The sequence below is a fragment of the Megalops cyprinoides genome, chromosome 9 (genome assembly GCF_013368585.1).
Source record: "Megalops cyprinoides isolate fMegCyp1 chromosome 9, fMegCyp1.pri, whole genome shotgun sequence".
Classification (NCBI taxonomy): Eukaryota; Metazoa; Chordata; class Actinopteri; order Elopiformes; family Megalopidae; genus Megalops; species Megalops cyprinoides.
Window position 1 is genome coordinate 15,298,710 of NC_050591.1, and position 144,179 is coordinate 15,442,888.

Consider the following 144,179-nt stretch of genomic DNA (forward strand, 5'->3'; position numbering starts at 1 on the left):
AAGCTTTCTGCAGCTTGTGTGTTGAGTTCTCCCACTGGGAAAGGACTTTCCGGGGGCATATGGAGTCTTGGGTGGAGGCAGCAGAGGAGCGCATCTCTGCTTTTGAGGGGACGACTCCAGGAAATGGTGGCATCGACGGACCTCAGAGTTTAGAAGACCTGCTCAGAAGCTTGAAGGAAGAAGCAGAGGAGGAGGTGGCTTCTGAAGCTGACAAACTTCTTTCAAGCCTTGTGGAATACTTCAAGAGAGAAGACAGCAATCCATCTTTAGTGCAAAACTTTAGAGCAAATTTCATCAACACTCTGGGTGCACTGAAGGACCAGGTGGCTCATGAGGTGAATGAGAAGATAGAAACTACCACAGAGAGGCACGTTACTGCCACAAAGATCAGAGACTTTCAGACTGTGCTAAAAGCAGCTCTGGAGGCCCAGATGCAATCAATCCTGGAGCGCCAAAAGACTAACGAAGCAATTCTTGAGGACAAGCAGCTAGAGGAAGACTTTGTTAATGTTTGGAGTGAAACTGTATCCAAGCTGGACCTCAAGCCTCTGGAGACTCAGGACATAACCAGTAGGGTTATCGAACAACTTAAGGAGAATCTTGCTAACCGTGGCATCAAAAAGCATCTGGATAAACTGGTGAATGTCATCAATGGTGGAACCTCTACCTTTGCCGTTGACGATGAGCACTTTGGCTTTCGAAGCAGGGTGAGGCACAAATTTTCTGAGGATAACACAACGCATGCTCAGAGGATAGCAGACAGGGCAATTGAGGACTGCAATAAGTATGTCTTGCAGAAAAAGTGCCTCAAGACAGATTACTCCGACAACTACACCAAAGAGTTGCTGGAAAGAGTGGATGAGGGTCTGGCAGCAAAGCAGTTTGAGATTAAATCTAAATTTGAGGTAGAACTGAAAGTGCACATTTGTGCTGGTGCAGCCCACTCCTTCCAGGAAATGCACGAGAGCTTCACTAGGGAGAGAGATCTCCTTAGGCACCTTGAGGAGACGCGGGAACAGCACTTCTGGGAATTCCTGTACCAGTTCCGTAAGAGTGATCAGTGCCAAAAGGCAGCCAGGGTTTTCATTGCTTTGTGCCTCAAACCAGCAGTGCTGGATTACATCCACCACCCCCTAGGGAGCCTGATACTGGAGCAGATGCTGAGTGGTGAGGCTGCACAGCATTACCGCTCCCACCAAAGCTTCCATTTCAATCTCCTGAAGGAGCTGCTGCTGGAGGACAACTTCCAGGGCTTCTTGGACTACCTCCTGGGCTATGACAGCTTCATCAGGAGGAGGATCCAGGACCACGTGGTGGCACACGTCTCCAAAACAGCCTTGCTGGAGGACTGGCGGCAGCAGAGTCTGGAGCAGATTGCAGAGAAGATGGAGGGGGCTGTGAGGATGGCGGGGGACGGGTGGAGAGGGGAGCAGACAAACGCAAGCCTGCTGCTGGAGAAGGTGTGTGACGGCCTTGAGAGTGGTGCGGACTTGACTATCAGCCGAGACACCTTGCGCGGACCCCTCTTCCAAATCATCACACCGAGACATCACTTTGTGGAGTGCTTGCTGGATTCGCTGGCCGAGATGCACCAATCTCTAAAATTGGAGTTCTCCCAACACGGTAACACCACTCAGGCTATCACTGACATCCTTCAGGCCCTGCCCTTCAAGCCCCAGGATGAGCTGTACCGCAAAGTTAAGGGGTGTGAGCAGCAGTGCCCTTTCTGTAAAGCCCCTTGCAACACAGGGGAAGGGGAGCACATGGTGCATCGCACCCTGCTGCACCGGCCCAAGGGTCTGGTCTCCTACACCTGCGCTGGTTCATCCTCCCTGTCTCCCACCACCTGCCCCTCTGACATAGCTGGGGAAAATCTGTTTTTGAACCGAGACACAGATGGGAAGTCCTTCCGCTACAAAGACTACCGCTCTGTGTACCCGGACTGGAGCATCCCTCCAGAGGAACCTGGCAGCGATGGAGCCGTTGCCTACTGGAGGCATGTACTGGTGAGGTACAATGAAAGGTTTGCACAGGAGTATGGGCGTGAGCCAGCTCAGCTGCTGGAGGCCTGGAGGAACATCACCCAGGAAGAGGCCATTCAAAGCCTGAGAGAGGCCTTCCACATGGAGGAACACTGACATTGTGGAAAAACTGCCCTCCCCAAATGCATTGTCAACATGCCCACTTCCTGAGGACAGCCGAAACACACAAAATTCAAGCTGAGCTTATAATATGATGCACTGCTTAGTATGATTGGAATGAAAAGGAACACACACACATTATGTACTATAATATTGTACGCAATACTAACAAAATAACCAAATGATGAATCAAATGATGATATTATTGTATTTTTGTTTATGTTGCTATAATTTAAATGTTTCAATGATATTTCTATATGTAGCATGTAGAGCAGATGGTGTACTGTTATACTTCTTACACATGTGTAACATTGTGATTGGTAAATACTTCTACACTAAACCTTTTCATTTTTCCATATGTTATCATAGATTTTGGTCAATTTCTCTTGAATGAATCAGTTAGTAAAATGGTTGAAACCAGTGAGAATTTTGTTTATTTGTTTTTGTAAGCAGTATTGCCAGGTCCAAGGAGCTCTATAGTAAAGCTTAATAAATAATAATATAACCAAAAATAGTAATCACATTTTATTTTGTAAAATTTAACCATGATTAATATAGATGTGTGTGTGTGTAATATGTGTATATCTGGTGTGTGTGCGTGTGTGTGTGTGTGTGTGTGTTTAATTGCGTGTAATATGCACTGTGTTTGTGTATGTGCTGTAATTTCCTGAAGATGTCTGTCCAACCATAATCCATGATAATTCATAATCATTACAAAGCAAAGAGGAATATGTTATTTCATTTTCAGTCATTTTTTTGATTACCTGCTGCATTCTGCTCTTCAGTTGCCCCTCCAAACTCATGCAAGTCTGAGACATTATTTGTGGCTGTCTTCAGTTTTCAGGCACTTCTTTATGTTAACACCTCACGGGTTAAAAACACTGTACAAGATTTCTCCCTGACCATGCTACATTTTCTCTCTGATGCATGTAATAAGCAATACAATCCACTAGAGGGAAGCAGAATCCTACACAAAGGCAGCGCAGAGCAGAAAGTAGTGGCTAGATGTTCACAGAAAGCCCCCTTTACCCTGACTGTCTGGATCCCTTACACTGATTAGGATCATATGAAATCAGACTTGTTTGTTGAAAAAAATGTTAGTTTTTTGACATACTCCTTGAAAATGATAAGCACTGTGATACTGCTAGTTCACCATCTTTGAGGAGCCAACTACTATGCCATCACTAGTAGATGAGGTGCTTTTACTGTTATCATGGTCAACTGATAAACAAAATTTGTATAACTTCAGCTATTGATGCTGAACTCATTACTCATACCATGGTCACACCAAGGTCAGCTTGATGTTCTATCTTTGATCATTAAATGTTTCAGATATAAGTTGCTCAATGTGTCCTAGCTAGATCTCATCTCTATGAGGTAATATTTTGTATTTTATTATTCTGATTTGCCATTTTAAACCCAATTTATAAGTTTAAATATTAACAAGGTCACATGAGTAGTTAAGCCTGTCCTGTCTTTCATTAAACGGGAATTGCTCTGTGTTTGCACGTCCATTTTACCGTTGGCTTTCATTTTGGGTTACTTTAGGTGCGGCGGCTGGTTTGTGGAGGGAAGTGGTCTGATTTATTTGCACTTTGCAAGCTTTCAGCAGACTCAGGAAACACAGCCAAAGACACCAGCCAAAAAAGCTGGGAAGGACAGGCTGTACTCACAAAGCTGTATAAACAGAGTGTGGCAGAGCTGCATGTTATCACAAAATGGGAAAGGTTAGAGACACGTTAGATTAGATTAGGAGAGATGGGTGATGACTGATCCAGACCTTTGGATTTAATTGTACAAAGGTGGGCTCTCCTTCTATACATATATCAGGTATGCAATTACATACTTGTTGCTCTGGGATGGTGACTGAAAGCTCAGCTCATTAAATATGATTTGCAATGACCAACTGTGTTTAGAAGTCTTACTCATTTCATTTACACAGGGAAGGGTCTGAGCTGACTAGAATATCTGGCCCTGGTTCTTGCGTGGGCCAGTATTGGCTGGACCTCTGGTGTCACCATTCATGCTGGAGTTATAATGAGCTCCTGTGGAGTATTCTTTTCATTGCAGTTCAATTGGGGCACTAGTTGCACAAATAAGTGCATCTATATTAGTATTCATTCCAACCCCTGCCTTGACTTGTTTGATTTCATTAATTAACCAAGCACATAAACTCATGGGCGTGGTGTAAGGTCAGTTTCCACACAAACCCACACTGAGACGATCATCGAAGCAGGCACCAACAGTTAACCTTTCAAATCCTTTGACCCCCACCCCCCATATTTTCCTCCTGCCTTTTCCTTTAAAGGACATCATTTGTGAAGCAGGTACTCAAAGAAACCATGTAAAGCCCTAGTAAACAGGACCCACACGCAGGTAATGAATACGTATACTGCTGCTGATTATATTAGAGGTCTGTGTTAGTGCATTATCCAGCAAAATGCCCTTTTCCTTTATCGCTCTTTCTGCTGTCTCCATTACATGTATCATTTTACATTTGTGTGCTTATTAGTGGTGGATTTCACCATACAATGCAGCCTGCCTTTTGCTTTATACTTCCAGACTGAGTCTGTCAATCACTTCCAGCACACCCTTATGCCCCAATTATCAGTCACAGACACGGTTAATTCACACATTAAAATTCTAATTAATTCCAAAGGAAAGACAAAGATAGAAGGGGCCTGTGGATTCTGTATAGAAATGAGTCACAGGCCAAGTCCATTAAATGTCATGTTACTGTTTATCAATTAATTAGACTTTTAAATTGCAGCATGTTTAAGGCAGACTCTTTACGTATTCAGTGTTCATAGACATGACACTTCTAAGGGGTCTTTTATTTAGACCCACTGGGTCTAAATAATTTGAAGCATTTGGAAATTTGCACTGCATTTGACTGGATAAGCATGTATTACATTTTGTGTTAAACTATTGATGCAATGAAGTGGGTTATTGGCATTGCACAATTTACACAAACACATAACTGAGAACATATACAAAGCTGTATTGCATTGGTTGTGACGTTGATAAAAGCTCAGTTATAGCTGGTTTCTGTATGAGCTCTTTGGCCCCTGTGCTAACCTTATTTTCAGCTAAATTATGCAGATGCTTAGCAGACTTAGTGTCATCTGGGTCTTCTCTTCTGCTCCTTCTGACAAGAAAGCCTTGTATCTGCCCTACCACTGACCCGGGTACGCTACCTGCCCTGCAACTGGTCCCAGAAGAGTGTCTGCCCTAATTCTGATCTCAGTACAGTGTCTGCCCTGTCATTGACGCCAGTAATGTGCCTTAACTGTAACCTTGGCTAGGGGGTGAACTGCACAGAAACCCTCCCACAGCAACATGACCAGCAGACTACATATAGTAATTCAACTGTGACAGTGGTCACTCAGAATATTATATGCAACTACAAAACCATACAACCAAAATAAATTCATACAATCACTGACACATATAAACCACACACACTCAGACATACACACATAAGCTGCAGTTGTGGAGTGTGGAGACTGAGGGAGGAGGGAGGGTTTTTCTGAAGGTGTTGGGGGGGGGGTGGCTAAATTGGGGACAAAGAGGCAGCTGCTGAGTCTTTCCTCACCACTGGTCCTGATGTTGAGGTTAGCAACCAGTGTGTGCACATGCACCCACGTCACCACTGGACTCCAGTCTACTACTCCACACACAGCCCAGCGCTGGACAGATAGAGGGGTACAGACAGAAGAGGAGAGAGGAAGATAAGGGGTTAGGAAGGGGAGAAGGAAAAGGCTGCTTGAATCACAGCTCTGAAGATAAGCTGCCTTGAAGACAGATTTTCCTCTGCTTGTGACATCGGTCATTCGCACAGGTAATCCCTTTCATATACTTCACACACTCTCGCGCACCTCTGTAGAACACCACTGAACTGAGACGATTGCTGTTTTACTTGATTTGCTTTGTGGAACATTGCAAACTGAGTGAGTACGTACCGAACTGCACCTATAGGGCTCCTCAGATCTGAAACGGTGCAATAGAAAGTGTAGGTGCAGTAGCTCATCCAAACTTTCATGTCAGTAATGTTCGTGGTTAAGATGGTGATGATAACACAGCTGCAGATGATGATGATGACAATGATGATAATAATAATGATTATGATCAATATTGTTGTACAATAATAATTATGGTATAATGTCATTTAGTGAATAGCAGTGGTAATGGATGGTACTTTTCAGAACTGCATATGAACATGAATATTGTGTAAGATGTGACCAGCTTTGCATGAAAACATAAAAATGCATATGAGACAAACTATAGCATGAGAGTATCAGTATTAAATGATCAGTTGATTTGGGCAATATGCAATGTTTTTTGCGTCTGAATGGGTTAGGACTCTTAGACACATCAATACCGAGAATCATTGGGTACAATACATGTTTGATACATGAGCATCTGTATCAGTTGAAATTTATCATGATGGACATGGTATCTTAGGTTTGTTAGATTGTAAATTGAGAAAGTCTCTGGTTAAAACAACAGTGAGATGTACAAAGAGACCCAGGCAAGAATGTAAGGGTTGAAAAAAGTTTTGTTCAAAATTTGCACACATGTGCGAAGAGAAAGAGAGAAAGACAAAATGAGGGAGAAAGAGAGACACCTTTTTTCACTGTATTGCAGATACAGCAATCTGGGCTTGTTCAAATGTACCTTTGCAATATCTAACATTTTGATGCGATGTATAACAAAAATGAAGGTCCAAAACACTGCAATAATTTTTGCTTTGATTAGGACTATTACAAATAGCACTATGCCATACTTCTAAAGTGTAAGCAACAAGGTGTACCTCAAATGTATGCTAACAATCACTGTACATGTTTCTCCTTCTTGATTCTGTTGTGGTACTCAGAGACATCCACATCACAAAAAATTTCATAGCACAGAAAACAAACCAACCCTACCCTATATTTTTTACCCTCTGCTGCGAATCAATGGAATCTGAAAATGAATAAAATTTTCTAATAAATTTTATACAATAAAATCTGCTCCACTCATATTCATTTTTCATTTCCTGCTGCTTTGATATTTCTTTCATTCTTAAACAATTTCCACACCAACCGACAGTATGTTACATGACAGTAAATCACTAAACGATCACAAATCCATTCAGAGAAAAGCACTCGTATCACTGGCTGACGGAGGCATCATTTTCCCGCTGAGTGTGATGCAATTTAATCTTTGTGGTCAGAGGTTCTCACACACTGTCTGTACAAATCAGTACTATCATGCAGCACCTTCACGCAGCAGTTGAATCTCGACAACTTGTGTATTCAGTAAAACCTCTCTCACTGTCACCTTAACACAAAACAATTGTGTCACTCTTCATGTGCACTTTCTGTATTGTATCACTAGAAGCCTTCAACTTTAAACAATAAAGTATAACAGAAATATTGTCGTCTTAACGCTTAATGATTGGTTTGGTTTTCTTCTTTGTTTCTGATAACCTAAGCAGAAGAGAGAAAGGCACAATCATATTCACTGTCTCTCATAACCAATTAAACTAACCGATTGCTGGCTGTTACCTATTGTTTTTCTGTGTTGATTAATCCTAATTGCAGTTTGACCACAAGTGGATAGTTGAGGGAGTCACGCCTGTGCTTTGCATTTAAAAGGTTCTCATCTCTATTCCAGAAGCGCAGAAGCATGGTTCCCTGAACAGCCACCACAGGTGGTGCAGAGCCTCCGCATGTGGAGAGGCACTGTAAACTCGCCTTTTTATCTTTGTATATCTCCCTGCAGGAGCGGCGCCTTTTTGAGCCCAAATGGATCCACTGTTGGAGCAGGTTCTGAGCCGGGCCAACAGTACCCCAGGAGGCGGCCCCTTTAACCACAGTGACCCGCTGGACATGTTCCCTGGCATGCAGCTACTCCTGCGCTTCAAGCCACTCTTCGTGCCTCTCTACTGCCTCCTGGTGGCTGTTGCATGCATTGGCAACGCCTCCTTGTTGGTCTGTATCCTCACGGACAAGAAGCTGTACAACGCCACCAACTTCTTCATCGGCAACCTGGCGGCAGGCGACCTGCTGATGTGCCTGAGCTGCGTGCCTCTGACCGCCTCGTACGCCTTCGACACCCGCGGCTGGGCCTTCGGCCGCCCCCTCTGCTATCTGGTCCCCCTGCTGCAGGCTGCCACCGTCTTCGCCTCGGCGCTCTCGCTCACCGCCATCGCCGTGGACCGCTACGTGGTGGTGGCCCACCCGATCCGGCGCCGCATCTCCCTGCGGTGCTGTGCGGCGGTGGCGCTGGCCGTGTGGGCGCTGGCGCTGGCCCTGGCCACGCCCCCGTCCCTCAACACCCGCTACCTGGACCTGCGGCCCAGCGGGCTGGAGCTGGTGGTGTGCGAGGAGTTCTGGCCCGGCGCCGGGCGCATACGGCTGCTCTACTCCTGCTTCATGCTGCTCGCTTCATACATGGTCCCCCTGCTCTCAGTCAGCGTCTCCTACTGCGCCATCACCACCCACCTGCGCCACCGCTACCTGCCCGGCGCCCCCTCCCACAGCCAGCAGCGCTGGAACAAGAAGAGGCGCAAGACCTTCTCCCTGCTGGTGGCCTCCGTGCTCGCTTTCGCCCTCTGCTGGCTGCCCCTGCAGGCGCTCAACCTCATCCTGGACCTGGACGGGGACTTCCGCATCGTGGGCAAGCACTATATCAACGTGCTGCAGGTCTCCTGCCACCTGGTGGCCATGAGCTCCGCCTGCTACAACCCCTTCATCTACGCCTCGCTGCACAGCAAGCTCCGGCTGCACCTGCGCGGCTACCTGCGCCCCCGTCGCCGGCAGCAACCCAGCGGGCTGCTCTCGCTCCACGCCTCCCGCCACAATGCCACCTGCCTCAGCCTGGTGTCTGAGCTGCCGCCCAAGGAGGGCCGTGACACGCCCCAGCCCTGTGCCGACAACTCACTATGATGCCCAGTCCGTAGCACCCGCCACCCTCACCTTCAGCACTAATGACTCCGCGATAGAAGGAGAGATGTAACATTCTTGATGTGACCCTGGCCAAATGACAACGGCCATGTAAAATTGAACATAATACGTTCGTTAAGCAGAGACTTTGTGTTGTTCCTCTGTTTTAGGTAAAATACGAGTGGCACACTGTGGCATATGCTGCCCAAAGTGACGTGCAGGAGTTGACGTTTCACCTTTTCTTGCTCCTCCCCTGTGGGACTGACCCTCTTTTGAACCCTCAACACTCAGACCGGATTATAAACTGTACAGTTAATAATTACGTGCACCGACAGCTATCCGCCCGGAGTCACAGATTAGCACATTGCTCACGGCAGCCTGTGCCATTATGGCAGTCGCTGTGACTCCACTCGATAGCCACACTGCGACAAGCGAAATGTTCATTGTCTCAGGGCTGTCAGCACCCAAGTGTGATCTCGTACAGGCAAGTGGATCAAGTGGCAATTCCGTGGGGAGGAAACAGCTCTCCCAATGAACCGTAACACACAGGTTATGAGCCTTTTCCTCCAGTTAGGCAAAATTTACAATCTCAGCCTTGCGCCTTGCAAGGAAAGCTGCTTTGGTCCCTTTGGCATATCTGCATGGTTTTGACAGCACTGCTTTGTCATGTTAAATTGTTCAGGATCACGCCATACAGATAGCAAGCAGGACAGTATCCTGCTGAAATGACAGAGTCAAGAGTGTGCGCTTTCCCCCTGTAGACCACAAACACATCCTCTGCTCAAGGGCTTCTGATCCTCCTTGAGATATAAACATAATTACCTCACCAAAACAAGTATTTGGATCAAATTGACTTTTTATAATTGTGAGCCTCCAAGACTGCTTACACAAAGTAGAGGGGGTTAGTGGATTATTATCTTGATGGTCCTTGAAAAAGCACAAACAGCACAGTCTCATCTCACCAGTGTCTTACTTTCCCTGGTGAACTATCAGCTAATAGATAGGCAGCCAATAATCGGCCATGCAGTTGTGTTGTTTGACATCCCGCTGCATCAAATGTCTGGTTGTTGTGCATTACAGTCCCATTGGGAGCAATTAGCAACAACCCCACTCACCGCAGTTTGAACTATTCTCTGCACCCAGTGTCAGTAGGCTTAAAGGTTTCCCAAACCTCATACAGTAGCATCAAAGCCAGCAGAGAAATCTTCGAGAAACTTGAGACTTTCCAACGTCCTACTTTCCTGCTTTCTCCTAACAGGGTAAGCCTTGAACCTTCGCACCAATGTTCATGCATGTCTGGGGAATGCCTGGTGTACCCATAATGCACCTCATTTGTGAGTGTGGCAAAAAAAAAAAAGTCTACCCAGCTACATTTTTTTCTGAGACCAAGCTGCTTCCTCTTTAACAAGGTTTTTTAGGCAATCAACTTCCGCTATCTTTTGGTCCCATGACGCTCTAGGTTGAGCTGACTTCAGGGTGACCCGAGTATTGTGTGGGAACGGATCTCAACGGCCTCTAATCATCACTCACGTTGCTTTCGTCATTGGAAATTATGTACAGAAACAAGCTTAGTAGCAGCCTGCTTCACTTGTTTGACTGCATCAGCGTGTATGATGAGTTTTGACAAACAACAAATGAAATGGGGAAAGAGAAAGTTTCACTGCAACACTCTCCGAGAGGTGTTAGATTGGCTTAGTTAGATGCGCATGGTAAGCTGTAAACATATTTGAACCCCAGCCTAGCTTTCAACACACTGTCAGTAGACATTGCTATTAAGAGGGAAGGCGTCCACCCATGTTTGCTGCCCCAACTGGGCGATCAGTTGAAGCTAATTGTGTGAGTGTGTTTTATAAAACTTGCCTGTGTTACCCTTCTTTTCACCAGAGTTGCAATGACTGCCCTGTGCCCCATGCATAGTTTATGAATATGGTACACTTTATACACAGTGAGTACAATTCAAAAGCCATTTTCATAAATCTTTTCACAGTCAGCAATGCCAAAACCCAAATACAAATTAAGTTGCATTTACAGTACACTGGATGGTGAAAGGCTGAAGAAAAGATGAAAGCGGCCCACACACAGTTGACACACACACACTGCACCAAACTGGAAATACACTACAAGTAACTTGAGAGCTCAATTTGCGCAAACACACTCACACACAGGGCAGCTCTAAACCCCATCATAACCAGAGTGTCATAAAATGTCAGTTGCTAATATGGTTGGTTGCTATGGTTTTGCATCGTGTGGTGTTATTATAGCTGTACAATTACTGAATTGGCTTCCTGTATCATTGTGAATAAAGTAACTGTTTCAGTATGGTGACCTCAGTTATCTTCTCTGTTGATAGTCAGCTCATTATTATGAAACAGCAGGAATGAACATGTGAATTGTTGGCTACTCATCACAATTTTTCTGCTCTGCATCTCTCTCTCTCTCTTTCTCTCTCCATCACTTACAAGTGTACACTTTAAATGGACCCTGTATATTAATAACTGTAAATGACAATATATCTATAACTCTGTACTAAGAAAAAATAGCATCAAAAACTTAAACAGGCCTATCCGTCTACATTATGCTCATGCATAGAATTTAAATGGATCCTGAATTACATTAATAAGGACATCATTTTTCCTCTTCGTGGGTGATTATCCAGTCTCTGGGCTATCCTACAATATGCACCGTAGGACCCAACTTAAAACAAAGGTGAGAGCATTCAATGAACCAACGCAATCCTCACAGCAGTTGATGATGCCAGCATTCTGAATGAGTGTACATGCTAATTATTGCATTTAGCCACCCACTTTGACACTAATCTGATTTAAGACAGCCAGGAAGCCGCCCGCCCAATTTTCCCCCGCAGAAGCCGAAACACATAAACAACCCGTTCCAGCTAATGGTTTTACGGAAATGCCTGTGTTTTTGTCCAATTAGCGACGGGAATGGATTTCTCACAGCATGCCACTGGCACTGGGACTGTGAGCATGCCCCCCCCCCCCACCCCCAAAAAAGGCCCAGTGGAGTGAGGATCGTTGGGACAGGAGGGTCCATCGTTTTCGGTCCATCGTTACACCGTTGTCAACTGTTGCCATAGATACAGGCCTTCTCCCAAATTGCTCCCTAACTATGCAGCAATTCATTGCTTTGAATGTCAGCCATTATGTTGAGTGTTCCGATTCCTAATTGCATGCGTCTCATACTTGTTGCACGTACTACGGTAGCTTACTCTAATACGTCATAGTCAAAGATCGAGTCACCATACCCACACAGGACACCCGCCAACTTTTCTCCCAGTACAGATAAGTAAGATAATGCAAGCACATTTTATTATATTTACATTCCAAAATTCATAAAAATAAGTACCTTACAAAAAAAGAGTTAACATTGCTCCGCAAGTATGCTCTTTACCAGTAGCCCTTTGTTGGCACATTATTCTATTTAATGATAATATTTCATTGCCTATTGGCAGATCCTCATTGTCAAGTCAAGTCAAGAGTCAAGAGAGATTTTATTGTCAGCCCATCCACATACAAGTATACAGTAGGGTTGAAATAACGTTTCCCTGGGACCCATGGTGCTACATTCAGTCAGTGAATAAATACACAACACAATAAATAGACAAAAAACAAGACAATAAATAGACAAAGTAACAATACAATAAATAGACAAATATCAAGACATTAAAAGGAAAAAGTGGAAGGCAGTGTGCAAGTAAATTGTAAACAGAATTATACCTTTATAAAGTGGTAACCCTTTTATAGGCTGTGAAATTACAGTTACAGACTATATCCTACATACAGTAGTACACCACACATCATTTCCTGTTTAGGCTTTTAGAGGGTAGCAAGCAGCCTATATCCTACATACTGTACAGTAGTACAATTCACTTCATTTCCTATTTAGGCTGTCAGAGCAAAATAAGCAATAGAGAGATTTCAGAATACAGGATTCCAGTGAGCACAGTGGAGTCTAAGAAGGACTGTACACTGCATAGTTATTGTTGGTGCTATGACCTGCTTGATCCAATCAAAATATATATGCGCTCTGCATTCTTGGTTGGAACACATGAATCTCTGATGATATATGATAGTGCCTCCTGTTTAGATGTTCCAATCTCTCCCATCATCACCTCCACAAAACACAGCAGCTCATCCTGTTACTCCCAACAAGGAAACACCTGAGGCTCTACGTTTGGACCGGGAAACCCGAACAGTGGATGTATAAGCTTTTTTTTTCTTTCAGCTCCTGCCCCTCATCTGTGACACAAACTTAATTCTTCACCCAGTAGCAGCCGAGCTGTAACCATGACAGCCAGCCTCCGTTCCCCACAGCTGGCACAAACACAACACACTTGTGAGTGCGTCACATTTTCATTACGGTCCAATTCAGCCCGGTTATTGACTTACCAGCAGGACGGGTCAGCTCATTGCGTGGGGCCATAATCAGATATAAGGGTGCGGCGTGAAGCTGACTGCTGATGAATTGAGCTCAAGGGGCGTTCACAGGGCACAAAGACGCCCCTGCGAAATCCTTGCTGACAGATTTTTTTTTTTCCACCCGGCCGATCTCGGCTGAAGGTCACCACTACAGACTGTGCATGACAATGGTGCGTTTTGACTTTTTTCCTTTCTTTCTTAAATCCCAATCAGGCTGGACTGCTGTAGCCTACAGTGTCACGGCGGTGGTGCTAAAAGGCTTCCTGAAGCGAGATTTTCATGCCGGCGGCTTTGCGCCAACATTAAAGGTCATATTAGGCTTGTTGATTACAAGAGGCACAGCACCCGCAGTGTCTGATGTGTCCTCTTTTGTAAACCTCAAATCGGTAGACCAGCCAATGAAGCGCTGATTCTCTGTGCTCATTGTCCTACCACTTAACGAGACCATGCAGCAGAAGAAATAAAATCATCTGAACAAGAGTGTCTTTCAGCAATTTCTTTGTTTTTTATTCCCCGTGAGGAAAAAAATGACAAGCCATCTTTAATTCCAAACGTGCCCAGTTTGTACGCAATGAAATCTACTCAAGTAAATCATAAATTGTCACTTGAAAAAGAATCACCTCTTTTTCCTGAATTTCAGCCTCTGCAATGAGGTACACAACCTGGCATCTTCTTGGTCATAGAGGTCATATGATAAGCTAAACACAACAGTAAACTAGAGTCCCAGCATGTGCTGTGGAATTCACACTGGGGGTTTTGGGAACACACCTTGAAAGTAAGCTGTGTGAAGTTAAATGTTACCATTTAAAGAGCAGCAGAGCCTTATGCACCCTTACACAATGATGTAGTCATTACACACAAAGGACTTACACAGCCACTCACATGAACAAAACGGTTCTTTTACTCTATTGTCAGATAAGCAAAGCAAACCGGGCAACCAAATCCAATCAATTGGAGACAGTGCATTGTTCCCCATCTTCAGAAACACTTATGTATACAATTGCCCACAATGTCATGGTGGTGCTGGATGCATGTAAGGACTGGATGGCTTTGATCGAAACAAAAACAACATGTATGAGTACATTTACATAACTTTGCATCCTTAATAAGGCTGATAAACACATCAATCCAAGAGTCACTTGTTTTTTAAGTGCTGGAAAACCGCATTAGACTTCGGAAAGAAAAAAAAAACAACAAAACACAAGATCTATTTTTGCATAATTTATTCAAACAGGCTCACAAATTAGTATGCAAAAACCACAATTAAGCTCCATTATGCCGGATATGCCCATCATGTACAGCGATTAAGGAGGATTCCAAGTACTGTTGAATGAAAGATCTCAATAGGACCCTTTGGCCTCAAAACCTCCCCTTTACCTGATAACCTGGTTCCAAGCTCATGCAAATCTTTAACATGCCTCTCTATGCTGCTGAAAGAAGCTTAGCAGATTTGCCTTCTCCAGGGCAATTCAAATGGTTTACATCTTACATATTATTCATTTGTACATCTGGGGGTTTCCTGAAGCAATGCAAGTTAGGCCCATTAAAATAGCTGTGCTGTAACTAGGATTCCACCCTGCAACCTTTTGGTTCTGTGTAGTTCTGTGCAAATCTTGGCTGCATGCCTTCCTCAGCCTGATTCTTTCTAGCAGGTGTACACTGGCTTCTTAAGTGTATTTCTGGCCATTTCCTGTTCATGGCATCAGACACTTATGAAGTGTTTATTTTTTTCTTCATATGTCTGTATGTGTGTTATTCTTTACAATTGATTTTGCGCTCATTCTTCTCCTTGCATTTACACTGCTGCTTCATACGTTGATACGTTGTTGCATGAACTTTGGATACCTCACATCTTTTTTGGCCACAGGGCCTTGGATGACTAATCTCCACTCATGTCCTTTACTGCTGGTGGTACACAGGTGGGCTTCACTTCTTTCTGTATAATATGGTTATATACCTGATGCTCTGATGAAGGTTTTCCGACCAAAAGCTCAGTTAATTAAATTAGATTTGCAAGGACCACAGTGTACGGAAGTCTTATTTATTTCATTCTATTCCTGCAATCACTACTCCACATTATCACCGTGGCAACCAGGGGAAAAAACAAGAATAATCGAAGGACATAGAGAGCACTCTATTTTTTTTAACAACATAAAAGCTGCCTCACAAAGGAGCCCACTTTGGCAGCATTCATTCGAGGTAATCTTTTAGCAAGAATCCATTTGTTGAGCTCAGAATTTTTTCACAATGCCGCACAATTGAACTAAACCGGTCTCAGGCCAGCAATCACAAGAGACGTGTTTGCCAATTAACTTGTGCCTGAACAATGCAGGCCCATTTTGACTGCGGCGTCCAGATGTTTTCACATCGGACGTTAATTCAGGAAGTCTAGTCACACGGCCGCCGGGGGGTGGTGTATTATGCGCGGATGAGACGTGACTTGAAAGGGATCCGCAGACCGGCCTTCTATGGCTATCGCTCATCCTCGTTCACTCTCCGCTTCAACAGCGCGGTGTCATTGTATATAAATATCCAGTGGACCCGAGCTGCCCACTATTACTCAGGAGGCCGTGGCACCTCCCTGCCTCTCTGCCAGACAACCATCAATAAACAGCAATTCAGGGACAGAAGGCAGCTTGGGCCTGACAGGAGGGTAGCGTGTTCCCAGTCGGAAAATCGATGGCTGGTCCACGGAGCCAAACGCATGAGAGATCCTGTCACATCAGCTCACCGGGCATTACCTGGGCATGCTAAACGGACTCTGTCCTTCTGATCGATGTTCATCTGGATTTTATCGGCACACATCTGCTCTCTTTTCATACCCCATTCTATAAAGTCGGATCAATTTATTTACTTGTGGGAATACCATTTGCACGTGGGAACACCCTTCATTTGGTCAAATATCAGCAAGGGCTTGGAAGTAAACTAACTTGTCCTAAATGGGCTAGTCTGCACTGGGAACTGCTGTGATTATTCCTCAGAAAAATCGGTTGTTATGCTGATCGTTTTTATGTTTTTATTCAGGAAAGAATGTGAGAAGTTGTTGGCTATGATGCTGAGAAACCACAGGGGTGTGTAAAGGTTATCATCACCCCAGGGCCTCAGAGACAAAAAGGCTACAAAAACAATAAAGAGACTGTCAAAAAGAAGCCCCCCTAAGGAGTGTGACAGTGCATGGTTTTAAATGTGTGGTTTTAGAAATGTTGATGGTCAGTCCTTAAATATACACCACAGACACAAACAAAATGAAAAGAGACCATGCATAAGACAGATGACAAATATGTGATACAGTCACAAAGAAAGAGAGTGGTTTTGAGTATGAATAAAATGCTGCAGTCCTCTCCTCTTCTTGCAAGGAGATGAAGAAGACTTAGCACTCCATGACTGACCATACCATTGTGCTCGCTCATCTCACATATTGCTGGTTATAACTGACAAACATGCTTTTTATTATGATGCGTTGTCTTAAAAAAAGATCTAAGGAATATATTCTTTGACAGGGCATCTATGACGTTACCATTAGATTCTTACTTTTGTCTTAAAAGCTTGCGGCTTTCCAGTGATACGGATGGCACTGCTTTTTTGACTGTGTTGATGCAGTGTAGAACTGATGTACACTTCATTGATCAACATGGCTGAAAACGTGACTTTTGCTAGTTTTTTAGCCAACAGTGATAATCTCGATCAGTTTTGTTGCTCAAGAAATAACCTTGCATTCAAAGAATGCCTAGCATTCTTGATCACACCCTTGCTATGGATCCATGCATATCTTCAGCCATGTGTGTAAGCTGTGCCATTGTTATGTGAACGTGGTCAGCTTTCTCTCCCTAATTCTGTAGATCCCACAACGTTGCCATCAACATGGTTTTCCGTAATCACTGTATCATCATAATCAGCACATGAAATTCAATCACTTCAAAGACACTTAGGAATATCTGTGGTAGTTCTGTAGTGGCTAAATACAGTGGTTAAATACAGGTGTGAAACAGCAAGAGGTGGCGCAAACCACACAGCTGGCCTGCAGGCTTGTGCCATCTGAATAGTATGATTACTGCTGGTATTTTTGTAAGTAAATGTTTTTTTTAAATAATCCCTCTCTATAATGCCAGTTTTCTATGATCCAACACAACCCCCAGCATGCTCTTCTCCTCATGGCAGCTGGCCTCTTTATTCAGATGCTGCACAATCAAGCCCCCCCCCCCCCCCCCAACCCGGTCGACAGACTGAAAACAGGGCCGATCCTCTATTCTCCCACAGCCCTCAGCAAAGATGCATATCAGTTGTCAGTAGACTCCACAGAGACAGCCACAAATAAGAAGATGATATCAAAGGAAGGATTGAACATTAAAGATAGATTTAATTACTTTCAATTGCAACAAAGTGGAGTCACAAGGCAAAGGAAAATACCAGCAGACTGCTGCCTCATATGGAGGGGAAGGATTTAAAAAACTTCATTGCCCTTGAAGGGAGATTGTTTTGTAAATGCACACAGCTGTAGGCAACATTATTTACATATAAATCAACTGAGATAGAACTGAACATTTTTTTTTTGCCAACATTGGTATATAATTCTACAAAGCTTATGCATAATAACATGAAATTTGGAGATACAGTTTACAAAATCAAGGAAAAATGTTATGTATTGACAGAGATAAGATTTTTTTCTGATAGTTTAAAAACAGAATTTGGGGCAGATTATGATAACAGAGTTTTTATTTGATTAATTAATAAAGGAGTTTAAAGTTTAGTTCTAAAGTTTTTTAGCACTCGCAAATGATCTCAACACCATGTTTTCAAAGTCTCTGTCTCATTATGGACTCTGCATATTTTTACCTAGTCTTGACTCAGTCTCAGAGCACTGATGAGTCATAATGTCTGCCAAGACCACACAAGGCCATGACAATGTTCTATTTTTAAATTAGCAAGTCAAACTATTTATTTATAATTACACAAATGCTGGTGTCACTGTGTACATCAATGAGTGTGAGAAATGTAAACACAGCGCAAAGTCTCCTTATTATGATTGAGAATGTAGTTTAGTTAGCTGGCTGGATAGCTTGCTGGCTAGTTAGCTAAATCTAACCTGGCTACTTGCGCAATATTAGCTAGCTATCAGCAAAGAAATTTAATGGCATGCAGCTAGTGATGGAGGTTATGTTTGCTAGCCATTCATACACAACAGCTGACATAAAACTACCTATACTGTAGTTTTAAAACCCAGTTGCATGCAATCTGTGTCACTTTTGTGGTAAAACTGTATGTACTGGAGATTCACAGAATATCAGAGTAAGTTTGTGGATCTGCCCTTCAACTGATGTACAACTTTCTAATTGTCTAAAAGTTTGAGGACTGTTTGTTTTGCCCCTTGTGAGTCATCAGGAAATGTATGGCACTATCAACTTAGCCTACTTAATATGCACATCTTGCAACCAATAAAAGCCTGTGTCTGGGCTGGGGTTCTGTAAATTAATTTTATTTGCAAGGGAATTAGGTGGGACATCAATCATCTACTGTACACAGGTCAAAGTTAATGTTTATGCCCAAAAAACAAACAAACAAACAAAAACAACATGCTAATTTTTGCTCATGCCCTTCACTATGGCACACTCTAATCAAATCTCAGAACATAAGCAGGCCTGACAGATGAAACAGTAGCAGAATTATCATGGTCACACCATCAAAATAAAAATGCACCACTGCCATTGCCGCTCCATCTCAGTACACATGTTTAGAAAGACCCAGCCTGACTTCTCTCAGGCTTCGGTCAGAGGCATCAGATCTGCTCCCTCTACAGACGAAAGCGTGCAAGAGTGAATACCAAACAGTGTGGCTGCATGCCATACAGAGTGAAGTGGCTCCTCGAGAGGTTAGCGGAGAGGCGAGGCAAAAGCAGCCAGGACTAACAGTGCAGGAGATTTCGCTTTTTCTGAAGCTTTTCTCATCGCTTCTTCCCTCTCCATCTGGGCTCAGTGAGGCTGTGGCTCATAAGCACATAAGTACACTTGTAGGGAAAGTGAGACTAGGTTTCCCTGAAGACAAGTCTGAAATTAAACACGGGTGGACCAGTCCCCTGCTTCCCCTCTCTCTTTGTCCCTTTGTCATGCAGCAATACGCTGTGTGGCAATTCCCTCCCCAAATCATGAGTTTAAAAGCTGGCTCTGATCAATGGACCTAGAGCTTTTGCTTGGTCTGTACCACAGTAGCAGCAAAGGAATGAATTTGATTTTTAATCGGATCAATTACAGATTAAAATGGCCCCAGTAAGAATCAGCGAACTGAACTCTCATGTCTGTTTGTGTGATGCACTAATTCTAGTCTTTTTTATGTAAACCAATTCATTTAAGAGGCTAGGATTATAAATGAAGTACAGTGGCCCCATCATCAGCTTTTGAATTTATAATCACTGAGTTTTACTAAAATGTTGAAGCCCCAAATAAATAAGTTCTAAGAATCAAATGGGATGTACATAGACCATAACATTCAGTTTATTTTATTTAGTCATGGTTGAAATAATCGACTCCTGTTAACAGTAACTTTATTAATACTGCCTTTATAGAATTTATTACTATATTATACATGGACATTCAAACTGATACGGCTTTGTCACTGGATAACCAAAATCTAAATCTGTAAGTGCAATTAAACATTGTAAGCATAACATCTACATAGATCTGTGTATAGCTGCTTATTAACAGATGTGTAGCTATTAATAATGTTCTTTAAATAATACCTGAAACTGAAATGACATGTTTACAATATACTCCATATCACCACTGAAAGGCACATGCTCATTGTAAACAGCCTTTTGCTACAATGTGAAAAAGCAGTACAGAATTATAATAACACAGAGAAACAAGTCTTTCACATGTTAAGAGGTTCTGTGTTACCCTGAGATGATGATTTGATGATCTATTCTGTGGTCCCATAAATGATAACATCATCCAGCATGAGGGCTTGAGTGGATGAGGTTTTTAAATACAGCAAACAATTCACACATCTCTTCTATGACTTTAACAATATTTAATCTGTGCAAAAGATTCCTAGTGGTAGGACTGAATAAATTATAGGGGGAAGCTCAGTGGAAGGGTTGTATATGTCACCTGGTTTCTAAAGTAGTTAATCCTTCACATTCAGTAGTGCTAAAAAATGCATATTGTAAACATCCTTCCAAAGCTCCAGGGAAACAAGACAGCAACAATAACATGAAAATGAAAATTCAGCTTAAAAATAAGCAACAGTTTTTATCTCCAGTGCAGTGAAGTGGACAGAACGAAAGCTGTTCGTGCATTCGCTCTCACACAAGCGTTCCTGCCTTCACATGTGCACATACGTGTGGCGGCTCGCCCGGGGTCAGGGCAGGGTAGGGAGGTAGGTTTGCCTCTGCAGGGTCACAGGGGCACTGGGGTTCGGCTCCTTCCTCCGGCCTCTCCGGCAGGGGAAGCACATGTCCTCTTTGACCCCGTTGCTGACCAGCACGTAGAGCAGAGGATCCACCACGCTGTTGAGGCTGGACAGGGCCAGAGTGCAGGAGAAGCAGAAGTGCAGGCTCTGCTCGAAGTGACAGTTAGCGGCCCGCTCCATGGAGTGGTAGGCCAGAGACCGCAGCAGCAGCAGGATGTGGTAGGGGGCGAAGCAGACGGCGAAGATGACGATGACGGCCACTGACAGCAGCTTCACCTTGCGCTTGACCTGCTCCTCCACGCCGTGGCTGCGCCGCACCTTGGAGAAAATCTGCGTGTAGCAGAAGACCAGCAGCACCAGGGGGGCGACGAAGCCCAGCCCCACCCGGATGAGGTTGAAGAGCGCCACGGAGTCGGTCAGGGGGAAACTCTCGTAGCAGCGTATGTCGTCGTCCAGGGGGTCTTCCAGGTTGTCCATGACCAACACCAGGATGTGCAGGGACATGACCACAAGGGTGACCAACAGACAGACCCCCCATGCGTAGCGGGAACGGCGGAAAGTCTTTGCCTGCAGGGGGAATGTGATGGCCAGGCAGCGGTCCACCGAAATGCAGCACAGCAGGTAGATGCTGATGTACATGTTGGAGTAGTAGAAGAAGCCAGCCATCTGACACGACTTCAGGCCCAGATCCCAGCGATGGTCATTTCGATAGTAATAGATCCACAGGGGCATGGTGAAAATGTAAAGCAGGTCTGAGATGGACAGGTTGAGAAGGTAGATACCCAGCACATTGTGACTACAGATCTGCCTGATAATGGGGCCTACAGTCAGCAGGTTGGCGACCAGGCCCAGCGCAAATGCCAGGATGTAGATACTCATCAAAAGATCGCTGATTGGACTGGCCGATATCTCCACACAGTGTGCGGTGTGGTTGTCCTTCGAGTTGTTCGTCACCATGACTGTCAGTCTATGTGTTAGAGCCTGCAATACAACAAAGTAAGTTAGCTAAAACAAACCCCATCCCTGCACATTAAAATTGTTGCATTACTACGATAAAACTCAACTGCTTTTCATTTGTTTTCCCATTCTATTCAATGATGTGTTTTAAAAGGAAATGGCAATTCTCTCTTAATCCATACATAAGTCAATACATTCTTAAGTCAATACTGTTTGTAAGAAAAACTTAGCTCATAACTAGGTCGTATTACCATGTGATTACACAGTAACATGGGTTGAAATACAAAAGCCCCCTTTCTACCTCTAAAAGGCTGAGATGATGATTCTCTAATGCTGGTTGCAGTCCATCCTTTTAATGCTTACTTTATCCAAAGCAGATCAATCACGATAAGCAGATCAATCAATGATCTTGTTTTATTCCTGCTTCACTTATGACTTATTGTATTGGAATAACAAAGAGGAGGCCCAGTCATTACCCAGGCCTAATATCTCTGTCAGTACTTCAGCTTGAGATGTCTTGCCTGTGTTGTGTTTCTCTGTCTTCTTGTCTGGCAGTGTGGGTGTGTCTTTGTTTTTGTTTTAGCGTGCATGTGCTCTGTTGTCCCACCTCCTGTCCTGCAGATCTGCCCTTCTGCCACACCCACCACCCGAAGCCCGTCCTGCTCACCCGTTCCCTGTTAATTTATTATTAGTCTGTGTATAAATACCTTTGTTCTTTGCCAGTTTGTCTCAGTGTTAGCCTGTTTTGTCCCTGCCTGTTGGAAGTGTATATTGTTTTGCTCTTGTATTTGGCTTCTGCTTTGCCCCTTGCATTACTCTTCTTGCCTGCTGATTTCGACTAGTCTCTGCCTGGTTAGACCCTGTTTTCTGCCTGTGCCCCTCTGTTCCTGTTTACCTGTTTGATCTCCCATGAAAGACCTCTGCCTGTATTTGGAGTTGTTTTTTGCCTTGTGGTTTTTGGATATTCTGCCTGTTTTTGTGGATCTTCCGTTGACTCTGACTGTTTTGTGGCTTGTGCCATCTAATAAAATACCTAAGTTTGGCATTCTGGTCTGCACCTGGGTTCTTCCACCTGAAAGCCTGACAATCTCTGATTAAGAAATGTTTTTCCTTTAATAGTAACACGTAGACACTTAATGAAGATTACTCTTTGAGGACTATCAGGATGTGCATATTACGTGCTAGCTAAATGCTGTCTAAACAGAACTGCATACCCATATTCTCAATGTTAAATGTATGTTGTGTTTTCAGGAGTCTGCATAGGCTACCATCATGGCTCAGAATCCACAGTGCCAAACCCATGTCCATTAGGCACAGGACTCTTTTATAAGCAAGACTGATTCTATGTGTAACGTTTTAAACTTTACTGATAGAATGGTTGAGGTCTTAATGAGCACACCGTCTTTAAACTGCCTCAAGGCTCCCTTCTATTTTGGAGCAAGAAACTTAACTGTATGGTATTCTGCAGACAAATTTCACAACGTGTGGTTGGTTGGCCTCTTCTTTAGAAAAGACCAATTCTATTTATCTATATGGTGCATTCCAAATCTGTAGTTGCAATCTAATTTCCAAGAAGGCTAGTTAACTTGGTTAAGTAAAAGCTCAGAAATATTTGAGAAAGCACATGTGCAACTTTTATCTTGAATGCATATTTTAATAAGGGTGCTGATTAAGAAATCAAAATGAGAGCTTAGAGCAGGATATGTAGGCAAACACACCAGCCCTCCAGGAAGTGAGTTTGACACCTAACTATAGATGGATGCACAGCTGGAGGCTTGGTGGCTTGTGGGATTTCTTTTATCAAAGTCTACAATCAGCAACAGTTTCTAGGTGTTGTGCTGCAAGCCAAAGAAACTTGTGTTTGTTACTTCCTGTGTCATTTTTTTTTTAGTTCGTTCTACTTCCCTGGTTCCATTGCATGCTCGGATGGCTGTTTGCTGGTTTTTAGATGTGACTCATTGCGTGCGTGCGTGTGTGCATGACGTGCACAGAACAGCAGGGATGGAGCGGCATTCCCACGCTCCCATGGGTGGTGACAGCGTCATTAGCTAACTCTTGCCTGCATACACTGACAACCTTTAAGTATTTTAGTACTTTAGAAGGAAGGGCTTCTTTAAAGTGTAAAATACACATAGCAGATACTGTTATCCAAAGTGACTTAAGGCTCATATGACATAAAAAAATTTTATGTACATAAAATGTATGTCACAGGAGTAACAAGAACATAGAGACCAAATTGAAAGAATTAAATTAAACAAGCATCACACTTAAGAGTGCTAACATAAAAACAACAGTAAAACATTTGGCAAAGCATAATCTGTTGGAGCACTGGTACCTTTCGTCACACTACATGTTGCCTAATATGCATAATGATTTGAAAAAGTATTTTGAAAAGCACACTGTGTTGGACATCCCTGCTATGTCAGGTCAAGTAAGCAAGTCAGCCTTGTGTTGGTTCTTGTGGTCACTTGAGATAATGATGTGAAAATGGCAGTGCCATTGTTTTATACAGTAAAGCCAATGTTTGTGTATCATAAATTAGAAAATGTGTTACTAACTGAATGAGGAGTTCAGTTTTTACAGGGAGGCCTGAGCCAAACATTGGTACTCTGACACATACACGGACTCAGGCATGCCTACTGGAGGACACAGATACTTTCTTAGCTTCACAAATGTTGAAACAGTGAAGTGTTTCACTGTTGTGACATGACACAAGGTTAATGTGGTGGCATGCAATGGTTAATGCTAAAAACATGGAAGTGACAGCTCCTAGTTTTACTCATACATGTGGGAAACAAAACTGCCCATAACCGATAGAAGAGGAAGAAATAAAACAGCATCTGAATAATCTACATTAACCATTTGCAGATGCTACTCGTAATCACATACATCATTTAGATTGCTCCAATGATATAGTGAGAAACCTGCACTGGAACAAAAAGCAGAAGATTAAAATGTTCTAGTTAGTTCTCATTTTCTTCTCACAGGAACAGAGAACATTAATCCTTGTAACTGCTGACGTCATTTAACCTCCCAAGAGCACTCAACGTCATGCTCTCCTTTACCCAAAGGGTCATTATGTTGATCAATCAACACTTCATCAGACTGAGCAGAAGAACCCATCCATTTCTCAACACCTTCTCCACAGAGCCTTATCAGAGCTGACCTAAACCTTGGAACAGTCCAATCCATATGCTGTCTGCCTGGTTGTCCCATTAATTTTCCCTCCCCCTCCCTCCACGTCACTCCCACATTCTGGAATATGATTCTCCGGTTCTGATTTTTACACGTTTTCATCCACAGTGCTCCAATGAGCAGTGTCTCCTCCTTGACCCTGCTCCTGCTCGCTAATCCCCCAGCTCTAGCGTGTTGCTTCAAACTACTCTCATCAATGAAGTACACTTTGCTGTAAAAGAGTCAGTCAATCAGTCAGTCAGTCAGTCAGTCAATCAATCAATCAATCAATCAATAAATCAATCAATCAACCAACCAGTCCTGTTTCTTAGATATAGTGCTCCTAACAAAGGAATTCTCACATAGCACATCACTGGTTGCATTGCCTAAACAATTCATGAAATGCTCTGCATAAACAATGTGGCCTCAGGGGACTACAAAAACTCTTAAGTATGGGTGTGAGCAAATATGGAAAATTACTGCTCAGTCCCAGAGTAGCAGCCAAATGTTTCAGAAGTTATACATCAGAAGTTATATAAGCTATATCAGTTTGTGTGGCTAGTGCCAGATACACACAATCTGCAGTAGTATCAGATATCGGAAGGTGCAGGAGGCTCCTTTCCATGAGCTCCTGAAGGCAGCTTCAAACTGCATATGAGATTGCTGATACTGTCCTTCCAGTGTCACCAGTGACACAAGCACGTGTTTGTTAGTCATGTTATACTTTAACCGATAGCATGTAACATCGTGGTTTAACAGAGCTCTGGCTTGCGTGCAAAACTGGCACGGAGGAAGATATTCAGAGAAGTAGCTGACTGGAATCTGGAATCTTGTTGGTCTGCTACGGTACGTTTGAGAGGGTGAGTCACACAATTCGTCCCTTCCCTTTTTTCACTGTCTGAAGTGATGAGCGGGGAAATATTCCCAGAAAACTTCCCCCTCACTTAATCAGAACAAGGTGATAGAATACAACAACAAACTGTGTGGGCTTTTTCAATCACTGGACATTTTTACTCAGACAAACCGTACCTTCTTAGGGTGGCAGCAAGATGTTATCAATCAGAGAGAAATGCAGTGATACTGTCCAACATCCCTTGTAAAAATACTTTGACTAATGGGGAAAGCACGCCGCATTCATATTTTACATCTTTGTGTGAATCATTATTCTTTTGAACTGGCTATATAACAATGGGAAAAGATTATGATATAGTGGGATATATGGATTTTACTTTTCTTTTTTCTTAATGCTTTTGGTTAATCAAAACCCAGTGGTGTCTGAACTGGGATCCAGCTGCAGACTGCTACATCATTCCTTAATCAAATATTAAAATGAGCTTGGCCCCTGCGGTGTACGTAATGAGTTTCAGTGAGTCGTAGTGAGAAAAAATAAGCATCTATAGCTTCAATGAGGTTATTAAATCATGATGACAACTCTTAACCGGTCTTTCAACTGACCTCTTTTTTAAAGATACAAGTGTGTGTCTGAATGCTCCAGGTTCTGCGCTCCCTCATCTTGTTTAATGAGGTCGTCATAATCTTGTTCCATGGTCATGGATTGTAAAATTAGTCACAATTAATTGGTAGTGCATCATTTTAAATGTAAAAGCTGTTTTAAATGTTATTTAAGTTTTAAAATCCCGATTATGATTTTTTAAATGGAAGAAAACACCTTGTTAAAGTTCTGGAGCCATCTCTCCTATCCTTTAAGGCTTTGTCATATGCCATTCTGTCTCAAACAACAGCCAGTTCTTCGAAACAAAGAGTGATAGGCCCTGGTTAACTAAAGGTCAAATGCAATCTTTCAAAAAATCAATATTTTTACTCATACACTCTTTCATCTCTCCTTGTGTCACCCTTGTTTTCGATTATAATTGAAGGGGACGCGAGTTGTCCTGTGTGTAAGGGTATTCACCATACCACAAAGCAGCGGCCAAGACCTCAGGGGAACACAGAGAGGCATAATACATTTTATCTGCCTTAAGAAAGTATAGCACAGAAGTAAGAAAAAAACAACGAAAGTGAATCATTTTCAGATCTATTTTTTCAGATCCCATGATGCTTCCAGCGTAGCTCCGCCACAATGTCATGAAGTCAAAAAATGTAAGATGCCTGTAAACCATGCCGGGATAGTAAGAAAAGTAGATCTGCACTCACCTGTTATCTTTGGATTTCAGTTGCAGGTTGGCCAGCATGTGTCATGTGGGTCCGCTCCCACTTCTCTTACTTCACAGGGAACCGTTCAGTAGCAGTAGCACCGTGCTGATTCTGGTCCTTCCCTTACATGTGCTTCCATCCACAGCACTGGTAATGCCCAGTTAAAAAGATGGTGACCCCAAAGTGAGCAAAAACTGGTGATAATTATTCGCCATTAGTCGTGTGGGCTGACCAGTAATCTTCAATGAGCATCAACGTGAGAGAAAGAGAGGAAAAGAGAGGTAGCAGGAAAGAGGATCCTTTCACTGTATGTCTGAAAGATCCTCCTCAGAAGAAGAGGAGACCACAGCTGTCTGAGATGGACATTGTGCAACCTTCAGACGCCACATGAAAAAAAAAAAACACCTTCACCCCACCCTTTTTCCTGCCTCCAGCCTCTCCCACACAGTAAGCACCTCCTCCTTTAACATAAAAAATGTGCTTGCACAGAAACTTGGGGACTCGGACCAAGCCCAAAAACTACAGCCTCCGGAAACACATCATACTCACAGTTTCCTCAAGAAATAGTGACAATATCGCAAGCTTGAAAGGAGTCAGTGCAGGCAGATGGGAGGCCTGCTTTGCCCTGTGTCCTGGTGTCTGCTCAGGCTCACTGCCAGTGGAGCCTCAATGTATGCTTCAGTGGGACTCCACCTCTGGTAATGCAGCTTCAGTCAGGCCGTCCGCAGATTGCTATGGATTACAAATGCACCCATCGTTTCCATCACAGCTGAAAGCAACATTTCCCCTGCATGTGACACGGACCTCACAATGCACACTAATGACGGCATACCCGTCTGGAAACAATGTATTCGGGGGGGGGGGGGGGGGGGGGGGACAGCATGACAGAGCGCAGCAAGCTAAGAGGATTCTTTTTATTGTTGAAGTTAATGTCGTCAATATCTAATGACACACGTATCGCTTGCGTGGAAAGAAGGTGGGTGGGGGGATTCAGACACGGCTGAAAGGATTTCAGTTGCATCACATTTGAAGGAGGCACATGGAACAAGACCTAAAACTTCACATCTTAACCTCAAAAAGGCACAGAGAGTCACTTCCTGACACCTGTGGCTGTTACTTTCGACTCATTGTCATTGTGAACAAGAAATCCCCTCTGAAACAATACTTCTCATCTAGGGGAATAAATACTTCCCACCCCCAAAACACAGTCTTTCTTTGAGTCAGTATTCTTCAACTGAAGCCCAGAACGTCTTCGGTGAAATTCCTGTCCAGAAAAGTTAATTCCTAAATTTGGTCAAAGAATGCCAAGTTTCTCTGCAGTGGCTGGCAAATCTCCAAATCAAAGCTCTCTTTGCTGTGTATGTATTTGCACGTGTGTGTGTGTGTGTTTGTGACACATAGACATAAAAGACAACAGCTGGATGCTGTTAAAGTCTGTCCGCTCCTGTTAGACCACACTATTTTAGAGCATGCCACCACAGATAGGACATTATGTTTGGAAACATTTAGGAAACTGAGAGGAAAATTCTTTCAACAGTTGTAAGGTCAATGTAATCTATTTCTTTAGTCATCAGTAGTCATCATAATCAAGAAGTTCAGCAACCTGAAGCAGAGAAGGTTGGATCATTACAGGCACAAACTAAAGCCTTTAGTTACAGGACTCCTCAGCTGCAGCCTTGTGAGTTCTCCTATAAAGCAGTTTAACTGTGTTTTCCTGTCTGTGCAAAAGAGGAAACAGCCCCTGCTTCAAACACTTCTGCGTCACTCCTCCTTCAAAAACACTCCGTTTGTTGTGCAACGAGTGAACGATGATAACCAGAAAACTCCTCTCTGCTTTATTTCTCTTCATCTCACATTTTTCACACACTTTTAGGTACTAACAGATTGAGAGATCAGCAGATCAGGTTTGAGAAAGATCAACAGATCAGAGGTGCATGAGTGATGCCTCTAATTTGGTGCTGTCTGTTTTATAGCACTAAGGACCAATACACGTGATCCAACAGGGCAGCCCTGGTCCTGGAGATCTACCTTGCTGTGTGTTTTCCACATCACCCCCAAATCACCTGTGTCTGGTGGAGGGGGATCCTCTGGTTAGTCTCCTGTTGAAGAGGATCAGGGTGAACGGCATCGCAAAGGTATTGGAATTAAGGTTTTGTGACAAAAATGCCCTACTTACACAGCAATTTAATAAAACTGCAAAAAATTCAGTCTCAACCTCAATAATTAAAAGCAGTTTCATTTTTAGCAATAACATACACATTGTTTGTATGTTCAGTACTTCCTCTTTCTTCCTAACTGAAATATTGTAAAGAGTTTCTTGTACACAAGCAGGCAGTCAATATCTGATATGTAAGAATAATGACAGAGAATAATGTGGAACTGCTTGGTAGATATGTTGGAAAACAACTGATGAACATTGTAACAGTAAATATATTTCAATACTGGGGGCTGTGCCATGAGTGTGGATAAGATGAAAATTTGAGCTTCTGATCTATTCACTTGTGATCGTAAAACATTCATTGAGACAAACCAGCACAACTTCCCTCCAGGATGAATGAAGCTACATTCAAAGGTGAGGAGCTTCTTCACAGCCCGGCTATAACCATTGTGGGCAGATAATCAAAGGCAGAAGAGTGATGTTGAGACATAACTGTCAGTACTTCGGCCCCCTAGCTGTTGTTTTGGTGTTTCTCCCTGTCTGTCAGTGTCGTCCATGTGTTTTTGTTTACAGTGCCCATGTGTTCCGGCCCTGCCCCGCTCTCCGCCCTGTCCCCGCCCACCTGATTACCTGATCGCCTCCACTTGCCTGCCCGCCCACCTGCATCCTATCTCCTTGTCAGCCCCTGCCCTTTATATTCCCTGCTTGTCTCGGTCTTGTTGCCAGTTCGTCTTGGTTTTTGTCCATTTTGTACCTGACTATTCGCCGTTGTTGCTTTCGGTACCGACTCCTGCCTGACTTCTGACCTCGTCCCTGTCTGCTGCCCTGCCTTGATTGCCTGATCGGCCTGCCTACCCGGTTTACCCTGCCTGTTCCTGGTTTTTGATCCCTGCCTGTTCTGCCATTACGCTCTTGTCCTAAGATTCCAATAAACCACTCGGGACCTGAGTTTGTGTAGTCTGCGTCTGAGTCCGTGCCTGAGCACTGACAGTAGCACCCTAGGGATATTTTGAGATAAACTATCACTGACTGACAAGTTTGTCGTAACTGTGCTGAAAATGTCAAGACATCCCAGGCAGGTCTCCAAACCATAACCAAGTGATTTGCTGTCACTGACATTAAGCCTACATTGCTACATGTTACGTCAGCACACTGTTATAATTGAGGCAGAGGTTGGATGTTCTGATGCATTAAGTTTTGACTGACAAATTCTGAGCACAATAACCCGCACAGCAAAACCCCCAAAAGATAAATGAAATTGCATTTGAAATGAGAGGAGCTTCTTCGAAGTATGAAATCATCGTTCTCTTGCCCATAGAGATCGCACTCCAGATAAGCGGCCTGAGTGATTCCCGGCAGCAAACGCTCAGACACATAGCAGATTATCTGATTATTTTAAAACAATTGGAATCAAAGTGAGAAGAGACTTGTTTGTTTTGTGTGTTGAAATAAAGAACTAATTAAGGCAAATAATAACGGATCGCCTGGCCTCTTCTGTTCTAATCAACAACAACAGACACTCGGAGGCATGGAGCAGATTATCTTATACCAATTAAACCACAATAAGAAAAAGCAGAGCGATGTGAAATTCAGTTTATTAGAACAGTGGGGACTGGCAATTTCATTACTGTCGTTTCAGTTAATTAGTTCCTCTTTACTTCAGTAAACAAAGCAAGATATCTTGTGCTGCATCTTACTTTGGTTAAAAAAAATGTAAATGAGTTATAAGATGCAAAGGTGTCTGAGCGATTTTTATTTTCATATTAATTTCTCTTTTTATTGTTAAATTAATTTCTCTTTAAAACTCTGATTGTCGCAGAGTACACAGCAAATACTGCTAGTCTTAAGGGACAGGTTGTCTTTTAAAACTCTATATCTTTAGTGATTGAGGCTAAGGGAAAGCTTGAATTCACAAGCTAATTGCAAGGAACAAATGCAGGAGTAACAGTGTTATCTTTGTTGTTCTCACCATTTTTGTAATAAGCACCATTATTTGTCATAATGAAGGAGCGCATAACAACTTTCATCTACTGCACCAAAATAACGTTAGTATCAGTGTGGGGTAACTGTCATGACACTGTACATGAAGTTATGGTGTCATGGGTTCAGATCTCTTTGAGGAGAGTGCTTTTGCATCCTGAGCAAGGCTCCAGACCAGAACCATTCCCAATACATTTCATTACATTATTGCCATTTAGCAGACGCTCTTAACCAGAGCGACTCACATAGGTTACATTATTTTTTACATGTTACCTATTTATACGGATGGATATTTATCGAGGCAGTTCGGAGTTAAGAACCTTGCTGAAAGGTACAACAGCAGTGTCCCAGCGACGAAAGGAACAGGCAACCTTTCGGTTAGGAGTCCTACTCCTTGTCACTACACTGCCTCCCATCACAAATATGTAATGAATATGACCAAATAAATTTATACTGTGTCCCAAAGCAGTGACCCTGGGTATGGATCTCTGTTATGTAAGTGAAGTGGCTTTTTTAGGCTTCTGATCAAGACAAATAGAAAACGATGGTACTGAGACTAACCAGAAATGTCAGAAATGCATGTGGATGATCCACACTCCAGGGGAAACACAACAGCGTGAGATTGGTTATCCGCCATCTGTTCCCTGGCCCCGCTTGCCTATTTTGTCACGATTTGAATTTTGATCGACTCCCCCTCTTTCGTTGAATATGCATCATCCCAGTGGCTCCTGGTCAGCAGGTGATCCACGCCCTTCCTCCAGTCATCTGTCCTTCTCATCATTTGCATCCTGTTCTTAATGGCCCCCTTACAGGGCGGAGACAACCATAGCTCCATTGTTCCATAACTCCGGGCTCAGACGCCCTGCACAGAACGTCAGCCTGCATTAGCGAGAGCAATGGAAAAACACAAAGGCTAGCAGCAGAAGATGCAAGGGGGGAAATGGTGAGATTATATCTCACAAGCACTGCCGTACACTGGTTCCAAGCCACTGCCAAGCTGCTGGACCATTGGTTATTCTCGCTTGAACGCCTGCCATAGGCCTGAGACAGTGCACTTCAGATCCCGAGCACAGTGACCTGCAGAAAGGATCTCCAATGAAAGGTCTGCACCCACTGTTTCTCAGCACAGGGGGAATAAGCTCACCTCTTTGATGCTGTTTACTCTCTCATACTCCATGCCTTGAACAGCGAATAATTGTTTTGAGTACAGAGCGCTCGGCGTAGATACTGATGAGCCAGCTTGAGTGCCGGCTACTTCCCTGAATTGTGATTACTGGCCTTGAGTACCAGCTACTCACCATCAGCACAGCTCCCACATCATCACAATGGATTTGTCAAAATAAGGCCAACATCAATGAGTGGGTGCATGTAGGGTGGTCCTTGCGTCCCATGACTGCAACAACTGTGAAATGTAAGACATAAAAGGCAGCACTACAAAGCAGTGGTACCTGAAAGATCCATATGTACATTGCATTTTGTTTGAATTTACACAGTGTTATTGATTCCAAAAACAATTGAACTGGTCTTCGCCCGATATTAACATTTTAAACAGTTAAAGCAAAAGTCATAGGCAGCAGGGCTACTTATCTGCCTTCTATTCGTGGCCTTTGGGATTGTGGCAGATATTTGGATTAGCAGTGCATTTTCTTTCCTCTCTCCCTCCATATATGGGTAAGGCCCTGGATGGCTTGAGGGCATCATTTACCATTGAGCATTTAATCAGACATTTCCTTCCCAGTTCCCTGTTTCCTGTCTGTCATCTGGCTGCTAAGAGGAGCGCCAGGGCCAAACTGAGCCTGTGCTGTATCCTCCAAGGAAATCACAGTGCTGTCCAAGTTAAGGACATACAGCTCCCAGTCCACAGCAGACAGCTATGTCAAATATCCCACAACAACCAGAGGGAGGGTGTTTTATGTTTGAGGTGCTGTTATTTTCAATCTGAGATAGCAGTATGGTAAGAGTTTTGTGACCTGGAGTGCTCCTGTAAGTATATGTCCAAATGGGAAGAATGTCAGTCACTCAAAGTTTGTCTTTTCCTTGTCCTAACAAATATGGAAAAGTGTTTCTTTTTTTGTCCACATAAATACAGTTTGACAAGAACAGTTTGGCAGTCACCAGGATTTCATAGAAAATCAATGTTCCCGCTGAAAAAAGTAAAAGTTATTAACAACTGAAAGTTAAGATTACATGTTTTATCGAATCTGGGATCTTGCAAGCACTACTAAGTAAGATGATGTAAGCTACGCTCAGCTGAAGATTGCGATTGTTTTACAACAGAAAACTAGAATTGTTACAGCTATATGGCCATATGGTCATATTCTTTTCTGCTGTTAACATTCCAGTAACTCAAGATGTCCTAGTTGTCTTTGTTTTCATTGCTTGATCATTTCTAAGTAGTAAGTCCCAGCCCTTGTATTTTAGGCATGTTGATGTGATTCTGACTTTTTTGGTAAGTCCCCCAGATCAAGCTTTTTAGTTAGTCCATTTCTATAATGAGAGTTGATTGTCAAAATGTCTTTCTTTATGGATGTTTTCTTGAACCATTACCTTAAAAGAGCGTGCTTGACATATTATGGTCTCTTTGCGGGGAGGGAATGAAAAATTGTTATTGATTTCAACATTCATTGGCAAGACAAATTTGTCCAATTTTATGTTACATTTTAATTTGTCTACATCTGAAATTAAAGTAAGGGAATGTAAAAATATATGTTTTTGTGAACAACTGTTTATTGATTTTTTCTTGTCCTCACTTCAAGCCAAAAACTAATTGAGAAAGGAGACAATACAGTTCCAATACGTGCTCAGATAAAAGTCAGTGCTATTACATTGATTGCTGTGTTCCATGTTGTAATCATAATGCTGTAATCCCACGCTGTTGATCTGTGAAACAGTAGTAGAAATATGGTAGCCACACTTTATCATAAGAGATAACGATTTCCATCCAGCCATTCAGTGTTTTTTTCTCTGCAGTGGTCAGACCCATTAAAAAGTTTTTTTAGACTAGCTAGCTAGAGTTATCTACGAAGAGCAGCACCTCAAGAGAGAGACAGCCACCACTATCACTTCACCCATCGCAGTCACCACAAATTGCCAAAACAATTTTGTTTTTGAGCATTCGCAAAATACAGGAAGTCTCTTACTGTACAGTTCCCACAGACTGGGTGCGTGGCAGTGAAGATATTTTAAAATGGTAGGTTAGTTTATGAAGTAAATATGTTGAATGGAGCACTTTAATACAGTGACTGAGTTTGATTATATTATTTTAACAATCACAGTATGTTTGCTGGTTTAGTTCTGCTCTTTGGCATTAAGGTTAACTTTTTTCTTGCACTCAAGGGCTCATATTATTTCACTCTAAAATACCAACTTTGCTAACTTTCCCAAAAGCCTTTAAGGGATTCCAAGAGTTAGTAAAATGTGGGAATTTTCCTGTTTTAATGTATTTTCAGGAACAACTGTGTTTTCCAGGCACCTTTAGTGAAGTATAATTTTTAGTTGAAAAAATCATAACTGAATCAATACAATATTTTATGATTACAACTAATTAATATGATTATGTGCGTAAACCACTGGTCAAAGCCTTAGTTGATTAATTAAGCTGAACGATTGTGGACACTTTTTAAAAAATCTTTTGGTGGCAATATTTTTCTTTTTCAGGTTATTTTATTGATAGAGCTTCATGGTCCAGGGACTAAAATGACAGAAAAACACTGAAATTAATGCTGTAACAGTACATCGATTCAGGTACGGTATTTCTGGAACTTTTGTGACAAAACCCCGCTGTTGTTAAATGTTAAATCAGTTTTGTGAAAGCATATGCTGACCACAGTGCCAAGCTTGAGGACAGCTCTAACAGATCAATAGATTTTAATAACATTTCTAATGACTTCTGTTATTTTTCTCAGCCAAGGTTGTTGCTTCAGCGTGACTTTAAAAAGCTGGAATCAGCTTTTGCCATCTGGATTGCATAGCAGGCATGCACGTCGCCCAATGACTGATCAAAACCAAGAAAATGTCTTGAGTGTACAACTCTCAGGTCACCCGATCTGAATTCCTCTGCTCAAACACCAATCAGCATGCGACACACAGGGTCTATGGACCCGAAGCATGGCCTTTTCTAATATTAAAGTACAATGGAGTAAAATGGAAACCTCCTTCTGCTTTAGCTGAAAATAAAAACAGGAAAACGTGACAGCCGTAATCTTCTGTATCTCTTCATGCCTCATTTCCTGTCTGTTTTCCTTCTCTGTAAAACTTGGTATGATAAAAACAGCTACAACAGGTGGCTTGGACACCGCACCAAATGTGAGTTGAAGGGTATGGGTGAGAGTAGTATGTCAACTGATTCACATGGCACGTCATCTTGTCCTCACCAACAGTTTAATAATAGTGTAAAACTAACACAATTACATTACAATAAATGATTTGAGAAAATTGTGGCAGCACAGGGCTGTAAGCAAACTATGTGATGTTTTGGCCCTGCTTAAAGTTAGAGTTATGTGTGAGACACAGCATGGTTCGAGACACAATACAGCACTATGTCTTGTAATTTTGCTGTGCTACTTTGATGCAATGTCTTGCAACAACAGTGTTACAAGAGAGATCAGTTCTAAAACATGCGAGGCATTTTCATGTGATCCCACCCTAATTTTAACCCATGATTTTTTCCCCACCTACTTTTTCTCTGCCTTGTGTGTTGTCATGAGAGTCACCCCTGAAGGAGGAGCCAAGGAGAGGTCCCACCTGTCCAGACCTACGCCCTGCTTGTGGTTGCTTGGCTCAGTCATTTCTGACAGGATGGGAGGGTGCATGCCTTCCATTTTTTGCAGGACATTCCAGCATTTCCCTTTGCTATAGTGTTGTTAGTATAGTGATGTTGTGTGAGATTCCAAGCCTGCCCTGAGATAGGCCAGAAGTTTGTAGCATCCAAGAGCCACAGAACCTGAACAAAGCTTCAGGTCCCTTTTAGACTTTAATTCAACCACGAGGTAATCCCGTAATTTCTGCAGCTCATGCATACCACTCTGAAGGTGACCAGTAATGCCATGAATTTCCAGCTCTCAAAAGTCTACAGGTTTGTGTGGGCTTCTCAGGTGATTCTCTAGTGTGAGAGATTTTTTCTGTTACTTATTTTTCTGTTTCTGTTACTGTATGTCATCTTCTACAAACCTGAATCATGTCATTTTGAGTACATTTGTGGGTGACAGTAAAATTACACTAAGAGAGGATGTCGCGTGATGTTGATAATTATATCAAGTCCAACATATCAGGATGGCCATCAGCTACGGTCTAAGAAACTGAAGTCTGTGCGTGACTCACACACAATGCACTCAAAGGTTGCGGGGAAGGGCTTTTCTTTTCTATTGAAGCGCTTGCCCTCTTAGACTCAGAGTTGTAAGGCATCTAACAATCTGCTGTAAGGGGTTTATTTATCAGTTTTTCTAAGATATTCAGTGGTCAAGGGCTTGCATTGATCTGCATGCAGGGTCTAGATCCATCAAGGTCCTTAGCCATCTCCACTTCCTAGTTAAGATACATAAAATCATCATGACTAATTAGCTAAATACATAAAACATTGCTTGTTTCAGACAAAAGAACATTCAAATTGTGGATCTTAGCATTCTGGGCCAAAACAAATGGTAATTGTAAGAGGGTAAACATTCAGTTCAAAGCCTAAAAATGGCAGGTTGAACATGAAAGCTCTTGCACACAAAACACACGCAAAACCGCACACGCTCACACACTCACTCACACACACGCACACACAGTGGTCTCCTTTTCATGGACCACTTATTTATGTATTGACTTTGGAACAAATGCTACTTTGAGTTACATGACCAGGTAAAGGCCTCAGTATATTCCATCGATCAGGGAGGGAGTGAAAACTGCTCTTTCTCCGCCTCTCTAAGCAAAGCGATCAATAGCTTTTCATTGTGGCGCACAATTTCCATGCTTTCTTCCTCTTTAAATACGCCTTCTACAGCCAAGAGAACAAAATTGGAGTTGAGGAATCGTAGTCTGAAAAGGCCCAGGAAATCGAACTTCATGACGCGGACTGCATCCAAGAACTTCCTTAGGACCACTGTGCTTACAATAGTATAACCACTGGAATTAGTGTAAGTAAGGTATGACTAATAACTATGAGTACAAATATGACTAAGTCTTCTCACATCAGTTAAAGATGTTAAAGGCACTCCCACCAGCAAAGATTAGCTGATGAGTTGCATGATAAAACTGATTCACATGGTCATAAATTACCACGAATGAATTTGTTTTCAGTCATTTTCATGTATTTTTACTGGTCACAGGAATACCTTAAAATGAGTCAACAGAGAGACAGAGATCATCATTTGTAGATCATGATACTGTATTTGCATGCTGGGATCTTACATACAGTCATACATTCCCCAAACATACACTACATACACATATGCGTTACATATACAAAATAGTCTTCCATAGCTATGTACTATGCAACCTATTTTACAAGGACAGGCAATTTGTTGACATGTTAGATTCATATTAATAATCCATATTTCTAGGAACCTAAGTTGCTCAAATCCTCTCCCAATCAGGTGTGAAGTTCATTAGATGTTCTCCTTCTAGCTACAATAGAGCAACATGTCTGTTATAGGTGCCACACCACCCTCTGCTGTTCAGGAGGACAATAGCAATCCATTCCCAACACACTAAAAACCCTCCAGCTTACATTGCCCTGAAGTCATTCTAAGTGACTGTATGGCTCAATAAAAACTCTGTTGCCTTCATCAGGCCTGGACAGTGGAGTGCAAGCCATTTACCTATGTCAATTTCTTCTTTTTTATGAAAAACTCAATATCTGTTAAACACATCAGAAGATGCATGATTTGCTGCAGAAAGTAAATGAGAGAATAAAAAATAAATAGATTGCCCAGTGATAAATATCCGGCAATAGCCCTAAACCACTTCCTTGTATGGGGAAGGTGAGGGGCAGTGAGTGTTTGTAGAAGAGTGAACTGAGGAGATGTCAAATTAGGTAAAACCAGGCTGCATTGGTGTTTGCCTTCTCAAACTGGATTCTGTCTTTCCACCTTTAATACCAGATGGCAAACCATGGCCAGTTAACAGACCCTGTGGGAAACGTCCCTTCCAGATTTGAGGAGGAATTTGAGCTAAACTGTTCAGGTCATGCTTTCACAAAGACCTCAGCAGTTAATAAAAGGCGTCTCAGTATTTCGTCTCAGCAGTGTCAGCAACATCAGCACCGTCAAAAAAGAGACACCAATAAAAAAGTTAAACCTGCTGCAATCTTCCTGTTGGGTTCTCTGTTAGATATAGCTGCTGGTGGGAGAAAATTGGCCAATTATTTGTGATGTACTTGATGACGTCAGGAGATCTAATACCTGTCTTTACCGAGGAAGCTCCAGTTCCAGCAGGGATTCACTCTGACCTATATGGATCATCTACAGACAGTCACTGTCCACAATATCCATCAAAGAAAATGCCATTTATATACTGTCCTTTACGTGTGTAAGTAGGGAATGCAAAGATAGATTGATCTAGCTATCCCATTATGCCCTTTGTCTTGTGTCTGTCTTCCTTCATAACAGCAGGTGCATATACTGCTAGGTGAACAGCACTGAGGATGAGGTGGGTGTATTGGTGAGTGCTGGCTTGGAGTTCACCTGCAGAGCACTACAGTTCTTCAGCTTGATACTGACCACGGGCCCACACTACTGCCCTCTCATCCCACTCCTAACACCACATCAGATCCAAAACTGGCCCACAGGAAGGCTTTTTCTCCTGTGAGGTTTTGTGGAACGGAGCATTTTCCCTGCTCCGGGGGTCAAAGGTCATGGAGCTAAGTTAACGTAAGTGAGACAGGGCAGACTAGACTGAAATCACCTCGACGGAGGGCAGGGGGGACAGACTTAACTCTGCGGGCTGCTCAGGCTACAGGTTATGGCTAAAGATCTTTGAGCAGCCAGTGGCTGCGTCTCCTCCCTCTCTCCCTCCGCGCCTCCCCCCGCTCCCCCCCTCCCCCGTTCGTCCATCGCCGTTCGTCTGATCCCCGGGTCAGAGGATGCTGACGCGCTCCGTCAGGCCCTGCATGTCGGAGTCATCATAGGCGTCCTCGTCGTCGGAGGCGGCCGGCGGCGGCACCAGGTGGGCTGGGTAAGGCAGAGAGTGCTCCTGGGCGAACTGCTGCCAGCGGTTGTCGTCGCTCTCGTGCGTGATGTAGCGCTCGCACAGCTTGGTCTCCAGCTCCCGCAGGTCCAGCCATGTCTGGTAGTCCTGGGAGACGGACGGAGGGAATGAAACAGAGGGAGGAGAGACAGGAAGAGCAGGTGAGCGGGGCCATTTTGTGCTAGAACACTCAGGACAATCAGCTGAGGTGGAGAGGAAGGGAATTTGGTTTATTAATCTTGGAGTGTTTACATTTCATTTCATTTCATGCTGGTTTGTTAAATGCACTTTGTATTAAACATTGAAAGCCACTCTGGATAAGAGCTAAATGAAAAAGTGTAATATAACTTAACGGATTATTGGAAGACCAGAGAAAAACAGCATAATTTAGAATTTGGTCAGGATACCAGAGAACACGTTGACTGCCACAGAGACCTCAGAGACCACAGTGGACCTTAACATCTTAAAGATGGATGATATTATGAATAGGGCTTATGTTTTTCAGTGTGCACTTATGAGCATGTGCTTTTCCCTTAACAGCATGGTTAAATTAAGCATTTCTGAATTTAAATGATTATTAAAACAACAGTCTTTTTATTATAGTAGAAATGAACTCTGAAATGCCAAACTACCTTTATGATAAACAATTATTTTTAATTCAGTGTTTCACCTACCATAGTATGGAAAAAACTTGCACCTGGGCTAACTTCAGTTCTGAATATGATTTCTAGTGGATCTCTTAGATTTCAGTATCCTTCAAGGTATCCTTCACTGCATCTCATTTTGTATTTGCGCTGAGAAAGCTTTGACAGTACTTAACCTCCTAAACCTAAACGATGATAATTGAGAGCATCCTGTATCTGCAGCTGTGGACTACTGATGATGTCTCATCTGAAACAATTACAGGGACCAACAATGCAGAACACCTCAGAAATCAATGCAGGGTCAAAGCTGTACGCTTCCTCATGAAGGGACTTGACGAATATCATCAGAAGACCAGAATACAATCACAATTTAAGTGTTGGTGATTACAAAAAAAAAAAAAAAAAATGCAGGTCCTAAATTTAAGTAAGGCTAAAGGGCTTGTGTGTGTCTGTTAAATGACAATGCGAGGGGATGGGGGTGTGTGTTTTGGCATGCAGGCACACTTTTGTCTACGTGAGCATGTGTGTGTGTGTGTGTGTGTGTGTGCGTGTGTGTTTCTGGGTGTCCATATATGTGTGAGTGTGTATGTGGAATTGTGCATGCGTGTATGTGTGTATGTGTGTGTGTGTGTTATTTCTCAGCGTTCATGTATGCGTGAGTCCGCGTGTGGAATTGTGTGCGTCTGTGTGTACAAGAGTCCATGTATAATTCTGAGTGCCCGCGCGCGTGTGAGTGTTATTCAGTGTACCTGCAGGTAGGTGTGGCTGAGGCTCTTGTCCACGCTGAAGCGTTTCCTCATCTTCACCTGCAGCAGGTTATTGATCAGGTCAATGGCTGTGAGGGGCGGAGGCACAGACAAACAGGTGAGTGATACAGCCCTGTCACAGAGCCAGTAAAAACACATCTTGTAACTCCATGTACATTTGTTGATGCCTGACTATGAGCTATCGGTATTTCTGCATGTGTTTTTTTCCTTGTCAGTGCCTAATCCATTTGTAGTCTTCTTCCGCAACTTCTCCACAGGTAAGGATGGCCGGACAGGGCCAGTGCTTGGATGGGAAACTGAAGAAGGTGTTGCTGGAGAGCCGGTAGGTGGCAGTCTTCCGTCAAGACCAAAAAAATAAATCAAAATATAATGTAGTGTGCGTGCATGCATGCGTGTGCGCACATGCGTGCAAATTTGTGTTATGTGTGTACATGTGTGAGTGCGAGCTTGTGTGTTCGCATTGTGTGTGTGTGTAGTGTGTGTGTCTGTGTATGCAGGTACCATCAGGAGAGATGTGCTTCCAGGGGTTGGGTGGGTACATGAAGGCCGCATTCTGGATCTGGTCGTTGATGTCCTCGTCCTCGTTGAAGGGGAAGGTGCCGCTCAGGCTGACATACATGATGACGCCCACGGACCACATGTCCAGCGAGCGGTTGTAGCCCTGGTTCCGCAGCACCTCGGGGGCCAGGTAGGCCGGTGTTCCCACCACCGAGCGCCGGAACGACTTCTCCCCGATGATGCGGGCGAAGCCGAAATCACACAGCTTCACCTGTGATGCAGAAGGGGGACGTGTGGGGCCTTCAAATACCATCATGTCTTACTGCCATTCTTTCTCTAAGTCATTCCCAGCCAAAGGCTTTACTTCAAAGGTTCACTGCAGCAGTTATCAGGGTGAGGAGTAACACTCTTTTTACACTTTGGGAAAATGTAAAAAATACCATTATAGACAAATGAGTGGTAAAACACAGGCATAAAAAGAAAAACATTCTCTCTGTCCTTCTTTTCTTTGTCTCCGTAATCTGCTTCCTCCCCCTCCCTCTCCTCCTGTATCACTCACTCCTTTCCTCCCACTCTCTTGGCAAGGCTGAGAGCCCGCAAGGCTCAGGTGCAGTGCAGGAGTTTACTGGCGCAAACCGGTTTGTGCCGGTGTGCGCGTGGTACCTGAGGGAAGGGGTCAGCGGAGGCTAGCAGCACGTTCTCAGGCTTCAGGTCGCAGTGGACGATGTTCTTGAAGTGCAGGTGGCGCAGGGCTGCCAGGATCTAAAGGGGGGGAGTCAGGCAATCAGCACTACAGACAGTCTAACTGGATGGGACGTATGGAGACACACAGGGACGTGCTTCGGAGGAAAGGGAGACACAGACTCAGTGACTATGCAACTTTAGACCCTGGGCCACAAGCACTGTGATGAGTACACACATACACACACACACACACACACACACACACACTCATAAACACACACACACGCACACACACGCAGGTACCAAGTCACAATTACGTGCGTACAGACATGCGTACAGACATGCCCACCAACAGATACCAGTGCGCACACACATACACACACACGCATATACACACACGCTCTGTGCCAGGTGTACGGGCCACTCGCTGACCTGCGTTATGAGGAACTTGGTGAGCCGCTCTGGCAGCCTCCCCTTCTCGCTGGACAGGATCATCTCCAGCATGTCCCCGTGCAGCTTCTCCATCACCACAAACACCTTCTCCGGCGTCTCGAACATGCACTCCAGGTTCACTATGCCCAGGTGACGCAGACTCTGCGACCAGCACAGAGAGCAGAGAGGGGACAGTGAGGGTTACAAAGGGAGGGAAGAGGCTCCATCCGCACAGGCTAGCGGTAGTGTCAGTGTGGTGCAGTGGCAACAAGCAGACTTTGTCACTGAGAGGTTGCTGCTTCAAAACCCAAGTGTTCCACTTCTGTGGTACAACTGGGAAAGATATTTAACCCAAATTGCCTCAGTAAATATCCAGCTGCAATAACGAATAACATGTAAAAATTGTAAGCAATGTAAGTCACCATGGATAAATGTATGGATGTAAGACTGAAATGTTATGGTATTGATAGGTGTCACCCCAAGAGAATTTTTCCTTATATTCAGTTTATTTTAGCCATTGGAATATGACTAACAACTTTTGATTATTTTAAAATTATTTATTTTGGCACCATTGACTGGTCGGTTTGAATGCAGCAGGTTTCATGGACTAGCAGCTCTGTACAGTTAATCACTGACACCACGCTGTGCTTGTCCCTCCCCCTGCTGGTTACCTGCAGAATTGCAACCTCGTTCCTCAGCTGGCTCTCCTGCTTGGTGGGGAAGCGCAGCTTGTCAATCACCTTCACAGCCACGTCCCGCCCCGTCTTCCTGTGCTTCCCTGAAAGGACAGAGGGATGAAGGGAGAGACAGACGAGAGAGTGATGGAGGGAAAAAAGAGACAGGATTAGTGGGAAGGAGGAGAAGAGAGGGATGGAGAGGGGAAAAGGACATTAATAATAGCACAATACATTATGAAGCTCTGTATTTATATAGGCTTAATTTACATGGCTGTTTTAAAACATGACACTTATTAATCCATGCCAACAGAGATAATGCAACTCACCTCCATACACAACTCCAAACTGTCCAGAGCCCAAGACCTCATCAGCAAAGATCTGATACACCATGCCAATGTCCTGCAGCACACATCATCGTCACCGTCACCATCACCATCACCATCACCATCATCTTCAGCATCAACTCAGAGACAACTCTTCCTGTGCTCATATGGGTGGTTTTACATGTTCTGACATTGGCAGAGTTCAGAAGTCATGCACTCACCACGTTCTCCTGGATCTGACTGTTAGAGACGGAAATGCTCACTGATGCCTGCCCTGTGGATCACAGCAAAGACATACGGGGAATCGGTGGAGTCTAAAGCAGCATGAGAGGAGTGAGCTGGGGATACCCACACTCATGAACACACATGAAGCACAGTGCTCAGACTACAATACCAGGGGGACGGCTTACAGTCGAGGGGAAAAAAATATATCTATGGTTTGTTTTTGTGAGTGTCAAACCCATATTAAAATGAAATATATTGTAATATATTGAGAAATAATAGTCTAAGAATATATTTAAAAGACACTTGTAATACATGAATACAAAGCAGAAATAAATTGTGATTTACCAAAACAGCAATAATTTCATATTTTCAATACATTAATTGATAGAAAACATATGCTCAGTATATTATTTTTTGTACGGGAAGCCAAGGACATCTTACTGTGGGGGGTGTGTCCCTCTGTGGTGGGCGCATCCTGGAAAATGACTGGCATGAGGGCCTGGCGAATGGCGCTCTCCCAGGCCTTGGCCACTTCCCGTCCCACCCCGCTATTCGGTGCAATGCTACTGGGTGTGGAGGAGGCGAGGAGGTCCGGGGAGGTGGAGGAGGAGGGCAGCGGGGCTGGGTCAGGTGTAGGGCAGGGTTGGTGGTCCTCCCCCACGAAATAGCGCATGGTGCCAGTGACGATCTCGAAGCAGTGGGGACTGGCTCCGGGCTGGACGAGAGTGAAGTCTTCGGCAGGACGCACCTCCAAGATCTCCGATAGGGGGATTTCCTGGGGAGGGGAGGGGCAAAGGACACATTGTTAATCCCAGACAAATTTACAACAATATATGACAAACATAAGGACCAGAGCAGTAGAAACAAATGGATTGAAACTTAAAAATCAATATTACAAGCACATATGATCTCAAAAGGAGTACTATATAACCACAACATTCACCTTTACCCCAATGCTTTTCTATGGGATTATTTAAATTGATCTCCTGTAAGGCTAACCATGTAAGGTAGAATCAAACAAATATGTATGGGGTAATTCCTACTGTATATTCTGACTACATCTAATCCAGGGCAAAAATCACACCTGTAGGTAATGTGATTAGCCAAATGTACAAACTTGTCACAGATCAAGGAAAACTGGGTACTGTAAAACACCAAAGTCAGGCAGGGTGGGGCTTACCTTGTAGTACTTGTTGGTGGTGTCGTTCTGGAAGAGGATGATGCACTTACAGTCCAGGCGCCAGTAGTGTCTCTTCCTCTGTGGGAGGGGGGGGGGGGTGGGAGGGGAGAGGTCAGGGCTCAAGGGTCAAGGGGTGGTGTAGGTTCAGAAAGATCACTGTCCCAAAGGATTGGAGAAGAGGAGCAAGGTGGAGGATTAGCTGGAAGCAGGAGGAGGAAAGAGAGAGGAGACAGGAAACAAGAAAGGACAGAGAGTTAGGAAGACAGACTGAATAGAAAACAGCAGCGCTGGGAGATTGACCGTTCGTGAACCCCACAGTGGGTAGAACTATGGCGCACTGTCAATCGTCAATTTGTCCGCACAAAACAACAGACTTTGGGCTCCACAGACTGATAAAGTAATTGAACAAAATCAGCACGTCATTCATAAACAGCTCCACACAGTTTGGGGTTCACGAAGCCTCACTATCCCTTGGGCAGAGAACGGAGATCACCAGGACAGCTTAGTAGAGGGGAAATATTCTGCGAGCAGAAACTGAGAGCGCTATGAGGAAGAGAACCATAACGAAGAGAAAATAGTCTTTGAAACATTTCGAACATGTAATCCTGAATAATTACCACAAGGAAGTGATGGTACATTCTTCCACATTTGAGATACATGCAGCTGCGTGTTACTGTAAATTCAGTGTAGCGTGACAGAGTGCCAGTATACAGGTATGAACACTAAGCATTACCAGTGTGTCCTTGATGTTGCGGAGTGACTGGGGAAGATAGAAGGAGCGTGTGTGATGGTGTATTGGTGTAAACAGTGTACTGTCTGAAGGGTTACCAGCGTGTCCTTGTTGCTGTAGTGCACCATCCAGCCCTCCTTGATGGCGGTGCTGGAGCGGCGTGTGGTCTGTCTGACCGACTGCACCACTCGCATCAGGGGGATGTAGCCCATGGAGCTGGGGAGAGAGGGACACACACAAAGTCAGGATAGTGTGTGTGTGTATGCATGTGTTTGCGAATCTGTGTGTGAGTGTGTATGTGTGTGTGTGTGTGTGTGTGTGTGTGTGTGTGTGTGTATGCACACATGTGCATACGTATGCGTGTTTGTGGGTGTGTGTTTGTGAGTATGTGTGTGGATGTGTGCATGTTTATGTGTGTGGTGTGTGAGTGTGTAGACCTAACCTCTGGTCCCTGCTGTGGTGTGTGAGTGTGTAGGCCTAACCTCTGGTCCCCGCTGTGGTGTGTGAGTGTGTAGGCCTAACCTCTGGTCCCCGCTGGTGCCGTCCTGGCTGCTGTCAGGGAAGGTGTTTGGGGAGAAGGAGCCGGGGATGCTGCAGGCATCAGTGTCATCTGAGTCATCCATGAGGGACGATTTGTCAGAGTCGCCGAACTCGCTGCTGTAGTCCATGGGCACCTCCTGATCCACACTGGGGCTCATTATATCTGAGAGCGGGGGGTCACAATCAATGTGCAATGTATTCTAAACTCACACACAAATACACATGCACACGTACACACACATACACCATCCCGCACCACACACTATCCCAAACACACTATCCCACTGCATACACAAACACACACTCTCTCTCTCACACACACACACACACACACACACGTCTGATATACACTGATATGCAGAGGGTATGCAAACAAACATACCGACTCACATTAGGAAAGCGAGGACACACACACATGCCTATAGGAATATTTTCTCCACCCTTTACCTTCAATGGTCTCTCCAAGACAGTCATTAGGCACTTTGTACGCACAGCGCTTGTGACAGTTGAACTTGCAGTCTGCACAGGCAGAGGAAAAAATGGAACAAAAACACATAAAATATTTCCGTTAATATCCCCTAGATGCAGTATTGAACATATACTGTTTTCCACAGAGTGGCAGTGCAGTGTTAACCCACATAACCACTGCATCCATCAGACCTAACCCACTCCATCTGGAGGCTTTGGTTTTTCGGTTCTGCTTGAGAGCCATATAATTGACCTATCAGGACCATACCTCAGCGCATAGATGAATTAATCACACAAATTAATTAGCTGACCAAAGATCTCTCCTAAGTGCTGATGATTTAAAGATGAATTGTCAAGGAACTAAACACGACCAGAGGGGTTTGAATCCCAGGTTTGGTCACTGCTGTTTAAGCATTTATTGCTTCAGTAAATATCCAGATGATGCGTGCCATGTGAGTATAAGCTGTATAAGGATATGTGCTGTATAAGGGTGCACACTAAACAGTTATAATGGCTGTTTAGCTCAGTACAGAGATCAGCGTATGGCATAGGACTTCTGTGCGCTAACCTCTGACCTCTGACCTCTGACAGGGCACCCCCTGCCCTCCCCCCGGAGCCACAGACATACCCTTGCACTGCAGGCCCTGGCGAAAGAGGCCCCTCAGCAGCCTTTTGCAGTACTGGCAGACAGTGGGGCGCGTATAGGAGTGGATGGCGAAGGTGTGGGGCACCTTCACCTTGTGGATGAGGATCTTATCCAGGTGGACGGGACGTCCGGTGTAGAAGCGCCGTGCCTCGCTGGGGGTCCGGGGCTGGGGGCAGGGGAGCCGAGAGAGAGAGATAGAGAGTCAGACATCTCTAAACGGGGGAGGAGTTACCCACAAAAGAGGTGTCTGGACTCATCATTAGCAAATCTGGACAGAAGACTTGACTCTATAGTACTCAATTCTCAGTTTATTCTGGCCACAATGGCTGGTTTTGAAGTCATTAAGATGCTATCGAAGCCAGTCAGCATTCAATGCAGAAATGAGTCAGGATCACGGATCATTTCTTAATGCTTCAAACATCATGACTGCTTAAAATGAGCTTAAAGTGGACTCAATAAATTCATGTAAGCTTTCCAAAGGATTGTAGACAGTTGTTATTTCATTAGCCTGTCTTTCAAGCTAATACATAATGTTTTGTCATGGTTTGTCTGCAGTAATCACACAGCGTGTTCATTTGCTGAAACAAAGTGTGGCCACAAAACCGAGACTGCCCATCCCAAACCCCCTCTTTAGATGAAGGACTCTCTCTGTACCATCTGTGTGTGCGACCGCACTAGCCCGGCGGACTCGTCCTGGGTGGTGCTGATGCTGCTGAGGGACTCAGTGGTGGACAGGCGCTGCGATTGGCTGCTGGTCAGCGAGGTGGTGGAGAGACGGCGCTTGCGTGCACCGCTGCAGTTGTTGGGGATGCTGAAGGCACAGCGCTTGTGGTAGTTCAGCCCACAGCCTGCAGGGGGAGACAAAGAGGCCATGGAAATTTGACACACACAAGGGACGGGTTGGCATACCTGGTCCTCAGGGACTCCAGGGTTATCCGGCAGTTTAGAATTCTGTCTGAATTCATCCGTTAATTACAGTCACAAACATATGGGCATATACATCACTTGAGAACAGCTGGATATATCATCACTCCATCCATTTCTCTTAGATGTTACAATTAAGTGAACACAAAATTGAAGTAATGAAGTGCAAATCTTTGCTCTCCTAAACAATGACGATATTTATAATATTTATTATAAATATATTTATAACAATCATAATTAATTGAGTGTATAAAGCACCTTTTGACCTCTTTCAAGCACCTCAGATACCTCTCAGAGAGGGGTGGGGGACCTCATCTCAACCACCCTCAGTCATGATTCAAAAGTTCCAAACGAACAAAACAGTCTTGATTGGTGGTACTTTATGTGCATGTTTAGTTCGTGACTAAAAAAAGGAAGTAGAGTAAATAAACTATTTTCGCACACGCTATTTTCGCTTGCAGGAGAAAAAATCATCATGCACCCAAATTAATATTATTAATATGAGTATCACTGGTATCGGTATCAGTATGTTTAATTTCAATGTGTTCCTGTAATAATAGAAGAATCGGTCAGACCCACAAGCTGTTAACACGACTACTTTTTGTAGGGGCAGACAGGGCGGGAGGCGAATACAGAGGGACAGACAGACGGACAGACAGACGGACGTTCCTCACCGTCACACTTGAGGCCCTGCCTCACCAGGCCGAACAGCATCTCCCCGCAGTGGTCACAGAAGGCAGGGGCGCGGTACGAGTGGACGTTCAGGGCGTGGGGCCGTATCTGGAAATCCTCGAAGGTGGCGGCCGCTGTTAGTGACGTGGACAAAGAAATGGGAATCAGTCAGTCATTGATCATTCGAGCGCTGTCAGTCGAGCCCACATGGGCAGGCAGAAGAGAGCAAGCACACAAAAGGAGAAAAATAGGCTCAATACAGCAAGTCAATTCACTCATTGATCTGCAAACTAATGACTCGAACCACTCATTCAATTCACGGGTAATTGTGGTGATTCTCATTCTTCATCAAAATAACATTTGTTTTTGCAGATTTAAATGAAGAAAGAAGCATTGATGGGAATTAGATGGGAAAAAGATTGTTGTAAGATTAGGGTTGAAGTTTTCTGAAAGTCTCTCCGTCCTTCTCTCGCTCTCCTTCCTCTCCTCTGCCTCTAGCTCCCTCTTTCAGCATTCTCTTTCTATTCCTCTTTTCCCTCTCTGACAGCGCACTCAAAAACCTACTGTACTCTCTCCACAATGCAAGCCACCTGGCTGATTTGCATATGCAAATGAGGTTCCTCCCCATCATGCTCCAGCACTTTGATTGAGGAAGCTCGCTCTTTCTCTCGGTCTCTCTGTCTGTGGGCTTGTGATTTTGTCTTTCAGTTTGTTTATTCGTCTCTCTGTCACTTGGTTTGTCTGTGTATCATTTTGCCTGTCTGCCTTTCCCTTTCTCTCTTCCTTTCACACGCACATTAACACACAGACCCACAGATTGATAGGTGTCAAGCAGGTGTGACCAGGTCTGTGGAGAAGAAGTACTAAAGAAACGTACATGCACAGGCACATCCATTACAGTCTGCAGTGCATTTCCTGTTCCTCTTGCCCCCATTGATGTCACCCAGTCAAACATGTTCTGTGTTTGATGTCAGCCAAAAGGTGATGCAAGGTGCAAACTGGTGTGGCATGCCCTCGGCAAATTGTTTTTGAAAGTACTGTGCATTGTTGGTCTGGCATAACACAAAGAACACAAAGAAACTTCCCAGTGTTCTTTGGCCTACGACACCCACCGACCACCTAATCTGCCCATGGAGCCCCTCCAAGACTGAGAGAGAGGAAGAGAGAGGAAGAAGAGGGAGACAACAACCTGCAGACCCTTAGTTGAGGAGGAGGAGGAGGAGGAGGAGAAGGAAGAAGGCGGACGCGCACCTGACAGGACCACCTCGATGAGGTCACCCTCCTGGATGTCTGAGGTGCCCTTCACCAGCTGCAGGATGTTGTTGGTGGTTGTGTCATGTTTAAACAGCAGGATCTTGTCATAAATCCCGTAGAAACCACACTCTGGGAACTGCAATACAGAGACAAGAGAGAAAGAGGTTAGAGAGTGTCACAGCCTTGGCATCAAAGTCTTCTCTTTCTGAGAGCAGTGCTGTATGGCAGCGGCAAAGCTGTCATGTCACCACAACATCACTGAACGTTAGCCATTGCTGGATATTAGGTGCACCAGTTTTTTGAAGGGGCAGCGGCTTTTCAACAACTTCATGGTAGGGTTGCTCTAAGCCACCCTGCCTCCCCTTCAGTTTACTTTTATTGTAGCTGTCCTTTGAGTACAGCAGTGTGGCACAGCGGTAGGGAGCAAACAAAGGTTTCTGCTTGGATTCCCTGGTGTGCCACTGCTGCTGTATCCTTGGGCAAGGCACTTGACCTGATTTGTCCCAGTAAATATAGCCCTATAAACGGATAAAGTAAAAACTGCTATCTAAGTCATTCTAGAGAAGTACTTCTGCTAAACAAAATTAAATCAATTTTTTTTGTCATTTAGCAGACAGTTTGAATGAGTTTGTATAAGAGTGAATAGCAATTTGAGGACAGCTGACGGTTTTGAATAACCGTTTGTACGACTAGCAGGGAGCTGGCAGGCTGGAGGGCCTTGATCCTGTCCAGATGTACCCTCAGGGGAACCCGTGCATCCTTGCCACTTACTCAAGCGTCTTGCTTGAGCAGCAAGGGGGGTTTCTGTTCTGGCCCTCCCAGCAGCTGCAGGGCGAGGGGTGTAGGTGGCAGCGTGGGGGTGGGGGAGGACAGGGTTAGGAGGGGTATTAAACAGGCCAGGCCAGGAGAAGGGGGGGAGGCTTAAAGTCTTCTTTACAGAGAATAGCTGGTGTGTTCTCTGCCACCGCCCATACACACAGTTAAAAACACATTAAAAGCCCACTCTGGGTGAACTCAGCCTTACCAACACATGTGTCATTGAGCATGAAGGGGCAATGGGTGATCGTTATTCATTCAGACACCTCAGTAAACATGCCAGTAAATATATAAAAGAACCACATCAGGGAAAGTCTGATGTTCCTGTGTGGAAGCAGTCATCAGTCTGAACATTAAAGAGACACTGGCGATATTCAGTCAAGCTGCTGCGGCACTTTGCCATTAAGTTCAAGGAATGGAACTTAAGCAATAAGTACAGCTTTTCAGAAAGCAGAGTATTGCATTTTTGCCTATTCGTAGATAATCAGGACATTACCAGGAATTCAGAAGTCACAGATATAAATGCGAAAAGAACATGTAATTCCTCTTCAATTTCAAAAGGCAAAGTTAAGGGCACCCAAGGATAATACGACATCGTGGTTCAACTGAATGAGTGAAATTGTGTAGTAACAGGCCCATAAATTATGGCTGGCTGCATGGAGATGGCCCAGTGCCCATTAGAGCTAGGCAGGCCAGACATTCAGAGCAGAGCGCGGGGTATGGCACCGGGTAGCAGTGTAGTGTTACATACCGCACTCCGCTGTGAGAGAAACCTGACCCGTCTCCCCCCCCGGGGGTCAAAAACACTGCGCCTTTATGATAACGTCAGTCAAAAGCAGACGCAGCAGTGCCCTGTCGTCTCAGTCTCCGTGCATCCTGAATACTTTATACCCTTCTATTCAGCGGCTGCCGCTCCCTACAATAAGCTGGGCGGAGCCAGGGACGGACGGCATTGACATGTTATTGCTAGCGACAAAGGTTTTTCCGCTTGTCTGTGACACAGATCTGCACGGCCCTCCGGGCCAGCAGGGGGAGCCAATTTTCATTCCGGCTCAGGTCCCAATTACCTCGACTGAGGTCACTGGTTTGGTGAAATCAGAGCTGGTATGCATTGTCTCAGGTCGGAAATTGATCAATATGCTCCTAGACAATTGCACAAGCACCTGAATAGCCACCGTTCAGACATGGTCGGAAGACAACTGCACCAGATCTTAACAGTGCACACACATCAGTAAGGGCTGCTAATTGACATTTCAAGGTTTTTTAAAGGACTATTCTTGTCTCTGTAGCCATGGTGACTGTAAGGGCTAAGGTATGACTGCAGTAAGCACACAGGTTGCACGTGGTAACCCGTTAAAAGGAAGAGGAATCTGCAAACTGCTCCAGTTCTGTGCTATGGTACTGTGGTGGGCGCCGGACTGCTCAGACAGCCAGGTGGACAGACAAATGGAGAGATGTCCCTCTCCCTACCCATGCAAACAGCTTAGTTTCTTTCCACAAGGTCCCGCCCCCTCTGCAATCCAGCTTCCCCTCCTCTGATGGCCTCACAGCCAGGAAAAGATATCTGGCCTGCCCCCCTATCCCACACTCCAGGCCTCAAAGCCCCGATGTAGGGAGACGAGAAACAAAGAAACACAGAGCTGAAGGCCATGGGCCAGGATGGGACCCTGCCAAACAACACACACCCCACACCCTGCGCCGCTGCTGCTGCTACTGTTCAACGCATGCCTCTTATGTTCAACACTGATGCTACTGCCCAGAGTGGATCTACCCTACATCCCTTACCCAAAACCATGCAGTCTGTTATTTTCTGGCTCAGTATTGGATCTACCCTACATCCCTTACCCAAAACCATGCAGTCTGTTATTTTCTGGCTCAGTATTGGATCTACCCTACATCCCTTATCCAAAACCATGCAGTCCATTATTCTCTGGCTCAGTACTGCCCAGCCGGCATTCCCCCCTTACCAAACACATTCCATCCTATTCTATGACCGAACACAGCCCAGCCTGCACTCTCCCCTCGCCCAGCACAGCCACCCCTTTTTCTCCATGGCGAACCTCTTTCAACAGAGCAAGTCGCTGTACACATGACACCAAACCAGCCACCACACCTGTCCTTACTACACTGGAGCGCATGCTGCTGCAGGCCCTCCACTCCCTGTAAGCTGGAGGTGGTAAAATGACTGGGAGTGGGCGGGCAGGAAAGGGCGTTATCACCTCTATGTGTCCCTCCAAGTTTAAGGAGACCGGTTTTAAGAACCTGCACACCTCAGGCAAATCAGCTCAGCGCCCGCGCTGTCACGGCACGATACGATCACCGCTGTTTGCCTGGCGCTCCAGGAAATCTACCCTGCTGCAAATCAGAGCTTTCACTTTGCTCTCCAGCTGTCACGCTAGTCAGCTTCCCAGCTGCACTCAGTATGGGGAATATGCCAAAGCTTAAAGCCATGTAGGACATCAGCATATTTTAATATGAAATAAGTTAGGCCTAAATCTACAAATCCCCATCACAGCATAGTTTGAGTTGTACAATGTTAAAAACTCCTCTGATCATGAACAGGTCAATAAGGGCTCTATCTGTCTGTTCATATATCTTTACATATGTATGTGTGCGTGTATGTGTGTGTGTGTGTCTATCTGTCATCTGTGTACCATTAGTGCCTGTGCATGTATCTGATTGCCTGTCTGGCAATCTGTACCAATGCATCCATCTACCTCTCTGTCTGTCTGTAAGTCCATCAGTACTATTATTAAAAAAAACAGGAGCAGGCAGATCAGTAAATTGTCATTGACAGGCGCTGGCCGAGCGCGTGGCGTCTCCAAGGCTGCTCCAGGGTTGCCAGGTATTGAGTTTCCCACCTGCTCTTCCAGCCTTTGGGTCTCCATATGAATCCTATGAATTATGAAGAGGCCTCCTTCACAGCCTCCGCGTATCCTGAATGAGTCACCGCTGCGTCAGTCTCGTCGAGCATGCGCGGGCCGTAAACACCCTCGGTAATTCGGCACAGCTGCCGCGGAGAGAACACCCAACCCAACAGGCCAGGATTTCCCATGATTCATCTGGACCGGGAACCGCGCCACACAGATGCACCACAGGCCCTCGAAATGCCCGTCCCAACACGGGGGCGAGGGAAAGCGTTGAGCGGGAAATCACAGCGCGCACCAGTCAGTGCCGCCCAGAGCGCGTGCGCAAGCCAGCCACCACCACGGCACCCTTTTTATAGGCGCGCTAAACGTGACAACAAAAGATAAGGTTTCGACTTTGACCCACGTCCTGAGCAACAGGGATGACATTTCATTTCAGAGAACAGGACTTTGAGCAGGGCTAAAGAGACAGGTGGAAAATGGACCGGATATGTGAGTGCCCTTGACCCATTTGTTTTGATTGCTCTCTAGAACATGTCCCCATACAGTTGAAGAGCTAGTAGAGGCATGAGTGTGACTGTTGCTATATGGCCAGAATGTCATAGACCAGACCCAGGTGGTTTTACAGAAGCCTTCACCCAACCACATGACTCATTGCCCCTGTAGAATAGCTTATAAAGAAGCAGAAGTGGTAACTCCTCTTTTAACCTACACTTCCGCCATCCCCCCTTCCTGTGGGACAGCTCCAGGACAACACTTTGATATGACACAAGTCATTCATAACAATATCATGTGCCCACAAACAGAATGCATAATTAAATGTATGTATGTGGTAAGTATATGTATAAGAATGCAACAAAACTGGATGCCTCTCAAACCAGAGTTCACATGTGACACAATGCAATATGACTTTGTTTATCCCCACTAGAGCAAGAAGGCAATGTTACCTGTAAGTCCTCAACACATAAGCAAAGACAGTACCATATAAAGATATCACATTAAACACCCCCCCCCCCCCCCCCACACACACACACACAATACAAACACATACTGTGACAGTATGATGCAAGGGGACTAGGTTTTTTTATTAAGTGCAGTAGAGACAATATGTAGGAGTACTAAGATGTCTAGGTTCCAGTGGAAAGCAAACTGAGGGCAATGATTATGACCATTTAAAGGCACTGTTGAAGATATGGGTTTGTTATCCAGCATTAAGCTGGCTTTACTGATAATTTGCTTCTCATAGAGGAGAGTAAGGCATCTCTGTGGTGATTTTGTAGCAGGAGCTGACAATTCTGAGAAGGAAAATTTAGGGATTTGACCCAGCAAATCAAGGAGAATGTCAGGTCAGATTCAATGAATGTGCTGTTAAAAAGGTGGTCGAGATTTTTTTGGTGACATTGAGTAAACTGAGTTTTCCAAGGAAATGTGGGCATTGCTGACATTTCTTGTTTATTGTCTCTGTGTTTTCTGAGAAGGTCAGTTAATTGTCAAAGCTAAATATTTGTAGTGGGTAATGGTGGCTGTTCAGTGCGGTAGATGCAGTTTGAACTCCATATATCCACAATCGTGGTTTCGGAGACATTCAATGAAAGACATGAATTGTCCCACCATGTTACAAAAGCAGTCAGTCAGCAGTCAGATAGTCCATGGCCTGTATCCTGACCTGACGGCAGTGACAGTAGGACTGTGTCATCAGCAAATTTAATGAGATAGTGGTTGGCATGGTTACTTCAGCAGTCATCTGAAGTCCATAGGAATCCATAGAATAAACTGGTGTGGTAGTTTGAAGATGTGCTGTAGCTTGTGAGCCAGGTTATGGGGCTGCACAGTATTAAAGGCAGATGAGATAGCAGCAAAAAGAATGGAGCCTAACTGGTGAGTTTTTGTTCTTTAGATGTTTGTTGATGGTGCTGAGAAAGAATAATTTTGCATTGTCCACTCATCTTGAGGCGCAATAAACAAATTGGAGTAGGTCAAGTCCTATGCCAGCCACTGACATAGAGATTTTATCAATTTTTCAAATAGGTTCATGATCAGAGATGTTAATGCTACAGATCTATAATCACTAAGGGTTCAGGTTTTATCTATCATTGGACCAGGAATGACTAAAGATTTGTTCATGAAAGCCACCATTGTCACAGTGCATTTCCATACCAGAATTGTGTAGCACATGTGATTTCAGGGCTGGGTGCTTTGGTTCACCTGCAAAGCTACTGAGGGATTCCTATCCTGGCACAGTACAAATTACCAGGCAAGATAAAAGAAATCACTCCAAAGTGGACGACTGCATGGAATGGAAAAATCTGTGTGGCAACATTGTGGGCACTGCTGACTATAACAGAATGTGATCTTTTGTCAATGTGGGTTTTATTTGTTTATACGCAGCCTTGGGGAGGGCATGTTACTCTCATAAAATGAGCTCCAACCCGCCCTCACCCAACAAATCTCCCACCGAGACCCTTTCACTTTTCACATATCAACTAAACTTGATTACATTTCAAGCAAAGCACAGTAAGCACAGCTCTGTCCAACTACAGCCTTACCAGTTCTGTCAAATCACAACAGCAGTGCCCCTCCTCCAGCTGGCATTGTGACCAATCCCTTAGCATTCAGTGTCAATGACCAGATGTGCTTGTTCTGACACCTGAAAACCACATGTGGCTTGAATGGGGGTTCCCAAAAGACACGTAATGTTCTCTCAATGTACCAGGCAACAGTGGTCTAAACAGATTTTTCTATGCTTTTCTCAGGGTCCATATGCTCTTCATTCTCTGTGTTGTAATATATGTTGTGTGTTTTTTCTTGAACCCAGCACAATGTGGTCGAAGTGCAAGTGGCAGTGTAGAGTGGCGGGTAGGGCACAGGGTTTAATATTGAGGGGGGGCACTTCACCTGAACAGCTCCAACAAAAGTATGTTAAAGGATGATATTAAATAGAAGGCTGCCCAACACAAACACCACAGCGCAAAGCAACGCATCGCTGAGCCTCTTCTGATTCAAACATCCTGTTATGATTCAGAGGGACAACAGGAGCATCTGGCACCTGTCCTATGGTGAACGCCAACACAGTCTGCGAAGCCGGTCCGCACGAGAGGCCGCGTGTACACGCCCAACCCTGCCGGGCCCACCCGCAGCCAGCAAAAACACACGGCTCATTTATGTGTGCATATATTGTGAGTTATACAAATATTATTTTAGAGCATTTATGACCATATACACAGCATGTTACACAAATAAAACCAACCACCATTTCCAGATTACTGTACCTGCCAATCTGCAGTGCGGCCCCTCAAGCCAAGGAGCTAATGATAAACATGAGATAGTCCCAGCACAGCAACCCTCCTGACAAATCTGTCCAATCACAGGCCTGCACTGCCCAGACTCCCCTGTGCAGCATGGTCCCTTTGCAAGCACACACTAAGGCAGCAGGTGTAGCCCAACTCAGTCTCAAAGCACTGACCCTGGACCAGTAGTTCAGAAAAAATGGATGGGGTATGCTGATGGGGGTGCCTGGTGTGAAACAGGACCAAGACTACAACATCAGAATAAGGCACCTCGGCTATGTAGGCAAGAGCAGGTATGGCCGTGGACAGGGAGCCCCCCTTTCGACCCCCTGCCTTTGTTCTGTCCTCCTTTCTCTCTTCTTATTCCAGAATGAAGGGCATCAGCAAAGGAAAGAAATGGCCTCCCCAGTCACATAGTAAGATCTCTTGGCATCTTGACAGACCTGTTGCTTCATCTCTGAAAGTCCATTAAAAACAAACCCCAGAAAAATCGAGTCAAGATTCAGTCTTTTAGATTTCACAACGCTAAAACCCCAACATTACAGCAATGTCACAAGAGTAATGCATGTAGTACGAGTGTGTGGGCCGAAACATCTCCAGCTCTGACTGGTGCATTGCAGAGCATGGCACAAGCTAACACCCTCAGCTCCCACTGTAATGTTGTAGCGACATTGTGGAAACACGGATTAAACCCTGGACGTCACGCATCAGCCAGGATCCTCCCGGAGGCACGGCCGGCAAGCAGACACGGGCTCGGTTTCCACAGCAAGGCCAGGGCCAGTGAGCTGTGGAGGACATGAATGATTTACGCGTGCACAGTGCCCCACATCCACACAGACAATGAGGCCTTTCACTCCCCAACCCCCTCCAACCCACCGCTCTCTTCTGCACTGCTCATTTAGAAGGAATGCAGGTCGCCATCCTATCACAGAGCGGGGAAAGTCAGCCAGCACAAAATACGGCACAGACTCACATCTCACACACGAACAGATGCACACATACAGACAACTTAGGTCTGTCTCACTTATACACATACATAAACCTGAAAACCTCACGCAAAAACCATTTGTTATTCTCACCGTCTGTTATAAATACTCATGTTCTGTATAAGTCTCTCCCACCTCTCACACATACACTCCCTCAGGCTTGGTTTGATAGATTTGTAACTGCAATCTACTCGCACATACATATCCACACCCACCCACACACACCTTAGGCCTGGAGTGCAGTCCATTGACACACAGGAACACTGCTCTGGGCTGCCAGAGAGTGCGCTCCAAGGAGGCAAAACGTGTTTCCATGTTCTTTTGTTTTTTGTTGTTGTTTTTTTTTTTTCAGGGATATCACCTGACCACCCCATCATGTGACTGTCTGACTGCGCCTGCTTACACCTTAAGCTAAGCAGTTTCAAAGTCTGAGCACACATGCCCTAATTAAACCGAAATGACAGCACAAACACTGTGACCTAGTTCTTTGGCTCGCTGATATTTATTGGTTTCAAAGTGTTCTTTCCTCACAGATTTTGGCTTTGATAGATTCTTGTATCCACCTGGTATGGGGCCGTGTTTGAACAGGGAGCGCAGCATGATGTTACGGGGGGCTCAGGGCAGTCGTTAATGCCAATTAATTGGTTAACTTCGCCCTCGTTAGCACTGGGCCTCGAGCGTGGAAGGGCCCGCCGTGCGAACAATGGCCCGTCTGTCGCCGGAGAGCTGCGACACGAGGCGAAGCGCAGACGTCCGCTTCCCGGCCCCCGGCAGCCGCATCTGCGCATCTGCGAGACACAGCAGACGCTGACTGAGATCAAAGCGCAGCACGGGCGATGAAACAGAGATGTGAGAGAGAGAGCGAGAGAGAGAGAGAGACAGACACATGCTCAAGGTCTTCCTCATCTGCTCCACTTCCTCTGAGAGATTCTGCACGGCCTGTGCGGTTTTATTTCAAAGGAGCACACAGTGTGAATGACCTTTCTCAGGGGCGACGGACCAGCGTCCTCTGTGGGCTTCAAACCCGCGCCCCTACAGCCCCACAAGCCAGCCCTCTTACTGCTACATAACACGCTGCCTACGCTGAAAACAGTAAAGTTTACGCAGTGAGCAGTGAGGACCACAGGTGGCGTCTAAACCTACCCATAATCTGGATCATTGTATCACTGTTTGACACCATGCAAACACTGTTATTTATTGTCGTGTTGCTTTTATAGATCATTGCTATGTTTGGCATTTACGATGTAGGCATGTCACTCCTAGGGTAATTGTTAGGCAATATGTTTTTATGGATTTATATTAGCACTGTTGTCTGGCGTGATGTTTATTTAATGTTTGAAGCCATCTTAGCTTTGTACGCTGCTCTGGAAAATTACATCTGCCAAATAAATAAGCACAAAATAATAATGTACGCAATCTCATCCAGGCAGCCCTAGGGAAGACACAGGTGTATAGTGTAAACAAGTAAATATTTGCTTGTGATGCAATCTGAATGTAGATAGTTGAAACTATAAGCAGTGTAAATGGCCTGGATAGGAGTGGGCGCAAAGTAATCAGATCGCATTACCACCACCTTAGCTCCCGGGGTGATGTCATCCCTTTGACACACTGAGACACTGCACCTGTCCACAGGCTTTGCTGAACCCGTGATCAGCTGATGTGCTTTCTTCCCCACCTACTCCCTTTCATGAACAGCATAGACAGGGAGTCCCTGCCCACTGGCCTTGGATCAGTTTCTAATTCTTCCTAAATAAGTGATTGGGGTCAGGATTAAGGCTGGTTTAGCTGATCCTAAAATCAGTGATTGGGGACAAGCTGTGCTCATAGAGTTATAAAACAAAGGGGAGGGAATTAAGAAGTTACCAATCAGAAGAGCTTCTGTTGCCATGCTGGGTGACTAACCGCAGCTGAGTGATTTACAGAAGTGACAGGAACGATGATTCTGTAGAAAGAAGCAGAGACCCGTGCGAATGCAGGGCTTGAGATAAGAAATGTCACAGTTTTAGTTCAGACTATCTCATGTAAACATGAAGATGGAAGTACAGATATGCCGGGAATAACCCCTGAGTCACATATTACCCTAGGTTTCTCTCAGAAGTAAACCCAAATATAGGCAAGTCACTTCAAACCAAACACTTCCCCTAGTTACAATTAGACAAACATTGTAAATGCTGGTGAAAATGATAGACTTTACCCACAAACATCTTGAATGCACCCATGTTCAATTAATTTAATGTTGAAGTCAAATACACGTAAATGTAAGTATATCTCCATTACCCCCACATCTGTCTGCACAGACATGAGGATATTTTTTTACAGTTTGATGCTGTTAATAATAATTATCTAAGGAGAGCCTCATCAAAATTATTTCACATTTCTTGTTCCCATCTGACTTGCTTCTCGCATTATCAGTGTTTTGCAGAGCATGAACTCTCTGAGTTTCATGCCTAAACAGCACATAGGTTTCCCCTCTGTGCAATTTTACTCGTCTCTTTATCAGAAAGTGCAGAAAAGCGAGACGGTCCTGTGTCTTGTGCAAACAACCCCTTTCCAGAAGGTTAATTGAAACACCTGCACGGTGCAAAAAAGCAGCTCCTGTTTGACAGGGACGGGCCAGCAGGTCTTTAATGAGGCGTTGCCTAGGAGACCTCAGAAGGGAGCTGAAGTATGCCACCCCATCGGCTACACGAAGGTTAGAGGACGTCAGCGCACGGACCTCATTAGCACCTAACAACGGCAGGGCCGACTGCAGGGAATTCTGGGGCCTTTGTGTGCCTGAGTGATGGAACGAGTGCATTATCCCATCCCTCTGTTTATAATTCGATGAGGTCACAGTGACGGAGGAGAAGAGAGTGTCAGGAATGCAGGCTATTCCCCCACCTCTTCTGACCTCAATCTGAGGCAGCAAAAAGACCATCAGAGTGTCTGCACAAGTGGAATGTTGTCAACAGCTCCTATGACATCACAGCGTTCAGACATATATAGAGAGAGAGAAAAGCCACTACCCCCTCCTGCTTGGAACCAACAGAGATATGGGGGAATTCAAAGTTCTCGGTAGTGTGCATTGTGCAAGCTCAGGGCTTTGGCTTGGAGTTCTGCTAAGTTGAGCACCGGTGGCCTTTCCCACTCGTTGCACGGGCGTGTCTGCCACCACAATGGACGAGCTGGTAAACATGTTGCCTTGCGGAACGGACTCACTCCCTGGCCCAGCTGGTTTTCCAAGTTCACAGAGTGCTGACAGGGCTCAGTTGTTCCATCTGCAGACTGGAACACTTCTCACCCTCCTCATCCAAAACATGATTAACAGTTATAAGCCTTATGCGGGGAAAGATGGGGCACTCGGTTCAGAGAACCTGACCTCTGAATGCTGAGCCAGGGGGTTGTTGGTCTAAATCCAGGGTAGGACTGTTGTTGTATCCTTAAGTAAGGCTGTTCACCTGGCAGTTCAAAATCCATCTACATTAAATGGGCCACAGAAAAAGCATCCACCAGGCAGACAAAAAAACAAGAATTAAGACGCATGGCTGGCCGTTAACAAGGGCGGTGTTTGTACAGCACTGCAAGTCTGTATTGAGTGTTGCATCAGCTACAATAACAGAGCTCTGGGCTTCCCGTTTGGCTCTTAGAGTCAGAAAGGAAGACCACAGGAGAGCTTAGGGAATTGCGAGGTGACGGGAAGTTTGTGTGGAAAGATGGAAAAGAGAGGCACACAATGGCCGCCCAAGTGTCATCGCACCTGCTGGCCGGAGCTTTAACAGCACGCCAGCTCCTACTCCTTCTGCTCTTCACATCAGCAGTTTCACTTGGGGTTTGGTCTCTGTCTTCCTGTTTGTGTCTGTGAGGGTACAAATTCGCTCTGAGCGCACAGACGGCGTCTGCTACAGCGAAGACTCTGCGCTGCCTCTGCAGTTTCATTCAAGGGACTGAGAACTTGGGGTAAAAATAGATACTCTCCCGGTTGTATTGCAACATGCACAAAGTCACTGACCCAAGCCTCTGCCTCTGGCATTCCTGCACAACTCACACTCTGCTGTCTCAGACTGAAATGTCATTTGATGATTCCCATGTCACTGTGCAGAGTTAACATAAAGCAGGGCTTCTGTAGCAACCCTGGTTGTCGACCCAAGTCCAGCCCATCGTGCAAATTGTTGTTAGAATCCTTCATGGGCTTTCAATATACTTACAATGCATCTTCAATAAAAGAGCTTTCTTCTGCTTTTAAAAAAATAGTTCAATAATTCATAGAACAAACTTCATTTTAAAAATGTCATTGTTGAAACCTTGCAGGCCAAATAGATTTAGGCCTCTGTAGAACATTATGAGGGATACAAGGATTTGCCACTACTTTTTAATAAAAAGTGGAACAAAGTTAATTTTCAGCAACAAGTTCCTTTTCAGGAGTGAGAAATATTGCATTGGCAAAGATGGCTGAGGTTCAGTACTGATATGAAAATTTCCCCCAAAGAAAGTCTTCAGTCAGACACACAATACTAAGCACAGACAAGAGAAATGGGCCTACAAGTGTATTCAGAAAATACCGGCCATAAAAATGGATAATACGTAATGTGATGTAAACAGACAGAAGAAGATAACAATAGTTCAGATGGTGTCGGCCCTTTGTGTTTCTCCTGAGTCAGGCCATTATTATCAGGATCAGAGAGGAGAACAGGCCCATCACCTGCTCTGCATCATGGGAATGGTAAGAACAGTCAAATTCCCACTCATTTACAAGCCTTCTGAATACCAGCACCCGCACTAGAAGGACGGTGTGGAGGAGGGAGCTGACAGAACACACACACACACACACACACTCACACACACACACAGTCACACACTCACTCTTGCACACTCATTCACACACACACGCACGCACACACGCACACGCACGCACGCACACACACACACACACACGCGCACACACACACACGCACACACACACACACACACACACACACACACACACACACACATACACACACACACACACACACACACACACGCGCACACACACACACACGCACACACACACACACACACGCGCACACACACACACACACACACACACGCACACACACACACACACACACACACACACACACACACACGCACACACACACACACACACACACATACTCTCACTCTTTCTCTCTCTCTCTCTCTCTCTCCTCACAAATACACACAAAGATAAACACAAGATCCTAACAAGCATATATGTCTATATATATATACAGACACAAACATGTGTCTTTCTTTCTTTCTTTATTTCTTTCTTTACCTCTCTCTGTCTGACACACACATGTACATAAATAAACAAAAAGATCACAAAAGCATCTACATCTACAAGTACACATACCCACAAATACCTTCCTAATCTGTTGAAACTCCTAATGCTGTCTTTACACAGATGTCTAAGGCACACAGGTAAGGTAAACACAGATCAATCTCTCATTACACAAGAGCAGTGATGTGAGTGCATTCTAAATGAAAAGAGCTGTCCTGGGATCAGCAGGTCATGCCATGGCAATTGCAGATCAGGAGACCCTAGTGCCAAGAGATACAATGCAGGTTCAGTGTAAGACTCCTCTCATCTTCCTGTCTTCATATGAAATGCCAACAGGGTCAGGCCCATACCGTCCCACAGTAAATGGGTTAATGCACAAATTTTCCAAAGGAAACCTAACCTCTGTAGCAGATCCTTGTTTACATAGTGTCTGTAACCAGCAGTCTGCGAGCTGACGGCAGAGGGGAGCGGACAGCACCTCACAGGATGGTTAATCGGTTAATCAGTTCTTAGCGGTATGCAGTACTGGCTCAGCAGCTACAGACCACATGCAAAACATGCGTTCAGTGTTTCTTCAATTTACTGCCGAGCCTCAGTGCACAGAGAGCCTTTCCATTTATGATAACCTCACCAACGAGCAGGATGACAAAAAACCTATTTCTATATTGAAGTTTTAGGTTCTGCAAAAAAAAAATCACACTCTGTGCAAACACCTTACCCACACAGACTTGCAATTTTGTTTTTAACCCTTGAATTTACTCCTGTTGAGGTGCTAAGTCGACATACTGCCCTCTGCACTCAATTTCACTTCACCTCAACAGCAAAGTGGCACAGGTAGCTGGGTTAAGGAGCTGAGTTGGTAAGCAGGAGGTTGCCAGTTTGATTCCCAGGCAGCGCAGTTGTACCCTTCAGCAAGGTGCTTAACCTGACGGGCTTCAGTGAACGCCTGGCTGTGTGAAGGAGTATACATCAAATGCAAGCTATGTAATTCAGCCTGTATCAGGGTTCCTGTGAAGGAAATAAATAACAATTCAGTCTGGAACCCAATTGGAGAAGCGGAGCCAGGGAAACAGGGCTCCGTGACACAAGCGCCAACTGTGCTGAGCTTGGCCCCAGACTGTGGGCTAGACAAAGCAGCCCTTTTTGTTTGGGGCCAGTAACTTGAGAGATGAAGCCGGGACCTGATGAGAAAGTAATGAAGGGAATAAATAAACACTGTTCTGGGCTCAAGCGGGCTTTTGTTTAGGGCCCAGAGCGTGGTTCTGGAACGACGGGGGCAGGTAAGCTGATAGGAACACGTGAGTGACACCAGGGCGTCCGTGTGGGGGCCAGTCACTTAGTCCATGAACAAAATGTGGGAGAGAAAGATAGAGAGAGAGAGAGAGAGAGAGACAGGGGGAGAGAGAGAAGGAGGGAGGGGCAGGGCGGCTTGAGTTTAGCACTATATACAAGTGACAAGAGCGGTGGCTTCAGGAACTTCCTGATGGGTGGACCTACTATGAGCTGTAAATCACTGACTGTTGCGAGCCAATCAAAAGACACAGCTCTCCACAGCAAAACATAATGAGTCACATCTGTGAGTCACTAATGACACATGACAGCTCTTCCCATTCTGAGGCCCATGAAGTCTCACTCTCCCATCACCGTTTCCCTGGTCAAGCATTGGTCAAGTGTTGCATGTTGATGATTGTTTATGAGACTATTTCCTCGTCTTAATGAAAATATATTTTAAAAATTTGCCACAAAGAAATGTATGCACACATTCCAAGAAATAGGCATGTACACAAATATTATCTGGCACTTATTTTTTACACAAGTAAAGCTATGTTTTGTGCTTTAACATTGTAAGATTATTTACTCGGAAATTACTGGAAGAAGCATCTGAGGCCACACATAACTGAGCCTTGACGAATTTCTATTACTCCCCGTCTCCTTGTCTCCTCTCCTCCCATCATTCTCTTCCCCCTTTTCACATTCTCTCCACTCTTACTCTCCCTCACTCCCCCTGTCTCCCCCTGTCTTCAAGAGCTTAAAAGCCTTATTGCTGAGCAGAGAGGCAGGGTTCATCGATGCTTCAGCCCATCGCGGAGGTCTGGCAGTGAGTCATTTTGAAATGAGAATGTTGGGGTTTCACACCACAGGGTGTGGCACTGCACACCTCTCTCTCCTTCTGGTGTGTCTGGCTTCTCTGGGCCTGCCCGCTCGAGGCTCCGCCGCCTTCATCTCGGCCCTGAGCTCATGTGTTTATCTAGCGAGGTGGAGTTCCTGCCGCCCCGGCTGCACACTTCCCTCCAGAAACACAGGAGCTGCAGGAGCCCCCCTGTAACGGGGGCCCGCTCGCCCACGCTGTTTCCCGAACTCGTGCCCAGCCCTCCGCTGGAACACCGTCCTCTCCTCTCTCACCCCCCTCTCTTTCTACAGCTATCACAGCGAGTTATTATTCATGGGCATGTTATTTACCCAAGCATTTGAACATCTGAAAAGTCTAAATCCTTGCTGGCTCATTCCTTAGGACTTTGTTTATTTCCTGTTCCTCCAGTATTCATACACATTAAACAGCATTAGTAGGAAGTCATTTTCTTTCACAGACTTTGAAAAAAATGAATGTAATGTAACATTATGTAATGTAATGAATTCACATAACACTTACTGGATCTGGAAAAAACTAGATGCCATGCATTGTTTTAGCCAGTCATGGTTTGATTTCTTGATTTGCACCTTCTGGTCACTAAGAAGGTTGCTATGTAAGTAATGTCAAACTCTGGAGCTGAACAAGGAAAGCTGGTCATAAGACTAGCCCATTCCACTACCTTGCCTGCACAAGTACAGCATTGTGTGACTAAAACTGTTTTGTGGATGACAGCCCAGCCCATGTGACCTTTTGCTTTGAATAAGTGCGCACGTGAAGATCAGGCCCTTTCATGTCATTCTGCTTCCTATTCCTCCTTCTGTCATCACTTTCTCTGTGTCCGTCCATCATCCCCCCTCACTGACGTCTACGCCAACCAAGCACTTGAGTCACGGCTCTTCCTCAATGCCACTTTACCGCTACCAATTTACATTCAATTGTATGTTTACCAATCATATATCGATCTAACCTTTGCGAGACTGCGTAAGTGTGTGTGGGGGGTGAGCATCTGGGCCTATTATACATGTCACAGGAGACAAGCAGCCAACACAGGCATCAGACAAAAAACACTCTCCAGTGTTCTCTGTCCTTTGTTGCCCCTGGCAACAAAAAGTGTCTCTGACCTCATGAAATGACACCCTCTGACACATTAGAGTAACACTGCATATAAACACTGAATGCAACTCAGAGGAGGAAAGAATAAATCATACACCGATCTGGGAGCAGAATTCAAAAGGGCACAGCAGCAGGAGAAGGGCCATACGCAGTGTGTAAACACCAGGAGAAGGTTTCCCTTTTGTTTCCAGCCCACTTTAGAGTGCACTTGATGGAAAGGGGTGAAGTCTATCCCTCAGAGCACCTAGTGAGTGCCCACCCTTCATCCACAAACCTCACCTAGTATTGAGAAAGTTCCATAGCTGCTCGCCTTGAACTATGTTTTCATGGGATTAGCACTGCACAATTGGTCATGGATTCTTACATGTAATTTGTGAAGTAGTACACCATGTTGCTACTCAGTTGGGATTACAAAACGGCCACCACTATTCTATTTAAGAGGAATTCTCCACATGGGACCATGTATGTGTTCATGTCAATGTATGCGCTGTTTGTATGTAATTAGTTATGTACTTAATTACCACAATTATAAGCCTGCCAAAGCTTTTTTTCTTCATGAAGATGCACTGAGTATATCCTTAAAAACAAAAGTACAAAAGTATATCCTTAAAAACAAAGATAAACATGAACAATGGATGTCCCAGAGTACTGTAGGTGTTCCGATGCGTAAAAGACGAACGCAAAAGCATTTCGTTGACCACATCAGTTGGGAAGTGGCGTAATGGTTATTCCCAGAACCAGTCAGACCAGTCTCGGGCGCTGCGCATGCAGGGATCCGAGTGGCTGTGACGTAACTGTCACAGGTACAGCACGGTAGCTTTAATGTACTCCCACTGACATTGTGCTCAGCACAATATTGAGGAAGTTTATTGTTACAGTGGGAACAAGAACCAACAAAGATGGCTTTTACATGGGTTATGTGGGCCATTGGATCGTGTGTTAGGACTGAATGTATGGACTGAAATGTCAGAGATGTGAATGAAGATGGGCCGTGTTAGTCCAGTTAAAAACTATAACCTCGGGGCAGGTGCTTCCAGAGACCTGCACAAATGGATGAAGGAAGAGAGAAAGCAGGCAAGTGGGATATCCTCCACAGTATTATTATTTTTCAGCTAAATCCCTTGTCCATGGAGATTTGGGGATTTGCTTCTCTTAGTTGGTCTTAGTCTCTGCACGGAGTGTTGCAATCCTGGCAGTTTGACTGTCGTGTGACTGAACCCCCAGTACCTGCTAAGCACTAGACCCGAGACAACAGACAGATAAGCAAAGCACAAGCAGCGCACACGTACAGTATTTCCTGTACTGCACGGTTAGGCACGATCGTGTCACCTTTATTCTTCAACCAGTTTTATTGTGCCCAAGCAGTTAAAGTGAAGCTCAAGAGCAAAAATTTGCTCTGCCATCCGGGTTTAAACCCACAAGTTTCGGAGACACGTGCGTGATGTTCCAAGCCTTTTTCTTGACAGAGCTCTCCGTGTCATGCTACGCCACACACAGTCACAGACCACAGTGTTAATGGTACTTCTTATATGTGTCTTTAAATGGCATCACTGACTGTGCAACCATACATGGCTAGAGAATCCAAAATAAAAAAAAAAAATTATGAAAAAAATTAGATACCTGAGCACCCATCTTAAAATAAATAATTTATGAATGAAACAAATGACTGCCATATGGTAGAAAGGTTCAATGAATCAATAGTACTATCATTATGACAGGGAGATTACTGTCAGAGGACGTAAAGCCTCAGCCAAGCTGTGCTCGCTTGACTGGACTCAGTTGGAAAAGCAGGGGATCGAATGCAAGTTGTTCTCTCAGTAATGGACCTGCAGCAGTTCTACAGTATAGAGAGCAGCCAAGGCTCATCCTGTTTCTTCGACCCGTGGGGGCTTCCTGGCTCTTTCCCTTTCCTGCTGGAGTACAGATGTGTATAACACCGGTTTGAATAGTCAAATGCAGGCATGCACCAGGGGTGATAGAGAAGCTGCCTGCATGAAACACGATCCCCCATGATGCAAACTGATTCCGCTCCCATGCAAATGAGAGCGAGGAAACGGTTCGGAGGAAGCGAGCGCACGGATACCGCTCATTACGCAAAGTTGCCATCCTTTTTGAGATGGTACAACAACTTGCTCATTGCCCAAAGGTTTGAGCCAGTTCATTGACTAGAGTTAGGATGCAAATAATCATCGCTTAAACATTGAAATAAACACTGATTTTATCTGAAAACATGTCTACTCTAGCATACAGCAGTAGTCTGAATAGCAGCCACACACATCACACACCAGCCTGAACACACATATATCTGCCTGAGTGAGGAGAGTGAGAATAATGAATCCTGATAGCTGGATCAGAGTGCTGTAATTAGGGGCAGGTCATGATTTCACCCAACAGCAAGAATCACTAACTGATTTGACAACAGCAACTTAAGCCACCTCAAACAGAATCCCATAGGGTACTACACTGTACAGTGGGCAAGAGTGGACCCACAAAACAAGCTGACAAACAAACCTAAAAAGAGATATACACAGAAAGTGAGGAATAAAATGGAGGGCTGGGCCTTTCGGATTACAGCACACTGTGCAGGAAGCTCAGACTGTGGTCTCTGAGGGACAGAGGCAGTTGAAGTTCATGGCATCAGAAAGGCTTCGGCTGCTGACACTAGTACCAGATACATACATACAGCCTGGTAAAACGATAAAAACGTCACTTGACCTAGCCTTGGGGGAAAGCTTGGGAGACAGGTTTTCAGAGTCAGTACAACTGATTGCGTTCTGCACTGGCTCACCTTGTGGACTGGGATAATGACATGTGGCCTCCCATTTCAGTTGCCCCCCAGTCTGGAGAGTATCTGTAAAATCTTCCACTTCAGTATGGTCTGTGATGAAGCTGCTGCCTATCATTGCAATGTTTTTGTCACTGTCATTTTGTCATCCTTCGAATCCTCAAATGTTCACATTCATCCCAATAGTGAATGGCAGTGGTAGCTTCGCCTCTGATATAGTAAAATTCCACTGAACCCACCAATTAAATGCTAAGCTTAATAGCGTGTGCAAGCCAGGCAACCATGTTGGATCGGACTGAACAGAATCTTTGTTACTGTCAGGAAGGGGTTCCCTGCATGTCCATTAAAGGGACCATTTTAAACAGAAATGTAGCTATTTAAGTAACTAAATAGGAATTCTACACCTATTGATGTCACAGAGCTGTATTTGGCCAGGCTGTGGACATGTAATCTAAATGAATATCAAATCATCCTGTAGTTTTTTTTTTAAATAAGAGAATGCATAGTACTGTCTGTTGCATGTTTATCAGCACCATCAAGCCACATGCACACCCACAGGGCAGTCTAATGTAGCGCTGCTGAATTCAGTTTGCAGGACATCAGAGTAGCAGGCAGGTTCCCGGGCGTGGCCCTGCGCTACAGGGGAGAAAAGGGTACAGGACGTTCCAGAGTGCTGGTGGAAACCGTGCGGGGGTTCTGGGATTTTTCATCTTCAGCTGGGGGGGGGGGGGCACCAGCAGCAGCTGCTGCGGGACACTGGTCTCGTCCCTATACCATTAGGAGGAAGCTCTCACACCCCTACACCATACTGAATCACTGACATCAAGAGGTGAAAAAATACAAGGAGGAACCTTGGAGAGGGTTCTAGAACTGTAAACACAAACACATAGTGCCGTGAAGGGGTTCTAGAAATGTAAACAAACAAGAAAGAAAACAGAAATAGGTTCTACAAATAGGTTCTAGAACCATAAACACAAACATGTGGGAATTTAAATTGGTTGTAAAAGAAGTAAAGAAAAAACAAATGTTAGAATTTAAACAGAAACAGAAAACACATGGGAATGTTCTGAGATTAAAGAAGGTTACAGAACATAAAGACACACATCCATGGGGTTTTTCCAAAGGTAAAACTGAGAGAAAAAAAAAACAAAAATCCAGGGGTAAAAGAAAAGATTTGACTGTGACTCATGAACAAAGTGGGATTTGTGAAAAGCACTCTAAAAGGAATTTTAATAACTTCATTCAAGATCAAAGAGACAAGGGACAGAGGTGGAGCCATGACAGCAGCACAACTGGGCCTGTCACTTAGCAGTGCATCTGCAATGTAAAGGACCCTCTGATTGGATGACTGAGAGAAGTAACAAACCATGGTGAAAGCAACCCAAATCCCCAGGTGGGAGTGAAATACATACAGGCCTTGAAATACATACAGAAATACATACACCTTTACAGGCTATCCGTCTGCCATCAAAACACAACCATCGTGTCACACACAGCAGCGCGGAGCATTAAACCAGGCGTCAGCTCAGCACTTTATGGGCCGAGTACTTGTCAGTCAAAGGCAAACTGCTTTAGGCCGTGGGAGGACAAGGAATGTGTGGCTGGGGGACACCTTGAGCAGTCTGAGAATAAGACAGCAGGGCTGCCAGAGGCCTCAAAGAGAATGGACCGCTAACGCTTCCCCAGCACGGGAAGAACATTACATGCTACACGAGCAAGCGTGACCGACAGTTGAGGAATAACCTGAGAGACAGGGTGCAACAGACGATAAACTTTGGATCACACATTTCTCAAACCAAGGTTCACCTGCGTGGATTCGTTTACAATAGCCACAATCGACTCACTGTGCGTTGCCCCCAAGATTTTTTGATGGACCCAGGGTTTGTCTACAAACTGACCAAATGGATTTCCACCCTGCTAAAGCTGAACTCAGCAACAAGAGAGGGGCCAGAGCAGATGACACGTTTACCTACTATGGAATATCATAGCGTTGCTTTATGCAAGGCATGTCAGTGAGCAGCTGAATCTGCAACCTACACTGGAGAGGTAGAAGACAGGAGCACCCATGTACATAAGGGGCAGGCTGGTCCCAGAGCAGACATGTGCCCAAAATGCTGCAGGAGACAGAGAAGTGCAGAGCACAAGAATGCTAAATGGAATTTTGAAGTAGAGCCTCTTTATCTGAGCCTGTGTGCTCTGTGACAGCTATTAAAGCTGTGCCTTGGCAGTGACAGCCAAACATATTCCACATACATGCACAAGCGTGGCCATACACAGGCACATCCATACAAACAGAAACTCTAACACCATGCATCTGATTTTTGTCCCTGTGCATGCCCTACTGTAAGTAAACACAGATAGCTTTATTAAAGTAAACTGAAGCCTTTCCCAGGGTGAGCATGTTCTCTGTTTGAATTGCGTGGGGCCCTTCATTATGTGACAGAAAATCCCACTGTCTCTAACCCCCGCTAAAATCAACAGGACTCAAAAACACAAGGGTGACCCTAGAGTCTGCTTATTCAAGCTCTAGCATGCTAAAACAAAGCCCCTGCAGCACCTAACGGCTTAGCAGCTAAATTGAGCTGTTTTCGTCCTTAACAAGAGCATTGAGCTTAGCGTGTTGGGTGCGGCTCACCCGTAAACAAAAGTGAAGGAACAATTGAGGGTGGGGAGACACCCTGCCCCCACCTCGCCACTCTTCCCACACCAGGAGAGGGGACCAGGATCTGGAGTCGCCCTGGGGAATGCTGGGAGAGGGAGGCACACGGTGTCCAGAGCTCCAAAAGCACAGGCAGGAAGCAGGCTTCATTTCCTCCTCCTTATCCCACAGACAATGGCCGGCTCATGCTCACCTCCAGGAGGGAGGCAGCAGGACAGGCGAATGGGGGCAATGGGGGGTGTCGGGGGGTATCTGAGGCGGGGGAAAGCCTCCTGGCACACACTGAAAGGGCTGAGAAGGGGAGTACAGTTGAAGGCATGAGCCGTGAGCCAGGCAGAGTGTGACTGCTTTTTCACTCCGGGGAAGAAACGCAATGTGCACTGCCACATAATCGTTCAAACGAATGGAAAAAGAGTTTCAATGGAACGCAGCCACTATTGAATAAGCCCTGTGTGCTGTGACTCACTGCTCTGGGGCTTGGGTGGCTGGTAAATGAGGAAAAAAAAAGAGTTTTGCCGGTGCCAAACTTGAAATCCCGGGCTAAAGAAGCTAGACAGAAAAGTTTAATTTATGGGAATTGTGTTGGCTGGTTAACAGTGTTAAACGCATAAACACAGGGCAATTATGGCCGATGCAGTCCTTCTCACAATTTACTGGACATACAGAGGTCATAAATTAACAGGAAAATTATGTGCTGGCAATGCGGTCTGTGGTTAGGGAACTACACTTGTAACCAGATGGTTACAGGTTTGAGACTGGATGGGACACTAGTGTTATACACAAAGTCCTTAAACTGGATTGAGTAAATATTGATCTATATAAACAGACAATATGTAAAATATAAACTGAGGAAGTTGCTCTGGATCTGGGTGCCTGCTAATCAACTAAATAATATATAAACACGATTACAACTGATCTTTTTTCATGTGTCACTGTTCAAGGAAGAAAAAATCTGTGTATCACTATTTTGTGTGAGATTCACATAACCAATGTTTTTGATGAAAAGGAACCAAAAACTTAAGTGATCAGTGTGGAGACTCCTGTTTGTGACTGGCCCATTTCCAGTCTCCATTTCATGCAACCCAGACAACATGCACATTAATCAAGAGAAGCAGTTGGGGGGAAAGAGTACAAGTATTAAGAGTCCCACAGACAAAAAAAGAAGAAAAAATACCAGTAATCCAAAACATTTTTCCCCACTGTTATAATTGTGTGTCCCCTTTCATAAACATTTGGGCAAAATTCCCAATGTGGTTTTCTCAATTTAGTCATCTGAGCATCCCGGGGCTGATCCCCGGCCCTCCTCCACAGCAGACATATGGCGAGTATCTTCACACGGAATGACTGTCATGTTGAGGTACAGTACCCTGTTTCCTCGTGTTCTTCCTTCTTACTGTGATGTGACCTCCATCAAAAAAACCTGGACCCTGCTCTCCATTATGAGACTTCAGTTTCTTCATATATCTTACAGACTGCTCACACACTGTGCTCTTTTCATGGATACTGCCCATTCTCTGGTGGAGAAGTATTACTTCATTGCATTCAATGTATTAATATGACAGGTACGTCAATATCAACATCCTCATTCATTCGTTAATGTTCAGACAAGTGCTACTTCAGTCTATCTATTGGGTTAATGTGTTTAATTTGTTAACCTGTTTCCCTGTTTTCCAGGAGTTTACAATTGTAAATTTATACAGAGGAGGTCTGAGAATCATTCTATTTATTTCCATATTGGGTGAGTTTTTAAAGTTTTGGTTTAATTTTCCTTTGGGAAACGCTCAATATGAAGCAATTTGCCACAATCTGACTGTAAATGGCCCTACACCACATTTTGATCTGACTGACTTTTTGTTTCCACTCCCCCCCCCCACCACCACCACCCCATTCCAATGAAAAGTACTCTAAAATCCTTAGAAGGAGGGTGCTTCATGAATGTTTAAACCATTATCATTGTCAGACTACTAATCTTGCCTACTCTTCCTTCATTGAGACCACTTGATTGTGCAAGCTAACAGATAAGACAACCGCCAGTTTGGCTGGGCTCCCTCTCGTGAAGCAGAGATTGAGACGCCTTCTTAGACTCATCTGAGTTTCTGACGCAGCAGACGCTGAACTCGCTTTGTGCCGGGGGGTTAATTCCTCACACTTGTTCACCCTAAACAACGCGGCCTGCTCTGTGTAAACACAGTGCTCCTCCTCACGGTGGGTCCGCCAGCTGTTTGCAGACAGTGGTGAGGGGTAGCCTTCAGGCAGAGCGAAGAGACTTAACAGGGCATGCATCTACAGCGGTGGAATGAAATACCCCAGCCCCCACACCCTCCAAACGCACGCGCACACACACACACACACACACACACAAATACACAAACACACACACTGACATCGGGATGATGAATGTTCACAGCAAAAAAAAAAAAAAAAGAAAACGACTGCCTCTTGTGTGTCCTCAGAGGACCAAATGATTGCTGCTGCACTCAAAACAAAACAAGGTAGGCAGTTCAGCATCCCTCTGCTAGACACAGGTTACATGGCAAACACCCTCACTTCCATATTAGGTGGTGGTATTAGGAACCCTCTCACTGTTATGCCAGTACAGTACAGTTATGGTCACACACACAGCACTACCAGCTATTGACCTATCGGACCTCTGTGCCCTAGCACAGTGCAGAAAAGGTCCAGACGCTTGGGCTACTGCTCACCTTCTGGTCCACAATGGAGCAGGCGATCTGCTTGACGTAGGCCAGGTCAGCCGTGTGGGGTAGCAGCACCGACTCCCGCGTCAGCCCGATCTGGATGATGAAGGACACCCCGGCTGGGGTGGGGGGCACTGGAGACATCGCTGCGCCCCCGGGGCCCGGGGCTGTCCCGTGGTCCATGCTGTGGAATCCGGGTGGGTGTGCGGCAGCGGCGGCGGAAAGGGGGGTCCCTTGCTGCATGATCACAGACCCTGGAGGTGAGCGGCCCCCCTGGGGGAAGAAGACCTGGGCATGTCCTGTGGGCAGGCATGGGCTGGCGTTGGCCATCCTGCTTGCGTGAGGGGGGTGGGGGGGTGGGGGGGGGGGGGCGGTCGGTACTCGTCCGTAGGAGCAGGGAGGGCGTGTAGGGATGAGATGAAGCTGCTGAAAGCAGTTGCACGCACACAAACACACACCCACGCACAGGCTTGGTTCTCTCTGTCCTTCGCTGCGCCCCCCTCCGTTGGGGGTGCAAGAGACCCTCTGCTCCCCCCTCTTAGAGACCTGCACCTCCAAGTCTAATTTTCTCAAAAACCAAAAGCAGAAGAGGTGCGAGCGACTGATGACAAATGAAGAAATCCAGCCGCCCTGTTCCCCTCCTCCTGAGAAGAAGCTGAACCGTAGAGGAGAAAGTCCAAAGTCAGCCTATGGAACGGAACAAAAGGAAGGAACAAAAAAAGAAACGCAGAGAAAGAAAAGTTAACTGTCCCAGACTGCAGTCGGTACAAAATGGCCTCCTTGTGAAGCAGGAAACTGTGAGAGTGGAGGAGAGAGAGAGAGTGCCTGGTTGGGCTTGCTTTACAAGTCGTGCTCTGTTTCAGTTTCTCACTGTGTGTGTCTCTGTGTGCCTGTGTGTGCGCGCTTGTGAGAGGGTCCCTCCCTCTCCTGTCTCCACTTCTCTACTTTCTGAACTTTGCCAGACCTGAGGAGGAAGTTGGGTGATTGGCGAGCCTCTTAGCCAATGGGACAAATTGTGCATACAGCATATCCAACCTCAGTCCCACCCACCCCCTGCCCTGTCTCCACCCCACAAACTCTAACCCTCCTCCTCCCTCTCTGTCTTTGTGTGTGTCTGTGTGTGAACAATTCGTCTTGTTTATTTCCCTTTGCTTTCTTGTCCCACAGAGGGCCTGCTTTCCTTTCTCAGCCCTGAGGCAGCTGTGACAAATTCCTCTGTTTTCTCTCATTCCCTCGCCTCTGCCCAGCCTATAGACTTGTGGCTCCAATCCTCCTGCCCTCTCCTTCAGCTGGTTTGTCTCGGACCAGGTTATCAGTTGTATACTAGGGCAGTCTCATGTTTAATAGTTATTAGTGCATAACCACACCTTCTCCAAGGCAAGGTAGGGGTGTGTATGTGTGTGGTTGTAAACAGACTTTTCCTCCAAAGTACATTTTAAAACGTCAAAAACCAACACACTCCCATTAAAGTTTACGATAAAGGACAGATTATTGGCAGCAGCAAGTACACAGGGTTTGAGATTTGAACATGGTGGAAAAATTATGAGATCATTTTTAACAATTGATGTGAGGGGAATTCTTTGGGTGCAATATTAACGCTTTATACAGTCTGGATACAAAATTCTTCAGCTTCATGGTTAAGCTGAATATTCAAAATGGTTTTTAAAAGTATGTTTCATTTTGTTTCATTCGCTAAGTTTGCACTACGGCATTGCAAATTAGTAACGATACTTATAATATGCTCCTTTGATGACTGAATAAAGCCGGTGTCTACGTGCCTACCTCTGGACCCACATTCGTTAAGCAATGCGGTCGCAAAATCACAGGTAAAGTCAGCAGCTTCGGTTCAATCCGTCAACTCTTTCTCCTTCCCCTAATGGGCATCCAATAATACTTGCTTGTGCAAAGCGTTGATAAGGGGCACTGTCGCATGTAAACCAGATGTTCCGTATAGTTCCCATAAAGTTCGCTTTGGCTTGTGTCCGTAACGCAAATTTTCACCCGGTGGATAACTGATTTTGGAGCGGGACACCACTAGAAATATTGATTCGACAATGCTTACTGATGTTAAGAAGATGTATGTAGGCTACAGAATGACATACATCGAAGTTAGCGACAGTATCCATGCTTTGAATTCATTTTCACGATTTTTCATATCTTTGTCATGATACAAACGCATTGCTTTAGTTCCTCTGTGTGTTGGCTATCCTCTAAGTTTGTGTATCTTCAGCCCAGACATTTCGTTTCGGTGTATAAATGAAACTACATAAGACTGCTCTTGATTGCAAGCATTGCAACTAGCTGTTCTCGTAACAATACACAACGGTCTCTTCTGTGCCTGACATTTCAGATCCACTGATGAAAGACGGAAAAACATTACCCATTACTTTTAGCCGTGCAGCCCCAAGCGAAAAAGGATAGGTGATCATTTATCATTTTATCCTTAAATACACCAGCAAAACACTACTATTTTAAGACGAAGAAGGTTAAGCACCATAGAAAATACAACACAGGCATTATTTCTATGTACAAAACCTTTTTTATTCTTGAAGTTTTTCTTCTTCCTTAATGACATACGATACAAGACCCGCGAAATAAAGAAAACCAAAGAGGAAAAGGAAAATATATCTTTTTGATACGAGCTAGAATGCGTTACAAAAATTAAATGAAATAAATAAAAGGCAGGCCTCTTGTCCCTTGTAGTTAGAGGAAAATTGTTTGAATACATGATGTACAAAATATCACACAGTGATAAGTTGTTATTAAAAAAATAAAACACAAAGAAACAAGAGCCCTTTTCCTTGGCCTTTTGACTGTTAAAATTTTTTGGCAGTTTTTGTTTTACTTTTTTTTTTTTTTTTTTTTTACATTTTTAAAAGTGTAACATTGCAATCTGTTATTCACAAGCAAGTTCTAAGCCTACTTAAAAGAATGATACATTAAGATACTACAGCATTCTTATATCTTAATAATAACCATAATAATAATCATCATAAAGAAAAAATAAACAATGAAAAATGAAATGATGAACGGACATTTATAAAACACAAAACAGCTTTTTTTCTTTTTTTCAGGTGCATCGATTCACATGGATTTGTCTTCTCAGTATGTGGAATGTTGAGTTGTGATTGCCTTTACACACTGATTTGTAACATTGGACATGAACACAGATGCAGTCGGGCAGAGCAGGGTCATATGATGGAGATCAGAGTAACACGGGGGGGGGGGGGAGCAAAGCACAAAGTTCTGACTAAAAGGCCATAGAGGGCTGTTTTCTGTATATCCGATCAGCACTTGAAATGAATTATAAGTAGTTCCCTAGAAATTAATCAGAAAGTATTGGAAAAGAAAATCCACAGAAAGCAGATGGGCATACTGACCAAAGCTAATGGCTGAATTTTATTTTGATCACAGAATGCCGCCTGAGATGTGTTTAAGCGGCAATCATTACAGCCGTCTGATAAATGTGACATGTGTTACGTCAGGATAATATACGATTTTTCATAGCAAAGACCATGTAGTGTGATAAATGGATAGAGCGATTATCAGTGTCAACAGCAGGGGATGCTTTGACAGCTCCAGGTACAATTACATCAAAGGGAAGGAAGGAGGATGTCAGACTGAAGAATATAAACTCAAATAAACAGTAGAAGGGGGTTGTTTCGTCATAAAAGTACATGGGCCAGGAGGGGAGAAAAGGGGGAGAAAATGACCTTTTCCTACACTCTGCCCTCTTCGAGCTCGTGGATTGCCCCTGTAATGAGCCATTTTGAACAGCTCTTCGGGGGTGGGTTACTGATTCACACAGGTCACTGACGCAGGCACTTTTGCCGCCTGACATGAATGTTTTTCCACAGCCAATGAGATGCCTGAGGGCTATCCGATTTTGTTAGGGGTAAAAAAAAAAAAAACAACAACAAAAAAAGCTGGAGACAGGCAAATAAGCACCACAACCCAAAGGACAGACACCTTTGACCCCATGGACAGACCTTCAGTTCACAAACATGAAGGTCAGAGGTCAAAGGTGAGTAGTGTTCTTCTAAACTCTTCTATCCGGTCTCAGTGATACTCACACATTAAGGCCTAGATGATAAGTCCAGCTCTCTTGTGTGTGTATGTGCATGTGTTTTCCTGCTTAGTGGTTTTTACTGAGGCTCATGGGTAGTGGGGGGTCAGTGGTCAGTAAGGAGATTGTTCCCAGAATTCTCTGTCCTCATTCCCTGCCCCAGAGGCTTCTTCCATCCCTTTTAACTAATCCCGCTGGGAAGTCGCGTGGAGTCTCACTCGCAACCTGTGCAGTTCCCCTCCTACATCTCAGAAGCAGCAAAATGTGCTCCTTTGATAAACTTTCATTGATATGCTCCATTAAAAAACACTGGCAATACCAGCCAAACTAAGACAAAAAGACTGATATGATACCAGAGCCCCTGCACAATTCTAGAATGCTGGTTAAGGAAACTTCCACCGCTAGGTTAAAAACAATTTTGTTCTATGATTATCGCAAAACCGCCACTGAACTTCCTGCTTGTACTTCAGAGGCGGAGCCCATCAGAGGACACAGTTTCCCCCTTCAAGCACTATTAAAGACCCCTGCGGCATCGAGTGTAAACCAGCACAGCTCTATAGATGCAATTAATCCAAGTCCTTGCTGATGAACTTTCCTGGTGAAATGAAAAGGCCAGCTTCACACAAATTAAATCAAGCAATGAAGACAACAACAAAATGGCTGCACTGCACTGCAAGCTGTTCCTCAGTTGAAACTCAAAGGCCCGTAAGCCAGTTGTAATGAACACTTGGCTCCCGTGTTTATGTGGTAGGACTTTGTCCTCAGTCCCCTTTCTAAAACTCCATCTGTGTCACTAAAGCTAAGAAAGAAAAATAAGTTTTCTACCCCAGCAGGTCCCTGATTCAGACAAGATTTTAGCACCAAGATTAACCAAAAGCACACTATATACAATTTATATATAATATATAATGGGAGAGAGAGACGGATGATAGAGGGTAATATTTACAAGTCAATCAGAACTTTGCATCCATTTCTGGTTTCTTCCTTTTTCCCTTTACCTGTCGTGAGTGAGTGTTTAGCAAATCAATGAGAGAACATGAGAAGGGCCCTGTTGCTTTTCTTCTTTACATGTAACACTCTCCTCTGGGTTAGACCACCGAGGTCAGACATGTATCCCAATCACAGATGAGCGTTAATTAAGTTCGAAGAGAAAAGCAACAAGCCAGTATCAGACAAGCAAACAACTGGGAGACACCAGACAAGAGCGCTGGTGGAAAAATGAGCCGACACCATGGGCTTGTGAAGATGAATTCTGCTCCAATACAGTGACCTAGGATCAGATTTAGCTTTTAACAAGAAATGGTTGGAGTCAGGATCAGGGCTGACTGAGCTGATCCTAGATCGACTGTTCGAGCAGAATTGCCTGGGGCTTGTGTGGGTGGGCAGGTTCAGCTAGGGAAATGTACTTCCGAGAGGCAGATGGGCATAGGGGCGAGGAGATGGATGTGGTTTTAGTGGCCCCGCCCTGTACTCTTCCTTCCCTCTACCAATCCCTGCCCACTCTCTTTCAACCTGGGGGTCGATCTGTTCCAACCTGCCCCTCCTGTGAAATATGGGACTGAGATTTTCGGCATAAACATTCAGGTTTTGTGTTTTGGCAGCATGTCTTTGACTAAGGCTGTTTTGTTTCCCCAGTACTGGCTGAGAAGAGCTTTCAGTATTGACCAACAGGCTTTGGAATGAAATGTTCCTTTTCTTTACACTTTAGGCTGCTTACTACAACCACAGGGTGTAAAGGGGTGCATTTGCAGCAGGCATTTAGCAACACTTACTGACGACTGCACCTGGCAATCTCAACATCTCATCTCCCAACACAGGCTCTTATCTGGGTGTCTAAGCCCTTGTGTCCAACCCTCTGTTTCCGTGTTTAGGAAGTCCCTACCATCTTTCTCTCTCTCTACCCTGTAGTGTGAGGACAATCAGTAGGTAGGTAGGACACGCAGTGCTCTGACACCTTGAGCAATGATTCAGCTGAAAAGAAGTTAGCCAGTAGTGCAGCAGACCTCTTACTTGTAATAGTAGCAGTAACACTGGTAGTAGTAAAAGCAGTAATATTGATATCAAACTGACCGGCTAGAGTGTAGTGGGTATGCAGAAGTAGGGTGTGTGTGTGTGTGTGTGTGTGAGGGAGATTTCTGGTAATGCCATGTCATCCCATTCCTGAGAGAGAAACAGAGAGGGGGTAGTTATCAGCATTGCAGTGACAGGGGCACAAATGCAAACGCACACAGCCTCTGCCACTTTCTCATACAGACTTGCCCACATGATTCACACTTACTCATGCTTCCAATCACACACACACAGCCAGAGCATTACTGTTCATGCTGTCGCAATGAGGTGATAACTCTCACACACCCACTAAAAAGTTCTAGCAATCACATGAACACATTTCCCGTCATGGTCTTCCACTCACATGTGCAGGTGCACACAGGCCTATACGCGCACACAGCCACGCGCCCTTAGGAGACGAGACTGAGCACAACACAGCACACGCCACAGCTTCAGGAACAAAGCAGACACGGCGCCCTCACATACACACATGCCCTCTCTCGCAATTCCTCACCTGCTGCTGTGAGGGGGAGGGGAAAGGAGCCCTCAGACGAAGATTTTGGCGAGGGCATCGGCTCCGGCGCTGCCGATGAACGGCTGGGAGGGGTGGAAGGCCACGTCGTGGATCGCCTCATCATGCTTCTTCCTGTGGGCCGTGATCTCCTGCACGCACGTCCGGTTGTCCAGCGTCCACAGCCGCACCGAGCAGTCGTGGCCTGCAGAGGGCAGTGCAAGGGACAGATAAATGAGAAAAATCATTCAAGCCCAAGCATGTTGCCAGCCAGGCTAAAATGCGCACTACAAATGATTAACTTTACATATCTGCTTTAGAATGACCATGTGCAGTACAAAACAATGCATTAAAAACAAGATGTGAAAAGGCACTACTCATGTTGGCTGCTACTCCTCTAGAGACGTTTTTGTCCTCTAGTGGTAAACACTGTTACTGCATTAACAAGTAAGTGAGGCACGCAGTCATTTTTACGGGTTCTACTTCCAGTCACAACTTAAAAAGTGCCCCAGCATGAGCTAGGAACTGAGTGTGAGACAGTGCTAGACTTACTGCCGGAGATGAGGTATGTGCCTTTGGGGTCAGTCGTCAGGCAGGTGACCGCATCCAGGTGAGCCACCATTGAGTGAATCACTTTACCTGCAGACACCAAGGACACAGTCAAGGATGAATCCTACTGCTCTGTCAGAGAGGCATTACGACTGAGCAGCACACTCGTATACAGTGTGACGTGTTGTGGTGTTCATAACGTTGGTTCCCAGAGCTCGGTCTCTCTCCTGATGTGTGTGTGTGTGTGTGTGTGTGCGCGTGTGTGTGAGACAGAGCATGAGACAGAAAAAGGAGTGAGAGAAAGAACAAGAGGCCGGGTATAATGGCTGTGTTAAACGCGAGAGAGCGCACTCAACACTGACCCGTCTGGTTGTCAAGGAATCGGATGGTGCGGTTCTCGTGGGCAGTAATGGAGATGGGCTGACACGGGTGGCTGACCACACGGTTAATCAGCTCACTGCCTGCAGGGGGCGACAAAGAGAGTTACTCAACCTCAGCACAATCACTGACTTGTGCTAGCCCAACATGCACCCTTTTTCTTCCCCTCTGAAGCCTGTTCCTCCCCCACTTTCTTGAAAATAAAAAGATGAATTCAGATTAGCCATGCAACTGACACTGTGCTGCTTCCTGCTGAAAAATGGGCAGGACTCATCTGTAAACAATACCATCTTATTCTTATTATTATCCAAAAACCTTATTCTGATACCTGTATGTAGCTTTAACTGTGTATCCTGAATCTGAATATGCAGAGATGTCATGCAATGAAATCTTGGGCTGACCACAGACACCCTGCCCTCCAGGGACCAGTGCTCACCCTCCTTGGTCTGGGTCTCCAGGGTCATGATGCTTTGCTCTGTGTTAAGGTCGTACAGCAGCGTCTCACCGCTGTCAAAGGACACCACTACCTGGGAGGGGGCAGAGTTGACGAAGGCCACCGAAGTCGGGGTCCCGTGCTCTGTGGCAGCAGAGTGGAGAGAGAGGGTTAGTGTACTACAGAAGGTGACAAGCACACAGACACGAGCACACACAGAAACACACTGCAGCTTACCCTTCTCCTTGTTGAAAACAGAGAGGCAGGGGGCGGAGTTCTGGGGGTCCCAAATGCGTACCGTCCCATCAGCAGAGCAGGAGGCCAGGCGGTGGTGTGGGACAGAGTACGCCAGGCCCCAAACGGCATCCTCATGTCCCGCCAGAACACTGCTCTCAATCCCCGGGTCTGAAAACACACGCACACACACAATCACACACACACACACACACACACACACGTACATTTAGGAAAAACAAAAGAGCCACAAAACATTCCATACTGTGCCTATCCAATCAGAGTAAAGCATAACCTCTATCGTCGTCAGATTTCTAATTTTGTGACAAAATACTCCCTCTGGTGGTTGACCACAAGTACTACCCTTAAATGGCTTAAATAGCAAATCTTTATATTGAGGTTACACCACTGTAAGTTCCATCAGGCCAAGCCCTTGCTTGCCTTGTGGGTGTTAGACTTCTCTCGCTTAACCCTTTAAGATGTAAATACTGCCTGTGTCTTTCAGACTGTTTGACTGAACACAATTATGATAGGTTATCTGACAAACTAACCGTAGTTGTCGTAGGGGTCCACGTTGAGATCAGGAATCTTCCAGCAACGGACAGAGCCATCTAAGCCCCCGCTGAAACATGACTCGCCATCCTCCCCCATGGCCAGGGACAGCACCGCCCCACTGCAGAGACAGGCACACAGGGGGACCAATCAGACTGAGATGTTTCACCTCTCTCCTATCAGATCCACACCATATTCAGTCCTGACACCCCAGGCCTGCACTTATGGTCATATGTGCCTACAACAACGATCACAGGTCTGTCCAACCCTGCCTCTTACACATGTGCAGTAGAAATAGCAGATCAGAGTCATGGACTCCCAGTTCTAGAGACTGAGGCTGAAGTTTGACTGGCTGCAGAGAGGGGCCTGAGTCAAGACTCACCTGTGGGCTCTGAAGGTGTAGATAGGCTCAAAGTCCAGCGCTGCATTTCTGAGGGAGAGAAAGATTGACACATGACTGCCAATACTGTACTTCAATATACTGATTTTCAGAGTCAGGGTATTATAATACTTTACAGCCCTTTAGCAAACCTTGTGTCTGGGGACACCCAGTGGTCGGAAGTGGAATGGCAGCAGTGTAAAAACTTTACACCCACAAGTCCACTCTCCAATGGGGCACAGACTAGATTGTTTGCTCATCAGAACCGCATATGTAACACACGCTTCCAGTACACCAGCAGCCATGGCCATTTGAACTGCTTCAGAAATGCTAGAAATTCTTCTCTGGCATCTCCCACAGAAATGTGCAATATCCGCAACATCAGTCTATAATGACAAAATGTACCAGCAGGGCTTCTGTGGCAAAGATGGCTCATGTCTTAGAGAAAACAACTTTGTTAATTATTTTAACTATATTAGTTAACAACAATTAATTATTTATTATGATAAAGACAGTAGGTAGAGCATGGTTTTAATATATGCAATGTTATTATAACAGTGCTTGCCTCAGTTTTGCCTATATTAACAATGTTAACGCTAATGCTAATGCTAACAATAATTATCATAATAAGAGTAAGAATAGTAACAGATTTCACTTCTTGGAGTGCATGTCTTTGCAAATACTGTTACAATGAGAATAATAACAGATCTCACTTCTTGGAGTGCATGGCTTTGTTGAGGTTCCACAGTTTGAGCGTGCCGTCTTCAGAGGCCGACAGCAGCACGGCCTGGCTGGGGTGAAAGGTCAGCGCGCGAATGGCATCAAAGTGGCTGCGCAGTGTGAAGCGCGGGTTCCACGTCTTCTTGAACTCCTCCCGGCTGTCCTGCAGCTGCGCAGAGCGATGCCGGTGAGCACAGACAGAGCCAGGTGACAGTGTGAGGGAATAATACTGTAGGAGTGCGGGGGGGTGGTCATGCTCACATCAATGGTGAGGTCATTGTCATTGGCAACGGTGAGGTCAGCCAGCTCGCCAAGGTTTATGTCTCCGCCCGCCACTGTGTCCAGGATGAAGACATCTGAGGAGAAGCCGAGAGCACCCCCTAGAGGAGAGGGAGAGTTAAATATTACCGTTAAATCTTCACTATTTACTAGGACAGATTAACATGTTCAACTCAGGAGACATTAAACTGATGAATGACATTACAGTACAGAAAATATCCCTTCTATTACAAAGACATACTTGTAACTACGAAAATTATTCACATTGCATTAGTTGTTCAATATGTGGATTATTATGGTTTTACGGCAAAAGAGTGAGACATGAGAAACACATTGATTTTTTCACACCAACAGCATTGGTGCAGATGCAGTTTTGGGGAAGATCTGACAAGAAGGTTGGGAGGGAGGGTCTTACCTTCACCAGAACGAGACTGTCCCGGGACAGTGGGGGGCGGGGAGGGTTTGGAGGGGAAATCAGACATCATGCCCTGCAGCTTGTTCCTGCGGTTCTCTGTCCCATGCAGAGAGGAGACATCCATCACCAGACAGACAGAGGGACAGAGAGACAGGCGGACAAAGGCAGCATCACATTACACACTCACATGGTGAGAGATGAACACACAGACAGAAACAAGAATGTACACAAAGGAGATGCCAACACACAAACATACATACACACAGAGACAGAGGAACACACAGACAGGGACTGACAGACACAGGTGCACAACAAATGCATAATCATACACATGAAAACAGATGGAAATACAGTCAGACGGTCAAAGCATGAATGAAATACAGGAAAGAGACAGAAAGACAGAACTCTACAGACACACAGTGCAGTGAAGCTGTCCAACACAGACACATAAGAGGCCAGGACAGAGCTGCAGAGGGAGGAACAGATGGACAGACAGAAAGGGGGGCAGGCAGTCAGACAGATGGGCGGGGCTGATGACGCCAGCGTACCCAACTCCCGGCCGTCCCCGGAGATCCGGGCCTCCCCTGCTCCCTCGCCCTCCTCCCCCGACCCCAGGAAGTCAAACTCGCTCAGGGCGTCCTCTGAGTCATCTTCATCCTCCTCATCCTCGGGGTCCAGGTCAGCCGTCATGGGCTCTGCGCCCAGCTGAACACACATACACACACACACACACAGACACAGAAGTAGATGCAGACACAGACACACTTTGTTTACAATTTATTATTTTTCAGCTCCCATCTAATGATATTGTGCATACATAGTCTTCAACACACAGTCAACTCAGCCTTTACATGACACCAGCCCCAGAGTATAAGGAGCTGGCTTAGTACCCTGGTGGGGCAATGAGTTTTGAGAAAAGCAGCATATTTCTCAATGTGAATTATTTCAGTAAATACCTTGTTTTATAAATGGATAATACATAAAAAATGCATGCTGTACAAGCTGCTTTGCTCTAGTTTTGCTAATTCTAGCAAACAGCATGCACAATTCTTGTGTGTGGGTGTGTGTGTACACTCACTTTGTCTATCATTCTCTTTTAATTAGTGGCCTGAGAAACAAAGTGCAAGAGGGGTCATGGAACACATACAGACATAGAGAGGAGAGGTTATTAGGGTGCTTATTTTTACACACACACTGTGTGGTTACATAGAATGGAAAGTGAAGTGAATTATAAAGAATGAACAGTGAGAGCTGGTTCCGGGCCTGACCTTGACTCTGGGCTTCTTATTCTTGCGCGGTCCATCGATGCAGTCAGTGGCCATGCCCTGGAAGTCGTCTTCTTCGTCGCTGTCGTCCTCGTCCTCATCCTCACAGCCGTGCAGGAACGGCAGCTTGTCCAGCACTGAGCCAGTCATGCGCTCCTTCGAGCTCTCCTTCCCAGCATTCCTGGGACACAAACACATAAACACACACACACACACACCACATCACCAGTCACATTCACAGTTAGCATTTCGCTAACCTCCCTGCTTTTCCTACCATTCTGCCCTCCCTCTCTTTCTTCATTCTTACTCTTTTCCTCTCTTTCTTTCCTCTCTGCCCCAACTCTCTCCCTTTTCTTTCCTCCCTTCCTAGGTTTCTCAGCCTCCTTCATGTTCTGCCTCCCTTCCCCCTCTCTTCTGCCCTCCCTTCTCGCCCTTGTCCCCTGGTCTTTCTATCTCCTTGTCCATCCCTTTGTACCTTTTCCTCCCCCCCCCCCCCCCCCCTCCCCCCTCACCTCTTGATCTGTTCTTCGATCTGTCGGACCAGCAGGGACTCCCCCGCTCCGTGCGGTTCTGGTTCTGGCGGCGGCCCATTGGCCTCAGGACTGCTCCGGCCCAGGAGAGAGCGCACCCGCTTGGAGCGCATGTCCAGGATGGTGTCCGAGTAGCCCACCTCCTCCAGATACCTGCGCAGACGTGCACCGTTGTGCCTGTCAGCTCTGCGTCCTCATGTGACATACGCGTCAAGCTGATTCTAGCACTGGAGGATGCCATTAGCTGCGAATATTGCTCTGGGAACTCTTACTTGCGCAGCAGTTGACGCCCCTCCTTCCAAGACATCTGATTGGCTGGCTCTGAGTCAGGCTCTGCTGGTCCATTGGGAACTGGAGGAAAAAGGAAGCGATGAGCAGAACAGGAAGTAACACTGTGCCTAGGCAAGACATGTGACTGTGTGAGGTGTTGGGTGGCACAGTGTGATGTAAGGTGATTAGAGGGGTGTTGAGGTGTTTGGTGGTATGAGATATGTTTAGGCGAGTCCAGGGGTATGGTGTAGTGAGGTGCAGTAAATGATGGTACAGTATAGCACCTTGCTCAGACTCTGTCTCTGGTTTCTTCTCTCCAGGGTTCTGCTCATTGCCTGCCTTCAGTTTCTGGTGCTTGGCTCTAAGGACAGACAGATGGACAGACAGACAATCAGCCCTCTGGTCCTCTCCTTCCAACATTCCCAATCACAGCACATTCCCCCTTCCTTTACCCTTCTCTGCTTCCACCTTTCTCCATTTCACACCTCTCTCTCACCCTTCCCCCCATTCGCAGGCATTTTAACCTCCCCCTCCTGAGGTCTCTCTCACCTCTCCTGTTTGAGCGCATACTCCAACATCTTGATTCTGCGCACCAGGTCCTGCTTCATGTTCTCCTGGCCTTTCCTCTCACTCTGCAGGAAGGCCACCTGTGCCTAAGGGAACACACACACACACACACACACACACACACACACACACACACACACACACACACACACACACACACACACACGCACGCACGCACGCACACACACACACACACACACACACACACACACACACACACACACACACACACACACACACACACACACACACAAACAATTCAGTACACTTCAATTAAGCAGGCATTTCAAGTGTGACTAAAGCAATAGTATTATGGACAATACAATAAAATGATCAATTTTAACAAAGCTATTGTGTTACTTAAAAATGACAATCACAGTAACAACAATCAATGAATGAATTAATGAATTATATTTTAACAGCATGTTATCACAATTCCAAATATACACTTGGGATCATGCCTGTAAATATCTACTTTAACACATAAACTTGCACACTCAGAAAAAAAAAAGACACAAGAGGATGTTTCAGTACAAATCCACTTTTATATATACACACATGGGACTGTTAATGCACATATCCTGTCTGTCTCACACACAGGGGACTGCTGCTGCACTCATCCTTAAAAGCAGTCGAGCAAATAAGAAAACACACATGCACTGCACACGTGAGCAAACACACGCGCGCACACACACACACACACGCACACACAGTATACCTGAGCCTGTTAATACATCATAAATGGACACAGAATAACACAGAGAACAAGCTCTCCATCTGACATACAAAGTCACTCTCCGCACTAAGACTCGGGTTCACAGGGTCAACCCATCAGATCAGATATTTCCGTAATTTGGCCCCGCACAATCCTGCACAGACCCTGGTCTTACAGATAATGAGCTGTGTAAAAATTTGACTGAATTAGAGTACAAAAGCTCAGCCAAGCTACAGCCATCTCCCAAGCAAACGCACTGTGGATGCAGAATGCACATATAATGTCATGTAGAAATGAATAATGTATGTATTGTGGGGTATAAATAGACTGCGATGGCTGGCCGCCAAAGGCCATAGTTGTCATTAGGATTCCACCAAACATGAAGGGATGCTGCATTCAACACAGCGCGATACCTGAAATGTCGAAATACTTCACTCATCATTACAAAAAGGTGCAAAAAACCTTTCAAATGTTTTAAACGTTTCCCGAATTGTGCTGTTATGCTCCAAGTGGCATGGAAGAGGAGCTCCCACACAGAAATTTGAATTGCACTATGTAACTGTTTTTCATAACTGGATGAACAGCAGAGAAAACTGGTAAGACACGGGTCATAACTAAGCAGTACCATATATATGTATTCCATTTGTTTATTCTTGTATTTTCTGGCTTATTTTACATGAACATATATAGACTTAGGATGATTGCATACATGTTAAGTGTAATAATCGTTTTTTGTCATTTCAAAAGAGCTCACCATTGTGAGTGTAAGTGTGTCACTATTAAAGCTTTGTTGAGATATTGACTATGCCATGACAACAAAGTGTTTGAAAATGGCAAATGCATGTCTCTCTTTCACCAGAGTGACCAGAAGATGAATCACCACGATCATCTCTCACCCTTTAAGCCTGGCACTGACGCTCAGACTAAATTTAGCCAAAACCGTTGACATACATTTTGCCTTTTCATCTCTCTCATCTCCCTCTCTCAGCTTCACAGTCCATTTCCCCGCTCTCTGTCCACTGGGTCACGGTCCCATCAATGTAGGCTGAGACACTGCCAGGACTGATCACACACAGGCACACACACGCGCACGCACACACACGCAAGCGCAGACACACATAGGCACAAACGCCCACAAACACAGACAACCACAGACAGACAGACACACATACATACACACACACACAAGCACACTCACAAACAGCACAGTAGAACACATTCATCAGCCACTGTGCCTAACATCTGTTGCATATCTCCACTCTCACCTTCTCTCACACAGAAACAGTCACTGCCTCTTGGCACTTTGCAGTAAAAAAATCCTTACACAGCCATTCCACAGAAGAGGAAAAGGAAGGAAACATTTAGGACAAACCACCACACCTGTGGACGCTGAGATCTCAATATAACACTTTCATTTGCATGTTCGCAATGGGAAATATGAGAAAAAAAAATTAATTGGGCACATATCCTTGAAAGAAGTAATCTGAAATTATTCAGCAGTTAATCAACTTGTATAAATATGGAGCACAGCAAAAAAGTGGAACTTTCTATACATGGTGAGCTGTAGGAAGGCAGGAGATGGCAGGTAGAGTGAAATGGTAACTGTCTGGATCCAGGGCAGGAGTAGGGTTGTGGAATGTGTTCTTTTTTGGGGGGATGTAACTCCTCTCTCCCTGCACGGTCAGAATAGCACGCTGAGGCTTGTCTTTACCTGCAGAGACTCCCTGCCTCATACCTGCATGCTGACTACACCACACCAAGGCCATCCTCAAGCCTCGCTCTCTCCCTCTGACTCAGTGCTCTCACACTGGAAGAAAACAGTGCAAGTTCATACTGGTTTTCATCTCCACTGATTTCCCAGCTGGTCTGTTGATGGTAGAGAACAAAGGTAGAGACAAACCGATTCACGTTCTGATTCCACCCGAGCCTGAGAGGCCTACTGGTGCAGCCAGTGAGAGGCTAGGAAATCTACTGCGAGGAAGAGGTGAGATCAAAATCATACACATTCCATACAGTCAAATCGACCAATCGCAGGCTTGTTCCACACATGCGCCAACGATAACCCCTCACCGATTGCTAAGCACCGTAGGTCGATCACAAGCAGGACCAGGACGACTGCACGTGTGACCTATCTCTGCGAGGTCCATGATCGTTGAACCAGCACGGGAGGCAACTGTGATCGTTTTCAATGCTTCAAATAGGTGATGTGGCAGTGGCCACAACCAGCATAATTCAACTCAGCCTCAGCCTCAAACTCAGTGAGTTTGTAAACAGACTGAGATGGATAGAGACAGGCAGAGCAAATGAAGCACAGAATCTGCCCTGTCCCCAGGCTGAAGAGTGCTGCATTCATAGCGGTTAAAATTACAGGACTTCATCCACAAAGAAAAAAACTCTGGTCGTGCCTGGGTCCTGAACATTAAACCATCTATCTATAATTACTGCTGTTCTCCCTAGCACTCATGTGCTTAGTTAGTGTAGCATGTTGACACATCTAGGCTACCGCCGTCTCCCTCCTCCTCCACACAACAAGGTCAAGAGCAGATTTCCAGAGGCCCTGGCTATTCCTGTGGGACGCTCTCCTGCCCAACAACTAGAGCAGAGGACTTTTCTGGGACAGAAATCTATTTTGTGTACACCGGGCTGGGCAGGATGAGTGGGCACAGGCAAGCATGTAGGTGAGCTCATGCATCTGTTGGTTTGTTTTCAGCAACCACACAGATGTGGTTCAAGCAAGACCTCTACCTGTAGATCAGGCGCTACAAACATTTCACAGAACACAAGTGTTTTTTTGCAAAACACAGTCAGGAGAGCAGTGGTCAAATATATTATTTGATTCTGTAATTGCCATAAACTTAGTTAGCCACAAGCAGTGCCTCATTTGATTCCTCTGAATGTAATTCATTTATTCACGAAGCATACCTACTTGCCTCGGACAGGACTGTGCAAACCAGGACTTACCCAGAATGCAATGGGGCAGGGGGATATGACACACCCTGCACAGAACAGGCAGCCTTCCACATTAGCGAAATGTGGGTCTGCAGTCAGTTACACAGACCGCACATTTACTGGTGAAGGGAATTAATGAGGTGAGGCAGCCACTTCCGAATGTGTATCGATTATGTCCCCCACGTGTTTAATAAGAGGCCTATTTAATGTTATTGAAAGGCCATGGTGTTTGAAAATCACATTAGCCTATCAATACTGTTACCACAGAGCAATTACACTTTTCATCCTAGCCATCTGCATCAAGTTCCTCACCTGTGCTGCAGAGAGAATGAAACTGGATGGCAGGTTAGTCGTTAGGGAACTGGGTAATTAAACAAAAGGCTGCAGTTTCGAATCACACAGCTTTGCACTGTTGAGCAAAGAATGTGCTGCTTGGCACCTGGAGTGCTTCAGTAAACAACAAGCTGTATAAAAGAATATTATGAGACATATAATCCTCGCAAGTTGTGCTGATTAAGAACATCTGACAAGCAAACAAATGATCTCATTCTTAGGTGCTGGGTAAATATCATGCACTAGGCTCACATATAACCAAAGAAATTATGTTAATCTGCTATTAAAGGTATTGGACCAAAGCTGAACTCAAACCAATATGGGAATCAGACATAACTATTTATATAGCCATTTTCTGATGTGAAGTGAGCAGTCCTTTTGTGGTTGTGGAGACAATGACTGCTGACATTTTCAGTTTATGTGAGGAGTGAGTAGAAGTCTGTGTGTGTGTGTGTGTGTGTGTGTGTGTGTGTGTGTGTGAGAGAGAGAGGGGGGGGGGGGGGGGGTGTAGAGAGAGATTTCCCCCATGACTACTAAATCCCACATTTCCAACCTCTGAGCGTCATCATTGTAGAGCCGTTTTTTTTTTTCGTGCACACGTGCAGTTTTTTTTCTGAGCCAAGTTAACGATAATCACGACGGAAACTCAATTCGCTAATTATATTTTAACTTGTAATCAGTGGGTGGACCAGAGTAAACATTTCAATTGAATTAAACTCGAAGTTCAGTAAACAGAAGTAACTGTTAATGCATAACAGTACATGTGACAGCACAAATGTGAAGGAGCTCAGGAGGTAGAAATCCGACTTTAGGCTATCTACAATGCGTTAGTACCTTGAGCTAAACACTCATGTCAAAACAATTCCCATCATTTAATGTAGGCTAATTTTGCAAAGCACAAAAAAACAAGGACATATACAGCCAGTTGTTAAGTACAGAAGCGACAAATGGCCCGTTTTTGTTGACAGAAGACCCTTCAGAGTCACGTCACACCTGGCTTTAAAAAGGCCCTTTTACTGACAGTCAGAAAAGACGACCGGACACAGGTGTCGTTTTAATGAAACGGATCTAACCAAGGGGTAGTGCACAGAGGGTGAGAAACGATTATCAATTCAAATGGCACTCGTCCCAGCTCCATTTTTAAATACTGCAACACTGAGAGACCGCGTGGGTATCTGCCCACTCCCACGCCACTGTGAAAAGAACGGTGCGCGTTCCTTGCTCCCAGGCTGGCACATCCACAATTATCAAAGACTGACAGACGTCTATTCGGGTCCTAAAAAAGAGACTTGGCTTTCCGTTCCGAGCCCACATTCAAGTCGTACGCAATCGGGGCCAGTGTTTGAATGCGTAATTGCTAGTCTTTTACCCCGGTCGTAATTATGTCCATGAAAGCGGAGAAAATGTCCCGCAACTAATAAGGTAACTCATTCCCGTATTCAGCTACTGATTAAGTGAATGACAACTTCTGTTAAGATTCTTGCTCTATGTCTTTACATATCCGTGCCTGTAGAATGTTTATCTCATCATCTTTCAGCTTGCTGTGAAGGGTATTGCTAAAGTTCATATTAAGAATGCACTTCTACATTTATGTTGACGTTTTAAATTGGAGCATGATGAGAAGACACTGAATCCAAATATCTCCAAGAAAAAATGTAGGCTGTTTCGTCTACACGATTCCAACAATTGCAATCCCGGAGCATTTTAAGAACAAGAGGCTACCGAACAGAGAGCATCTAAAGCAGCCGACATCACGCGTGCGGATTTGAGTATATACCCTATAGAAACTGCATTACATCACTGACGATTCCATAAGAGTTCGGGATTTACAAACGCATTTACTGGAGATTGTAGCAGAGATAAAATCACGTGACAAAACGTAATCTCAGGATATTTTCCACACTCCGTCGCTCAAACTACCTACACATAAATTTAGACGACCTGATGTAGTCGCATCTTGGTATCTGTACTCGCCTAAATGTCAGCTAGGTAGGCTACTGTAAATCCGAGGGGAAACTGAGAGATCAACTGGTTTTGTACTTATCGTCTGACCTGATTTTAAAAAGAAGATTGGCAAGTACTAGGGCAGACTAGTCGAATTATAAAAGAAACCGTGCACCTCAGCACTGTGCACTAACAACGAACAGTGAACCTACAAAAGCATTCTGACCCTGTGATAACGGTACATTAAAGTAATACAGCGGGTCGCCTGATTTCCTGGTAGTAGATGGTAGTAGTCCACTGACCACTCAAAACGTACCCCAGTTTTTCCATTTAATGAACGTCATGTCTTTACTGTAGTATACTCGAGTGGACAATTGTTAAGGACTGTTGATCTGATCTGTTGTACTAAAACGAAAACTACTGCACAAGAAACCTATACGAAACATTTGCTCTGTGTTAATAACATCAAAATTACCAATTCTCTTGAGTCACTGCTTCACTTACGGGAATTGATACAATATTACAGTTACAACTACAAGCTTTTCAGTACGGTTCCACTTGCATACAGTGTGCACAACTGGCACAGTAGTGCCACAATCTAGTCAACACTACCTTCTCCTACCGGACGATAGCTGACTGTCGTGACTTCTGTGTTTCTTATTACCGTGCAATCAGACAATGCAAAATATACAGTTACCAAGAGTTCGTCTCTCTCAGCTTTCCAGCGGTACTTTTCGGCCTGGAAGCGTCCCCACTCATACTGGATGAAGTGCAAAATCCCTGGCAGCGAGAGGCCCGCTTCGCCGTCCTGCGGCTCCCGTGGCTGAGAGGAACCGGCCATCGCCCCAGCTGCAGCCGCGGCGGCCGCTGCTGCTGCCGTCGCTGGCCCCGACACAGCTTTCGGCCCGTTCGGATTGCGCCCCACGCCGCTCCCTCCTCCAGGATTCGGGCTCGTTCCGCCCGCTACGCCACCGGACCTTTCCCCGTCCATTTTAGTGTACGAGTAGTTACCAGGATAAGGGGGCAAGTATAAACAGGGAGAATGACAATATACCCCCTCTCCCGGAATACCAGCCACTAGTTCTCTCTCTCTCTTTCTTTTTCACTCACGAGAGAAATGCAAGCGCTCATCGAGAGAACGGTTGCCAAATAGTGATCTCTTCTTAACGATCTCTTCGCGCACTGAATGTAGGATGTGTTACCAGCTGTAACCAGGGCGGTAGCTTCCTGCCACATTGTGATCTCACGGGTTTCCTGTGTTCATTTCCGAAGCAGCCAGGCAGGGATAAAAAATTGCGGACTGCGCCTTTGGACAAAAATAGAAAGAAACCGAGAGGATACATGCAAGGAAAGAGCGCTTTTCCTGATCTCTGCGTCAACGTACGTGCTATTCTGTGTGCCGTCTATCTCTACAATGATAGCAGGTGCCCTTTTCCTTTATTTAATTGCTCCCCGGTCTGTAGGTAACTGTCTAGCTGTAACATACTACTACGCAAGACAACGGATTGTCTGCATTCGAAAACAACACTACCGTCTCTCTCACCAGCTTGCAAGAGACCATATAGCCTCTTTTTAATATTTAAAAGCCATCGTGCATGAGCTGTCCTGTATATTCAGAGTGTAGGTCAAACGTTACACAATTCCAAATGAAAATGAGAGATTCCTTGTTGGAGTGGCATGTCAGATTTCTCTTGAACATGATGCTATAGGACTGCCATGATTTAACAGCACATACATATGACCAGTTATTTATTTTGTGATTCTAATGGAAACCTTTTGAGATAAAAACTGAAAACTGAACAAATATAGTAAGAAACGGTATATGGAAGTCATGAGCACATCCTAACATTGAACTGTAACAATATTCCGTCACATATTGCGATTAGTCTGCTTTGTGTCTGAGAAAGTTGACTCTTAGAGAGAAGTTAAATCCATGCAATAATTACCATTAATGACTTATTCGTATGTCTGTTACAAGGGAATAAAACATTGGTAGTACCCTCTGTATGACTGTCATATGAAACATAACTACAGTAGATTGTAGGGAAAACAATCACGAATTCTTTTGATATCTGCTATATGTATAGTAGTGTAGACATAAAAAGAATTCAGGAAACAGATAGGTCAGCCTGTTGAGTAGGTTAGGAAGTTATCTACTTTGGGTGAGGTAATGTAGGTCAGATTGTTTAATGTGACTTGGTTTCTTTTAGATATTAGTCATTGTAATAGCAGACATGAAAGCATTTTAGTGGAGAGGCCTGTTAGTAAGTTGGGTACTAATGTTGTATGTCATGGGTTTGAATGATACTATGTATGCATATGAATTTGTGTAGTGTCGTGGAGGAGAATAGTGGCAATACGGTTTCTATAAATGGTGAATCTTTGCATATCAGGACAGAGGTTAAGTACAGTTTAACAGCATGTTATTGTAGAGATGGCTGGCTAGTTAACAATTTATCTAATTGGCTAAAACTAAAATAAGCAAGGCCGACTGCGAACCTTATTAATTACCTAACAAGCTATTAAACTCAGTCAATTTTCAAGCTTATTAGTTAGCTGGTAACATCAGTGTAGTTATTTTTCATATATTGTTGGCTTGCAAGCTGTCTAACTAAGAGGGTAGTGAACTAGTTGGTTGAAAATAAATTAAGATGGCTAAGTAGCAAGCAAGAGCAACCCATTGTTAACTTTATCTTCTAGTTTGCTGGCTAACAAAGTCAGTTTTCAGGCTTATTTGCTCGATAGCTAACAAGGAGTTCAGTCAGTTTTCAATTCCAGTGACTTTATGGTACTAGCAAGGAAGCAGTCCAACTGAGGACCTGGCTGACTGGCTGAAAACAAAATTAATTAATTAAATGGCTTCTGAAATACAATTCTCTTAAATGGCTTTAATCTTCAGTTGAAATCACAACAGACATTTTTATCATGACCAGATATTCAGCTCCTGTGTTCCTTCCATACTATCATCAGAATTTGGCAACTATTTTGTGTTGGGAAGTCGAAAATATGATTTAACATGAGGTCCACAAGCTAGTAGATAGGTTACATATCCAACCTGTGGAAGTAACGGGGAGACAACGTTAGTACCAAGCATAAGTTTTGACCAGTTGGAACTTACTTACCTTCGTAATACTCATTAGAATCTGTTTCATCACTGCTACAGCTGTTCTACTGCCTTTGTAAAAGAATTTCTGCACCAGAGGACATTCTTTTTTTCTGTTTCCACATCTAACATTGTGACCACTAAGTATCTTGAGTGGAAAGTACAATTTCAATTGCCATTTAAAATTGTAAATTACATTTTACAAAATTTAGTGACAGGTGTACAGCTAGCCCATGACTTGCTAGCATCTGTGTTAGCTTGTAAAACTGAAAATGAAATTAGCTAGTAAAGTACATAGCTACCCAGAAAGTTAGCTACCCAGAAAATAACTTAACTGGCAAACTGGCAAAACACACTAACTAGCAAGTAATCAGCTTGTGCACTAGTCTAGTCAATTAACTAACAAAAAACTGGCTCAAAGGTACATTATAATTATAATGCTCCCTAGTTACGTAATGTTAACTAGCTAGGCAGTGACTCAGCCAGTAAGTTGGCAATGCATTATTTTTCTAATGGAAACCTGGATGAAAATATATTTTAGTAACTAGCTAGATCCTACATTACTTAAATAGCCAATGTACAGTATTTCTCAATCCTACACCTGGAGGCTCACTGTCCTGCATATCTTCTATTTATCCTTGCTCCAAACACAGCTGATTGAAATTAGTGTGCATGCTCTTGATTAAATCAGTTATGCTCAGCTAATCCAAAGTTCCACTTATGAGTTCGGTCAGGTAGGCAGAGCAGAGAAAGATGGAAAACTTGCGGAGCATGGGGGGCCCAGGAGCAGGATTGAGAATCAGTGGCCAATGAGATAGCTAGTGAACCAACTGGGTGCATATGGAATTTTGGCTAGCTGTCTCCTCAGTCCTCAGCCCACTAGGTAGCTAGCTGGCTGGTTGGTGCCCATTTGTAGATTGTAGAATGCAGGTTGCAGCAGGTTTTAAACTTCAAATCTAGATCAGGGTAGTTAAATGCCTACTGTTTAACATTGCTACCTGTCGTGCTTTAACATTCAAGGCAATGTTGTTGTTACTTCTAAAAAGAGAAGGAAAGCTGTTTTATAGCTGTAATGCATTGAGGTGTTGATTGGGAGCTTAGTTAGCTAGCCGGTTAACTCTAATGCATAACCAAGATGGCAGTCATCTGTTTTCTTCCAAGGGCAGACAGTGATGAATGGATGTGACTACTGGCTCAATATGAGGAAAAAGAAAATGGCAAGAAAAAAAGTGACGTTCATTAAAAAAGCACAAACTATAAAACAAATTTATATATTAAAAAAGTCATCTAATGGTTTAACGCACTCATTAGCTTTATATGCTAGTTTGTACCTTGCCTGGCCAGCCTTTGAAACTTGGTAATGCAGTGCTTCTAATATTGTTGACTCTGTATGGTTTTTCGCTTGTGTTGTATTGTACCTGACTTGTGAGTCGCTTTGGATAAAAGCGTCTGCTAAATGAATAAATGTAAATGTAAATGTAAAAAGGACCACAGAATATTTTTCATGATATAATGCAACAGGAACATTAAGATGGTTAAGTTGACAGTGTCCATATTTGGGTATTCATTGACATTTTATTCAAATTCTTTTTGTGTAAATGAGTACAGCTGGTACAGAAGTAAATGTCTGAAATGAGTCAGACCTCAGGGTCTTGTTTGGAATGAAACTCCAAAAAGGGCCTAACTCTTTGTGCTGTGTAGGTATGGGGTATGCCTCACAAATGCAGTGTATTTATTTGCTGACTGTAGCTTAATGTTTGTATCATTCAGATCCAAAGTACCAGTACATAGAGCAGTTTCTTAGCTGAGTTAATTGAGCGCTCTTAGCTGAGCAGTCAATTCAAGTATAATGCAAGCATGATAAAAGCTCTGCGTGTTGTACCTCCCTTTAAGGATGTTAGTATAAGCGGGCTTACAATATGTACTATGATCACTCAGATCACTTCTGTATCATTCAAAAGTAGGTTGTATCTCAAAAGAAGTTCAAAATTTTACCCATTACTTGTAATTTGCCCTGTATTTATAGTAACCCAGCTCCACATTCAGACAGAGGGAACCAGAACTGTTTAATTGGAGGGATGCAGCTCAAATGTGTGTCAACCTGTTGCCAGGCAACAGCTCACGGGGAATTGGCATGGAAATTGAATGCGTCACTGGCTGCCTACCACAGCTTGATTAGTTTTCAGGTTGAGGTGTGTGTGTGTGTGTGTGTGTGTGTGTGTGTGTGCGCGCGCGCGCGCGCTGGGGGGGGTTAACTGTTGTACTGTACTCATTTGTTCCGCTGTACTCCCTATTTGTAATATGAATGCAGTTCTGTGTGTCTAACCCTGAAGTTATCACATCTGAACCAGACAGCTGTCACTGTGCACTGTTTATTTTCAGTGTCCTTGTTATCTGCTCTTCCATTTCAGATGTTCCAGCCATTGACAGAAAAGCCACACCGCTGTCTGTATCGGTGGGGTTCTGAGCCGTGCTGTTTAGCCAGCTGTGGGACATCTGCCTCTTTGCCCGAGTGAACAAGAACAGTGCTCACCACTTCAGCACCAATGCAGCTAGCCTGCCCTCAGAGCTCAGAGTAGTTGCAAGCCCAACACAGTAGTGCTGTAGAACGCCATGGGGGTTTGGAGTGCAGGAGAGGCCAGAGAGAGGCTAAAAGTCGCCTCACCACACTGAAAGCGCCCTCTGCAGTTTTCACCGAGAAGGTGGAACCCGAGGTCAGGCTTATTTGATCTAGGATCTCTCTCACACCTCCTTCAGTAAAGATCCTTTCCATAAGACCTTCTGAACACCACAAACAGCCCCTTGTACAAACTAGGTTAAGCTCTGACCCTGCGAGATATCCATAAGCCATTCTTTGGCAAGTGCTGTTTCCAAGGTTAAAGAGGGATACAAGAGGCACAATGCGTGTGAGTTTCTGTCAGGGTCTACTGACTGGGGCCATTGCCCTAAACCTGCTGATCCTGTACTATGTGTCCCGGGCTCAGCAGCAGATGATGGAGAAGCGGAGGGAGCCAGGGAAGGGCTCTTCCAAGAAGGCGGCCCTTCCCGTGTCTGCGCTCGGGGCCGGCGCAGGGCTGGCAGGGGCGGGTGCTGGTGTGGCTGGGGCAGGAGGTGCTGGGAACGGCCGCAGCCCCCGAGTGACAGTGCTGGTGCGGGACTTTGAGGACTTTGAGAACTACGTGGGCGAGGTCGCCCGTTCTTTCCTGCGCCAGCGGCCTGAGCTGCCCTTCTTAGCAGTGGCCGACACCCCACCCTACCCGCCGCTGGCACTACCCGAAGGTGCCCGGCTTCTGGCACTAGCACCCAGCCCGGACCAGCCCCCTCAGGCCCACCGGCCCGAGTTCCACGTGCAGACAGAGTATGTGTTGTTGGTGCCAGACGGCGTGGAGCTAGAACAGGGCCGTCAGTTAGAGCGGCTGATCCGGGAGCTGGAGGGTGAGGGCGGGGGCCCGGTGCGGCTGGTGGCGGCGCCGGTGCTGGCCCGGTCAGCTGTCCAGTGCCTGCACCTGAGGGTCAGCCTGCGGGAGTGGACAGCCACCTACACACCTGCCGCCTCGGGCAGCAGCGGCAGCGTCTGCACCGCCCTGCGGGGCGACGCGGTGGTCCTCATCCGCTCCGAGGACCTCTTCAACCTCTCCACCCCTCTGGCACGCCCCCTGCTGTCCTCCCTCTTCATCCAGACCTCGCTCCGCGGCTGGAAGGTCAAGCTGCTGGAGGGACCCTGCTTCCCCACCAGCCGGCGGCCCCTCTTCAGCTCCGCCCACAACCAGTGGAAGGCGGAGACCCGTCTCCGGGAGGCTACCACCCGGCTCATGCGGGACTTTGGCCTCAAGCGTCTGGTCCACCCTGATGGCAAGGACCAGTGGTTCGGCTGCACCAAGGAGACGCCCCGCTGTTTCGGGACAGTGCAGGACGACACGCCTGAGTACCTTTACCTGGATCGCTGGACCCCACCCTGCTGCCTGCGTGCGCTCCGGGAAACCACAAAGTACGTCATCAACATCCTGGAGAGCTCGGGGGTGCGGTACTGGCTGGAGGGGGGCACCCTGCTGGGGGCGGTCCGCCACCAGGACATCATCCCCTGGGACTACGACGTGGACCTGGGCATCTACCTGGAGGACGTGCCCAACTGCGACTACCTGAAGAACCTAGACGCCGGCTCGCTGGTGGACGCCAACGGCTACGTGTGGGAGCGCGCGGTGGAGGGTGACTTCTATCGGGTGCAGTACAGCGAGGCCAACCACCTGCACGTGGATCTGTGGCCCTTCTACCCCCGCAACGGCGTCATGACCAAGGACACCTGGACGGAGCACAAGCAGGACGTGGAGTTCCCCGAGCACTTCCTGCAGCCCCTGGTGCCCATGCCGTTTGCCGGCATCACTGCGTATGGCCCCAACAATCACCGCGCCTTCCTGGAGCTCAAGTTCGGGGAAGGGGTCATCGAGAACCCACAATACCCAAACCCCTCCAAAAAGAGGCTAGACAGAAGCAAGCTATGAGGAGTAGGAGCAGAGGATCTTGGTCACACCAGCGTAGAGTGTGGAGGAATAGACTCACAATGCACTGATTGAATTTGCCCGTAAGGTATTGTTCAGACTTGCAGAGGTTAAGTATTGATTTACGTGTCAGAGCTGCTGTGTTCCACAGCTGTACATTTTGAAGGAGCCTCGAGAGGACATTTGAAGGACTACTGTCTCTCAGAGGCAGAAATGTACAGAAATGGCATTGACACTGCACAGAAATGACGCACAATTCCAGTTTTATGAAGTGTATGTCTGTCCCACAGATTGCTCCCAATGGAAGTGCCCTGTCACTGTGTAGTGCCAACTTATTTATAGTATAAAATAATCAGAGTTCCTCCAGGTCAGCCACAGAAATTCAGTGTTTCTCTGAGTTTGTGGGAATGCTGTGACAGTGTTGGTCATGAGGCCCACTAATGAATCGGATTGTTCGACAGCAGCAGCTTAAAAAAGGCAATTTCACAGCTGAAAAGGGAAAGAAACAATGTTTTGTCTGTGATTCTGACTATCCTGACTGTTGGTTGTCTGAATGTGATTTGTTTGTGTGCACTTGTTTGAAGCACCCATGACAGAATCTTTAACACTTGAAACGTGAGATAATTTGCATTAAGTATCAGACAAAAGGTACCTAAACAAATCTAGCTAGCTTGTGCCCTTTGTCAGTGAAACTTGAAACTATTGTATGGCTACTACTGAGGCTCTGTAGATGCTGTTTGTGCTTGCTTGTGTGTGTGTGTGCGTGTGTGTGTGTGTGTGCGTGTGTGTGTTTGTATGTGTTTATGTGTTGCACAGTTTCACTTTATTATTTGAGATGTTGCACAATCTGGTTATCCATTTCCAGTGTGAGATTAGTCTCAATTGTACAGTGAATCCAAACCACCAAGGAAAGTTATCGTAGGACACAATGCTGCAACCTGTTCATGGATCAGTTTTAAAAAAGGAATGGGAAGGAATCTGTGCTTCCTTTGTCAGTTGTATTACAGTAGCATGCCCACGATAGCTTGTCTCAGTCCAGAATACAAAATTACAGCATTATACACACAAACAGCTGAGATGAAAGTAAAAGTTTTGAATAACCATCTGAAACCATTCCATTTAGCCCTGTGTATGCTTTACTGATCATACAAAGCAATAAGCAAACTGTAGTTCAACCTTTGTCATTACACTGAGAATGTAAGAGGGGCTCTGAGGACCCAAAGTGTCAGATGAAGCTCTGGGTCCTTTCTGCTCCAAACCACTGTCCCAGGATCAGAGGTCACCTTGCTCACACGTGAATCACCATGAACATTTTGTGTAGAAAATCATTGATCTAGGATCAGTGTTGCGCAGGCAGACTCTTACTACACAGTTTTTATTGTTAGTGAGACAAAGAAAGGCATACTGCAGTGTTTGCATGTGTTACCTGCTATTGGAAAGGAGCTAAAAAGAGCAATGAAGGGAATACTAGGTGGGTGCTGATCCAGGATCGGTGAATGGGGTCGACTGCCACACCATGTGCAAAAAAATACACTAGGAGGTGCCAACTCCAGACACAGAAACCTGCTGACACTAGTCCCTCCTATCTCAGCCAGTGCTTACCCCATTCTTCTTGTCTGCTGGACATACTAAAATAAAACAATTGTTTTGTCTATTTGTCTTGAATCGTCTGTATAGCTTCTTTGGTTACCACTTGGATGGCATGACAGCATAATGTCTTTTGGAGGGTTTGATGACATTGACATAAAATATCACGCGCACACACACGGATGGTGTTGTTTACCATGTGTAAACATGACTTTTCTGTGTGCAATGCTATGAAAATTAAAGTATAACATAAAAATTAAGCAGGAGAAGTGGTAGCAGCACTTACATTTTTTCCCTGTGTAATTAGGGATGTTAATAAATATGGAAGGGATGGCATTGCGCAATGGGTATAAAATATTATCAAGGGGTTGGGTGCTGAATGAGCGTATTCTCTAAACCTGTGGACAGTGGCACTCACTTAGAGACTGATACTGCTGTACTGATCCTCCATTGTAGGCATAACCTGTGATGCCTCCATTTGGCCATTAGATGGCACAAGAGGCACACATCCAAGCCTTGTAAAAGCTCATCAGAAAAGCTCTGCCTGTATGCCTCACTAAGGCTTTCACCAATGATGTTATATATAATGTGTATAACAGCAGGTCTGGTGATCCATCTTGCAACACATTTAATGTAAATATTTAGATGGTATACACAACATTATGTTACACATTGCATTATATCACTGGGTTAAAACATACTAGACTGCTATTAAAGGCCTCACAAACAGACACATCAATTTTGGGTACACATGGTGCATGTACTGTTATCCAGGTGTGGTGGGAGTCCTTGTGACTCTCTTTGTCGATCCACTTTTGCTGACATTGCTATTTTGAATAAGGCTGGTATGCACTGAGTGGCCATGCCAAGGGAGTGTCCATAAATGTGAGGGTTACTGGGCCCTTGAAGTTTCAGCTGGGTGAAGGTGAAGAGAATTGTGCTGTATGTCTCACTAAGCATTATTCAAAATGATCTGTGTTAAGGCCTCACCACTCACACATCTTGAATGTGATAGTTAATGTGAGAATCGAAAAAAAAGTTTATACCATGTTGGAAAATCAATAAATCTACATACGACCAACTGGCAGTATTTCTTCTACTACAGGTTCACAAAAGGATGAATCATTTCTGATATTTTCCTAAAGGAGTCACTTGGTGAAATTTAAATGCAAAAGTTCCAGGCTTAGAATTCAGTCCTTTCTATGATTTATTCATCATGCAAGAAAGTAAAGTAAAATCAAATGAATGACTCTTAAAGGAAGGCAAAGCAAGGTGAGTAAATAATAATAAAAATGATTTTATTCTACAGCCAGTAAAGAGCATACATACAGAAGGGCTTTGGTCTGCACATTTTTTGGCCCAGGTAGTCATGTTATTGCAACAACATAACGGCACAATGCATGATGTAACACCAGCAACAACGGCAAACAACACAGATTTTCTGTAAATGGACCAGGTGGTCAGCTCGGTGCACATGACACTGAGAATTCTGTCTCATAGCTGAATTCCGGTTGAGTGTTCTGGTTTTCTGACTCGTTAAGAACTTTCTTGAAGCTTCGTTACAGAAAACAACATCCATAGGTACAGAGACAGCATTGGAACCTCCCTAGACAGAGGACTTAAGACACACAGGACCTGAATATCTGGTCACAATGAAATATCTGTGGCACAGACATATGGATTGACAGTGAGAATGAGGACATGTGCCATTGGAAAACAGGAAAAACATGCTGTCAGATGGGAAAAAGTTTCAGCCGTGCTGCACCCCATATTTGGTAATAGCGTGTGCGACTTACGGCTAAAACAACCAAGCAAAACAGACACATAGAAACACGTATATGAGACATTTATAACTCGTTATCCTCAAACGGACAAAGTTTACTCAAGGGTGGTGAATGCAATCAGATCAGGAGCCCTCTGGCTCCTCCTGTACAAAACTGCCAACTGCAGTCTTTTATAAACAACTCCTACATGTCAACTCTTGGAAAAACTAACAAATATGATTTTAAAGTCACTTGGGCATTCAGGTGCAAATCAGACTGTATTGAAATGGTTGAATCTCTGCTTAACAACAAACTGTAAAACATAACCACCACTTGTTTACATAGCATTACATCCTGAATCTTAGCCCCACCCTACATTCTGATCACCACGGAGGTCTACAATCCAAGGCAACACAAGCAGGTACTGGAGACTGAACTCACCCTGAAGCACTCATAGTGCACACACGGACAAGGAAACGCACACGCAGTAATGGATATGCCACTAGATTCAACCTTGCAGATATCTGAAGGTCAGCAATGCCTGCCTGTGCTTTCCTTTCAATATCCGAAGCATGATAAAGTGTAAAAATAGGGTCAGATTTTCTGAGCAGGAATACCGTCAGCCATCCCACACTATATTGCTAGACCACAATAATGCCCACATACACACAGACTCACACACACACACACATACACACCACTGCACACACTGTCACAACAGGCCTACACTCACAGGTGCAGTTACAGAGAAGAGATTTTATGGATATACAAAAGTAAATGACAAGCGCAAGCATAAATCGCCACCAATAACAGACATATAACACCAACATCCATCACAAAGTAGGATGAGCACAATTTAAAGCGATACTTAAAATACAGTTAAGAAATATATTAAAATAAAAAGAAATTAAAAAGCAGGAAAGCATTTTAGATTATTAATTGAGTATAATGTGGTCAACATTAAATCATTTTGACTTATATACCAGGACACTGAGGGTGTGTTCAGATATATATTTATCTTATATATAAATATTATGGTAAAGATGACCAGATGTGTGGCATTATCTTTGTGATGCCTCCAGTCCAGCACAGTCATGGGTAGGTGCCATATTAAACCTAGAATGCAACTCAACCCAATGTCATCTTGCGATCTTGGCAGTTTCACACCCAGCCCTCCTGCTTCTTCTCCTTCTCTAATGTTGGCTCAAACAGCCCTGCTCAGCTGACACAGAACATTCTCACAATATTGCTACTCCACTGCATCAACGTTGTATGAACATTTGGGAGAAGAGCACATTGTTTGATTCAGATCAACATAAAAATCACTCACAATATACAGGTGGGAGTATTAAAACAGCTAACATCAAGCACTTTCACACTGTTTCTACAATAGTCATGCAACAGTGCGAGAATGCTGCCTGTACCTTGGAACTGTTAGCACAATTCCATACTTTGTGCTTAGTGTACTTTACAGTTTTACTTTCCCATAAACATAAACACACCACCATAGGCCATCAGCTCCAGATGAGTGGCTGAAATGACATAAGCCAGGATGTGCTTATTCAAGTTAAGGAGTACATTTATGACAGCAGATGTGACGAGGTTTTCCAAACTCTGGGGACAGTTTCAAAAGGATTGACCACCAGAGACTGAGCTGGTCAGAGTTCACCTTTCAGTTTATCTTTACATTTAGCCTCTGCTCCCTGAATCCTTGTCCCTTTGAACAGTACATACAGTCTATATTCGTAGTGAATGTACTCTATAAAGTCCAGAAAAGTAGATATTTCAAGCTGTAGAAAGTTTCAAGTTGTGTGGAAAAAAAAATCAGGTGAAAACAGGTCCTTTTAGAATATTATGCCAGGACCTGATTCAATTAGCAGCTAAATCAAAAGAGTCACTGTGGATGTCTAGGATAAAAACACTACAGCTTTCCTATTGTCTTCTCTTTCAGGGCCAGTAGGTAGATACAGTGATTATATAGAATATCTAAAATGTAAACAATGGCTTATTGGAGTGAAATAAATGGAACATCTCTTTGACACAAACAGAGTGTAAAAAGTGTTGCAAGTAGTCTTTGAGGCCAGACCAAAAGTGTGCTACTGGATTGATAAGAACACAAGAGACAATGACCAGCTCTTTGAAAGGAAGATGAAGAGTACCTTGCCAAAGAGGCACAAGATTTGCTACTGTGTTACTGGCATCTAATAAATATTGATTCATTAAAAAAATAGAACAGTAAACATTTTGTCACCCTCTCCCTCCCTTGTTCAACCCCCACCCCCACCCCCCCCACCCCCAAGCCCCTCCCACCCCACCCCACCCCACGTCCCCCTTTCTTCTTCTGTCTCTCAGTCTGCACTCTGAATTTGGTCATGAAATCGGAAGAGGTTTTATCTTTGAGAGGCCTTGTGAGTCCCTCTCCCAACATGCCATGTCTGCACGTAGAGCAAAGAGAGGCAGATCGATTGGAGCTGTTGATGCAGGGCCCTTTCCCCTACATGACAGACTCCTCGCTGGACTTGGCCGCCGCCACGGCCGCGCCCTCCTCCAGTTCCGCCCTGCTCTTGGCCATGAGGGGCGAGCCTTCCGACTTGGAGGGGGCAGCGTCCTCCATCTTGACCTCGCTGAGCTCCGCCCCTCCATCAGGGCGGGCGGTGCGGTCCACAAAGTGCTGCAGCAGGCCTGCCCCGAAGGCGTCGCCCTCCACGTTGATGACTGTGCAGGTGCGGTCGCTGCAGGGACAGAGGAGTGGGGCGGTGAGTTCGGTGTCACACCTACACTGGCATGAAGGTACTGGCACTGGTGCAAAGGGAACCCTCATCTTCCTGCTTTTCAATCAGTCTAACACCCCCCAGCATATTCTGAAATGCCCCCCCCCACAGACACACACATACACACACACACCATCTGTCATCTCTCAATGCAAATGCTGTCCCCATTTTTCTCCTCTCCTACTCCCCAAACCCTTCAGTTAAATTAGATGGTCCAAAGCCACTTCATATCCACAAACTCCTTCCTTCTCTCACTTCAGCCAACCCCCCACCACCCTCCCTGATTCCAAACTCCTCTTCCCCCTCCCAGCTAGTTGCCCACCAACCTCAAAACCCCTCCCCTTCACTCACATACACATTGCATTTACATTTTGTCCTTTATCAGACGCCCTTCTCCAGAGTGACTTTGGATGTGAAAATACTAAGTGTATTTGACATAACAACATGAAATACAAGTGCTTGTACATGATATAACACATCAAGTGAAACAGAACAGACCAGTACACCCAAGTAAGACAGACACTTGGCACCACCCCAAACTCCTCCCCCATACTCACACTAGCCAATCAACAGCGAGGATGAGAGAGATGTCATTGGTAGGCAGCCCCACGGCCTCCAGGATAATGGCCAGGGTAAGCACTCCCCCTGCAGGAATTCCTGCTGCTCCTACACTGGACGCTGTGGCGGTAACTCTGGAAAAAAGTGATGGGCAAAGTCAGTGTTCCGTTCATATTGAATATGCTTAACACTCTCAATAGAGGTTTAGCTATATTTTGGCCAAATATTAGCATTATCTAAAACTGGCAACTTGCCTTGTTTTGTGTTACATAAATAATATTTCACCTCAGAACTACAGTATTAGATTGAGGTAGTTTAAGGCAAAACATTTAAGACTTATGTTCTTATCCAGCTATCATATCCATAGACTTATCTGCACTGATAACCATGATCATACTCCTAATCACCCTCATTCTTGCATGTTAATATTGCTGCTGGTTGCAAAGAAGGGCCTCGGACTCACAGGATGGTGATGACCTGGATGAAGTTGAGCGGGACGTCGTTGAGCTGGGCGATAAAGACGGCGGCCACGCACTGGAAGAGCGCCGCGCCGTCCATGTTGACGGTGGCCCCGATGGGCAGGATGAAGCGGCTGATGTGCTTGGACACGCCGTTCTTCTCCTCCACGCACTTCATCATCAGCGGGAGCGTGGCCGAGCTGGAGAGGGGGAGGGAGGAGACATACCGTGAGAGGGGCGGAGGGCTGGGCGGAGACCGCCGACGGACAGGGCAAGGAATGGAGATGGGAAAAAAAGGCGGCAGGGCAAATGGAGTAACATTGTAAAGAGGAAAAGAAAAGGCAGGGGAGACATTTTGAGAGAGGTGGGGAAATAAGGCGGAGACTTTCTTAGGGAGAAGGAGACAGGATGTGAGAGTCTGGTGGAACAAGGCTTCATGAGCCCTACAAGGGGAGGCATTATCAAAAGCTGTCCATTTCTGCCGATTAAAATCCAATCAAAAGAACTTTGCAGAACACTGTGATTTGTTCAAATAATTGAGAAACTGACAGCACATGTTGGCTCTACCCATTTAGGGTAGCCTCACTTTCCCATTACAAGAAAAGGAGGAGCCAGGTAAAGAAGGGAGGAGAGAGTGAGGGGAGAAGGTTTATACTGGGGGGGGGGGGGGGGCTGAGCGACCCCAGGGGGTGCAGTGAGAGGGCTGGAGGGTGGCAAGAGTCTGGAGGGCGGTAAACCCAGAGAAAGAGGTGTGCAGATGGGCAAGAGAGGATTACATGGGTGGGAAACTAAATCACCAAGGGTTTGAATCACAGAAACTAGCAAGGCATGGCCATGGTGCGCATTACCTGGAGGAGGTTCCAAAGGCAGTGGCCAGAGCAGTGACCAGCCCCAGCAGGAAGGTGTAGGGGTTCTTGCGTGTGAAGATGAAGTAGATGAGCGGCAGGACCAGCAGGCCGTGCACCACGTGGCCAACTACACAGCAGGCGATGTACTTCCCCAAGCTGGCAAACAGCGTGCCCACATCCTCCATCTCAACGATCTTAGCTGCCACCAGAAACATGATACCCAAGGGGGCGTACCTGGACCAGGGAAAAGGGGTGGACTGGTCAGTGAAGGTGACACTGAAGTGCGGGCTGAGACCAAGTTTTATTTTTGTATCAACAAGCACAGTGTTACTTTGATAACGTGTACTATCAATGTTAATTTGATCGTACACAGTGCCATTACAGCATGGCGTGAATATAGCCACTGAGCACTTACCCTGATAAATTTCATCCAACAAGAAAACACATACTCCATGCAGAAAATCTAAACACTGACCCATCGTGGCACAGAACACTCACCACATGATCCAGGAGACCAGCACCATGGTGGCCTCGTTGAAGGAGTTGAAGAACTTGATGAGGATCTCGCCCTCCTCGCCCAGCTTTCGCAGCGCCACGCCAAACACGATGGCGAACACCACCAGGCCCAGGATGTTCATTCCCGGCACGTCATTGCCCACCGGTACCTGCGGGAGAGGGGGAGGAGGCAGGCCTGCGTGACTGCGACGTCCCACTAACCACAGCCCAAGATACGTGGGCAGTAGTGTGGCATAGTGGAGGGGCAGTGTGGCGTAGCGGTAATGAGCAAGGCTCGTAACCAAAAGGTTACCAGTTCAATTCCCTGCTGAGGCACTGCTATTGTTGCCCTGGGCCAGGTACTTAGCTCAAAATTGCCTCAGTAAAATATCCAGCTGTATAAATGGATAATATGTAAAACTGTAACCTATGCAAGTCTCTCTGGATAAGAGCGTCTGGCAAGTGACTGTAATGTAATGTAATATGTAATATGGAAATGCATGTGTTAATGCTGCAGTGTTGAAAAACCTGATATTAACCCAGGGTGTGTAGAAACAAGGCACGACAGCTATGCTAACATTCTGTCGTGTCACAAAGTGAAGAGCTGCCTCCATCTGTTCCAGAGACACAGCTTTAGATGACAAATATGAATTGGATTTGCATCCCATTAAGATTTAAATATAATGCTGCTTCTGATGAGTAAAGCGACTCTAGTCAGTTTATGGCTATGAATGTGGTTTGTATTACACCCATGCACATTCACCCAGACAGGCATCGGACGTACGCTAACCTTTGCACACGGACACACACACGTAGAGAGAGACAGACACAGACACATGTACACTGCATCCACGTGACTGGCATGCACATGTGCGGGGGGATGCAGGTCTTACCTTCTCCACAATGACAGCTGTAGTCAAGCCCACGGCGTCTGTCACATTTTTCTTTGTTTGCGTGATGTCATAGCTGGTGGCGTACTGCAAGAGAAGGCACACATAAAGCAAAAACAGCTATACTGACACTCTTTTCAATGCAAGAACACATACACATTAATGTACTACAGCTCCTGAGTGTGTCTAAAACTGTTGCACAGCAGTGTATACAGGTGTAATAACTGCTGAAGCAATTAACGAAGTATCATCTTTCTTCAAAAAACACTTGGTGCCATTTAAAAGCTAGTTGGGATTCCTGCCTGATTTCCGCTGCGAGGCAGCTCTTTCGGGTAAAGGTAAACCCGTGAGTAAAACGTCTAACAATGTGCGAGAGGATCTGGAACGTACCGACTGGAATGCAGCCGCCACCAGGTTGGAAGGGAAAATGTTCCTGGAAAAGAAAGACAGTAGATGAGAACTGAGGCGAATGCCTTTACAGGACTTGTCTGGTGCAGATCTGCACATGTCACTGGGTGCAGATGAGGTGAACCGCAAACACAAAGTGTTCTTATTCAGATGCGTTCCCAGATGTATCGTCTTCCTCTTGCTCCCCAACATTCAGAATAAGATCAACCTTTCTAACCACAACCCAGACCTCTACAATCCTGCTTTAGTGGTGACCGTTTAAGGATCAGATCTTTGGGGGAGACTCTATCAGCATCTACGTTTGGTTTGGACAACAAGAAGGATCTCTGAGCACAATTTTCCAGACCTGTATCCCAAGGGTGCCTGTGGTGCCCGGCCCTCCACACACCCCCAACTCCCACTTGAGGCCATTACCATCAAGGACTGGGATCATGTGGAAATACCTGGGAGAATTTACACAGATTAAATCTCCCTGTCCCAGGGACTCCAAGGTTCACTACACCATTCCTTGAGCTTGCCTTGACTCCATGAGTAATTCTGCAAATCCATTTACTATTAAGCCAAACAAGCTTCACTTTAACAAAGCCAAACGCTCTCAATTTCCTCTGTGGACACGGTAGCCCCGCCAACTTCCCGCCTCCCAGAGCGGATTTGGTGTAATACAGGATTAAAGTGCCAAAACCTCTGTGCAGCCTTCACTTACTCTCCTTGATTATTGTCTGTACTTCATTTCCTCTGACCCAAAAATGAGTTGCTCTCACATGCAAACAGGAAGCCAACAGTTCAAAAGTGAGCTGTGATAGGATGCCCTAACTTGCTAACTATCCGCGGAAACAGGCTCACCACTGGGGTGCAGTGTTCTCCACTCACCGCTGCCTAAAGGCATTGCCACATACTCTGCCATGGTCTGGGGGCAAGCCGCATACTCCCTTCTATCAGATTTGAGATTTCGCTGCATGAATTAACCCCTTCCTGCAGGGGTGTGGCCTACACTACCGCAAAAGCAAAAGAAAACTATGTCAAGGGCCTCCCGGGCAAATAAACAGCTGCTAACCAACGCGAAGAATATGAAGTGCACAAGGAGGTGAAAAAGAAGCGCGATTTTCATTCGCGGTCTGTCAGGAGGAAGAGACAAGGCGACAATGACAGCGGCGCTGTGGGAGTGTGCTGAGCCGACCATCGCACAGGTGTTTCACTGTCAGCGTGAACCCCGCGCGCCACCCTATCCGTCCTGAAGGAAAGTCACATACCTACTTACACTCACCATTTAAGTTCTTCTCTCCTCCCAAACTCTACCCATCTCGCAGGTTATGCTGTCAATCCAAAAAGTGTTTGTTTTTAAGGCCGTACCACACGCACACTGAAAAACAAATGTACTTCTTCTGAGGCTAGGTCAGGATGATGCAAGCTGCTCAGCTCTGAGCGCTGAAACCAAAAGCCGACCACAAATAAGCCTCCAAGTCACGTAAACGTCAGACCGCAGACTACACTCTTCTACAATATCACCCCTCCAACACCCTGCCTACCTACCCTCCCCTTCATCCTCCAACCTGGCCCAGTCTCGCACGGGTCTGCATACAAACACGGCCTCCACAGCACGTTCGCCAGGTTACAGAAATACAGCCATGTTCCAATAATGTCAATAGCGTCTGTCAAAACATGACTTTGTCCTGTCACAGTCTGGTGAGATCTTCGCCCTCCCACACAGCTTTCTGCACACAGTCAGCATCACTGGCATTTGTTTACATGGTGAGGTTGGCACACGTGTGTTGTAGGTGTATGCACATGCACTTCAGTGAGTCTGAAAGAACCATTTATACAACTGGATATTTACAGAGGCAATTATGTGGGTTAAGTAACTTGCCCAAGGGTACAGCAGCAGTGCCCCAGTGGGTAACTGAACCTGCAGCCTTTCGGTTACGAGTCCTGCTCCTTAACCACTATGCTACACTACCATATATATATGGCTATGTCAGACCAGCTGTTTTTTAGCACGTGTCTCTCTGCACCCGGGCTGACATCCGCCCTTGCCCCCATGTGCTGTGCGGCAGAGGCGATTTTCAGCTATCAGCTTGAGCAAATGCACCCCACCCTTATCTGGGCCTTGTGTGTTTGCCAAACAGTGACGCCCAGCTCTCTTCTGCTAAAGGTCGCCCTGCCGTGTCGGGAAACCTGGACGCGGCTGGTTCGCATTTCCCTCTCCCTCTGGCAATACTGACCCTTGGGGATTCCCCAGCCGAACTGACCCTGAGACACAGGCGTGGCCTGCGAACAGGGGGGACAGAGGCAGGATGCCAACCTTAATCCAGTCATCAGGATCGCTGGCTGTCTAGAACGCTGTGAATCATATGCCCCTCTGAGGAATCTGTGTGTGTCTGTGCTTCAGATCCTTACGAAGAGCAAGGGATTTGCATCGTTGATTTGCACGCCCAACAGCCCTCAGGAGCAAATTGCAAAAGTTTCTTTTTCAAGGTTTGCATTTAAGAATATATGTGGCTGTACCTGACAGGAGCAACATGCTATGTTCAAGGTTATTCAAAATTGTCACAGATCCAAACCCAGCCACTCCCTTGTACTGGAGTTAAGTTCATTTTCCATTCCTGTGCATTCTTTAGACAGCCCTTGTGTAGAGTGAAGGGGGGAATCATTAAATGAAATGAGCTGTTCTGTACTGGAGGTGCAAGCACACTTGTGAAGCAAGAGGGCTTTCAACACAATCTGCACGCTCACTTATGGTTATCCCATATATGGGCATCTTACTGTGAAAAAGCACAGCTGCACCAAGACAGAGTGTATGTTTGCTTATGTGTATAAATGTCCAAATGTGTATGCATGGTGTATTTCTGGGCTGGAGCCAAGCAGGCCACTGGACAGTGCTTCGGCATGGGGTCCTTGCAGCATAAGAGCCAGGGCTCTGCTGTGAGCAAGGGGAGCAATTAATGAGCAGCACGAGCTGCCCAGCTAATGAGCTAAGCCAGTTCCTGTGTGTCTGCACGCCCACACAGGGCCCGCCAGACCCTGCCTGCTGACCCGTCACGCATCTGAGCATATCTGACAAAAAGTCTGAACCTGAGAGAGGAGAAACAGGGCCCAAAGCTCTGCCCTCTACTGTTACCAACACTAGTAAGGCTTTATGAGATCATTAATGAACGTAAGGGAAATCATAAAATGAGGATCCAGAACCAATCCTTACTGGTTGACCTAGTCCCCCTATCCTGATCTCAGATTAAAGCACCTGCTGTATTTGTGTGTAGAGAGATTACTGTATTGTTGCCAAAACACAGAAAACCTCCATTTGTTTGTTCCTGAGCTTCGCGCTGTTGGGGACATTCAGTAGGCAGGAGCAGGAAGTGCTGGTGAGTACATACTCAGAAAAGCGAATAGAAATGAACAAGGAAGCACAGTAATAATGCTCTATTCACTTCATGTTGACCATTTTCTCCTTCTGTTTTTCTCTCTGGCCTTCTTTTATGTAACTCTCTCTAAGCATTCCTTAATATGTCTTAACAATATACAACTGAAACAGTATAGCAATAACTGTACAGGGGGGATTTCTCCCATTTAGTCTTCTGTATATCCATCTTAGGTCACTCACACGCAACTACAGTGTGCTCAACACTGAAACGTTCCACCGCAACCAGCAGAAACGTGTCTGGTCCTGTTTTCACTCGTTGCAGCAGTACCCCCACCCCTCAGCTTTCAGTATTCTACGCAACACTCCACCGTAAGCAAGTCATCAGAATGAGGCTGGTCAATGACTGCTAATCCATCCATTTGCAGAAAAGGTAAGACAACAATTCAAGGCCCAACAGCCCACCTTTTAGCAGTCAAAAAAGCTGGTTTAAGTTTACTCTTCAACATAACATCATAAGTGTGTCAGAGTGCTGTCACTAAGGCTGAGTATGCGCTCTGACCACCACACCAACAAGCCTGGCTCTTCAGCATTGGGGTCGAGCTGCAGGTTTGGTACCCCGTAGACCTGGGTTTGAGACTGGGTGGGGTGACTGCTCTCACCCTTTGCCAAAATAAACAACAAAGAATCTATATAAAGAAGACTCCCTTTTGTATCAGGTTTATGCTTTGTGGGAGAACTGAGAGGCCAAAGGGTTTTAATTGACTGGCTGTTATGGATTGATCAGACCCAATCAGACAGGGCGAAGCAAACTGTGTACAGGAAGTACTGTGTCACACAATGCTATGCATCAGAGCTCGAGCGAACGTCACTCAGGACATTCTACTGCACACTCTGGTCAATGCCTCTCCTTGTGCCGGAATTTAGAACATGTATAACGCTCCACCTATTGTGTGTTGTATCTAGGCAACATGCACACCTAATAATACCTAATTACAGAAGGGTGTCCACGCCTCCAACTCCTTTTCATTTTTTCAAAACACGTGGGAAATAAGTAACATGTAAGCCATTTCCGAAATATAAATAACATTAACAATAAGGTGCAGTATTTGCCCATCATGTCTGGAAGACTCATGTGCCAGATAGCCTGATGTCCTAGCCACCTTGTGTATCTGCCTGGTGCATCCATCAATCCGTTCCCCCTTAGCTCTGCAACAGATGCACAGGCACCTTAGTTCCGCCATGGTGACGAGGTGCCACCAGACACGTCCTCTCAGACTGACCTACACTGACTGCTGAGTAACTCGGGGCTGCAGCAGTACTGCACCTGCAGATCGACCTTGCTCGCTCCTCATAATAAAAGGAAAACAACTGACATATTAATATTTACCAACGTCCTAATTAAAGTTCATTTTGAGTCAAAAAGCGGGACGGTAGTATGGCGTAGTGGTAAGGCGCAGCACTTGTAACCGAAACATTGTTGGTTCAGTTCCCCGGTGGGGCACTGCTGTTGTACCCTTGGGCAAGATACTTAACCCAGAACAAAACTGTAACCTAAGTAAGTCGCTCTGGGTAAGAGAGTCTGCTAAATGTCAGTAATGTAATGTAAAGTTGCATGTGCTTGAGTGTTTGGCTTTGTTCTAATTGCTCAAGCTAGTTAAAAGTGCACCAAGGCTGTAAACTAATTATGTTTGACTCAGTTTTGGTGATAAGAGTATGGGCATGTCAACCAAATACAGTGTGTTCTTTCCAAAATGTTTGGTGGTGGGGAAATTGTTGATAGGGAATAAATAATTAACAGAACTCATTTGAGAGCTGTAATTTAGTCTGTCCAACAGGAAAAACTTGTAGGAAAGAAGAAAAACTGCAATGCAAATATAGTGTAGAACAGGCATAAACCATTCAAAACTATTCAGAGCTTCATGCAAGGACATACTGTGTATATTTATCACAGTTGACATTATAACACAGTTTTTTGCACAACTCAATTTTCAATTGCAGTAACACAAACAAGCAATTTGCCTTGTATTTGCAAGGGCGTTCAAGCATTTCATAGTAAAACTTCTGTACCTTCAAAACTGCTATGGAGATGATGTGGTATGATTTCCATTCACTAACACGTTCTGTTTTGTCATTGCAATCCACGTGGCTGTGGGTATTTAACCATTCATACCTTTGTATTTACTTAATCTCTGTAATATGAAATGGTGTGAAATGAAGTTACTAAACCGAGCACTAAGTGGTCCTGACAGATGAATGGTGATACCGATAATACAACTTACAAGACCCTCTGCTATTTAATATGCACGATTTTAAAGACATGCCTACGTTTGTAACAAGAAACACACAGAAAACCGCAAACAGGCTGGCTGCCTGGGGCTGCAGTGACGCGCGAGGTGTCCCGAACGAGAAAACCGAGCACACACCGGTATTACGCAATTACTAATTATTTGGGGGAATGCATGAAGGATATTAATTAGGCTCATTTTATAAAATACAGATCATACATTGCAGTAATGCCCTGGTCCAGCGGTATATTTTAAATATACACCGTATAAAATGAGGGAAAACTGCACTTGTTAACGACTTATTTTTTGGATCTTACGTCTGTTGGTTAACAAATGTAACGGATATTCCTCTCAACATTTCTATAATTAAGCACATGACGTGTGATGTGGTTCACAAAGGGGAGCAATTGGGCATTTCCCGTCCGCGCTCTACTGCGCTCGATCGGGGCGCCCCCCAGGTGTCTAAACCGTTTCTCCACGTGTCAAGAGGTTGCCACACTATGATTGTGTTCGCTGGTAGATATAAATATTTCCATCTCTTCGATACCATCGACGTCAGATTGTACACTATTACATTAACTAGCTAAAACAACGCACCGGTGTTTCCGATGCGTGCTCTCGTGTTTCATATGTTAACCTCGCCATTCCGGTTCCGAGCAAAGAACAGTAAAATGTTGAATACGGAATACACTGAGCTAAATAATTTCACCGGCAAACCAAGTCATAGCAGAGTGCATTCCCGTCCGAGGTATTACCAGTAAACCTGAACCATCTGGCGCAACGCGGTACATAGAAGATTACCTATCGACGACCGCGCATGGGCTACTCCTGCATATCTGATGCAACTCGTCAACAGACTTACAGCAAATTGCGCGTTACAAACCCACCCCTTCACGGATATTGGCCACATTCTGGCGGAGACACTGACAATACTCTCTAAAAGCCGGGCTTTACAACTCGATTCTCGCCCCTTTCCCTTCCACGTAAAGAATCGTGAACCGATGCTGTTTGTACTCCAATTATATCTCATTTTATACTGAAATACAACCGATTAGCTTCGATGTGTGTCAACGTTTCAGAACTGACATTGCCACACCGGCAATGGAGTTCCGACTTGTCACTGTTAGAGAATTGACAAATAGCTGCTCTAAAGTGGTTTTCAACGCCAGGAAAAACGTTTGCTTACAGACGATGAGACGATGCATAACAACTTTATTCAAACTAAACGAACATTATAAGAAAATTATACTAGAACGTTTTATTCAAGGGGGTATGGTTCGTTTAACTGTTGGGAAACGTGACTTTAATATCATCGTGTCCACGTGTAACAGTGGGTGCGAGAGGCTCCCGCTGATGAATGACCATTGGGTGACAATTCTGAATTCCAATGCCCAGCATAGGGATTCTGGAACATGTTACCGGATTGCACTTTTATAACATTACTAGTTCGATATGATAGGTTTGAAAGAATTGTGAGTACAACCAACATCGTTACAGAAGTCTTTACACGGAAGTTTCAGGTAGCAAGAAGTGGTTTACTGGGAATAGACAGCCAGCTTACAAGCTTCACATGCAGCAGTGGACCTAAGCAGTGGAAAGGGTTTCCGATAGTTTTCTTACCTTATCAAGTCCAAAAAGGAGTCCACCACCTCTTTGGCCTCTGGGACGCCACCGTCTGCTGCTGAGAGTATTGGTTTTGAGCCGGTCAGTGTGCCGGGTCTGATGATAAACGCAAGAATAACGCCGATGGCTGATGCAATTAAAGTTGTAACTAAGAAGAACAACATCGCCCAGCCACCCAGTTTGCCCAGGGCTTTGGGGTCGATGCTGGCCGCTCCGGAGACAAGACTGCACACAACCAAGGGAATGATGATCATTTTAAGGAGACGGATCAGGAGCTCGCCCGGGAAGCCAAAGTATATAATTTGCGTTTTGTTCAGTTCTGCGTTTCGTACCCCAAGTCCGATGAGCACGCCGATTATTACCCCTGCCACAGTTAGGATCACCAGCAAATTGGCCATTGCGATTCTTTTCAATTTCTGAGACAGGGGTTCCGGTACACTGTTCTTTTTGTGGTCATTCAGTCCGTTGGCCATCGTTTGCCCGTCGTCGTCAAGATGCGTGTCGCCGTTTGCAGCTTTCATTTCATCTTCAATATATATTTTTTCTGCCATGGTGAGTTCAGTTAGCTAATAGAGTTGATCGAAAGTAAGTCAGGTATCTAACTAAATGAATTTGGACAAAACGTGCCTAGAGCAGTAACTTTCGGACGTACCGAAGGTAAGCCTTTTGTGTCTGTGCCGTCTGCGCTCGTGTAGTAAGGGCGCGCGAGGTTGTCATTGGGGTTTTTGTCATCTCCGTGACGTCAGAGGGCGGACGTACATAAAATATTCTAGACGGAAATTATTCTATATTAAGTACAGTAATTGTTTTTCAAAAACGTATTTAAACACACACACACACACACACACAATGTCAAATAAAGATATGTTGACCAGGTTGTTGTGTCTCTTGACTAAATGCCATCTTTATTTCACATGTTTTTATGATTCGTATTTATTAAAAAGAACACTGCCGAAATATTTCTATAATTATTCCATATTTCCATAATTATTAGTATTTTAGTAGTTTTGTATATTATTGTTCTGTCTATTGTTGCTGTTTTCTCCAAGAACTTTGCTGCGGTGCATTTCTTGTTATTCTTATAAGAATTTGACGTAGATCAGACGTTTTCCTTTGATCCTTTCCACTTCATTGTAGCTTGTTGCTTCATGGCATCCTGAATATAGCGTTGATGTTGTTAAAAGTAGCATTTTGAATTCAATATGTAAACCAAAAGCTGATGACCATAACATCAACCCTGGTTCAATCAAATAACTTATGTTAAGGGTACACAAGTAGGGTCAGGGAACAGATAGGGTTTTTACTTGCAGTCACAAAAGCTATTAAAAAATTATTAAATTCTTGACAGGTGTATTTAACATTAAAAATTAGCAATGTAACCATTGAATTATGGATCTTAGATTCAGAGTTTCAAAAGAAGAGTCATTAAAGCATCCACGATGACTGGATTTATCTGTGTGGAGGAAGAGAAGATGTCCTTGAGTGTTTTAGGAGGTGTTGGTGGGGTGCAATAATCCAAGAGGTCCTTGAGTGTTTTAAGAGGTGATGGTGGGGTGTGCAATAGTCTAGTCATCATTTATAAGCCAGAACCTGTTATGTCATTCACTGAGTCTCCTCATGGAGCTGTAGCCTTACCCATTCTCTCACAGAGCACAAAATAAGCCCCACACACAACATTAGCACAACCTGTTAACAGATTGCAAGCTAATGGGAAAATGAGTGCAGAAATATTGTATACAAATTTACAGAATATCAAGATTTCTCATTGGTCAGGGTATACTTTGAATATACAAGAATCTTGAAAACATAGCATTTTGATCCTTCTTCAAAGATTATTCTCAGCAGAAACAGTAGAAACACTTTACATGTTTCAAAGTCCCCCCTCACTACAGTGCGGCCCAAGGAAGGTGTAGCTCCTTATGAGAGGATGAATTAGTGGCTTCCAGTTAAGATACGGTTGCTGAATAGGCAGTAGGGTACCACAGGGACCAATGCTCAATTTGAAAAGAGGGGATTTCTAAGCCAACCATCTCCCATTCATCTCTCATCCCTTTGGCTATTACAGTCCCTACCTGAGTGGAGAAGTCATGGAAGGACTGACCAGGAGACATTGAGAACAAGAGTAGTTTTTTTTTTTTTCGAGAATGGGAAGACAAGAACATGCTGGGAAAAGTTCCTGGAGAGAAGTGCACTCTGTGAGGTGTAGGTTCAATGAATGCAAGCATTGTATAGTGACTTCCGAGGCAAGGGCCAGTGGAAGCATCACAGACGTCTGCCAAAGCCTTAACCCCATAAATTATGCACTAAGCACTAAGAATGGGACAGGACCAATAATGTATCAGTCACGGGCCAAATATTCCAAGGCAAATTATGTCATGTCTCTGTCTTTCAAGACAAGTTCAGAGGAACATTTGAAATCTCAAAGCAATACAGTAGTACACAGTAAGATCATGGGCTGTGTTCATGAAATGTAACATAACTATTGTATGCTAAATGTCTGAGAAGTCGAATTTGTGAGCAATATAGTAACAGGCTCACTGGTAGTGCCAAGGATTCTGGAGCATCAGAATACATATGTGGTTTTGTGTACCCTGGAACATGGCCAGGTACAGTGGACCATAATGCAGTTTAATATTGAAGTCTATGCAGCAGTAAGCACAAAAACAAACACAATAATTAGTGCCTTATGTTTTTACCGGTTCTGAGCACTTTCTTCCCTCTGGTTATTGAATTCCACAGCGGATGAATTCCACCACTTGTCTCCCAGTGCAACATACCCAACTGGCCTCTAAATCATCATTCCCAGGTTGTGTGTGTGTGTGTGTATGTGTGCATATGTGTATGTGTGTGTGCTCTGTGTGTGTGTGTGTGTGTGTGTGTGTGTGTGTGTGTGTGTGTGTGTGTGTGTGTGTGTTTGTGTGTGTGTGTGTGTATGAGTATGCACTCATGTGTGTGTGTGTGAGTATTTATGTGTGCATGCATCTGCATGTGAGTGTATGTGTGTGTGTGTGTGTGCATATAGGTGAGTGCATTGTGAGTAGATGAGTAACAGAAAACGGAGATAGACAATCCCAAGATTCCTCCCTACCATCTCCTTGCACATTCTTTCATTATTCTCCATGAAAGCATTATGTTTCTCTTGGTCCTGACTCAGATCACTTGAGGATGCGAGACCTGGTCACCCTGAAAGAGAGACCAACTGACCCTCCTTTCGTCCAGCTGTGTAACCCTGGCCGAGGTGTAGGTCTTCTTACTCCAAAAGAATGGGGCTCAGTCTTCATCTCCCTTACTGTAAACGTAAAGTGGACATAGATTGGAGGCCCTGCTGGACATCCATGAAACGTAAGACAACTCAGAGTGTAAAAAACAAATAAGCAATTTACCAATGGTATGTTTTTGCCCAGGCTTTTACGGGAATCCTCTCCCGGTTCTGCGGACAGTCTTTAGCATCCACAGGCGCATCCCCCGCTGTTCTGAGATCTGTTTCTTGCAGGGCTCTTCACTTCATCGGCTCTGCCTCCAGCAGCATGACCATCCTTTTCTCGGAATTGCAGCATGGCGAAAACCCTCGCCTCGCCATCCGCAGAGAGGCCCGGGCGAGACAGAACGCCGCCGGAGGTGCGGTGCGAAATTTTTCAAGCCCCGATTTCTGCGAAAAGCCCAGAGGGGGGGAACACATGCACGACATCTCCCTCTGTAGACAGTCCAGCCTGGATGCAGACACTGAGGCCAACCCTGACGCCTCTGTATCAACATCTCTAACAATGGCTCATTCTCCCTGACCCTATCTGACCCTTCCAGTGCATGTGCACTCCACTGGCCCCTGATCAAAGAAAGATATCTAAACATCTTTAAACAAGAAATGGACCACATAGTGGGTATATTTATATTACACGTGTAATAATGCTATAATGCTATAATATAAAATAACATAATATGTATAACAATATAAATTAGTGTCTCTCTAGGACATGAAATCTCTAACACATTTGATGGTTTAAAACAAAATATGCCTAAAGCATCCCCCTTGTACATTTTAATATATTCACACATAAAGGTTTACATCAGGCAGCATCCATACTTTGCCGGGGGGTGGAATTCAAAAAACATTCTATGGTGTTTTGTCCTTAACATTGAGCAAAATGAAGCAAGAATTATGATTACTTACATAATGACTACTGTGTACAAATTGGTAAAATCTCAGACTTGGAGAAAGGTTTCCATGAAGGTGAATAAAATAGATTTTGCAAGGACCAAAGGGCTGAAATGCAGTACCTGTCACAGGTGGCACCTTGAATAAAACCAGCAGGGAGGTGTACTCATTGTCTCTGATACAGCTCCTCTATATGATGGAAAATTATAAGAAGTGTATTAGAATACTGTGAACACACTCTGGGCATTCCATTACACTACATCATTGTCATTATATTACATTACTTTACGTACACTGTGCGGTGGTCTGCATGCTGTGCATCTTAACATTTAAAAAGATGAAAGAAACATTAAACGGGATTACATTTTATGGCCTGTTCTTCTATTTGTGATTTGAAAAGTTTTTGGGGTCTGATTGGAGGGAAAACTGCCAGCAGATTGATTTTGGATTCAGAATATAATTTGTTACCCTAAAACTGCTAATCATTAAGATACAGCCCTCCCTTCATTTTATATGGCAGTAATTCCAGAATGAATCATGATGCACAATTCTGGGTATATTTACGATCTAATAAAGATGTGCTAGAGGAGGAAATTGTGCAGAGCAGGAGGAAATTGAGAAAAGCCAAGAGGTAATTCAGTATGAGATTATAATTATGCGCAGGAGGAAAAGAAAGTAGGCATTCACTGGCTGCCATGTTCTGTGTGCCTAAAGGGCCTATGTCTCTGTACAGTGATAAAGTGTGTGATAGCAGAAACTGGTGCTCGGCAGGTAAGACGATACAGGCCTCATGTGACCTTGGTAAATGAGACACGGGAACGAGGCCCAGCACAATGCTTCTGGGTTTTAGGTGTCGTGGGAAGACTAGGTGAGGGATGGAGGGAGCGAATGGAAGAGAGGTAAAGAGGGGCGGAGGTAATGACAAAGCAATGGGAGCTGTTGTAAACATCTCCTTGTCTGGCACCAGTCCGCCTCCCCCTGTTTCGCACAGCAACAGACCTTTCATTGATGACTGTTAGAGATACAACACAGTGCGGACAGACAATGCTGTCGGCGCTGCCATTTTATTGCTGAGATAGAGGAGTAAGGGGAGGGTGGACAAAACAGGTGGAGTGGGGCAGAAAAAAAACAGAGGACTGTACACTTTATCAAAAGCTGTGTAAGAGCTAAAAGCACTGAGGAAGTGCTGAAGAAGAACTGCAGCCAAAAACGCGTCTGTGCAGCTATGCAAGGGGTGAAGCTGTCAATCTTATACAAAGAAGAAAAAGACAAGTCTGAACAGTGAGTGCTACCCCTTTCTTAACTATTTCAAGTAAGTAACCCACCACAGGAATGTTGAGGTGAGTTTAGGACTTGGGTTTGGAATCATTGGTTGACCATACTCAACTCACCCACCTCCTGCACCCACACAATGAGTGCCGAGTGAGGCACGAGGCGCATGCATTGCGGGAGAATAGCGCCAGCTGGAGGAGCAGCTCATCTTGCATTGGTATTAACCAACTAGCAACTCCTGGCGAGTCGCTAGGAGGCCTTGATGCAGCGGTCACCCAAGAAACCCTGGCTGAGTAAACCATCCCGACCCCAGCAAGGAGATGCCAGCTGTGTCCTGCCACTGCAAAACTCTTGGTCTCAGTTGACTAATGACAGCCCAAATTCAAACTAGCGATGTTTGGGCTATGGAGCACACCCTGCACTTGGACTTGAGGATAATGTTCTGATGGATACTGCACTGTGCTATAGTGGATTATTGTCGATATCTGACAAGAAGGTATTATAATTGTCTAAATGAGGAAATTAGATTTTCTGTGTGACTCCAGCTACGGTTGCTAAGGTTGCACTATACACCCCTGTTGAAATGACAGTTTTAAAGCTCTGTGGGGTAGCATGGAGGAGTAATGAAATCCATCTTGCATGTGACAACTGAAAATTGCTGCGTCATGCAAATTGTGTACTCACACTACATGAGATTACTACATGAGATTATTGCACACTCATCGTTATTGCACACTCATCATTGCATAGCACACGCTCTCTTGTATTTATTTTACATATCACACCCCTTCGTAGCCTTATTACGTCAATATACATCGGAATCATTTTATTTTCATTTGGTTTTTTCACCGAAAATTTGGTTGCTTTCGATGAGAAATAGGTCTCCTTTATGCACAAGCACAATAAAGTATTTTGCGAATTGCACAGGTATCTCCAGAAAATATCTCATCACTCATGATTACTCAACATTATTATTATTAACATTATTAAATTCATACTAATGCAGTTCAGAATAACTGTTCATTGCATATGGATATTTTAATAAACATTTATGTGAAATAAAATGGTTAATGAGGATCTTGACACTGTAAATAAACAGAAGTGAATATCAGTTTTGCAAAAACAAAACGTATTGTTATTCATTATTTGAGACTAATTATTTGTGACATCGAACTTGATTTCGAAACAACGTAAAAGAACGAAGAGAAGAAGTCTATTGTCCCTTACGGACCTATTCATATTTGCATAACATTTTCATTCACCATGAAAATGCTGAATCATTGTTACAGACGCGCATTCACTAGAAGTGGGAGCGCAAGTCAGTGAGGGAGCGGCAGAAACGCGAAAGCATTCCGTGCGCTTATTTTCTGTCTTCCAGCGTGAGAAGAGAGCAACACACGAGGGAGGATTTCAAACAATGCGATTATAAAGGTCTAAACCCCGGATGACACACTGACACGGCGATTTCATTTTCTCACACGCTTACGTTACTTTCCTTTCTTTTCCTAACTTGCATCCACAGCAGAACCACATCGTAGAGAATTTTTTTCATCTCCTCATTTCATTACACTGATCTTATGAATGAGAAGCACTGTCTTTCTTATTTGATCTTTCTCATTTTGTACATTATGTGTTACATGTTGTGTGTAAAATGTTATTATAGGTCCCATAAGTCAAACTACTATTGCACTTGCCGTGTGCACCACAAAGGAGTATTAAAGTGAACAAATTTGAAGGGTGAACTTTCCCTTGTCCCTGTGCCCCACCCCCCATTTGGGCCCACTGTATCAGCCCTGGGATTTCTTTCCCACGTCGACCAGTGGCATTATCCTATTGAGGTGTAATGCCGCACCCTAATGCCTGTCTGAGCTCCCCAAGCCCAAATGTGAAAGCGGCGCCTCTCTAAACATTTACACATTTGAACTCGGTAACCCAACTCTCACACTCCTGCAGCTCCTGCTGGTGCTGGCCTCCAGTTGTGTGCCCTCTACAGCAGGGGTTTTGCAAGCCTAGCTGTAGGCAAGCACATCTGTCTGAAATGGTAGATGTGGCATCCCTAGGACTACCCCTAACCCTAACCCCCACCCTGCGGTAAAAAGGGGACTAAGGCTAACTCTAGCTATTAAAACACTGTGCTGAGACAAGCAAATGGGATAGCCTGTGCTATCTGCACCTAAGTAAGGGTCCCTACTCATGTAAGAAATCTTTGTGAGTAAATAATTGTGACTCAGCCTACTCATACACTAGCAGCATTCGTAGAGACCAGTTAAAAGGACATAGAATCATTGGGAAGATGTCTATTCTGCCTCTGGTATATGTAGCGAGAGTGTATTGGCAGGGGTTGGCACTTAGTAACTAAATATAAACGAGACCATCTATCGACCAGGAAATGAAATTAGAAGATTACTGTCCCTTCAGGATTGGTAGACGAGGGAGTGGTTGTGTCCATGTAATGGTCATGCTACATCTGAAATTCTCCCATACCCTATTCCACAGATCCTAAAACCTGAGCTCAAACACCATCCCTTATGAATACCTTGAAGACTACATCTGAATTAAAGCAAGGATAAGAGGATCAAAAGTTGATAATACCATTATTTTGGCCACACTTAGTTGTTGGCAGTTTAATTAAGTAACTGAGTGAGCATTCCCTATCATTTTGTTCTTCAGGCTCATCAATTTGCCTCCTGAAGGCAAGGCAAGATTCAGTGTTCTGCTACACATACTGTTCTCTACAGAATAAATCTACTGCTGGCTCCAGCCCCCAAACCCTGGGGATCCGAAATCTCAGACAATGAGATAAGCTGTGATGAACAGCAAAGCAACCAGTGAGAAATGTATTTCAAAAAAGTAATGTTATATACCTTTATATTTCAGGTAGATGTGATGAAGGTAATCAGAGATATCTGTGATGTTTTTTCAGGACTTGGATATTTACTTTTGATTCATGCTTAAGGTACTGTAATGAGATCAGAAACACAGACATGTTTTGTTATATGTATACAAATGGAGCTTGTTTTTTAGCATTCTGGGGTATTATTCATCATGCTCTTTGTCTTCTTTTTGCCCGGAGTTGAATACCTGTTGCTCCAGGTGAGGACTGACTAGTCATGTGAGCATAAGTGCACACAAAAAAGAACCTGTTAATGTCACAATACTCCTACAAGATTTAATTCTTGTGTTTTGACAATGCAAGATTTATTTTGCAGATGTCCATGTTTCATAATCTCATGCTCAGTGGAGTCAGTGAATGGTACATCTCTTTACACCTCAAGCTACAATCCATTAATGAGAAATACAGGGGTTTGAATGTCTAGAGAAGAGGGTCTTCTTACCCAGAGATGTGACTGTTTATGTACCTACCTATGCCAAGGTGGACGCCTTAGCTGAACATTTTGTGTAAAGTAATGTGGCTCGACTGTTTTTCTGTTTTAATGCTTGATGAGGGCAGAAAGCTGACAGAGGCAGTTTACAGCTGCAGGTTATTTGAGTGCACAACCCTCAGGTGGTGGAACCTCCGACATCCATTATTGTGTGATTAGAAACACCCTTCAGGAGGAAAACCACAGGCTTGCTTACCAAGACTGTGTCAGGCCTGAGGCAGAATAAAGGAAGATAAAGACTTGCTAAATGACACATAGGGTTGTTTTATGAGAGAATAAATCCCAGGGAAAGTGTTTGTCTGTAAGTGCCATGAATTTCATCATGTTTTTGGTAAGAGCCATTAATTTGCCAAATTCTTGGTAAACACACTTCTCTGCATGTGAAATGACAATAGTGAGGATTTGTTTCAGACAACAGCTGCAGGTACATCTGAGCATGTGATTATCTCAGTTTGCATTTACCAAATACTCAAGAACTGTTGGCATCAGCAGGGCAGATAAGTTTACAGTGCACCAGAGCAAGAATAAGGTGTACTTGGCAGCAATTCTGCAGCATCAGATTATATAGTCAGTCCAGAAATCTGATATTCTTTTCAACAAACTAAGGACCCGTTGACACGCAAGATACAAAACATAACCACACAGTTAAGCAACAGACACAACATACAGGAAGATTGTCTTCAGTCTGGTAGACTGTTAAGAGCTGGGATGCAAGGAAGTTTCAGCAGATGGTCCAATGACGTCCATTTGATTTCTAACTTTCCAAATTTCCTTGTATGCATGGCATTACATGCCCTGTATCTGTGGCAGACACTCTTATCAAGGGAGCCTTATGTAGATTACGTTATCCATTTACACGGCTGGATACTTGCTGGTGATATTCAGAACCTAACTCAAGGACATAACTACAATGCTGAAACCTCAGATTTGAACAGACCATGATGAGCCTTGCTCTCTAACAGCAACACTACACATTCAGGCATTTTGAGTATCTATGACTTTACCAGCTCAAGACAGGCTGTAGACGTTTTCTAGAGTTGATCATTTTGTCCACAAATCACAGATCTGTGATTTGTCCTCTCACAACAGAGAACCAGACTCAGTGTCTCACACAGCTACTGATCTGCATGGGCTGCTAGTTGAGCAGAAATGCACAGATCTCTTGTTTACTCTCTCTCAGTTTTTGATATTAGCTGAATAGGACCTCTTCTCTGCATTAGATAAAAATAGTCCACCTCTATAGTGTTATCTTATCCTACTCCTTTTCCCTCTCTTCCTTATTCCCTTTCATTCTCTCCACAGTGTCATATGTATCTGAGACAGGTGATCAAGGTCATTCTCTCTGGTTTTCAGTTCAGTCCAATCTATATACCCACCCCACCTTGCATTTAAGCAGACAGACCTCCACTAATACACTGATTAGGCATGGTGAGGTTGTTTGTGTGTGTGTGTGTTTGTTTGTGTGTGTGTGTGTTTGTATGTGTGTGTGTGTGTGTGTGTGTGTGTGTGTGCGTGTGTGTGTGTGTGTGTGTGTTTGTGTGTGGCCATGTCCAAAGTCATAGTAAATCAATAGGACACTGAATGAATCTATCAGACTGGACCCCTGTCCACCTACACATTCATCTTCACATTGTCTGCTCCTGTCAGACACAGAGCAGGCAGTAACATCCGGATAGTTTCTAAACATCAATCAATGAACAACCACAGGCCACATGTACACGTAAGTATATTTTTTCTGTCACTTCATATTGAGCTGTGCTATGGTTCTAATTTAATCCACCTATTACATATTAAATCTTATCCATATCTGTTCATATACCTGCCTAAATAGGAACAGAAATATCCTTTGAAAGAAAAAAAAAATATATGTTCATTTATTCTGCTTATTTATTTCAAAGTTATTTTTTAATCTCAATAGCACTGTACAAAGCAAATTCAGCTTGCTCACCAATACAATATTTTAATACAGAAAACACAAGGGTCACATTTATTCACACATTTTAGTCACCGTGTCAATTTGCCTGTCTATCTGTCTGTCTGTCCCCCCTTTTTTCTGCCTTTCAGTATCTGCTCTGCTGCTTCTTCCTTCTCTGATCTTATATCCCCCCCTCCCTCTCTCTCTCCCTCTCTCACACACACACACACACATACACACACGCACACACACACACACACACACACACACACACACACACAGACACACACTCACACACACAAGGTTTTAAAGGGCATGCATGTATGTCTTCCCATGAGTCTCGTTGCAGTATGAAATTCTCAGCACGTGCTGCTGACGAATGTACAAGCATGCCATTGATCCCACCATTTCCCCCTCTCAGCCTCTTCTCTCCCCTGCTCGTGAGTCTAAACCCTTGAATGGGGCTGTGGGGGGGTGGGGGGTGGTTGGACAATGGTCTTTTTATACCTATCCAGATTCAGATCCACTGCTCATGCAACTGGCAGTGGTATAGTGTGTACAACATGGTGTGGGCCTCAATAAGATTTCATGTGTTCCACTGCTGAACAAAGCTTTGTGCTTTTGTGTGCTTCACCAGGCATATGACTGGATAGTGTTCATGGGAAACTGCATACGTTTGGATAGTTGACATTATGACCACAGGGAAAAAAATACAATGTAAGGGATTGTATCTGAAAAAATGTACAACACAACACCCATATGTAACAAATTTCATGGTTTTTGGAAAAAGGGCCAACAAGAATTTGATAATGAACAATTAGGTATGCATTTAGGTGGATGATTCGAGCACACATCACATCAGTGGCATTTACAAGGCTAATCTATAAATACATGGTTTGTACAAACGAGAACGTTAATTTTGTTTTATATGTTGGGAATGTGTGATGCCAGTATCCATGCAACATCTTAGCTATGGACATTACCTTCTTTCTAATTTACTTCATTCAGTTGTACTAAGCTCACAGGGAAACTATTTTATTGCTGAAAAACCAAGTGGCAGTTTGGTTAGCTTGTTTGCTAAGAATGTATATCAATGACTTCATTAGCAAGCGAGCTATCAAGCAACTGTCTTCCTATTATCAGGCTGTTCAGTGTAGCTTCAGCTAATTAGCCAACCATTAAGGCACATTGTTTGCTGAAGCATTGTTTGTTTTCTCAGTGTGTTCAGCCACAAAACTGCAATTCATCAACATTAGCAACTGATTAGAATGTCACATCCACGTATGCTACCTAGCTACAGCAGCTACAAGGAAAGTGGCTCAGTCATTTACAAAGAATGCTGTCATTGCTGCTAATTTAACCGCTGTGTTTCTAGGCTTTAATACAAGCCTCCACATGTCTTTATTGCATTCCAGACACGACGCAATACAGTCGCATCTGAAGACGAGACTCTAACGTCAAATGTGCCCCATTTGATAAAACTGCATTCCTTCTGAAACTTAACAGATGGCTTGTAATAAAATCTTGATGCCATCTTATTTTACACGTCTGGAACAGTGTCTCATCACAGAACCCATCGCTGGGAAGTGCGACAATGCTGACAGAGACACACTTCTTCCACGATTTCTCCTCTCTTCAGTCTAGCTCTTGTCTTCTTCATTTCTCTCCACTGGGAAGAGCAAAACCCTGTCACCAAACTCACAGTTGGTGTTCAGCCCTTTGACTGGAAAAGGAACTCACACATGTTCACATACACCCACAGGGACACATAGACCCACAGACTTGCACACACTCACTCACATAAGCTCACACAAGCACACTCATACATACACTCAGACTTCTGTACACTCAGACTTCTCTTTCTCTTTCTCTCTCTTTCACACACACACACACACACAACTACATACTTACATTCAGAGCACCATATGCATGCACACACACAAACAGGCTCAACTGCATAGGCACATTAAGAGCTACATACTGTATACTGTCCACGTACACACAAAATAGCACTCATACTGTGCTAGGGGGAAATTGAAATGATTAGCTGAGTCCCCTCAAATGTTCTTATAAGTGAAACTGTTTTACAGACTATGAATCCTGTGGTCTCAGGAAGGCTCCTTTGTAGGATGGTCCGATTACAGGCAATCACTTGGTCTCTGCATTAACGTTAGCATAAGAATAAACGCTGCTTTTTGTGACAAGAGAGTGATCAGTGGCTTATCAGTTTCATTGTTTTTTAAATGGTTGTGAGCCAGTATGGTTGGACATGTAAAACAAAGGCACTGTAACATTTCTTGGCATTAACCCTGCCTTACAGTACCCAGTATATACTGTTATTGCCAGCTATTTAGCCTTGCCAGTAAACCATCTCTTATAGCACTGTGAATAATGTATAGTATGTGGATTAATGTGGCCCCTGAAAAGCCTGTACAGTGTATGACCAGATTCCTCCACCATCAAACTGTAAAGCCAGAACACTGTATATGACACCAGCCCACAAACGCAAAGGGGCCAGAAAAAAACATTAGTAGAGCATTGCATAATCTGCACGGAAGGCTGCAGAAATGTGTGACAAAGGGGTATGAAACCTGTAGAATGTACTGTGAGGAACATGGCCCTCCCAGAGGAAGGCTCCCCAGGCCACATGAGCCCACGCAGACCGCGCTGTGATAACAGGAGGAGCACTGAGTCCAGGGATTGGCCGAGAGTGACACACCTCCTATGCCAAGCCCGCCTCCTCACAGGGAGTTATGTGAGACCCGGCACAATCCAGTCTACCTTCCTCTGTTATTCCTCCATACCCCTTTTTGTCTCATTCCGTCTCTGTTATTCTGCCATTTTTCCAAAGCCAGTTTATGGTTCCCCTCTCTTTCAGACTTATGACTTCCACACTCAAAACAATATTTTTAAGAGGCAATACTATTATTACTAGTGCAACCAATCACATGTGTTTTTTGCACATTTGCAGAGCTGTCTTGCAGCTTGGGAAATATCTTGCTATTATCCATATGTATTTGGTTTGCGAACGTTGAGTAGAATGTTGGCTGACATGTTGGGCCTGATAGTGACCTTCGTCAGCAGCACTTCCATCAAGCTTTTGCCCGCCTTTCATTTCTGTGTGTGAATGAGGAAAAGGAAGAGGCCTGGTGCCCTGTCTGCATTGGTAGGGGTTATTGTCATTGTCATGTACAACATTCTTATGCAAAGATTAATCCTGTGGCTTTATGTGGGGGTGCACCTGTGCCTCAGGTGCTATGAGGAAGTCAGCTAAACCTGATTAAAGTCGCTTTGGTTTAAAAGCATCTGCGAAATACCAAATTGCAAATTGCAACATGATGGTGAAACCTGCAATATCCACTGAGGGTGTTGCCCTTTGCAACAAACAACCACCACTTTCAAAAAGAGCCACATCCTTTGGTTCATCTTAATTTGTGCACACCACCTCACCTCCCACAGAGGTCTGTTTTAAAACCAGCTCAAACCTGTTCTCCTGCTCCCCCTTATCAGCAGCACCCTTGCAGGTAACCTGAGGCACAGACGCGCCCCCAAGGACAGCTCCCAGGTCACCATTTTCCCACTGACCAGACAAAATGATTGTTCTACCATCAGCCCAGCTAGCTAGCATCAATTCCTCTGCGTGCACGTGGTACAATGTAATGAGAACAGTACAAACACCTCACGCGGTCATGGATAGAACTGAGTCCCATTGTTAGCCCTCTCGCATATGCGCAGTAGTGTAAGGTGGTGGCCCCCTAAGCAGTAGGAAACCTAACAACTACAAGCCCACAGCCAGGTTGTGTGTACCACAGCTGTGTGTGTCCCGCGGCTGTGAGAGAATCAAGAATCGGAGCCAAGAGTAGCATACCAACTGCATGCAGAGGAAATGCGTGAACGCACAGCAGTTCAAAGGCTGTGGTTTTAGTTAAGTTGTGGTCATCTTTATGTAGAGGGCTCCCATTCCATTATAACATCCGTGCAGTTGTGGCATGCATTGCAGTGTGATTTATTGACATCAGTGATTGTATTCACCAAATACACATACACAGAGTCACACATACCCACATCCCTTCAGTAAATTTCTGAACTGGAAACCTAACTCCTATGTTCTGACCAACACACTGCTGCAACAGCAACATTCTCCTGAACCCAGTGTACGGATGAAACTACCCCCTGTTTCAAGAGCAGACTTATTCTCACAGACAGAAGAGCCAAAAATGCAGAAACAGCACAGCCAGGCTGGTACTTTTAGTGTATGTCATCATGCAGTCCTGTTTCTAACTCCTCCTTACCCCCCCCCCCATTGACTAAACACCACAGTCACCATCCCCCACCCCAGCAGCTATTTATTTTAATTTGAAGTTTTTTTTAATTCTCCAGTTGTAAATTAGGCTGACTTGTGGGCTGCAGATTTCAAACCTTACCTTCACCAGAGCACCAGTGCAGACTTGCTGCCATTGGCACAGTTCTCACAGCATACGCTCTGTGTCAACAAATGCAGCATTTAAAATGGAGCAGATAGGCTCTCACTGCTGTTCTTCTGATGGGACAGTAACAGGATTGTTTTGTGCTTGCCTGTGCAGTGAAATTATGGACAGGTATGGATGGTTGTGCTATTAGTTCATCAATGATGGCCTAAAAACCACAGTACCAAAAAGAGGAGAAAAAACCACTTGAGTGTTACAAACACAACAAGACTGGAAAGGGATCAAGTCTGTGGGTGATCCAAACAGGATAAGGGAATGTGACCAGACCACCCTTCGGGTTCTGTTACAGCCATGGAATGAAAATTCAACCGGAGAGTTGGTGGGGCTGACCAGGATCAGTGATGTGCCTTCTCCACTCTTCTGTGCTGTGAGCCAGTAGTATGCTGAGTAAATTCTACCTCACTGGGCTCTAATACTAGAACTGAGTCCACTGTCCTATTCTGCACTTTATAATATTGAGTTACAGAGCACAGCTCCACCAGGCAGAGCAGGCACTGTGGTTCTCCTCCTCCCCCTATCATTACAGACTCGTGAGCACCATCTGGCCTCCTAAATTCTCATCAAGAAAGGCACACACAAGCGGCTGGTCATTGTCTCAGCTGGCTATAGCATTCAGGTGGGACCCATTTGGCCCCTTTTTTTTTTAGAAACAAAACAGTTGACGCATTCCTTACGTTACAATGACTCATGGGATTACACATCCAATTGAACGTTGGCATATTTATTGTCTGCTACTAAATCGCTGTGGCTGCTTTATTTTTTTAATGAGTATATTGGGAAGGATGCAAATGTATGTGTCATAAAATGCCCAGCAAATATCCTACCAAGTAAGGATTTTAATAACACTATTAAACATGATGCTATTGGGATAGGCATTTAAGAATTCATGAACCACCTTATAAGCTGACGTCTCATTTCCAATCAGTGACTCACCAGCTGCAAGCCATCTCAATGACTCAGTGATAGCTCAACCCATTGTGATTCACAGAACCTCTCTTGCCCATCTTTAGGATAAAACAGACCTAATATCAGAGCCATTCTGAACTGAGAACTGCAATGGTCAGCTACTCTCAATGTGGAAGTCTGTGTCTAATAGGTTTACACACCAGTGCATGTGATGCGTAAAATCTGCATTTTGAGGAGAAAGTGGTCACAGATGTTTCCATATTTAGAAGTAATCTAATACAACAGTGTTAAGCAACTCTGTTCCTGGAGTACTCAAATCCTGTATCTTTTAAGGCTGTCCCTCACAGTAAAATGCTGAGCATCTCGTGCAGATGGTCAGGTGTGCTAATTTAGCTTAATACATAATGCCTGATGCACAACTAGGATCTACATGGAACTATAACTATAATCATCTCAGTCACTCCAAGGATATGGGCTGCCCATGCTTGCAATACAGAGCCATAATGACCTGGTCACACACATGTGGTTCAAAAAACTCTTCTACCCCTTACAGAGAGGACCAAGGGGGAATTACTTAAAAAATAGGTCAGGGGCCTACCAAGGAGGCCATAGACAGAGAAACAAAGCCAAAAAGGGTTGAGAGATTTATAATATGACTGGGGAGAGGGGGTTTGGTAGGAATATAAGCCCAGCAAAGCCCAGACAGCATTTGACCTGACTTGCAGTTGACTTTTTTTGGAAAACAGAGAAATTAGCAAGAAAGCGTGGTCCTGATGACATATATTTATGGATTCACAGTTTTGTATGCCTACCTGTCTAAGAGCTTGTTAAATCATACATTTTTCTGATTTCACTCACAAAATAGTTTGTTAACTTACAATGAACAATGAAAGCAAAGAGAAATAATCTCAGCAATAGTAACTATTTGCCTTTGGGCAATACCATAATGAAGTTGTAGTACTTCTTTTTTCCATAAATACTTTGCAAGCTCAAAGACAGGTCAGTTAAATGTTCTATCTGCCTGAAGGCAATGGCAATAAAGGGAAAGGACAGTGGACGGAGACTGCAAGGCATCATGGCCCACATTAGACCATAAGGCATTTCAGAACCTGCTCAGTATAGTTGAAAAATAATTTCCATATTCATATACTGCTGTTTATCATATCAATATATATATATAATCTACAAGGCAACCATTGTCAGTCTCCTTGAAGCAGAGTGTCTCCTGAATCAATAAGTAAATTAATTAATAAATGTTTCACGACAAGAATGGCATGCTCTTTCGGGTGTGACAAATCAATCCAAAATGTACTACACACCCTCAGCTGTTAAATACATTAATATTCCACATTCATGATGCATGCCATCAATCATGAAGGACCATTAAACTGCCCCTCCCTCACCCCTGGTGACATGCAAGCTCCTCAAAGGTAGACCGGTCTGAACTGGCCAGAGCCCAAAACACACAGGTCCCCTTTGGGCACACTGCACCTGTTTTTCTTTTGCAAAAAAAGCCCCAGGTGACTGTGTCCTTGGTTAATTGCAGTCTTGAGTAACTATTGCTGTCATTGTCACTCATTGGCTAGAGAGAAGATCATCTCCAGGTCAACTTTGTTTTTCATGTGCAGGCACTGAGAGGAGTGTGCTCTCTCCCTGTAAGTCATATAGAGCTAGAGTAGAAAGACTGTGTGCCCATTTTTTCATGGCAACACAATAACCCTGCAATGTCAGATAAGAAGCCCCCACTGGAATATGTCAAGGACTTGCTCAACAAATCCTGGCAACTGTGTATTCTTTAACGTCAAAATGAAAGATTCAGCATTTCTTAGTCCAATGTTACATTAGTACAATTTGTTCCATAGCAGTGCCAGCCTTCTGAGGCACCCAGAGGAAGTCCATGACCATTTCTAGTGGGCCAACATTGTTGCAGTATGGTCGAATTCTTGCAATGTCACAGTGATATTCAATAAACATGCTGAGGTCCCATTGGTGGAAGGAGCAGCTACATGATTGTCTGATTGCAATGTAAAAATATTATTTTGTGTTTACCTACCACACATTGCTGACTCACCACCCCTCACCTGCAGTATATACAGCTACACATGCAGCATTTATCCATACAGTCGATGGCCCTGGACCGCCTTTCTTCATAGTATGCAGGAATGCTAATGGAATTCAGAATGGGGCTCAAACTACCCACAAGGAGACATTCAGGAATGTGTCAAAAGCGAACAAGCATTCTGTTGTTTCTCATATCCCTCTCCACACCTCCCTTTACACCCCCCGCCCCAGCTCTTCTCACCTCCCTCAACCCCCCCCCCCCCACATCCCAGCCCCTCCCACAACCCTATTTACCAAAGATCTACAGCAAGGTGACAGAGCACGCACGTCACTGCCGTCACCGTCACATGGACGTCTCAATCTGGTCCTGCTCTGGGGAGGTAGCCAATGAGGGGCTGATTGTCCTGCACCGCTGTTCGTGTGAAGGTTGCCCCATAAATCCTTTGGCAAATGTGAGGTGAATGCGTGACACGCCCATAAATCCCTTTCTGAGAAGTAATTTGCGCTGTGGACTGGAAGGAGAGCTGGGATAGCAAATGGCCCCTCCGTTATCCCCCACTATATTACTGCTGAGGCTCTGACATTTTGGCAGACAAGCAACAGAGAAAAATGGCAGTAATGGTGAAGTGAGGTCATATCTGATATCAGGAAACAACCAGTGTAAATGGCCAAATGACAACCATAAGGCTCTTGCAGACAGACAACAAAACTGATCCTGAATAAAATGACTGATGTCGGTTCATTAAACATTTTACTTGACCTTGGATACGTCCTTATGTGTTAAACACCAGTCTGACCAAACCCTGTCGGTTCTGTTGCTTCCATGGTAACGCTTATGGTACCTTACATCATATCCCTAAGGGGGACAGAGTTGTGTTGCTGCAACTATGGGTATTGTCACCATGGCAACGAGCATCTGTTGCTCATCTCTTATGCTTCTTGTGTCCTCTGTCTTGGTCACCTTTTCCTTGATCCACTATTTTTTAACTCTGTCCTTTTTTACCTTTATTCTCTCTCCCTGATTCACTATTGTGTAAAGGCTGATTGCAAATGAAGCTGAAGCAGGAAAACATGGAAACAAGCATTATGATTGATATTGTTTATGTAAATATGTATATGCTAATGTGCATATAGATGTATATCAAGACAAAATGACATTGAGAAACAATACAATGAAAATATGTATGCTATCTTTTGCTATATCTTGGAAGTCACTTCAATGATATTGCTTCTCGCCACGGTATCCACATTTATAGGTGTCGTCATGAATGACCAGTCGAACCATCTCCCTGATTTGTGGGCAGGACTCCGGAGTGTGGGGGGAGTGCACTATAACAGACAACTACTCTCTCAGACACAGCCACTGGGGAAAATTGGGAGCTAAAGTCTGAAAATTACTCTGAATTAAAGTTACACAATCCCCAGGGATGAAGGGCTTCCAAATTCATTAGAACAGTAATGGCTCTAAGATTTTTTATTAGCTCCTTTTTCCTGGGATTCCTGGTTAAATGAAAAGACAATAAGATGCCTCCCGTTTTTCGTAAGCGTAACAAATCCACCAGCCTAGCCGTCTGTCTCCTCAGCTCACTGACCATAGAAAGCCATGGCCAGGCTCTGCTGAAGCTTTCCAGTGGGAAAGAATCTGGTTTAATAAGTATGTGGGAGCGTAAATGATGATTGTTTTCTCACTGTTTGGCTCTCAATTCTCAAAATGGGTACAGGTGCCGACCCTATAGTAGACCGCTGTCTTCAGACGGACCTCTGAGCAGCTGGAGGGGCTGTCAGGACTCAAAGCTGAGGGATGTCTTCCTCTGGATGGTCACTGCCATTCCTCACAAGATGCAGGGTGGCGGATGCAACTTTCATCCCGTGGTACAGTATTTAAGGATAATGGTGTCAAGTCCGTATGCATTTTACATCCATATTCAAATGATCTGTTTTCTCACAGGTCATAATCATACATTCACAGCGTAGCTGCCCCCCAAAAAAATCCAGAACCTCCTTCACTCTATTGAATTGGTAAGTGTGATGTGGCAGTTGACCCTGTTGATTTAAGTACACGTCTTATCACATCCATTGGTCCCTGTTAATTAAGGTAATGCATTGTACTGTGGAGTGTGGATTGGCAGTGGGGCATTAATGCATTAGTGAGGCCTGCCACTTCACTCACGCCAGTCCTGGAGCCACACGGCACATTAATCCCCTTATCCGAGGTGCTAAAGCTTCTGCAGGCCGCTGCTCCCACTGCCCTAGTTTCCCTACCTAATCCCTGCTCAGCTGCGCAGATGTAAGGCTAGCAACTGCAACTTGGTATATATGTATACCAAGCAAAGAATTAAGCAAATAAATCTGTCTTTATTTATTTTTCACTTCTATTTTGTAATTTGCATAATGATAAAAAGTGTATTCTGTAAAACAAGTGCCGTCCGAACTTATTCTTATTAAGGCCATTTGTAGAGCAGATCATGTAAACACTGTGAGCCATAACAAAAAATGAGTGATTACTGATAAATTCCAAAGTATGGTGCACTTACTTTATGACAATCAAATTTGCTTGTGCAATTTGATTGCTGTATGCAGAGCAATTCATACAGAGTGGTTTACATAGGTTTATATTTAATTTGTCCCAAAGAGTTTAATTGTAGTAAGTCATTTATGTTATAGTGATTGATTCTCATGCATGCAAATCCCTTTCAACACATTAGGGTTTTACTATTAGCAGTACATGCAGCTCCATTGAGCCATTTTGATGGCAACATGCACTTGTTAACCTTTATCATCTGACCAGTTGTGTATGATACCAACGCCTAAAGAGACACATAAATATCCATTCTTACGTTAAACTCAGATGTCAGTGACATTTTAAGTGACGTTTTAAGATCAGAACTGATAAAATGATATGAAAATCGAATGTGACACTGAGCGGTGGAGGAGAGGAGAGGAGAGATGGAGAGAGGGACAGAACAAGGGAAGAGGGATAGAAAAGGGGAGGGAGTCGAAAGAGGGGGAGCTGAAGGTACGGGTCAGACGGCAGGGGTCACTGCGTCTAAGCCCTAGTGTGTGAGTTGCCTCAGGGCAGGGGCTGAGAGAGCTGTTCTCTGTTGCCCCTTTTCCACCAAGGCAGTTTGAGGGCCAGTTCAGAGCCAGTGTCTAATCTCAAACCAGTTCTTCGCGTTGCGACAGCCAAAGAACCGGCTCTCGGCAAGGAAAACTGGTTCGAGAGCAGCACCAACTCTTTGCTGGCCTAGAACAAAGAACCGCTACATCAGGCGCTGGGGGTGGGATTAACGTGTCCAACTAAAACTTTGTGACCGCCATTTTTAAAAACCAGAGCTAGTGTAGCGTCTAGTCTGCCTAAAAAGAAGAAGAAGAAGAAGAAAAACCTGTTTTATTTTTCAAACATTTCGCCTTGTTGATAGCCAGCTATGTATTTCTTAGCTGTTTAGTGAGCTACTAATTTCTCACATCAATGTTATGAACATATCATTGATGGCTAGCTAGCTAGCTGTTGGTCAGCTAACATTACCTAAGCAAGCATAGCTACGTAGTGAACGGCCCCAGGCCCCAGGCACGCTCCCCTGCCCACACCCCGTCTGCAGACACCACCGCCCTCCCAAGCAGGACCAGCAGGGGCGATAGAGTGTGTGCTGTCTCTCAGTCACACGCACACATAAACACATGCATACACACACACACACACACACACACACATACATATGCATACACACAAGTATACGTACACATACACACAAACACACATACAAGTATACAAACATACACACGCACACACACACACACACACACACACGCACACTGTCATAGCTAGACACTATCATGGCATAGACAGACTCAATTGCACATAGTGGTAGTGTACCCGCCTGCTTAGACATGGTTTGAAAGCACTACCCTCTCCTCCTCTCCACTTTGGCTTCCTCTTTCTTCAGCTCCACGCAAGACAATGACAGACTGAGAGCTCGAGGATGCAGCTGCCTCTCTGGTGTCAGAACAGCCATTGTTTTAATCACTCTGATACTCTGTCAGATCAGTCCCTTGCGGTCAGGGATGAAACCAGCTCAGTGACAGTGATAGGAAACCTTGTCCTTCCCTGTAACCTCCACTGCGCTTCCAGCAGGTTCTGTCCTAACATGCTCTACCGATATCACAAATGAGGTTGGGACTGCTGACCAATGAGACACACTTAGAATATTTTACAAAGATGGGCTAAAAGACTCAAATGACTTGGCATGCCGTTTTCATCTGTAAAATTGTGGTGGTCAAGTCATGAATGCAATTGCTGTTTAACCTAAGTTTAGTTCCACAGATTCACAGCACTGGAAATCAAAATTTGCTTCTGTGCGAGCGTCTGTGTGTATGTCCATGTGAGGAAGAGGTTTATTGATTATTCTGACATCATCACCTCTTGGGTGGGAGTGACGACAATGCTGTCTAGAAATAGAATCACTTTTCACCTTCATTTCTGTGAGCAAAGCCTATCACCATGACAACCATAGCTGTGACCCCATGAAGAAGATGTATGTTGGTTTTTTTTACAGCCAAGCCTTTTGGCACATTCTGTAAAATATATTATGAGCATCCATCCATCCATCCATCCAGCTATGCTTGCTGGATTGGGTTATATTGGAGAGTCTCTCTTCCCCATATCAAAGCTTTACAAAAACAAACTGCCTGTTCAATTTGACATATTTTTACTTTGTATTTTGAGGAAAAACAACTGCTTAATGCTACGTCCTGTTGCCCTTCCCTAAAGGAATTGGGAAAACTACAGTGAAATACAATCACATTACAATCATTCTTACATATAAATGTTGATTTCTTTATGGAGAAAATAGAACAGTACTATTGTACTATTGTTCAAAATTGTTCAATTATCTTGCGTACACCCATATCTAGACTGATTTATATTACTTAACCTTTCATAGTATTGTAGTGGTAGGTATGTGCTCTGTGTTGTACTGCTGTATTTCATCCTGTCTATGTTGTGCTTGGTTGTTACGCCATCATTTGTGTCACTCTTGTGTCTGGGGCAGGCTGGTTTTGTGTTTATTATTAGGATGATGCAATGCAGTCATGTCCTTGTCTGTCTATGGAATTACACCATTGTGTGCTCGCTTTGGTGCTCTATTCAAGTTATAAAGCAGCCAGCAGTGTTCCTCTTCCTAATGCTACCCAAACTGCAATACATGTTTTATGAAATTATTTATGCAAACAATTCAGATGAATGGCGTGTTTTGCAGCTGTAGAATTGACGTGATTGGTGCGATTAGCCAAGGAGTGGCCAATACGTTTGACACCACTGCAAAGCATTCTGGAATGATGTTTTTAAAGCAGTTTGGTAACTCTCCTCATAATCTACTGAAAAGGAGAGAGTCAAGATAAAGATAAAGCCCTTTTAACCTATGAATTCGAAATTATGAGATGCCACAGAAGAGGAAAGAAGAAAAAATGTGTCACGGCAGAGGAGGCCCCTGAGGGTTCTGATACCCAAACAATGAATTGACAGAGGTGTAACAGTGTTATGCCACAGAGGCGTAACAGTGGATTAGATGTAACAATGTTACTACTTAAACAATGAATTACACGGACATTACAGTGTTACTGCTTAATCAGAGAGTTAAAGAGTGTAACAGTGTTCCTTTTAAAGAATGTTCTTATTCTCTTTGTAAAGTTCAGTTGCCTGTAACCCATGTTTGAGAAGGCCAGCAATGCTTCACTAGGGATTTGGACCTGCAGTCTTTGGGATATATGTCTGCTGCCAGCAGGATATTGTTGAGATTATTATTATTTTATTATGCTTGGCAGACACTCTTCTGTAGCGTGATATGTATAGAATGTTCATTTACACAGCAGGATATTTCCAGCAGCAATTCAGGTACCTTGTTGAAGACAGTTTGAAGACAAGATGCTTAATCACTGCACTAAAGTGTACCACATCACACTCAGATGTGTTTTACATATGTACATACACAACAAGATCTGGAATTTAAAGTAATAAGAACAGATCAGCAAGCAAGTCAGGTCTAGGAGGACATTCAGGGGATGAGGGAACTGTGTTCCCAAATGCTGCCAAGTGATATGTTGTCACTCTTGTGAAAGAGTCAGAAAGGTCACAGTTGGTCTCTGAGACAGAGGCCAAGACATTAATGTAAATGTATTCTAACAGTAAAGTCCCTATTTCACCTGGCACCTTCGGCACAGTACCAGAAGAAGGGGGCTGAGGGGTACACTGAGAACATGTTGTTCAGCACAGTAGCTTAATGACCTCCACAACGGAAACAACACAACAGCACTGATAAGAGATAACTATATTATCTGAATGATAAAGAGAAACTTGATTGCGGCTCTAAACCTGAAATAGGTAGCTGGGAACACTCCATTCCTGAGCAATCTAAAATACACAGCCCATTGTTAATGCCTTCCTTCCAAACCTTTTTTCCATTCTAGAGATTGTGAGCCCCAGAAACTCTAAGAAATGCTAAGAAATTCCATTTATCGAATCATGAAGCAGAAGTACATCAGCCAACTAAATGTCACGGTAGACTATTAGCATGAACAGATATTTCAATCCTGAAATACTGAAAGAGGGAAGGATAGAGTGAGAACGAAAGAGTTGGAAGTAATCTTCAGATGGAATGGGTGAAGGAAGAAAACGGTGGTACTGCTTACGAAAGGGGGACCTGTTTTACAGCCTGAGAGAAAAGACAAAGCACGACAACAATGCAAGTTGATCTGTGCTCATCAACTTGGACTGGCAGCTACATTTCCTGCACAAATAAATCTCAAGCCGTCTGTACGCGGCATACCACAAGATGGTTCTTGTTGTTAAGACTCATACCACCGTACTGTCATGGATTCCAATTCAGTGATTCTTGCACAACTCTCTGCAAGGAGCAAGGATTAAACCTCCTCAATTTTAAAACAGCACTGTATTCTAATCCTGGCCTGAAGGACTGATTAATCCACCTTTCTTTACCTGAAACAAAATCTGGGACACGGGTACACTCTCACAAACACGCACACGCATATGCGCACACACACACACAGAAATGCTCATATGCAAGCCAGCTACACAAACACAAAAGGAAACAGAGGACACCAAAAACCAGGTGTGTTGGCCATCACAGAAGATCCAGTTCAACAGGAAAGTACACCTCAAGAATTTCACTGAAAACTCTCCACGACACACCTCATTCTAATTATCATTTTACATCTGCTATTAGTAGGAGCGTTGAATTTTAAGAAACATCCCTGGAACATATGAAAACGAATTAGAAAACAAGAGCAAGAGAACATGTTTGATTGAATGTACCAGACATGTACCATGTGACCTACAGTATTTATACATAAGCTTATTTAAATGCTTGGAACTACCAACCAAAGACTCTCCACACTTTTCCATAGCTTGCTTGCCTTTGAAAGACAACA

General features: G+C 44.6%; 7 protein-coding genes across 10 annotated transcripts in view; 3 read left to right on the forward strand and 4 right to left on the reverse strand.

Moving 5' to 3' along the window:
* The window catches only part of si:dkey-202l22.6 (up-regulator of cell proliferation), a 7,053-nt gene extending 4,780 nt beyond the window's left edge, over nucleotides 1–2,273 (forward strand). The window contains exon 3 of the mRNA XM_036535925.1: nucleotides 1–2,273. This exon is cut by the window's left edge and continues 2,613 nt beyond it. Within this exon, the coding sequence (XP_036391818.1) occupies nucleotides 1–2,138 (2,138 nt within the window). The 3' untranslated portion in view covers nucleotides 2,139–2,273.
* Nucleotides 2,274–7,930: 5,657 nt separating this feature from the next.
* si:dkey-202l22.3 (7 transmembrane receptor domain-containing protein) lies at nucleotides 7,931–9,073 on the forward strand. Its single transcript, XM_036536623.1, has one exon. The coding sequence runs from the start codon at nucleotides 7,931–7,933 to the stop codon at nucleotides 9,071–9,073; it is 1,143 nt and encodes a 380-aa protein (XP_036392516.1).
* An 11,773-nt stretch (nucleotides 9,074–20,846) lies between these two features.
* gpr184 (G protein-coupled receptor 184) lies at nucleotides 20,847–27,525 on the reverse strand. Its single transcript, XM_036537317.1, has 2 exons — nucleotides 27,193–27,525; nucleotides 20,847–21,888 (listed from the first exon to the last, which is right to left on the reverse strand). The coding sequence occupies exon 2, from the start codon at nucleotides 21,862–21,864 to the stop codon at nucleotides 20,857–20,859; it is 1,008 nt and encodes a 335-aa protein (XP_036393210.1). The 5' UTR covers nucleotides 21,865–21,888; nucleotides 27,193–27,525; the 3' UTR covers nucleotides 20,847–20,856.
* Nucleotides 27,526–37,675: 10,150 nt separating this feature from the next.
* Nucleotides 37,676–75,128, reverse strand: prkd2 (protein kinase D2). Of its 2 annotated transcripts, none has more exons than XM_036536358.1 (18): nucleotides 74,788–75,128; nucleotides 50,158–50,296; nucleotides 48,909–49,040; nucleotides 47,965–48,158; nucleotides 47,293–47,476; nucleotides 46,644–46,715; nucleotides 46,179–46,359; nucleotides 45,755–45,872; nucleotides 44,927–45,004; nucleotides 44,188–44,521; nucleotides 43,743–43,795; nucleotides 43,525–43,597; nucleotides 43,193–43,299; nucleotides 42,522–42,683; nucleotides 42,069–42,167; nucleotides 41,409–41,676; nucleotides 40,890–40,975; nucleotides 37,676–39,604 (listed from the first exon to the last, which is right to left on the reverse strand). In XM_036536358.1, exons 1-18 carry the CDS (start codon nucleotides 75,109–75,111, stop codon nucleotides 39,386–39,388), a joined length of 2,823 nt encoding a protein of 940 aa, XP_036392251.1. In that variant the 5' UTR covers nucleotides 75,112–75,128; the 3' UTR covers nucleotides 37,676–39,385. The 2 variants fall into 2 exon arrangements, with proteins under 2 accessions (XP_036392251.1, XP_036392252.1); XM_036536359.1 differs by lacking the exon at nucleotides 74,788–75,128 and adding an exon at nucleotides 53,838–54,154.
* Nucleotides 75,129–80,060: 4,932 nt separating this feature from the next.
* strn4 (striatin, calmodulin binding protein 4) lies at nucleotides 80,061–95,055 on the reverse strand. Of its 2 annotated transcripts, none has more exons than XM_036536257.1 (18): nucleotides 94,617–95,055; nucleotides 87,961–88,064; nucleotides 87,696–87,772; nucleotides 87,414–87,492; nucleotides 87,124–87,294; nucleotides 86,615–86,792; nucleotides 85,895–86,051; nucleotides 85,347–85,442; nucleotides 84,914–85,032; nucleotides 84,646–84,815; nucleotides 83,936–83,983; nucleotides 83,553–83,674; nucleotides 83,005–83,172; nucleotides 82,771–82,911; nucleotides 82,319–82,417; nucleotides 81,960–82,046; nucleotides 81,411–81,612; nucleotides 80,061–81,007 (listed from the first exon to the last, which is right to left on the reverse strand). In XM_036536257.1, the coding sequence occupies exons 1-17, from the start codon at nucleotides 94,908–94,910 to the stop codon at nucleotides 81,443–81,445; spliced, it is 2,280 nt and encodes a 759-aa protein (XP_036392150.1). In that variant the 5' UTR covers nucleotides 94,911–95,055; the 3' UTR covers nucleotides 80,061–81,007; nucleotides 81,411–81,442. The 2 variants fall into 2 exon arrangements, with proteins under 2 accessions (XP_036392150.1, XP_036392149.1); XM_036536256.1 differs by having other exon boundaries at nucleotides 84,646–84,821.
* Nucleotides 95,056–95,171: 116 nt separating this feature from the next.
* Nucleotides 95,172–103,134, forward strand: LOC118783188 (fukutin related protein). Of its 2 annotated transcripts, none has more exons than XM_036536929.1 (2): nucleotides 95,172–95,343; nucleotides 99,434–103,134. In XM_036536929.1, exon 2 carries the CDS (start codon nucleotides 99,923–99,925, stop codon nucleotides 101,519–101,521), a length of 1,599 nt encoding a protein of 532 aa, XP_036392822.1. In that variant the 5' UTR covers nucleotides 95,172–95,343; nucleotides 99,434–99,922; the 3' UTR covers nucleotides 101,522–103,134. The 2 variants fall into 2 exon arrangements, with proteins under 2 accessions (XP_036392822.1, XP_036392821.1); XM_036536928.1 differs by having other exon boundaries at nucleotides 95,172–95,299.
* Nucleotides 103,135–107,194: 4,060 nt separating this feature from the next.
* slc1a5 (solute carrier family 1 member 5) lies at nucleotides 107,195–119,238 on the reverse strand. Its single transcript, XM_036536352.1, has 8 exons — nucleotides 118,557–119,238; nucleotides 111,279–111,321; nucleotides 110,892–110,975; nucleotides 110,002–110,168; nucleotides 109,504–109,737; nucleotides 108,661–108,855; nucleotides 108,197–108,331; nucleotides 107,195–107,600 (listed from the first exon to the last, which is right to left on the reverse strand). The coding sequence occupies exons 1-8, from the start codon at nucleotides 119,108–119,110 to the stop codon at nucleotides 107,363–107,365; spliced, it is 1,650 nt and encodes a 549-aa protein (XP_036392245.1). The 5' UTR covers nucleotides 119,111–119,238; the 3' UTR covers nucleotides 107,195–107,362.
* Between the last annotated feature and the right edge of the window lie 24,941 nt (nucleotides 119,239–144,179).

Excerpts from the sequence above, each read along its gene's own strand:
- si:dkey-202l22.3 (XM_036536623.1), top strand. The coding sequence starts at position 7,931 with ATGGATCCACTGTTGGAGCAGGTTCTGAGCCGGGCCAACAGTACCCCA.
- gpr184 (XM_036537317.1), bottom strand. The coding sequence starts at position 21,864 with ATGGTGACGAACAACTCGAAGGACAACCACACCGCACACTGTGTGGAG.
- prkd2 (XM_036536358.1), bottom strand. The coding sequence starts at position 75,111 with ATGGCCAACGCCAGCCCATGCCTGCCCACAGGACATGCCCAGGTCTTC. Across the intron at positions 46,360-46,643 it reads TCTTGGAGAGACCATTGAAG|ATATAATGAGCCCCAGTGTG; the intron begins GTAAAGGGTGGA and ends CCCCGCTCTCAG. Across the intron at positions 42,168-42,521 it reads CCAAGTTCCTCATAACGCAG|ATCCTGGCAGCCCTGCGCCA; the intron begins GTCAGCGAGTGG and ends CCCCCCCTTTAG.
- strn4 (XM_036536256.1), bottom strand. The coding sequence starts at position 94,910 with ATGGACGGGGAAAGGTCCGGTGGCGTAGCGGGCGGAACGAGCCCGAAT. Across the intron at positions 83,173-83,552 it reads GGACCCCTACGACAACTACG|ACCCGGGGATTGAGAGCAGT; the intron begins GTTAGTTTGTCA and ends GTGTGTTTTCAG. Across the intron at positions 82,047-82,318 it reads ATTCCTTGACAACCAGACGG|GTAAAGTGATTCACTCAATG; the intron begins GTCAGTGTTGAG and ends TGGTGTCTGCAG.
- LOC118783188 (XM_036536929.1), top strand. The coding sequence starts at position 99,923 with ATGCGTGTGAGTTTCTGTCAGGGTCTACTGACTGGGGCCATTGCCCTA.
- slc1a5 (XM_036536352.1), bottom strand. The coding sequence starts at position 119,110 with ATGGCAGAAAAAATATATATTGAAGATGAAATGAAAGCTGCAAACGGC. Across the intron at positions 110,976-111,278 it reads TGGCGGCTGCATTCCAGTCG|TACGCCACCAGCTATGACAT; the intron begins GTACGTTCCAGA and ends CTTCTCTTGCAG. Across the intron at positions 108,856-109,503 it reads GCCTTTGGAACCTCCTCCAG|CTCGGCCACGCTCCCGCTGA; the intron begins GTAATGCGCACC and ends CCCCCTCTCCAG.